Genomic DNA, 133,894 nt, shown 5'->3' with positions numbered 1-133,894 from the left:
GTTTCAAATTATACATTGAGCATCCTTGAGAAATATACCTCTTGTTTAGAAACAAACAACAACTTTATTAAACCAGAAATAATAATGTAGGTATAAGGAGGTTAGAGGAAACAGGTTAAAACGTTCTCTTCATTCATTCCTCTAGGTTCGATGCAATTGAACAGGTGGATATAATAACATTCACGTTGCAACAGCAACTTGTGTCTGTCTCCACCTCTCGCGGGCCTGAGTACTAACTCTAGTCCCATATATTTGAGATTGTTGACGGTATGTTTACACTTGGAGAAATGTCGAGCTACCGACCACTTGACATCTGAATTTCTCACGGCACATTTGTGTTCACTGATTCTTGATTTAAAGGCTCTCGTTGTCTACTCTAAGCCATCCTAGGTTGTCAAAGTGGGCAGGGGTGAGGTGGGTTCTAGGAGTAAGGTCAAGCAGTAGTCTGACCAGTTTGTTTTGAGATGTTTGTAATTTTGTTTTTAGCGCCTTTGAGGTGCTTTGGTACCATGAGGTGCAAGCATAGTCGTAGTATACCCTTGAATGAGTGCTCCTGCCAGAGTCTTCAGGGTATTCTTGTTTACCAGAGAGGAGATCCGGTACAAGAATCAAGTTCGTTGGTTGACTTTTTTTATTACATTGGATGCCATTTTGTCACAGGAAAGATTAGCCTCTAGGATGGAACCCAGGTAGGTAGTTTCACTTTCCTTGTAACAATATTGTCACCCACTGTAACTGAGAAGCCGTCGGTCTTGCTGAGTTTGTTATTTGAACCGAAGAGAATGAACTCTGTTTGGCCCATGTGTAAGGGGCGGAGCTTCCTACAGGCGATATAGGCGGTTGCCCCGCCTACATTAAAAAAGAAAAAGAAAAATATTTATATATATATATATTTTTTTTTGCTTGCCCCAGTTTTGGCGCCCCCCTCTATATCTGCAACCATTATTTTTACATAAAAAAACAATTCTAACATAAGGGAAAATGAGCCAAAAATCTAAAATGGTTGGGGTGTTCACAGTCAGACATGCTAGAGCGCTGTGCATTGATGGGTATCGGTCAAGTGTTTATAGAATTGAGCGTCGAGGGCGGCTGGGTGGCGCAGCGGACATTGCGCTCGTCACCAATGCAAGATACACCGGGTTCGAATCCGGCTGTCGGCGTTGCCTCCGGCTTGGGCCAGCCGTCATACTAACTCAATTGGCAGAGTTAGCGGGTGGGTAGTCGATGGGTGGTAGGTAATCTGGACGTTGTAAACATCCTACAGGTCGGTTGGGGTGCCTGCACAGCAGAGACAGGAAAATGGCGGGGGCAGTATGAGCCTCCTACACGTTACTCCTCGCCAAAATGAGAGTCCGCGCTGGCAGGTGAAAAGATGCGACTGGCTGCCTGCACATGTATCAGAGGGGACATGTGACAGGCTTCTATCCTCCCTACAATCGGCAAGTGGGGGGCACATGGGAGCAATGTTCAAGACAGGGGAGGGGAGAATTGGCACGGCTAAATTGGGATTGGAGAAAAATAGAAAAATTAGGAGAAAAAGTGGACAAAAAAAAAGAATTGAGCGTTGAGGAAAGAAAGACAAATGTTAGAGAACTATGAAGAGGCAAAAGCCATCCGGGTCGCAGTATGAAAAGAGAAGAAAAGAAGAAGAAGAGAAACGTGCCAAGAGAACGCCCCTCCCCCAACGTGTGTCAGTGTCACAGCCGTCTATGGCACCCTACATTGGGACCCCCACATTCCCAGACTTCACAAGAGAAGACCGAGCGCAGTATACCGAGCTGCGTATGTGCCTAGAGACAATCATGTCAGGAGTACAGGACGAGCCATACAAGTACGCCATTCTCCTTAAGCATCTCAAGGTAACTAGAGCGCACAACATTGCGCTGGCATACTCCAATTCACAAACTCCCTATTCTGACTGCCCTCGACGGACGTTACGGACGTACGTGGGATTATGTCATTCAGGAGATACGTGAGATCGAACGCCTCCCCCCGGCTAAAGACAACCGAGCCCTGGATGACCTATCCGTCAAAGTACAGTCCCTAGTAGGGATGCTCGGGTCCCAACGAGAGAAGGGGATGTACAAGCTGTACGCCAACTCCAACGTGGAGCGCATATTAGAGAAGCTCCCCCCATTCCGCCAAGAACGTTTTCGGCGGCAACGAAACTACCGTGACCCGAATGCCCCAGAGCAGTCACTGTTGGATCTTGCTGACTTCCTCGCCAGGGAGGTTAGAAGCCTAAGGATTGACACCTTCGCATGGGGTGGCTCGAACCTTAAAGAGGGACAGAGGAGGGCTAAAGACCAAAGCAGGCCTATCACAGTGATGCACCAGGCCGAGTCGGTGTCATGGCAGAAGAGTCACAACCCCCCCTCCAAGGGGAAGTGGAAGATCGCATGTCAATACTGCGACAGCGAACACTGGCTGTCACAGTGCGACGCATTCAAGAAACTGACCACCGCCGAAGTAAGTCAGTGGATTAAGGCTAACCGCCACTGCTTCCGCAGAATGCCGCCTTAAGAAGAAGTGTGGCAAGTGTGACGGCGCTCACCTCGAAGCACTGCACGAGAGCAACAAGCGGAACCCAGCTCCACCAATCAACTCGGGAGCAGACGTACTCTACATCGACCCTGCGAAGAGTGGGAGCTCCAGAGTGCTCTTCAAGGTGGTCCGAGTACTCCTCAGTCACGGGGACAAGGTACTCGACACCTACGCCGTCCTCGACGACGGGTCGGAGAAAACACTCCTCCTCGCCTCCGCCGCGACCCAGTTGGACCTGCGGGGTCCCGAGGAGACCATGACTCTCCGTACCATTCGTCGAGACTTAAAGACAATCAAAGGTGAAAGCGTCTCGTTCACCATTGCAGCGATCGACCAGCCTGAGAAGCGGTACGCCATCAGCAAGGCGTTCACGAGCTACGACATAGGCTTGTCACGCTACGATTACCCCATCCCACAGCTGAGGGAAAAGTACGACCACCTACGCCAATTGCCCATACCGCCTATCAGCGGCGCCACACCCACCCTACTCATTGGGTCCGACCACGCGGACCTCATTGTCCCTACTGATGCGGTCCACATTGGACCCAGAGGATGCCCAGCCGCGGTTAAGACCCGGCTGGGGTGGACGCTCCAGGGCCCCCTCTCCGGGCCTTCCAGCCGACCAACGTCCACACGCTGCCTTTACACCAAGGCGAGCGACACAGACCCCACTCTCCTACAGCACGTTGAGAGGTTATGGACGCTAGATGCGCTGCCATTCAAGAACGAACGCAAGATGGTTCGGTCCAAGGAGGACAAGTATGCCATCGCTCTACTAGAGCAGAAGACTACTAGGGTCGAGGTCGACGGAGTGCTAAGATACGCGACCCCACTCTTGAGGCGAGAAGGGATGCCCACTCTGCACGTGCCTAAGGGAGCGACGCACCACTACCTACAGAGCACTGAGCGGCGCCTCGCCAAGAACCCCCCACAAGAAACGATCTATCGCGCCGAGATCGAGAAGCTGGTAACGGCCGGCCACATAAAGAAGATCGATGACCACGAGGCAGAAGGGACGACAGAGTCCTGGTACGTGCCCCACCACAAGGTCACCCACAACGGAAAAAAACGCATTGTGTTCAATTGCAGTCATCAGATTGGACAGCAGAATCTGAATAGCCTACTCCTGCCCGGTCCCACACTTGGACCCTCACTCCTCGGCGTCCTGATACGTTTTCGTCAGGACAAAGTGGCCATCAGTGGCGACATCAAGGGGATGTTCTTACAAGTTCGGCTGATGGAGGAAGACAAGCCTTTACTGAGGTTTCTGTGGAGGGAGAGGCTCGACGACGAACAACCCTCGATATACCAATGGGAGGTACTCCCCTTCTGCACCACCTGCAGCCCATGCTGCGCCACGTTCGCGTTACAGAAGCACGTGGCCGAAGACCCCGGAGCTGACGATGATGTCCGACACAGCGTTGAACGAAGTTTCTACGTGGACAACTGTCTACAGAGTGTATCCACACCAGAAGAAGCAGAGAGCATCATGATGAAGCTACGGGCTTCGTTAGCCAAAGGTGGATTCGACCTCCGACAGTGGGCCAGTAGCGACCCTCAAGTCCTCCGGCACCTCCCTCCAGAGACTAAGGCCGCTAGCAGCGAGACCTGGATGGCGCACACCCCAGGCGAAGCGCAAGAGATGACTCTGGGTCTCATCTGGCGCTTTAAGACGGACTCGCTTCACTACCGGCACACACCTCTGAGGACGGACCAGGAGACGTCCACGACTAGACTGACCACTCGGCGGAGTGTGTACCGAACTCGCCAGCCAGTACGACCCTATGGGGTGCATTCTCCCCTACACCACCCGGGCGAAGATGCTGGTGAGAGAATTGTGGGCCAAGGAGCAGGGCTGGGATGACCCCATACCCGAGCACCTAGCCACCACATGGAGAGTGGGAGGATGAACTTGTCTTACTCCGCGAGGTTGCCATCCCGCGGAGTTACTTCCCTCCTACCGTGCGCCTGGAGACGTGTCAGATAGACCTGCACGTCTTCAGCGACGCCTCGGAAGTGGCGTACGGATCAGTGGCCTACCTGAGAGCTCAAGAAGAGGGAGGAGAAGTCCACATAGCCTTTGTCCTGGCCCGTTCGAGGATTGCTCCCCGCAAGCAGCAGTCGATTCCGCGACTGGAGCTCTGCGCAGCCCTGGTAGGCGCACAACTTGCCAAAATGGTGCAAAATGAACTCACCATACCGGTGCGTGAGATCATCCTATGGTCAGACTCTATGACCGTGATCACCTGGATCCAGTCCGCCTCCTGCCGGTACAAAGTGTTCGTAGGCGTCCGAGTATCGGAAATCCAAGACCTGGTAGGAGCGGAATGTTGGAGATATGTTGACACCAAGCAGAACCCAGCGGATGTCATCACACGGGGGATGTCCCTAGCCGACCTCACCCGTCCTAACTCATACAGTGATGGCCCAGAGTTCCTCAGACTCCCGGAGGAGAAGTGGCCTATCTCAACACCGCGGGATGCGAACCAGGACGAGTCAGAAATAAAGAAGTCCATGTTCTGCGGGCTGAGTCAAGCCCCGGCTCCAACGGGCCCAGACCTAGACGACTGTCAAACTCTGGAGAGTGCCCAAAAAAGGACATTCCTATGGCACCACCCGGAGCTTCCCCCCACCACAGACCTCAGTGCATCTGCCTACAAGGAAGCGGAACTTCTTGTGCTGCAGAGGGCGCAGAGAGACTCTTTCCCAGAGGAAATGGAGTGTCTGATAAGGGCAAAGCCAGTTCCCTCAGACAGTCGACTCCTCACCTTAGCCCCAGAAATCGACGCCCAGGGCCTCATCAGGGTGGGGGGTCGGTTGAGACGGGCCCCGGACTTGGCCGAAGATGTTAAGCATCCCATCGTCTTAAGCAGCCGACACAGGGTAACAGACCTGATCATTCAGAAATACGACGAGGTGGTGTGCCACGCGGGGACTGAGCGAGTCTTTGCGGAGATCCGGCGGCGCTTCTGGATACTCCAAGGGAGAGAAGCTGTACGCCGATTCCAACGAACTTGCCCAACCTGTCGCAAGTGGAGGGCACAGCCTATTATCCAGAAGATGGCAGACCTGCCTCCCTGCCGCCTCAGAGTCGGCGAGCGGGCCTTCCATTCCACGGGCGTGGACTGCTTCGGCCCATTCAATGTCAAGAGAGGAAGAGGAACAGAGAAGAGGTGGGGTATCGTGTATAAATGCATGACCACCAGAGCTGTCCACATTGAGCTTCTTCAGTCGATGAGTACCGACTCGTTCCTCATGTCATTCCGGAGGTTCCAAGCGAGGAGAGGGACCCCCTCAGTGCTATTGTCAGACTAAGGGACAAATTTCCGAGGAGGAGACACGGAACTGAGAGCGAGCTTCCTGAACATGGGTGAAGAACTCAAGACTCGCCTTGCTCCGGCTCAGGTCACCTTCCAGTTCAATCCACCGAATGCTCCCCATTTCGGGGGAACGTGAGAGAGAGAGGTCCGATCAATAAAGACCGCTATGTACACCATACTTGGAGCCCAGACAGTGGGCGATGAAGTCCTGGCTACGGTCCTCACCGAGATTGAGGGAGTTCTGAACTCCAAGCCCCTCGGCTACGTTTCAAGCGACGTAGCTGACGTCGACCCCATCACCCCAAACTACCTCTTGATGGGGCGGCTGGACCCTGCCCTTCCTCAGACTGTGTACAGACAGGACGAGATGAGCGGACGGAGAATGTGGAGACACAGCCAAGTACTGGCCGACCAGTTTTGGGCCCGCTTCCTCCTACACTACTTACCCTCCCTTCAAGCCCGCCAGAAATGGGTGAAAGACAGGGACAACCTGACGGTGGGGACCGTCGTGATGATCATAGACCAGTCACTACCCAGAGCCACGTGGCCAGCCAGCCGTGTGAGCCGAGTAATCAATGGCTCGGATGGGAAGGTCAGAGCTGCAGAGGTCATCGTCCAAGGGCGGACTTATACCAGACCAGTAGCTAAGTTGATAGAGCTTATAGCTCTAGCTTATAGCTGGTGTATACCCGCAGGTGTGTTTTGGAGTTTTTTCTTGAGGGGTTATAGGAACAACCACCGTCTGTACTGAGAGGGTAGTTGATTCCCTGGTGTGTTGGAGCAGAGTCAACTCCCGGGTTACCCGGTTGAGTGTGCCCCTGTACGTTCATGACGTCTGCAAATCATGTCAGCCTTCTCTGCCTCGACCCCTCTGGGTGGTTTTTTTTTAATGGAGGCTTTGTCATGGTGATCAACAACGCCAGCATACGCCCCTTCCGCCGGGGGGGCTGTTTTCAGCTGACTCCTTTGGCGCCTGTCTCATCCGCAGTGCTCCAGGCTCAGGTTACAGCCTGCTGCCTGGTTTCCCCGGTGCACTGCCTGCTTCCGTTGGTTAACCTTTTTTGAGTGCTTACGGCCATGCTGACTGCCTGTTCTGCAGGGTCAGTGTGCCAGGCGGTGTGCTATTGGGGGGAAAGGGCCCGCTCTTGGAGGGGCCTTCTCCGAATACGCTGGCGATGTGGGGGGCGGTGTCACTGCGTGACCGCCTGGTGGGGTCTTGATGCCTGGCGTCATTGACCTCTCCGGGCCCCCTTTTTTCCAGGGGATCCAGTCCCTTCAGTGGGTCTGGGTCTTCCTTCGCGCTCCGCTGCTACAGCCTTGCCACAGGGTTGGGTTTGCTCTTGACCCTGTGATTTTGGGGGCAGTAACGAGGGTTGTTCCTTCCGTTCGTTCCCTGGTGGCATGCGGGTTGTGCGTGTGTGTAGTTGTGGGGTCAAGCCACGGTCTGCTCACCCTGTGCGTTGTGTTGCTTGAGTTCCTCTTCGCACGGTCGGATCCGTCTCCCTCCCGTAAGCCTCCAATAGGGGGGGTATCCTCCATTAGGGAGGGTCGGGGGGCTCGGTCCTCCCCGGTCTGATGGTTGTGGGGGGCCTCAGCGGGGTACATTTGTCGAGCTATGGCTCCCGCTCAGCTCCTCTTGTGCAGATGATGCTGAGCGAAAGCCATAATGAAACAGAACGTAAGGTTATGTATATAACCAAGTTCTGTGAATTATGGCGACGCTCAGCATCAGACGCCGCTACGGCCCTTGATCTCGCCTTGTGGTGAAAGTTTGGGAAGGAGGCGAGTAGGTGACCACACACCTGCTTATGAAGGTAAGCGGATGGGGGTGTGGCCAGACGAATGTTGGGATGTAAAGGTACATGGTGGAATTTTTTATTCAGTGCTCGTGCACGAAGTGAAGTACAGTGCAGATGATTCACAGAACTTGGTTATATACATAACCTTACGTTCTTGCTTGTAAAAAATAAAGGTGCAGTACTTTACTGTATAACTGTTAACCCTTTCACTGCCACACGACAGAGGGTTAACCCTTTACTATCACACAACCGGCGGTCGTGAAAGGGTTAACCTTCTGTGTATTGTCGCAGTGAAAAGGGTTAACCGTTTGGTAGCGTGGCAGTGAAAGGGTTAAGATGTTTTGATTTGGGGGGGGGGGCAGTGGTGAATCTCGCCTAGGGCGCCAAATGTGCTAGATCCGCCCCTGTAATGATAGTTTGTTATGAGCAAGCCATATGCAGATTTTGCCTAGTTCCGAGCTCAGGGTTTTTTCAACCTGTAACTTGTTCTTGAGGCGCATTGGTATTTTTTTTTTTTTTTACGAAACAGGCCCGAGATCCACGCCATGTTGGCTCTAAAAAAGCGCTTGTAAGTCATTGTAGAAGCAGAAACCGACTTGGTGGATTTGTATTGCTAGAATATTAGAATTCATATAGTTTAGACTAGAGGTTATTTATGTTTGAACACTAGGGGGCACACCACCTCCATTATAGCACCTCCTCTATAAGTAACCTAGCTGATTACTGTAATTTCATGCACCTGTTATGGAGATTCGTTTTTCCCACCTGTTTCACTGTTCGGAACGGGTCCTACTAATCACCCCAAAGTACCAGAAAATACCAGAAAATACCCCAAAATACCCTAAAATACGCCAAAGTATACCCCAAAGTACCAGAAAATACCAGAAAATACCCCAAAATACCCCAAAATACCCTAAAATACCCCAAAGTATACCCCAAAGTACCAGAAAATACCAGAAAATACCCCAAAATACCCCAAAATACCCTAAAATACCCCAAAGTATACCCCAAAATACCCCAAAATACCAGAAAATACCAGGAAATACCCAAAAATACCCCAAAATACCCCAAAGTATACCCAGAAGATGCAGAGCGTAGGGGTCTTGAGGGTGTGTAGTTAGAGACCATTGACCGGAGGTAGGCGGGAGCGGTTCCCTTTGCCGCACGGTATGCTAGGTCGAGGGCCTTGAAGCGGATACGTGCAGCAATGGGGAGCCAGTGCAGGTCCCTAAGAAGTGGGGTGACATGGGCCGACTTCGGTAGGTTTGAGATCAGGCGGGCCGCTGCGTTTTGAATGAGTTGAAGAGGCTTGGTGGCAGTGGCCGGGAGGCCAGCTAGCAGTGCGTTGCAGTAGTCGAGGCGGGAGATGACTGTTGATTGGACGAGGAGTTGGGTGGCTTCTTTTGTCAGGAAGGGGCGTATCCTTCTGACGTTGCTCAGGAGGAATCTGCAGGTTCTGGTTGTCGCTGCGATGTGAGCAGAGAAGTTCAACTGGTCGTCGAGGACAACACCAAGGTTCTTGGCGGTCGGGGACGCGGTCACAGCTGCATTCTCGACTGTGATGGAGAGGTCGGTCAGGGGGGAGGATTTGGCCGGCAGGTGGAGCAATTCTGTTTTGCTTAGGTTCAGTTTGAGGTGGTTGGTCGTCATCCAGGCGGAGATGTCGGACAGACAGGCCGAGATCCGCTCAGAGACGTGGATATCTGAGGGAGGGAAGGAGAGGAAGAGTTGAGTATCATCGGCATAACAATGATATGAGAAGCCATGAGACGTGATAATGTTACCCAGTGATTTAGTGTAGAGGGAGAAGAGAAGGGGTCCTAGGACCGAGCCCTGGGGGACACCCGTCCGTATACCCCAAAGTATCAGAAAATACCCCAAAATACCCCAAAGTACCCCAAAGTATACCCCAAAATACCAGAAAATACCCCCAAAGTACCCCAAAATACCCCAAGATATACCCCAAAATACCCCAAAGTACCCCAAAATACCACAAAGTATACCCCAAAATACCTCACAGTACCCCAAAATACCCCAAAGTACCCCAACATATCCCAAAATGAAAAACAAAAATGTGCACATTTTGTGTAATAGTGTAATAGTGTGTAATAGTGTAATAGTGTGTAATAGTGTAATACTGTAATACTGTAATAGTGTGTAATAGTGTAATAGTGTGTAATAGTGTGTAATACTGTAATACTGTAATACTGTAATAGTGTGTAATAGTGTAATAGTGTGTAATAGTGTAATAGTGTGTAATAGTGTAATTTTGTGTAATAGTGTAATAGTGTGTAATGGTGTAATACTGTAATAGTGTAATAGTGTGTAATAGTGTAATAGTGTGTAATAGTGTAATAGTGTAATAGTGTGTAATAGTGTAATAGTGTAATAGTGTGTAATAGTGTAATAGTGTGTAATAGTGTAATAGTGTGCTAGTGTAATAGTGTAATAGTGTGCTAGTGTGTAATAGTGTAATAGTGTAATAGTGTGTAATAGTGTAATGGTGTGCTAGTGTAATAGTGTGTACTAGTGTAATAGTGTGTAATAGTGTGTAATAGTGTAATAGTGTGTAATAGTGTAATAGTGTAATTTTGTGTAATAGTGTGTAATAGTGTAATAGTGTAATAGTGTGTAATAGTGTAATACTGTAATATCGTGTAATAGTGTGTAATAGTGTGCTAATGTAATAGTGTAATAGTGTGTAATAGTGTAATAGTGTAATAGTGTGCTAGTGTGTAATAGTGTAATAGTTTCAAGTTCAAGTTTCAAGTTTCTTTAATAGTTGTCATACAGAAGTACAGAATACTTTCATACAAGATGCTTCTTACTGTTACGCTCCAGAGACTGTGCTAGACAAGATAGTATCAAATAACATATTATAGCATGTAATTTAGAAGTAGAAAATGAGGTCACAGTGTTCAGTATAGACATATGTACAATGTTCGATGCAGAATAGACGTAACTGAGTTACCATATAATATACAATACTATGCAGTGTACTAATGTACAGTACTATATAGTGCAAAGCAGAAATGGGATGAGGTACAATTTAGGTACAATTTACAGTAAGGTGTACGAGTTGTAGTGCAATCCTTCATCAATAAATATAAAGTGTGGGGAGTGGGTGCTACAGTGTGTTTGTTTAAAGTGGGTGTGTGCTATAAAGTGTGTGGAGTGGGTGCTACAGTGTGTTTGTTTAAAGTGAGTGTGTGCGTGTGGATGTGTGTGCTATGTGCGTTTGGTGGTTGTTGTTGTGTAGTGTTCATTGTTCGTTTAGCAGCCTGATGGCCTGGGGATAGAAGCTTCTTCTGAGTCTTTCTGTGCTCGCCTTGAGACTCCGGTATCGCTTGCCTGACCGCAGCAGTTCAAAGAGGCAGTTGTTCGGGTGCCTGGAGTCTTTAATGATTCTCTTAGCCTTGCCCTTGCAACGCTTGTTGTAAATAAGATAAGATAAGAGATAAGATATTCCTTTATTGATCCCCTTGGGGAAATTCAGGCATCATAGCAGCATGGGGGGGAGGGGGGGAGGGGTACAGGTAGTAAAACAACACAGTATACAGGTAGTAAAAGACAACACAGGCAGTGTAAACAATTTGATCAATATGGTCAATATAATTTACTATCTGACTAGCTGAGGAATATTCACATTATTCACAGTGTCACATGAGGTGCAGTATGCAAGAGGTAGTGTTATAATTTACTATCTACTGAGTATACATTAATCAAAGTACCAGGGTAGTCTACTTTGTCCCCCTTGGGTTCCTATAAGTCCCAGGTCAATGTCTGGTAGCAGTCGCTGTTGCTGCCCCCTGTTGTGGGGCCTGGAGGCTGCTAGTCGCTGCCCACTGTTGTGGAGCCTGATGGCCGCTGGTATGAAGGACTGTCCGAGGCGGTTAGTTGAGTGTCGGGGGGGGATGAGTCTGTGGCTGAACGAGCTTCTCATCTTGACTAGCTCGTCGTAGAGGGGGTGGTAGGGGTTCTCCATGATGGCATCCAGCTTCCTTATCATCCCCCTCTCTACCATCACCTCAAGTCTAGGTAGCTCGACTCCCACCACGGAGCTAGCCTTCCTCACCAGCTTGTTGAGCTTGTTGGTGTCCCTTGAGTTGATGTAGCCTCCCCAGCATGCCACAGCATAGAAGAGGATGCTGGCCACAACAGACTGGTAAAAGGACTGCAGCAGTTTGTTGCACACATTGAAGGACCTGAGTCTCCTCAGGAAGAACAGCCTGCTCTGTCCCTTCCTGTAGAGGGCCTCTGTGTTGTCCGACCAGTCCAGTTTATTGTTCAGGTGTACCCCAAGGAACTTGTATGAGTCCACCATCTCCACATCCACCCCTCGGATGGAGATGGGAATCGGGGGGGGCCTCTTCTTGCCCCTCCGGAAGTCCACCACCAGCTCCTTGGTCTTACTGGTGTTGAGTTGGAGGTGGTTGCTGTCGCTCCACCCCACGAAGCTCTCCACCAGGGCTCTGTACTCCTCCTCATCATCGTCGGTGATGTAGCTTACGATGGAGGAGTCGTCTGAGAACTTCTGCAGGTGGCACCCGCTGGAGTTGCGGCAGAAGTCTGAGGTGTAGAGGGTGAAGAGGAAGGGTGACAGCACAGTTCCCTGGGGGGCGCCGGTGTTGCTCACCAGTACGTCAGACTGACTGTCCTTTAGTCTGACGTACTGTGGCCTCTCAGTGAGGTAGTCCTTGATCCAGGCCACCAAGCCGTGCTCCAGCTGCATCGCAGTGAGCTTCTCCGCTAGCAGTGACGGCTGGATGGTGTTGAAGGCGCTGGAGAAATCAAAGAACATAATCCTCACTGAGCTGCGCGGCTTCTCCAGGTGCGTGTACGCTCTGTGGAGCATGTAGATGATGGCATCCTCCACCCCGATGTTTGCCTGGTATGCAAACTGCAGGGGGTCGAGGGAGTCACGCACCAGGGGCTTGAGGTGTTGCAGGACCAGTCTCTCAAACGTCTTCATGACGTGTGACGTCAGAGCGACTGGCCTGTAGTCGTTGGGGGTGCTGGGACGTCCCTTCTTGGGCACCGGGACAATGCAGGAGGTCTTCCAGAGCTGGGGCACCCTCTCCAGCCTCAGGGAGAGGTTGAAAAGATGCTGGAGCGGTGCTGCCAGCTGCTCTGCACATACCTTGAGCACCCTGGGATTGGTGTTGTCCGGTCCTCTGGCCTTGTTTACATTAATTTTGGAGAGCTGCCTACTGACCTGACTGGTTGTGATCGTCAGGGTTGGGGGTGGTGGGCAGTCTGCTGGTGTTGGGGGTGGGGTGCCGTTGCTGATGGGTGTGGGGGGGTGGGGGGTGGGGGGGCTGCTTTGTAGGTGTGATCTGGTGCTGGTGTCGATGGGTGGGGGGAGGGGTGTGGGGAGGCCACTCTGGTCAAAGCGGTTGAAAAACGAGTTGAACTCGTTTGCACGCTCTGGAGGGCCCTCCACAGCTGTGCCCTGCTGTTTGAAACCAGTGATCTTCCTGACCCCCGCCCACACCTCCCTGGTGTTGTTGGCCTGTAGTCTGTCCTCCAGCCTGTCCTTGTAGCTGACCTTGGCTGCCCTTAGCTCTTTTTTGAGCTCCCTTTGGACAGCCCTGGCCTGCTCAGTGTCCCCTGCCATGAAGGCCCTCTTTTTCCTGTTTAGCAGGTGTTTAATGTTCTGGAGGCTGGGGAGCCCACCTCCAATTGTGCGTTCGGCTGAACGTGTCACTCTTTGTAGTCTGCTTCGGTCTTGTGCAGTGCTATTCCCAAACCAGGAGGTGATGTTGCCAGTCAAGATGCTCTCTATTGTACATGAGTAGAAGTTCTTAAGGATCTTCTGACTGACTTGGAACTTCCTTAGGCGCCTGAGGAAGTAGAGGCGTTGTCGTGCCTTCTTCACAACACTGTCAATGTGTGTGGTCCATGTCAAGTCCTCGGATATGTAGGCTCCGAGGTACTTGAAACTGTTGACTCTCTCAACCGGTGCCCCGTCGATGCTGAGGGGGCTGTAGTCCTTGACCCCCGACCTCCTGAAGTCCACAATCATCTCCTTTGTTTTGCTGACGTTCAGGGAGAGGCTGTTTTCCTGGCACCATCCCGCCAGGACCTTGACCTCTTCCAGGTAGGCCCTCTCGTCGTTGGCAGAGATCAGGCCCACCACCACTGTGTCGTCAGCAAATTTGATGATTGTATTGCTACTCCGCTGAGCCACACAGTCGTGTGTGTACAGGGAGTAGAGGAGGGGACTCAGAACACAGCCCTGGGGGGCCCCTATGTTGAGGGTGATGGATGAGGAGGTGCAGTTGCCTGCTCTCACCACCTGGGGTCTGCCAGTCAGGAAGTCCAAGACCCACTGGCAGAGGTCATAGTTCAAGCCCAGGTCCCTGAGCTTGGCTATGAGTATGGAGGGGACTATGGTATTGAATGCCGAGCTGTAGTCGATGAATAGCATTCTCACATAGTTCCCCTTCCTCTTGTCCAGGTGTGATGCTGCTGTGTGCAGCACATGGGCTGTGGCGTCCTCCGTGGACCTGTTGGGGCGGTATGCAAATAGCAGGGGGTCCATGTTGATGGGGAGGGAGGAGCAGATGTAGCCCTTTACTAGCTTCTCAAAGCACTTCATGGCTATGGAGGTGAGAGCTACAGGGCGGTAGTCGTTGAGGCAAGCAGGCTTGGATTTTTTGGGTACAGGGATAATAGTGGACTTCTTCAGGCAGGTGGGGATGACAGCCTGTTCTAAGGACAGGTTAAATATGTCAGTGAATACCGGGGCCAGTTGGTCGGCACAGACTTTTAGGACGCGGCCGGGGATGCCGTCCGGACCTGCTGCCTTCCTGATATTCACTTTTTTAAAGGTCCGCCTCACCTCATGCTCTGTTACCCTGAACACTGAGTCTCCATCAGCAGCAGACCCCCCCCCCCCCCCCCCCCCATTGCCGTGGCTTGTGGGCTGGTGTTGTTATTACCAGCATCAAACCATAGTGTAATAGTGTGCTAGTGTAATAGTGTGTACTAGTGTGTACTAGTGTAATAGTGTGTAATAGTGTAATAGTGTGCTAGTGTGTAATAGTGTAATAGTGTGTAATAGTGTAATAGTGTGTAATAGTGTAATAGTGTGCTAGTGTAATAGTGTGTAATAGTGTGTAATAGTGTGCTAGTGTAATAGTGTAATAGTGTAATAGTGTGCTAGTGTGTAATAGTGTAATAGTGTAATAGTGTAATAGTGTGTAATAGTGTAATAGTGTGCTAGTGTAATAGTGTAATAGTGTGTAATAGTGTAATAGTGTGTAATCGTGTGTAATAGTGTAATAGTGTGTAATAGTGTAATAGTGTGCTAGTGTGCTAGTGTGTAATAGTGTAATAGTGTAATAGTGTGTAATAGTGTAATAGTGTGCTAGTGTAATAGTGTGCTAGTGTGTAATAGTGTAATAGTGTGTAATAGTGTAATAGTGTGTAATAGTGTAATAGTGTAATAGTGTAATAGTGTGTAATAGTGTAATAGTGTGTAATAGTGTATTACACTATTACACACTATTACACTATTACACACTCTTACACTATTACACACTATTACACAAAATTACACACTATTACACTATTACACTAGCACACTATTACACTATTACACACTATTACACTATTATATTATTACACACTATTACACTATTACACTATTACACTATTACACACTATTACACTATTACACACTATTACACTATTACACTATTACACACTATTACACACTATTACACACTATTACACTATTACACACTATTACACTATTACACACTAGCACACTATTACACTATTACACTAGCACACTATTACACACTATTACACTATTACACACTATTATACTATTACACACTAGCACACTTCTACACTATTACACTAGCACACTATTACACACTATTACACTATTACACACTATTACACTAGCACACTATTACACTATTACACACTATTACACACTATTACACTATTACACACTATTACACTATTACACTATTACACACTATTACACACTAGCACACTATTACACTATTACACTAGCACACTATTACACACTATTACACTAGCACACTATTACACTATTACACTATTACACACTAGCACACTATTACACTATTACACTATTACACACTATTACACTATTACACACTATTACACTATTACACTATTACACACTATTACACTATTACGCACTATTACACTATTACACACTATTACACTATTACACTATTACACTAGCACGCTATTACACTATTACACTATTACACACTAGCACACTGTTACACTATTACACTATTACACACTATTACACTATTACACAAAATTACACTATTACACTATTACACACTATTACACTATTACACTATTACACTATTACACTATTACACAAAATTACACTATTACACTATTACACACTAGCACACTATTACACTATTACACACTATTACACTATTACACACTAGCACACTATTACACTATTACACTATTACACTAGCACACTATTACACTATTACACACTATTACACTATTACACACTATTACACTATTACACACTATTACACACTATTACACTATTACACACTATCACACTATTACACTATTACACTATTACACACTATTACACAAAATTACACTATTACACTATTACACACTATTACACTATTACACACTATTACACTATTACACACTATTACACTATTACACTAGCACACTATTACACTATTACACTAGCACACTATTACACACTAGCACACTATTACACTATTACACTATTACACTATTACACACTATTACACTATTACACTATTACACACTATTACACTATTACACACTATTACACTATTACACACTATTACACTATTACACACTATTACAGTATTACAGTATTACACTATTACACACTATTACACTATTACACACTATTACACTATTACACAAAATGTGCACATGTTTTTTTTTCATTTTGGGATATGTTGGGGTACTTTGGGGTATTTTGGGGTACAGTGGGGTATTTTGGGGTATACTTTGGGGGTATTTTGGCGTATTTTCTGGTACTTTGGGGTATACTTTGGGGTATTTTAGGGTATTTTGGGGTAGTTTGGGGGTATTTTCTGGTACTTTGGGGTATACTTTGGGGTATTTTCTGGTATTTTGGGGTATACTTTGGGGTATTTTCTGGTATTTTGGGGTATACTTTGGGGTATTTTAGGGTATTTTGGGGTATTTTGGGGTATTTTCTGGTATTTTCTGGTACTTTGGGGTATACTTTAGGGTATTTTAGGGTATTTTGGGGTATTTTAGGGTATTTTGGGGTATTTTGGGGTATTTTCTGGTACTTTGGGGTATACTTTGGGGTATTTTGGGGTATTTTCTGGTATTTTCTGGTACTTTGGGGTATACTTTGGGGTATTTTAGGGTATTTTGGGGTATTTTGGGGTATTTTCTGGTATTTTCTGGTACTTTGGGGTGATTAGTAGGACCCGTTGTCAGTTGCTCTGTGCAACTGACAACTGCTCTAATTGAACCATTTCATTCACTATCATTCACCTTTGGACAATAAAACCCTGTAAACCGTACCAGCCGCAACTTGGGACATTCTTCTATATTTACATCACAAACTGTGTTACTGAGTAGAGAACTAATTATGGGTGCATTGAGACACATTCGGGGAGTGACAGTCGGCCACTACAGTCATTTCAAAAGAACCTTCCTGTTTGAGCCGGAATGGCGTCAGTTTCCCTTTGAACCCTTTCACCGCCGCGCCGCTACCAAACCGGTTAACCCTTTCACTGCGGACAATACACAGACGGTTAACCCGTTCACTGCCACACACGACAGCCGGTTAACCCTTTCACTGCCGCACTACAGAAGGTTAACCCTTTACTATCACACTACCGACGGCGGGTTAACGTCGTGGAAACGCTGGACGTGTTAAAACAGCGCCATGCTCAAAGTCAACTTCTCGAAGGAGTTTGGAGGGGATGTTGTTATGGCCAGTGGCCTTGTTCGGTTGGAGGGCGCTCAGTTTTTTGAGTACCCCATCTGTTGTTACCATTTCCAGTTTGAGAGCACATACAGGAGGCTGCAATTCTAAACTGGCCACCGTAAAGGTCCAACCCCCCCCCCCAATAGACAGTCTCCTCCCCACCGTATGTATATATTTTCTCCCCACCGTATGTATATTTTTTCTCCCACCCACCCACCCCCTCCTTTTTTTGAACAAATGTTTTTTTAATGAAACTAGACAAACAATACAGTAACAGTAATAATCAATGATAAATCACAGGACAATGACAGAAATAATAATAACAATAATGACAGTCCAGTAATTAAGTCAAAATGAATGTAGATTAAAAGACATACAAATAATAAAAACAATACATGTGCTCTTGCTCGCTCTTCCTCGCTCTTTCCTTCCCCTTCCCTCCCTCCCCCCAGGACCCCCACTTGGACTATACATCCACTATTTCATTTAACATCAGAAAATTACGAGTTTATATGCTTCCCTTTATCTTCTCCACCACAGCTACTCAGACTGCTATGCTGGCTTCATTAACACCTAAAATTCGTGCAGTGGATAGCTCTAGATAAATCACATCGAGATAGGTAAGAACCCATACCTTCCGGCACATTTTATCCGGTTGAATCCAGCGTGACGCTATCAACTTTTTGACAGCCCCGCCCACCCCCTCCTAATGTACAGTCTCCTCCCCATCATATGTGTATATATTTTCTCCCCACCGTTAGGGATGTCCGATATTATCGGCCTACCGATATTGGCATTAAAATGTGATATCGGAAAATACATTTTACATTTCTAGAACCTTTATTTACCCAGGCAAGCAAGTAAGAACAAATTTTGATTTTATTTATTGTCAAAAGTATGCATAATGTTGTGTTAATTCCACAACAAGAGATATGTAATGTTAATTACCTGAAATTATTCCGTTTTTTGGGGGGGGGGAAACCCTGCATATATCGGTATCGGTTGATATCGGTATCGGAAATTAAGAGTTGGACAATATCTGTATATCGGTATCGGTAAAAAAGCCAATATCGAGCATCCCTACCCACGTATGTATATTTGTCTCCCACCCACCCACCCACCCCCCCCCCCCTCTTAATGTACAGTCTCCTCCCCATCACATGTATATAATCTCTGTTAGGATCTATGGGTAACACAGTACTGTATATTTGCATATTGTAGTGCTGAGAGATGGGAGTGGGCGACGGTGGCTCGAGGCAGAGCCAATAGTATTTATTGAGTACACCTACACGATACAGTACCTTACTGGAAAGCTAGAATGACAGGAACTGCCACCGCTTAAGAATGTTCGATGTTCTCGAATGTTCTACTATGACATCATCACAAACGTTCCAGAATGTTCGGGCGGAAACATTTTCTAGAATGTTCCTAACAATAGTTCCGTGGGTGAACGACACAGAACCACATTGCCCAGCATATTGTTGGCCAATGTGCAATCGATAGGAAACAAATTGGACGACATCAGAGCAAGGATCCAATTCCAGAGGGACATTCGGGATTGTAACGTCCTCTGTTTCACAGAAACTTGGCTGAGTCCAGATGTCCCGAATCACGCAATAGAACCGGCAGACCACTTCTTCGTTCTCCGCAAAGACCGGACGGCAGAAGAGTCACTAAAGACGAGAGGAGGCGGCATTGCCTTCATGATAAACAAGGAGTGGTGCGATTTAGGCAACACAAAGGAACTGTCTAACCACTGCTCCCCAGACCTGGAGTTTATCACGATAAAATGTCGACCCTTCTTCCTCCCAAGAGAGTTAACGTCCATCATCCTAATCGGAGTGTACATTCCACCACACGCGAACACTGGGGTCGCACTTTCAAAACTTCACGACGAGGTAAACAAACTCCAGGCAGCTAATGTTGACGCTGCCATTTTGGTCTTGGGGGATTTCAACAGCGCGCGTCTTAAAAAGGTGCTGCCGAATTTCTATCAGCATGTGACCTGTCCCACCAGAGGCGAGAACATATTAGACCATGTATACTCGCAATTTAAGAATGGGTACAAGTCACAGGCTCTTAGTCCATTCGGTAAAAGCGATCACGCCGCCATATTCCTTTTGCCAAAGTACAAACAGAGTCTCAAGCGAACGCCGGTGGTCTCGCGAGAGGTTAAGCGTTGGGCCGTGACGTCAGTGGAGTCACTCCAAGCAGTGCTGGGAAGCACAGAATGGAGTGTATTCCGTGATAACACAGCCAATATTAACGAATACACCGAAACGGTGATTGACTATGTCTGTACTCAGGTAGAAGTAATAATCCCCTCCACCAAAATTAATATCTACCCAAATCAAAAGCCCTGGGTAGACAAATCCGTCCGTGAGGCTCTGAAAGTGCGCACATCAGCATACAACACCGGGCTGGTGACAGGCAACATGGAAGAACACAAGATGGCAAGATACAACGTCAGGAGAGCAGTAATAGAGGCAAAACGGCGTTACAGGGATAAAGTTGAACTTCAGTTTGAACAGGCTGACTCTAGAAGCATGTGGCAGGGCCTCAGAACAATGACAGACTACAAAGGAACCCCCCTCAAACTGAACAGTGACATCTCCTTAGCAAATGATCTCAACTCCTTCTATGCGAGGTTTGAGGCTGTGAATAACAACACCAGCCTACAAACCACGGCAATGGGGGGGGGGGGGTCTGCTGATGGAGACTCAGTGTTCAGGGTAACAGAGCATGAGGTGAGACGGATCTTTAAAAAAGTGGATATCAGGAAGGCAGCAGGACCGGACGGCATCCCCGGCCGCGTCCTAAAAGTCTGTGCCGACCAACTGGCCCCGGTATTCACTGACATCTTCAACCTGTCCTTGGAACAGGCCGTCATCCCCACCTGTCTGAAGAAGTCCACCATCATCCCTGTACCCAAAAAATCTACGCCCGCTTGCCTCAACGACTACCGCCCTGTAGCCCTCACCTCCATAGCCATGAAGTGCTTTGAGAAGCTAGTGAAGGGCTACATCTGTTCCTCCCTCCCCATCAACCTGGACCCTCTGCAATTTGCATATCGCCCCAACAGGTCCACGGAGGACGCCATAGCCCATGTGCTGCACACAGCAGCATCACATCTGGACAAGAGGCAGGGGAACTATGTGAGAATGCTGTTCATCGACTACAGCTCAGCATTCAATACCATAGTCCCCTCCAAACTCATAGCCAAGCTCAGGGACCTGGGCTTGAACTATGACCTGTGCCAGTGGGTCCTGGACTTCCTGACGGGCAGACCCCAGGTGGTAAGAGCCGGCAACTGCACCTCCTCATCCATCACGCTCAACATAGGGGCCCCCCAGGGCTGTGTTCTGAGCCCCCTCCTCTACTCCCTGTACACACATGACTGCGTAGCACAGCGGAACAACAACACCATCATCAAATTTGCTGATGACACAGTAGTGGTGGGCCTGATCTCTGCCAACGACGAAAGGGCCTACCTGGAAGAGGTAGAGAACCTGTCACAGTGGTGTCAGGAGAACTGCCTCTCCCTGAACGTCAGCAAAACAAAAGAGATGATTGTGGACTTCAGGAGGTCGGGGGTCAAGGACTACAGCCCCCTCAGCATCGACGGGGCACCAGTTGAGAGAGTGAACAGTTTCAAGTACCTCGGAGCCCACATATCCGAGGACTTGACATGGACCACACACATTGACAGTGTTGTGAAGAAGGCACGACAACGCCTCTACTTCCTCAGGCGCCTAAGGAAGTTCCAAGTCAGTCAGAAGATCCTTAGGAACTTCTACTCATGTACAATAGAGAGCATCCTGACCGGCAACATCACCTCCTGGTTTGGGAATAGCACTGCACAAGACCGTAGCAGACTACAAAGAGTGACACGTTCAGCCGAACGCACAATTAGAGGGGGGCTTCCCACCCTCCAGAACATTTACAACAAGCGGTGCAAGGGGAAGGCTAAGAGAATTATTAAGGACTCGAGCCACCCGAACAACTGCCTCTTTGAACTGCTGCCGTCAGGCAAGCGATACCGGAGTCTTATGGCGAGCACAGAAAGACTCAGAAGGAGCTTCTATCCCCAGGCCATCAGGCTGCTAAACGAACAATAATCGCTAAACGAACAATAATCACTATGCAACAACCATCAAATGCACACAGCACACACACCCACACGCACACACTCACTCAAACAAACAACACACTGCAGCACCCACTCTCCACACTTTAGATCACACAAACACACTTACACTTTATATTTATTGATAAAGGATTTGCACTACAACTCGTACACCTACTGTGAATTGTACCTAAACTGCACCTCGTCCATTTATGCCTTGCACTATATATACTAGACAATGGTATGCCTTGCACTATATAGTATTGTATATTAGTACACTGCACAGTATTGTATATTGTATGGTAACTACGTCTACGAACATTGTACATATGTCTAAACTGAACACTGTGACCTCTTTTTTTACTTCTAATTTTTACTATGTTTTTATTTCATACTTATCTTGTCATGCACAGTCTCTGGAGCGCAACAGTAAGAAGCATTTTGTACAAAAGTATTCTGTACTTCTGTATGACAACTATTAAAGAAACTTGAAACTTGAAACTTGAACTTGAATTATGTACCATTACAATCACTACAATATCGTATATGTCACAAATGTAACAGTACTATATACCTGTATGCAGGGGTGTAGCTCCAGATTCTGGGCCCCATGAAAGAATGTATTTGTAGGCCCCCAGTGAGTAAGCGCGCAAGCGGATTTTTTTTTGGCAATTTTTTTATTGCTGAAAACGCATAATATGGTTTTTACCTATACATTCGGATCAGCAGTTCAGCACCTGCACTGTTGGTGGGTGAGCCTAGTAAAGGATGTCGCATTGCGTTCATCTTCAATGAATGGACCAATGCAATAGTCTACCAAAGCCCCCCCTCTCTCTCTATATATCTCACACACACACACACACACACACACACACACACACACACACACACACACACACACACACACACACACACACACACACACACACACACACACACACACACACACACACACACACACACACACTTCAGAAACAAACATAGTATCAATGAGAGCATCAATAATACACCTGAGTGATGTCTAGTAAAAAAAAAAAAAAAAAAAAAACTTTTTTTTGCCCCCCCCCCCCCCAGTGCTGGGCCCTTGGAATCATCCTAAGCTACCCCCTCCCCCCAGCTACGCCCCTGCCTGTATGTCATGTATGTCCCTATGCCATAAATGTCATGGTGTCATGTAGTGTATGTCATAAATGTCACTATGAATTGAAAATGGGGGACCCTGATGTAAACAAGACAAACGTCTATCTCTGGTCTGCATCCCCTTAACACGTTTGTCTTGTTTACATCAGGGTCCCCCATTTTCAATTCATAGTGACATTTATGACATACACTACATGACACCATGACATTTATGGCATAGGGACATACATGACATACAGGCAGGGGCGTAGCTGGGGGGGGGGGGGGGGTAGCTTGAGCCGTACTGTATTGTACCCATTCTGCAAATTGTTAAATAAAGTTTTCATTCATCATTCATTCAACTTCCTGTCTTTTTAACTTTCTGTCTAAGTAAGTGCATGTCTATGGCTTGAATGAATGAATGAATGAAAACTTTATTTAACAGATTGCAGAATGGGTACAATACAGTACGGCTCAATACATACAATTGTTAAGGGGATGCAGACCTGAGAAAGACGTTTGTCTTGTTTCCATCAGGGTCCCCCATTTTCAATTCATATAGACATATATGACATACATGACATACAGATAGTCAGTACTGCTACATCTATACATTTATGACATACCAGATTTGCAAATACAGTACTGTTTGTGATACAGAAGGAGTCAAGAAAAGGGAGTATATACATTTGACGTAGAAACTGTACATTGGAGGAGGTGGGGGGGGTTGGGTACATTGGGATATTGACAACCATACTGGGTAATTTACATTGGAGGTGGTTGGGGGGGGGGGGGCGGGGGGCACACTGTATAAACAAGTAACACTGTACATTGAGGGGGGGGGGGAGGAGACACTGTGTACAAACAAACACAATTGTACATTGAACTATTGACAAAACCATACTAGGTAAATGACTGTACATTGGAGGGGGTTGGGTTAGGATATTTACAGGGGCCAGTGTTGAATTGCAGTCTCCCGTAGGTGTCCCTTGAGAGAGGTTTTGAAAGTGGGTAGTGATCCACATTCCTTTACAGCTTTGGGTAGGGCGTTCCACATTGATGTGGCATAATTGCGAAACGTGTTTAGTCCCTTATTTGAGCCGAATCTGGGTTTAACATGATTTGTGGAGCTCCCTCTGGTGTTGTGATCGTGGTATTCACTGACCTTTGGGAAGTATTTTGACATGTACATGGGTACCTTGGTCGTGTAGTGTATCTTGTAGACCAGGCCCATTGCAAGTTGTTGTACTCTGTCGTCTACTCTAAGCCATCCTAGGTTGTCAAAGTGGGCAGGGGTGAGGTGGGTTCTAGGAGTAAGGTCAAGCAGTAGTCTGACCAGTTTGTTTTGAGATGTTTGTAATTTTGTTTTTAGCGCCTTTGAGGTGCTTTGGTACCATGAGGTGCAAGCATAGTCGTAGTACCCCTGAATGAGTGCTCCTGCCAGAGTCTTCAGGGTGTTCTTGTTTACCAGAGAGGAGATCCGGTACAAGAATCGAGTTCGTTGGTTGACTTTTTTTATTACATTGGATGCCATTTTGTCACAGGAGAGATTAGCCTCTAGGATGGAACCCAGGTAGGTAATTTCATCTTTCCTTGTGACAATATTGTCACCCACTGTAACTGAGAAGCCGTCGGTCTTGCTGAGTTTGTTATTTGAACCGAAGAGAATGGACTCTGTTTTGCCCATGTGTAATGATAGTTTGTTATCAGCGAGCCATATGCAGATTCTGCCTAGTTCCGAGCTGAGGGTTTTTTCAACCTGTAACTTGTTCTTGTCAGAGACCAGCAGGGCTGAGTCGTCCGCAAACAGGAACAAGTTGCAGTCACAAGCTGACGACATGTCATTTGCATAAATTAGGAACAGTAGCGGTCCTAGTATGCTTCCTTGTGGAACACCACAGCTCACTGTGAGGGGGGGGGATAGGGTACCGTTTACCTCCACCATCTGTTCCCTCCCCTCAAGGTAGGATTGCATCCAGCTCACTGATAGACTATCAAAACCAATTGCTTTTAGCTTGTCAATCAGAATGGAGTGATTGACCGTGTCAAAGGCCTTTTGTAGGTCCAGCATGACCATGCCGCAGTATTTGCCTGCGTCCACCTCTTGTTTGATGTCGTCATTCAAATAGAGAAGGCATGTGTCAGTGGAGTGGGATGTTCTGAAGCCAGATTGGAATTCGTAGATTAGATTTTTTTCCGCTAGGTACTTTTCGACCTGTTCGTAGACTATTTTTTCCATGACTTTCGAGATGGAGGTGAGAATAGAAACAGGGCGGTAGTTGCCTGGGTCTAATTTGCTGCCCTTTTTGTGCAGAGGGGTCACCCTCGCAATTTTGAAGTCCTTGGGGACGTGTCCCTGTTTTATGGAGAGGTTTATTATGTGTGTGATGATTGGTGTGATGGCGGCTGCTGAGTCTCTGAGGAATTTGGAGGGGATGTTGTCATGGCCAGTGGCCTTGTTAGGTTGGAGGGCGCTCAGTTTATTGAGTACCTCATCTGTTGTTACCATTTCCAGCTTGAAGTCGTCCTTTCGGACCCCTAGGTTTTTGTAGTAAGCTACTATGTGTTCTACCCCATAAAGCCCTGAGTGGGAGGGTAGTTTGTTTACCAGTGTTGTGGCTATGTTTGTGAAGAAAATGTTTAAGTAATTGGCTACATCCAGCTTGTCTGTGATGAGCGTGTTGTCCGTTTTTATGTTTATGTTTGAGAATCTGGTTTTAAGTTTTTTACTGCATCCTAGTTGATTATTGAGTAATTTCCAAAGTTCACGTGGTTTGTTTTTGTTTTCCTCAGTTTTGTCATTGATGAAATTCTTTTTTGCAGTTTTGATCATGGAGTTTACGTCGTTTCTTAGTCTGTTTCTTTCTAGTTTGAGTTCAGTCACGTGGGCTTGGAGTTCACTGCTCGTGCTTTTAGTAAGCTTTGACTGACTTTTACGAAACTCAGAGCATTTTTTGTCTCTGGTTTTCATAGCGGCCAGTATTTCGGAGTGCATCCACGGCTCAGCGCGATTTTTTACCCTGGTGGTTCTTAGGGGGGCCATGTCGTTTAGTATTGCTGAGAATTTGGTTTTGAAACCAAGCCATGTTTCGTCAACCAGTGTACCATTGAGTTCATCTGACCAGTCCAGACTCTCCAGTTCAAGGTTGAAGGCCTCGCTAGAGTAGGTTTTGAGGTCTCTAGATGTGACTGTTTTGTGGCAGCCAGCCTTTTGTTTTAGTTTTTTTCGGGTACAGAATATCATATAATGATCACTTAACCCACATGCTATAACCCCTTTATTTGAGATCTTGGACTTGTCGGAGGTCAGAATGAGGTCAATGGTAGTCTGAGTTGATTCACATACACGTGTGGGTTGGGTGATTAGCTGGCTGAGGCCATGCAGATCACAAAACCTACTGAAGGCCTTGAAGACGGGTGCATCTTTTCGTTGCATATCCGTGTTCCAGGGGGGCATGCACTTAGAATCACCAGAAAGGCTTTCGAAATAGTGAAATGCCACGTTGGCCTCAATGTTTTCAAAACAAATTATATGAAAAGGTTATGAAATGAACAAGAATGTGATAAAATATGTAATAAAAACGGAGCTGACCCCCCCCAATACCAAGATGGCGGCGGTCTCGTGACGTCAGAGTGTCTTCGAGAATGTCCGCGTCGCGGCGTCATCGTGTTACGTGATGTTACGTGATGTTACGTGACGCCGCTGCAGCGGACGGTTCCAGCAGCAGCAGCGGAGCTCGAGCCCCGGACGGCAGGCAGCGGGAGAGAAGTAACCGCTCCCCCTCTCCTCTCCTCTCTCCACTCCAAGTAACGGCAGGTGAGGTGAACATTAATATAGTTGTCGTGTTGTCGCTATTCACGCGCGCATATAGTGTTTTTGGACGGTGGCGGCGGGACGATATGGCGAAATTTTTTGTTTCGAAAGCGTCTAGCTATGATAGAGCACAGCCTGGGAAAGAAGCCACAACAACAACGTTAGCTCGAAGCTAACGTTAGCCTAGCCTAGCTTGTTAGCTAGCGCTAGCTTGTTTTCCGCCCGTTCGCTTGTTTTTTAATCTCCCAGAGTGAGTCGGCGGGCGGAGAATTATTATTAACGGATAGCGCGCCGTCGTCTTGAAATAAAACCTACTTTGAATTTAAGGTTATCGATGTTTTTTTTGCGTGTGACTTCTCTTATAGTTTAGCAGCCGGCTGCTGCTATAACGTTAACAACCGGGGGGCACGGTCGGTGTTCAGCCCTGTCGCGTTCTGTTACATTATTACACCCAGCATCGCCGTCGTCGGTTGTGTGATAGTAAAGCCTGGCTAACCTTCTGTGTTGTCACAGTGAAAAAGGGTTAACCGGCTGTCATCATGTGGCAGTGAAAGGGTTATTAAACTGGCGTCGTATTTTCATTATCATCATCAACACAACAATCCGCCTCCTCCCGTCCGACATGTCTCTCTCTCTGTTGTTGATGTCGGCGGCGGCAGCAGCCGCAGCAGCGGGAGAGGAGGACGCTGAACGGGAGTGGGTTCACTTCACTGACAGGAGGAGGAGGCTACTACTAGCTAGCCGTGGACGTTGTTAGCTTCCCGACGGTGAGAACGGTTAGGTTAACCCTTTCAGACTTGTCGCAGTGAAAGGGTTAACCTTCTGTCGTTGCGGCGGGCGACAGTGAATGAAAGGGTTAACCTCCTGTGTGATTGTCGTCGCAGTGAAACTGGGTTATTAACCCGTTAGCTAATAAAGGTCGGGAGAGGCAGGAGTCGAGCTATAACCTTGTCTGCTGCTTGTGTCAACAACCATTTATTACAGACGTCTGGTAAAGTTAGTGAATAGCTATCTTACTTCAGATATGTTGTTTCTAGCTATTGTTGTAAACTAAAACCCCATATATAGTAGTGGTGGTTCCCTGGCCCAGGCTTGTGTCGGACTCGTCGTAGCCCACCACCTAGTATCAAAATGTCAGCAGTGTTTTGCCATCAGCTCGAATGGGCTGTGCAATAAGTTAAACACTGGTAGCAAAAATCAATGTGGTTGTTGTCGCTTCCCTTGGTAATGTTGGTTAAACTGCCTTGTCATGACAAACGTTAAGAAAGAGCCAACGTTAATCTAAAATGTGGATGTTTCATAAGCTGTATCTAGCTGCCGGGGCTAATGTACACACACACACACACGTACACACACCCACACAAGACGGCTCCCAACAGATGGGTTGAAGCTTACTGGCAAGTACCAAGCAGTTAGGAAAACCCATCCTTGCGAATGTGCCCCCTTCATAAGTAATAATCAAACAAATAACACATTTTTATTTTGAGCAAATCACAGTTTGACAGGTGAACGGGTATGGTCACGGCCAGTCACGTTCAGCAAAGCTTCTTATCTTGCCCTTTCGATGCCTGTAAGGGGTAGCTCGTGAAAGGCCACTGTTATTGAGTGACAAGGAAGCCGGCCAATCAAATCCGCGCAGCCTCCATTTGCTCCTCACTTTAGTTCCCTAATCCAGCGCCAGCATAGATGGCAGATGCAGTTGACAGCGTGCGTCCGCCTATTTACCTGCATAGTCATGACACTTGAGGGTTCTTGCCATGACATTTTTTTTAGTTGAGTTGCTTGGACGAACAACATTCCAGGACCATGACACATTGTTTTGTTTTATGTCTAACTGCTGCTGTTCAGTTACATCTTAAGTGTAATAGAGTGGATTATATGTGCTGTGAAGCAATGGTGCTCAACCTGGTCACAAGATGATTGTGGGGTGTAGCAAAAATGTATAATATATAATACACCACCATGTTAATAATATTTGGTATAGATGCCTTATATATATTTGAAGGCTATAGCTCCTCTAAATATGAATGAAGTGAAATGGTCAGAATGGTTAACCACTATGTTCACACTTGACCAGGGCTAGGGCTGGGCGATATGACGATATTATATAAATATCGGGTACAGTTCATTAACGATACACTTTTTTAACGTATTGTGGATATCGTGATGTTTTGCCCAAGAGGATTGTGTGAATGAATGAATGAATGAAAACTTTATTAACAGATTGCAGAATGGGTACAGTGCAGTACAGCTCAATACATACAATTGTTAAGGGGATGCAGACCAGAGAAAGACTTTCGACTTGTTTACACCAGGGTCCCCCATTTCCAATTCATCGTAACATATATGACATACATGACATACAGATAGACAGTACTGCTACATCTATACATTTATGACATACCAGATTTGCAATTACAGTACTGTATTTGTGATACAAAAAGAGTCCAGAAAGAAAAGAGTATATACATTAGGCGTAGAAACTGTACATTGGATTGGGTAGGTGGGGGTGGGACTGTACATTGGAGGTGGTTGGGCGGGGGGGTAGGAGTGGGGGGGGGGGGGGTTGGGTAGGAGGGGTGGGTGGGGAACACTGTATAACTGTACAAACAACACTGTACATTGGATTATGGGACTGTACATTGGACTGTACATTGGAGGTGGTTGGGTGGGGGGGGGGTGGGTAGGAGGGGTGGGTGGGGGACACTGTACAACTGTACAAACAACACTGTACATTGGATTATTGACAAGACCATACTTGGTAATTTACTGTACATTGGCGGGGGTTGTGTTCGGACATTTACAGGGGCCAGTTTCGAGTTGCAGTCTCCCTTAGGTGTTTTTTGAGAGTGTTTTTGAAAGTGGGTAGTGATTCACATTCCTTTACAGCTTTGGGTAGGGCGTTCCACATTGATGTGGCATAATTGCGAAACGTGTTTAGTCCCTTGTTTGAGCCGAATCTGGGTTTAACATGATTTGTGGAGCTCCCTCTGGTGTTGTGATCGTGGTATTCACTGACCTTTGGGAAGTATTTAGTCATGTACATGGGTACCTTGGTCGTGTAGTGTATCTTGTAGACCAGGCCCATTGCAAGTTGCTGTACTCTGTCGTCTACTCTAAGCCATCCTAGGTTGTCAAAGTGGGCAGGGGTGAGGTGGGTTCTAGGAGTAAGGTCAAGCAGTAGTCTGACCAGTTTGTTTTGAGATGTTTGTAATTTTGTTTTTAGCGCCTTTGAGGTGCTTTAGTACCATGAGGTGCAAGCATAGTCGTAGTACCCTTGAATGAGTGCTCCTGCTAGAGTCTTCAGGGTATTCTTGTTTACCAGTGAGGAGATCCGGTACAAGAAACGAGTTCGTTGGTTGACTTTTTTTATTACATTGGATGCCATTTTGTCACAGGAAAGATTTGCCTCTAGGATGGAACCCAGGTAGGTAATATCTTCTTTCCTTGTGACAATATTGTCACCCACTGTAACTGAGAAGCCGTCGGTCTTGCTGAGTTTGTTATTTGAACCGAAGAGAATGGACTCTGTTTTGCCCATGTGTAATGATAGTTTGTTATCAGCGAGCCATATGCAGATTTTGCTTAGTTCTGAGCTGAGGGTTTTTTCAACCTGTAATTTGTTCTTGTCAGAGACCAGCAGGGCTGAGTCGTCCGCAAACAGGAACAAGTTGCAGTCACAAGCTGACGACATGTCATTTGCATAAATTAGGAACAGTAGCGGACCTAGTATGCTTCCTTGTGGAACACCACAGTTTACTGTGAGGGGGGGGGATAGGGTACCGTTTACCTCCACCATCTGCTCTCTCCCCTCCAGGTAGGATTGCATCCAGCTCACTGATAGACTATCAAAACCAATTGCTTTTAGCTTGTCAATCAGAATGGTGTGATTGACAGTGTCGAAGGCCTTTTGTAGGTCCAGCATGACCATGCCGCAGTATTTGCCCGCGTCCACCTCTTGTTTGATGTGGTCGTTTAAATAGAGAAGGCATGTGTCAGTGGAGTGGGATGTTCTGAAGCCAGATTGGAATTCGTAGATTAGATTTTTTTCCGCAAGGTATTTTTCGACCTGTTCGTATACAATTTTTTCCATGACTTTCGAGATGGAGGTAAGGATAGAAACAGGGCGGTAGTTGCCTGGGTCTAATTTACTGCCTTTTTTGTGCAGAGGGGTCACTCTCGCAATTTTGAAGTCCTTGGGGACGTGTCCCTGTTTTATAGAGAGGTTTATTATGTGTGTGATGACTGGGGTGATGGCGGCTGCTGAGTCTCTGAGGAATTTGGAGGGGATGTTGTCATGGCCAGTGGCCTTGTTAGGTTGGAGGGCGCTCAGTTTTTTGAGTACCTCATCTGTTGTTACCATTTCCAGTTTGAAGTCGTCTTTGTGGACCCCTAGGTTTTTGTAGTAAGCTACTATGTGTTCTACCCCATAATGCCCTGAGTGGGAGGGTAGTTTGTTTACCAGTGTTGTGGCTATGTTTGTGTCGCGTCAATCTGGTCCACACCCGTTCAAACTTTTGAACAACGCCGCCCCCACACACACTACTGCATCAAAGTTACTAATTATTATTAACAAAGGCATTCGTTTTGTGGCATTAACGTTATATAGTTAGTTACACGTTCAATAACATTAGCGTATTTACCCAAACATAGCAACGTCCGATGACGACATAGATAGCAAGCGTTACTGTTCATATCTCAGCCCGTGCGGAGTTGTGCATGCCCATTCTGCGGTCTGTTAATAAAGTTTTCAATCAGACAGATGTATGGAAAGGCTTTTATTATAACATTCGTTGCAATAAAATCATTATGGCTTGTTTAGTCATGCTGCGGTGCGCTGGTAATCACTCGTCTGCCGCAGGGAGCTGTTGTTGTCGTTGAGCTGAGCTCAGCTCTCGTCAAAATCAATTGCGGAAGTAAAAAACGCATAGAGCTTGCCGATTGGTGCTAAGAACAGCAGGGCGGGTTCAATCGGTGTGACGTAATTGGCAGACTCGACTGTCAATCAAAATTATGCTGTTGCCGGCTGAATGATCGAATGAATGAGAACGTTATTAACGATTGCAGAATGGGTACAATACAGTACAGCTCAATACAACAACAGTGGACTGGGGGATGAAGACCAGAAAAAGACTTTCGGCTTTTTTACATAAGGGTCCTCCATTTTCAATTCATTAAAACATTTAGAGACATACAAATATACAGTAGTTTCATAAAAATGCTAAAATGCTATTTATTGATTGATTGATTGATTGATTTAAAACTTTATTAACATATTGCAGAATGGGTACAGTACAGCTCAATACATACAATTGTTAAGGGGATGCAGACCAGAGAAAGTCTTTCGTCTTGTTTACATCAGGGTCCCCCATTTTCAATTAATCATATTTCATATCTAAATCATATAATATCTCATTGCTAAATATATGCAATATATAATCTAATAATCCAATAATCTAAATCTAATATATAATATAAAAATGCTAAATGCATGGGTATTTTATTTAGTCTTTAATGTTAGCTTGCAAACTCAAATACTGTCTTGGTAAGCCTCATAATGAATTGTTTGGGGAAAAAAATAAAAACATCGTGATGTGTATCGTGTATCGCCGAAAGGTCAGAAAATATCGTGATATCATATTTAGGCCATATCGCCCAGCCCTAACCAGGGCTGTACGTTAACTTTTTTTGCACATAGCACTGGTGCTACAGAGGTTGATAGTTTTGTAGCACAGGCCAAAATCTTGTAGCACAAGTATAAAATGTGTTATATTTGTAACAGTCACAAATGTGCCTATTGTATTTGTGTTATTTAGTTGCAGTGCCATGTTTGGCTGTCATTTAGTATATCGCCATGTGTTATTATTACTATCATACTCTCATATGCTATTTTCAATTCATATCATAAACAACATAAGGAATATTAGCATAATTTTGAGTGGACTGAAGGAATGAGTCAGCGTTAATAGTTTTAAATGCAAATAATTTATTGAAACATAGAAGTGGGGTCGGTTGGGACACACACACACACACACAATGGGGGACCCTGATGTAAACAAGACAAACGTCTTTCTCTGGTCTGCATCCCCTTAACAATTGTGTGTATTGAGCCGTACTGTACCCATTCTGCAATCTGTTAAATAAAGTTTTCATTCATTCATTCACACACACTGTTTCAACTCACCACCCCGCATCATATTGTAGTCTAGTCTGTCTTCAAACTTCCACTCCTCTCGAAACTTGTTTATATTTGAATATCATCATTATCTGTCCATCCTCAGTTTACTATAATATACTCCTGTCCTGAGTCCTGACTAGTGACTTCATCGTCTTTCCAAACGCACGCACGCACACACACACACAGGGAAGGGGAGAGAGTGCCCCCCCATTTCCCTTTCCACACTGTGTCTGCTGCAGGGTTCGAAATTAACGGGGGCTCGGGGCAAAATGCCCTTGAAAATGGACAAAATGCCCCCGAATATCAGTTAAGGGGGGCAGAAAATGCCCCCGACAGTTTACTAATTATATATATAATTATATATATGATCTACAGTGCGAGCATTTCCCTTGTATTTGGCCCTAATAATATGTGTGTGTGCGCCACCCGGAAAAATCATTTACTCGAGACGAGTGACGATTACAAAACAGCTCCGCTGTTATAATAGTCCCACATTACACAAGGCGCATAAACGTCCAATCACAGTAGCGCCCGAAAACAAAGTCACGGTACCGGCTTAGGCAAGTTATACATTCAGAATCAGACAACGCAAAAAAATCAGCCAGCCATGAAGCCCATTCATTTTTATTTTGAGCAAAAGATAGACGAGGAGAAAGAGAGGAATCCGGCTGACATGGCTTTTGAAGTGATATTCGCACGTGTTTTTGCGGGTCCAGTCCCCACGGTATGTTGACAGAATTCGCAAAACACCTTATCGACTGAAGCATAAAAGTCATTAGGATACTGCTCTGCTCTGAATTTAGGGCTTAGTGGGGAATTTCTTCCGACGTTAACGTTAACGACGCACCGAAGCAGCTAGACCATTTCTCCGTGTTGTGTGTAACACGCAGCGGTCCCCGCCTCCTCCCTCCTTGCAACAAACTTTCCACCCAAAAACGGAATTTCTATTTCATAATGAATTAAATAATTGTATAAAGAATTTTCAATGTTCTGTCATCTAATAATATATTCCATTACCTTTCTTATCTGTATCAAAGTCAAAATGTTGGTATCATAACAACACTACAACATACAAAAGCAGCTTGACAACCGATATCCTTTGCGTTTGATTGATTGAAAACTTTATTAACAGATTGCAGAATGGGTACAATACAGTACAGCTCAATACACACAAGTTAAGGGGATGCAGACCAGAGAAAGACTTTCGTCTTGTTTACATCAGGGTCCCCCATTTTCAATTCATAGTGTGCACACGCACAGTATAATAATGCATGAGATAAATAGTTAATAAACTCTGTGTTACTTGAACAATTTTCACTGTGCTCCTAAATTTCTTTGTGTGCTCCTAAATTTTTATTTAGATTTTATTTATTAACATTTTATTTAGGAGCACATGTGCTCCTTGGGAAAAAGGTTAGCGTAGAGCCCTATATATGGAGACATTAACATTACATTATCAAACATAGGGACGAAGACTGTAAAAAAAAGTGTCAACAATGTTTTATAATCCTTATGTTAATTTTCATCATAAAAATTCAGTGCCCCCGAAATACAAAAAAAAGCCCCCGAAAAGCAATTAAGGGGGGCAAAAAAAGCCCTTGAAAAAAAATGTTAATTTCTAACCCTGGTCTGCTGGCTCTGCGCCTCTGATCAGGATTAGCTTGTTAGCTTGCTAACGTTGTAGTGATTGTAATGGTACATAAACGTTAATTTCGGGCGATGTGCGCATAAAGGAATGGCGACGGTGCAAAGCATGTAGATGCATTTGACCCGTTGCGAGAAAGAAAAAACACCACGGACTTATTTCGGGACGTGTAGGCGCACTGCTGTGTTAACGCAGCAGTGCGCACCAACCGACCAACGCGCTGCTCCTTGCAGAAGCACGGATAGGGTGGATACGACTCGTCGAGTTGTCACAAGAGTTTTTTCAAAATAAGAGTATCATATGCACCTGAACGTTGCTAGCTTTCGGAGCCTAGCTGGAGCTGCGCGTGGGCAGAAATGAGACCCGCTACAGGATTTTCAAAATAAGAGTATCTATATGAACCGAATCCCTATCGCACCAGTGCTACTGAAGTAAATCCATCCATCGCACAGACAGCTGTTGCTGTAGCACGTGCAATATATATGTCGCACTGTACACCCCTGCACTTGACAGTGTTGTTAGGGCTGGGGTCACGAAACCAGCTTTGTTTGGGGGGGGGGGGGGGCACTAACTAGAACCGCTCTTAACACTTTGAATGCCCAAAACGACATAACATGTGTTATCAGCCCAATGCCTGAATGCCCACCACGACAATTAGAGTTACATTTTTTTATTAGCGATCTGAATTCATATTTCATCAACCGAGTCGCCGTTGGTATGCAGCCCCTGTAGGAGCTCGGATGTGAAAAAAACGCCCCCTATCGTCTCCCAGATGGTAATGCACCCTTCTGGAATGGACTCAATGAAAATGGATGAGAAAAGAAAAATCCGGAATCCACATTTTACTTCTCAGGCATGTAACCCGAGCCGATCGGATTCATTGTGGACCCTCAGAACAGCGTGGAATACATGTGTACAGTATGTAGCGTTGGATCAATAAAAGCGATACATTTTTGGAATGGCGATCAGGAATTGGAATGATCTTTTTGGAGAACATCTGATCTGAGGTAAGGAATCTAATTTACAAGTCTTGGGATAATCAGAGTTGTATTCGCTGAGATCTCAGCATTCGCCCTGTGTGATGTGGCTGTTTGTGCGCAATCGCTTTGAGGAAATCAGATAATCGGTTTATTTGAAAACGATTCATAAATAGGCCGAAAGATGACAACGTTTTTGTGTATTCTAGAATATTCCAGTAAAGGGCGATGATCATGGAATATTTATATTTTCCTTGAAAACGAGGGCTTTTCAAAATGATATAAAATGAAAATGAACCGATAAAAAAACTCCGCTTCGACAATAGATTAGGCGTTTTTAACGCTAACATTGAAGTGGATGGTGCCATTCAACCAGTAATTCACGATTAAGCTTGGGCTCTGAAAGTGTTAAGTGTTGTTTTTACAGGAGGGCAGCAGCCTGGCCACTATTTAAAATCAACCCGTTCTCTTCTCCTCACCTCTCACTTTACATCACATTTAGGCTACCTAACCGCAAGGCCATCGCACACACACTGACTTGTGTAACTTGTGTAATCTCTTTATTAGACATAAAAGTACATACGGTAGTTCTAAGTGAAAAGCACTTTTCCAACCAGTCCATGTCACCGGTCGAGGAATGTTATCTGGGTATTGTGGTAACTACTGTACATGTTTGTGGTTACCACTACCGCCGTGTCATCCCTGTGGTCTGCATTATAAAAATAGTTCAGGCTCTCCTAGGAGCCCATTACCTTGCTAGTTGCTAGTGTCTGTTACTGGCAATATCAGCAGAACTGTTCTGTTACCTCAGGTCTCCTGTTCTGCTACAGCAAACATGCTATATAGTCGTCTTAATGTAATGATTAGGGGTGTAAACTTCTGTCTTCACCCCAATACAATTTATATTGTTAATAGGGATGCACGATAATTATCGGGCCCGATAAACCCGATAACGTTATTGATAGCTCCGATAATATATAATAAATTTTTTGGTTCAAAGAAATCCAGTGTGGGTGGATTTGGATGAAGGGCGCTTGTTTTTATTATAGCCTCCTCCCGTTTTGCCAGTACTGTGGTACGACTGACAGCGTGTGGTTTAGGAACAGGGAGTTTTTCACAAATCCAGCGCTCCCTTTCTTGGCTGTGACGTAGTCGCGGTACATTCGGAGGCAGACAGTCGACCTGCCAAATACGTCCCACCGCTTGCACCCACCTCTTCTTCTTACCACCAATCAGAAGCTCTCGTTCGTTTATTTATTTATTTTGTCAGCCATTACTCTACTCGGAGCTCAGGCTAATAACGTTAGCTCCCCGCCAGCCACATTGACAAGTACCAGCGCTTATACATTACTGGCAAATGTCTTGTTGCACTTGTGGCAACAAGCGTTGTCAGCATCGACTTTAGTAAAATATACCCAGACTTTTGAACTTTTCGTTCTGTCCGCCATGATGAGAGCAGAGCTGTCTGTACTCGGCAGCACCCGTGTGTGTGTGTGTGTGTGAGTGTGTGTCAGCACAGCCCGCTCCTCACGCAGGCAGAGACAGAGGCAGGAGAGATATAGAAAACGGCCAACAAGATTAGTTTCCGACGTTTAAATTCCTCAAAAAAAAACTCCATAATTTCTCGAGTACTGTTAGCAGTACCGATGACGTCGGAGCTTATAAATACTAAAAAAAACGATAAAAAAAAAATATATACATTTAAAAAAAATTATAATACAATAAATATCGGTTATCGGCTTGAGGAGCATAAAGTTATCGGTATCGGTGTCAAAAAATCAATATCGTGCATCCCTAATTGTTAAGGCAACCGTTAAAATCAATTAGTGACAAATGGGAGAAATTCTGGTCAAATATTATCTATGCTTATTACTAGGGATGCACGATATTGATTTTTTGACACCGATACCGATATCGATAACTTTATGCTCCTCAGGCCGATAACCGATATCGATAACCGATATTTATTGTATTATAATCTTTTTTCTTAATGTATATATAATTTTTTTTTTCAACATGAAACAAAACATATCACAATACAATAATAATACATAAAAAGACTTCCCAGGACAATAACTTAACACCAACTTAAATGTGACCTAACCAGACAACAGAAACAAAAGCCAAGACAACAGTATTGACTGATAAAGTGACCATATTTATTTTTCCAAATGAAAATTCACAATCCGTCAACAACTTATAATACATTCAACCTAAGACGCTCGAAGCTTTTTGTTCTTCTTTTTTCAAAGCGGAGCCTTGAAAAAAAGGCTTTGAGTGGACACATCACCACCACAACAAGTCACCTGCAACAAGCTAGAAGCTAGAACCTAGAAGCTAGAAGCTGCTGTGAATCCAAAGCCAGCTATTGACGAGTCGTTTGCTAAATTAAAGAAGTTTGACAGAAATTACCCAAGGGCTCAAGCCGCTAGCTTTTAAGCAGTCCTTGGTGGTGCAAATTAACCTGGCTACTATGGAGCAATAAGTGACTGCGTTCAACCGAGGGTTGCATCACAGCCATGGAAGGGGCTAGCTTTGTTTAGCTCCTCGCGTCGTCGTAGGCTTCTAAGTTAACACAATAACACACCATCGTAGCGGTGGTGATGCCGCAGGTGACCCGTCAGGCTGGATGTATTACAAGTTGTTGCCCTTTTCCCTCCTTGTGGAACTTCTCCATTGCATTTATTACAAATAGCAAGCAATCTTTTTCCTCTGAAATTCCGAGTACAGACGCGGCCATCTTTGTTTTTAACGTCCGCGCTGATTCGAAACTTACGTGCCTACGTCACAGCCAAGAAAGGGAGCGCTCGATTTGTGTAAAACGCCCTGTTCTTAAACCACGCTTAAAACACGCTGTCAGTCGTACCACAGTACTGGCAAAACGGGATGAGCCTACAGTCAAAACAAACGCACTTCATTCCAATTCACCCACACAGCATTTTCTTTTACCAAAAAATATATTATATTATCGGAGCTATTAATAACGTTATCGGGTTTATCGGGATGACGTCATAATTGCTGATATCGGCCCGATAATTATCGGCCCGATAATTATCGTGCATCCCTACTTATTACATGGCGTTTTCACATTCGCCGAAATGCTTGCTTGTGATTGGTCAATAGCCCCCCGACAGCGGTCATTATTTTTCAATAATGACCGCTGTGGGACAATAATGACCGCTGTGCGCAGCTGTTCGCAATCAAGCCCACATCAGTGCAGCAAATCAGACACACCTGCCGCGGCTGCACTGACAGCGGAGTGTGTGTAGATTACAGCGGAGCCAGAACAGAGGCTGCCCGCGATAATAATAATCACTTTATTTGGGCTGACAGAGCCACAGAACAACTGCGATTTGTCAAATGAATTAGGTATATTGTTAGTAAGTTAGCCATGTAATAAGCGGGATAATGTATAGCTTTACTCTGTCATTGTCGCAAAATAATTGACCTTCACTGACGTTTAAAACACCTCGCCGAAGCGGCTCGGTATTTTAAACTACGTGTCGGTCAATTATTTTGCGACAATGACCTCGTAGCTATACATTATCCCTTACTTATTGAGCTTATTGCCATAATGCTTATTGTCAATCAAAACAGTCACAGTTACCAATTGTAACAATTAGGGGTGGGGGGAAAAATCGATACGTAGTAGTAGTATCGCGATACTTTGCGTGGCGATACTGTATCGATATTTAATTATTCATTAGAATAAAAAAAAAAAGTGTATTGGAAGTTGCATTGTTCATTTCAATACCTAGTACAGTAGTCACACACATGTGCATTCAGTTAAGTTGGAATATGACTGTAATACAAACAGTTCAGTTTGTCAGGTACATGCAACACAGATTACAGTGTTTACATCTGTCTGCTTGAGAAAATACCATGTTCTGCAATACAAATGATTGAAGTGAGATGAACAGACTGAACTTTATTTTATTAGATAAAACATGTTGACAAAGTTTTACTTTGCAGTTGAAAAAAGGTAATAAATTAAATTTGATCAAAAGAAGAAAAAAAATCTGCAATACTCAGCGTATCGCAATGTATTTAGTATCGCAATACTATCATATCGTGACGCAAGTATTGCGATCGTATCGTGATGTCTCTGGCGATTCCCACCCCTAGTAACAATTATGGTCCAAGTAGAACAACTAACAGAAGCCCCCACTGCCCGTTCAAGGTGTGAATCTTACCCCATTATGCCGCCTCGCCATTCTGTATAAAACTAAGGTACAAACATTGAATGGGGGGGTCAAAGTTAGGAGGTGTGACTCTGGCCGATTCAGTCGCATATAACTTACTCTTAACACTATGATCGCCGATGACGAGTTAAGACGTCATTCCTAGCCATGCTCATTCTGCCGAAGACGCCGTAACTCGTCTTTGATGTCAATATTTCAAAGATCTGTGATCGAAATCATATTTCCCCTCCGGAGCCCTGAGACACACTGCAAAGCTCCACTCAACTCTCTAGTGGTTCAAGAGCGCCATCTGGTGGCCGATCGGTTAGGGTTAGATTTTTTTTATTTTATTTTTTAAATTTTATTTCAGATAATGGTTGAAGAAGTGCGTCTTTAGTCGACGGCGAAAGATTGGATGGGATTCGGCTGTCCTAACTGGGGTGGGTAGTTCATTCCACCATTGTGGGGCAAAGACTGAGAATAGGCGTGTAGGTTAATTATTATTTAAAAAAAAAATTTAAACTTCGATTTTTTTTAATGTTCGAAGCTTGTGCCATTGAACGAAACTTCGAAGTATTTAAGACAGCCCTAAATATGGATGACAAAGATAAATAAGATAGATAGTTAGGTAAATATAAAACAGAGTGCTAGGCATAATCATCCCTATTATAAATGTTACTTATCCTTTCAGGCAAGTTATGTTTTTGTAGGTTTTTATAGATTTTTGCTACCGGGCAGTAGGGTTGGGCATCGTTTGGATTTGAACGATTCCGGTTCCGATTCTCCATATCGATTCCTGTTCTGAACGATTCCGATTATTTGAGGTGCAGGTCACAGCTTATTTCGCAGGAGAATTTTTTTTTGTGTGAAAATTTTACATTTTTTTCATACTACATTTTCAGTTGACTTGATACAGTTTAATTTGGTTGCTGTACTGTAACTAGGGTATTAATTAACAAAGTAAAAAAAAAAAACGTTTTTCTTAAGAATCGAATTCCAGAACCGGAAGTTAGGAACCGGTTCCTAATTAGAACCGGTTTTCGGTGCCCAACCCTACCGGGCAGTCCGGTAGAGAGAGAGAGAGGAGGAATGGGAGATAGACCGGGGAAGACATTCGGCAAAGATCACGGGTCTGGGAGTCGAACCCGGGTCGACCGTGTTGCACCGTAGTGCTGTATTTTTTTTCTCGAATGTAGCCAAGAGTAAAGACCATAATCCTGTCAAAACAGCAGTCGGTGTATATGTTCAACAATATGTTTGTTTACCAATAGGGTAAAGTGTTATTAGTGAGATTTTAGTTAACACTTTCAGTGCCACTCACGAGATGGCCGATTTTTTACACATCGGTATCGGTCCGATATCAAGATAGGGCCGATATCTATATAATTTTTTTTTTTTTTTTAACATGTTTTGGCCTTAAATAGTTTCAAAATATCAGTCATTTCTGAAAATAAGTTACAAAAGTAAAGAAATTATGCGTTTTGGAAAATAGCTCTTTATTTGATTATCATAAAGTGTTTTCTATACAGAGATATCGACATCGGTAAATATCGGTATCGGCCAGAACAGCAATATTAATATCGGTATCGGCCACAATTTTCACATCGGTGCATCACTAGTTTTTTTATAGGTGGTTGCATGACTCATGAGATTTCTCGGATTTTTATTTTTTATTTTTTTTTTGCGATCTGAAAAATTATTGCATCACCCGAGCCTACCCGAGTATAGCCGAGGGGCGCCGGCGATCACTGTGGAAAAAAGCGCCCCCTGTCGTCTCCCAGATGACATAAGTGATTTTGGAATGGACTCAATGAAAATGAATGGGGAAAAAAATCCGGTACTCCACATTTTCCAGTTCACTGATCCAGCCGGGGTTACTAGAGTTCATTCTGGAGCCTCAGATCCCCGCGGATCATGGAGTTCTACTGTATCGCGTTGGATCCATACACGTATCGATTTTTTCGAATGGTGAAATGAACTACCCACCCCAGTTAGGACAGCCGAATCACGTCCAATCTTTCGCCGTCGACTAAAGACGCACTTCTTCAACCATTATCTGAATTAAAAAAAAAAAAAAAAACAATAAAAAAATCTAACCCTAACTAACCGTACTGTCATGCACTTGTCCTAATAAACTAACCTACACTGTAGCACTCAACACTTTGATGAACATTGTTGCTCAGCTGATAGAGTTGTGCCCTTCCTGATGGCTTGTCGTACAGAACTTGTAAGTCGCTTTGGATAAAAGCGTCAGCTAAATGACTAAATGTAAATGTAAATGTGAATTGGAATATACCAGTTGGATACCATCTGATGTCAGGTAAGGACTCTGTTATCAGTGGTAGGATAATCAGAGTAAGTTTGATGAAGTTATAAGCTGTTTTGTGAAATGTCTTCTTTCGGTTTCACTGTAAAAGTCCGTGAGGAAATCAACGGATCGATTATCAGTGCGCGGCCGTAATGTGCGTGCGTGCACGTATAATATTGATCATCTAGCGTTTATTTGAAAACGATTCATAAAAAGGCTGACGAATATCAACGTTGTGGAATATTCCACTAAAAGACGATTTTCATAGAATGCTCCAGAATGAGCTGTTTTTTATATCAAAATGGGGGCTTTAAAAACTGCTCTGAAACGGCAACGACGCGATAAAAAAACAATCTGCCTTCACAGCACTGACTGGAAAATAGTCTTTGATAATGCGATGGGCAGATTAGACACAGCCATAATTTAAAACATAGATTAGGCGATATTAACGTTAACATTGGCGCCGATGGTGGCATTCAAGCGGTAAAACGGAAAACCAGGCGTGGCGCTGAAAGTGTTAATGGAATGTGTTTATAATTGAGCGAATATCTGCCATTTTGAATTAGTGCCGCATCGCTGATTGTAGTCATATGAGGAGAGGACATCCAGAGCTCTCAATGAGCGTTGACATTTAGCGTAGGGAATTTATTTAATATTTTTATTTGATCTCTTCCCACGGCGACTATGGATAGGGAATTTCTTTATTTAATTAAAATGTTCACGACAACATGGATGCATGTACTTTGCCAGCATGTTTAATATCCAGAGAATTTTTTTATTTTTAATATATATATATTTTTTAACTCATAAAATAAATTGGGTTGCACCTAAATCGGCAGGGTCGGTCGGCAACCGGAACCAAACCATTATTTTTGTTAGGCCTTAGCCCTTAGGTATGTATTTTTGTATGTATTTTTAGGCGGATTTTCAGAAAATAGGGCTAGGGCTTAACAGGTTAACTACGTTTTCGGATTTGGACGTATTTTGCAGTTGAAAAAAGTTGTAATTATGTTTTTGGTAGATTTGTATTGGTTTTTACTACCGGGCAGTCCAGTAGAGAGAGCGAGAGAGAGGGGAAGAATGGGAGACAGAGCGGGGGGAAGACATTCGGCAAAGGACACCGGGTCCGGGAGTCGAACCCGCGTCGGCCGTGCCGCGATGCAGCGCGTTACGTGGTTCGCCACTTGGCCGCCATATCGTGGGGCTTCTGGTGATTCCCACCCCTAGTAATTTACCAGATAATGAAATCCTGGGCAATGATTTGATTACGTTGCTATTAGAGTTGTTCCGATACCGATACTGGTATCGGAAATGCCGCCGATACTGCCTAAAACGCTGGTATCGGTATCGGCGAGTACACGTAAATTCTAGCCTCCGATCCCATGATGTAATTTATCTCCTGCCGAGTCCTGCGGAGAGTGAGGATTATAAAATGAACATGTTTTAAAGTGTGATGCTGTGTCATTTTAACAGCAGATACACTTTCTTAAATTCCATTGTCCCCGACAGTGCGGTGTGACGGGGAGCTCGGACGGGAATCGGGCTGTGTTTGGCTGGTGTTATGATAGCATTAGCTGGAAAGATAGCTAGTTGGAACAACATCCGCTTTTAACGTTACATCAAATCAGATGATCGCCTGTCCTTTCTCCAGGACCTAACACTGTCCGTGACCGTCTATCAACAATAATGCACCCACGGTGAATTGTATTTAAGTTAAGTAGCTACGGACTAGCGTTAGCTGACTATTACTAACGTTATCAATGCGGGAAGACGCGCTAGGTCAGTTAGCTTAGCTTGATAACGTTACCGTGTCTAAAGTTGGTGCTATTCACATAATCCAGCAATAATGGCTGCAGACCTGCAAGCAAAGTACAGCAAGTGCCAAAGGATAAGAGTCTGAGGCGGAGTTTCAAAAGAGAATGTTGAATATTTATTTTGCATCAAAAACCACAACATGAACGTTCTATGCCACTAGCTTACAGACTGAATAGGGTATATCTGCAGAGCCACTGAGTAGCGAGTGCAACACCGTTTAATGTCCGTGTGGATCATTGGAGTAGGGTATATCTGCAGTGCTGCAGCCCATACTCATTGATTAATGATACTAATACAAATCTATACAATCACCTGTTGTTGAATAAATACTATACGTTCTAGTTATTACTAAAAAACAGTATAACAGTATCTGAAAAAAAAAAAAAAAAAGTATAATTTATATAATTTTTTTTTTATGCACTGGTATCGGATAAATATCGGTATCGGCCGATACCCAAAGCTTAGGTATCGGAATCGGATCGGAAAGGGAAAAATGGTATCGGAACATCTCTAGTTGCTATGATACAGTAGGGTGGACGGTGGTTCAAAGAAAATGTAAACCATCACCCTCCTGTGAAAAGTACAGGCACAATTTCAGCTATCTTTTCATGTCCAATTTTGCTATGGAAGTCGAAAAAGTCACTGATATTGCATCTGTCTGTTCTTTCACTTCTAGTGACAGAGGAGATAATGATGATTTATATTTCTTTGAACCTTCAGGGATTGGAACAACATGACACCCAGGAGTCGACTACATATCATAGTACTGTGTTTGAGTATTCTGGTGGAGAGTCCACTGACTATACACCTAAAATCATACTGTGTTTGAGTATTCTGGTGGAGTGTCCACTGACTATACACCTAAAAATTTTAGGTGTATAGTCAGTGGACTCTCCACCAGAATACTCAAACACAGTATGATTTTAGGCTAAAATCATACTGTGTTTGAGTATTCTGGTGGAGAGTCCACTGACTATACACCTAAAATCATACTGTGTTTGAGTATTCTGGTGGAGAGTCCACTGACTATACACTTAAAATCCCATTTGAAGTCTCATGCAAATGTATGAGGGGCATTGATCTGCTTTGTTGGCAAGAAAGTAGGGCTGGGCGATTAATCAATATTATCGATTAATTCGAATGAATGATTAGAAAAATCTGTTAACCATTGACGTTCCTATTGGCCAATTATTATATTATTATTATTAACCAGGGATGCTCGATATTGGCTTTTATACCGATATTGTCCAACTCTTAATTTCCGATACCGATATCAACCGATACCGATATATGCAGGGTTCCCCCCCCCAAAAAATGGAATAATTTCAGGTAATTAACATTACATATCTCTTGTTGTGGAATTAACACAACATTATGCATACTTTTGACAATAAATAAAATCAGAATTTGTTCTTACTTGCATGCCTGGGTAAATAAAGGTTATAGAAATGAATTTTTTTAATAAAAAATAAAAACTGATACCGATATTTTCCGATATCACATTTTAATGCCGATATCGGCCGATAATATCGGACATCCCTATTATTAACCATTTTGCATATCTATTGCGCATTATGTAGGCTAAACAAGACAAATTACCTTTTAAGATCAACATACCTACACCAGCATATATATGAAATAATGTATTCTCTCTATAATAAACATGGTCCAATTCAGTACCTCACTATCGTTATAACATTTTTAAATGTGCAGACCCTTTAGGATGTTAATAATATGGACCCACCCTCTACCCAAAGGTCTGTTTCATTCAGAAATTAGTGCCCTATGAAATCCGTTTCCTGTTTTCGGATTTCTTTTTTATTATTCTTTTGGATTTAAGTTTAACAAAAAAACGACTGTTTTTAACTAACTTAAATAACAGTACATCTGCCGTACAACAGTGCCAGTGCAGTTCACTGTATTTTTTTATTCAGTTCAGTTCAATGCAGTTCAACTGTCAGTGCAGTAACTAAATAATAATAATAAAAAAAAAAATCTCCCATCCCAATTTCGTGTCGCCAATTCTCCCCTCCCCTGCCTTGAACGTTGCTAGACTATGCCTCCCACTGGTTGGCTGTAGTGAGGATAGAAGCCTTGCATCACGTGTCCCCTCCGGTACACGAGGAGGCAGCCTGTCGCATCTTTTTACCAGACAGCGCGGACTCTCAGTGGCGAGGACTCGCGGAGTAACCTGTGGGAGGCTCACGCTGCCCCCGATACTTCCTGTCTCTGCTGTGCAGGCGTCACCCAACCGACCTGTAGGAGTCGCTGTCCACAACGTCCAATCCCCACCCATCGACTTTTCACCCGCTACCTCTGCCAATTGAGATAGTATGACGACTGGCCCAAGCCACAGCCAATGCTGACTCAGGGAGTCGAGACCGGAGTCTCTTGCATTGGTGATGAGCGCAATCTCCGCTACGCCACCCAGCGTTTTGTACTTTCTAAAGCTTCTCTCTGTATAATTATTTAAGTTTAAATATCAACATTATCTGGCCATCCTCAGTAAATACCAGGGTTCGAAATTAACGGGGGCATTGAAAATGGACAAAATGCCCTCGAAAATCAGTTAAGGGGGGCACAAAATGCCCCAGACAGTTTACTAATTATATATATATATTTATCCGGTAATGGAGTGTCTGTGTATCGTACGTAGGGCTGGGCGATATGACCAAAAACTTTATCGCGATAAAATTATAAAATTATTTTCATATAATTCGATATCGATAATTATCGTCGATATAATGTCTGTCAAGTTTAATTAACTTCTTATGCTGCTGCTGAATGTCTCAAGTCGAGTTGATGTCGTCATCAGTCCGTGCACGTTAGCAGTTAGCCGACAAGCGGAGTATCTCATGACAATAAATATGACACTAAAATACTCTCTTCCGCCACAATATATTGAAACGAACTGTATACCCCACACTACTATAAACGTGGCCTCAGAATTCAAAACACACACATACTCGGCACGTAAATATATAAAACATCGCCGTGCAAGCTGATTAGCCTAGCAAGCCTGTAGTATCTAAGCGGTGTATTCCATGACAATGTGCTAAATATGACACTAAAATACTCTCTTCCGCCACAATATATTGAAACGACGTCCACTGTATACCCCCACTACTATAAACGTGGCCTCAGAATTCACGCCACACACATACTCGGCACGTAAATATATAAAACATCGCCGTGCAAGCTAATTAGCCTAGCAAGCCTTGTTCTTGAGTGAGTCCTACCTCCTTCCGGGTCTACTTCGCTCTCGGCCATCTCCTTCACTGATTGGTTGTTAGCTGTTGTGCTTAAACACGTCATCACGTAACGTTGGTTGTTGTTAGTGAGTGTGCTGAGCCGAGGCTGAACGGAGCCAAGCTTGGAAAATCGATATATCGAAAATTTGCGACCACGTTTCATGTTTATTTCGAGGAAATAATTTATCGCGATAGTTATCGTTATCGTTTTATCGCCCAGCCCTAATCGTACGGTTCAGATGACGCGCAAATAAACAAATTCATTTGGCGGAGCCGGGAGAGGTGAGCACTGGCTGCTGCTGCAGCCAGGTGCTAGTCAGTTTGTGTAAAAATGGCAAGCACAATATAAATCAATCTTCATTACGACTTTAAAAACATAGCCATTAACATTACATAGGCCTACACACATCTTGCCATAGCGTTAGCAGTTTGTACAACACAACGCACGTTTTAACTATGGTAGCCCGACGCAGCCCGCAAGCTAATACTGTACAGTCAATGAAATGTTACCGTAGCTACTAGCTACTGTAGCAGAGGAGGAAATGGGAGTCTGAGAGGCGGGGTGTTTAAAGACAATGATAGGCGTTTATTCAACATCCAAGAAGGCTAACATACAACTGTGTTTTACTAACTCCAATCGGGACTATTGCCGCTGTCCCACTGCATGTTGATGTTATGAACTCCTCCGGAGCTGATAACATTGCCTGAGCTGGCGGTCCGTGACGCTAAAATGTCCGTGGGGACCCGGCGCCAACCCATAGATAGTTCCAACTCACCGAATTACGTAATCCACCACAGTTGCACTCAATATTTAAATAATGTTAGTCTAAATAAATGTAGACGGATACATAATAATTTCAAGCAGAAAACGAATCTTTCCATTAAGAACTGACAATCAGGGAATTTAAACATGGTTGACAGTTTTTTTGTGTTTATATTAACACTTTGACTGCCAGGGGGCGTCTTTAGACGTCTTTGCTGGCGATGCTAAAGTTGCCGGGGGACGCTTTACGTCGTCTTTATATCAATATTTCAAAAATCTGCGATCTGATCCATAATGTCCCTCCGCTGGCCTGAGACACAAGTGTGATCTCCTCTCAATCCTCTAGCGGTTCAAGACCGCCATCTGGTGGCCGATCGGCAGATCGAAACCGGATGTCAACCTTTAACCCGGTAGGACTCACTCCATATGGGGTCCGGGCACTCGCTAATGTTAGAGAGACTCCGTCTTCACACAGTGAACATCGATCGCTGCAAATAACTCGAAAAAACAACATGATTTGGACGTATATATTATTATACAACCTGGAAATGGACCGACTATTTCAACATCCCATAATGGAAAACTGTCTACCCCACGCTGATCGCCCAACGGCCCGCGGAGACTGGGGTGAGTTTTAGCGTGTAATATTACCGTGTTCGACACTAACTGCTATGATGAACATTTGACCCACATTAGATGATTGGTATAACGCTGCCCACGGAATTATAAACGCCCCCTCGCCCATCCGGTCAACATCAGATGACGTGTAGTAACTTCTAGAAGTACGTCTAGTTGGAATTTTTTATATCGCCCCGATTGCCATCAAACTGTATTTCATCATCAATATAATGCATTTGGGGCTATATATCACGTTCTGGAGAAAGCTGCAGAAAGAGATGAAAACATACTTATACATTAGACCATACTTTACTATGAATATGTGAATGAAAAAGTTTAACGTTGCTACACAATGAACAATACATATAGGACTTTGAATGGGCCCTAATAATGGCAATGTAGCAATAGAATTTAAAAAGTTATAGCCCTGCAAAGAAGGGGACTTTCTCCATAGACAAATAGCGCTGGCAATCTATGGTATATCATTAATTTAACCTTAGGCAACCAAAGTGTTAAAGAAAGGAAAGTCTAGTGCTGGCTGAGCATATTGTTTGTTTGCACTAAGTTAATACTTTGACAAATGTAGCCTATATTTTTCAGTCAGTTCGGTCTTTGTGTGCCAAACATTATTTAAGGCTGTAAACACTGCAACACTGCAAACCTTTTTATTTAATTTTTTATAAATGAGAAGCATGTTTAGATTTGAGTGTTACATTTTTTTTTAATAAAAATTAACGTATATCGAACCGAAAACCGCGACCCCAAAACCGTGAGACGAACCGAACCGTCCATTTTGTGAATCGTCCCACCCCTACCGTTTATCATAAAAATTCAGTGCCCCCGAAATACAAAAAAAAGCCCCCAAAAATCACTTAAGGGGGGCAAAAAAAGCCCTTGAAAAAGAATGTTAATTTCTAACCCTGGTAAATACTATCAAACTCCTCTGACCTTTTCAAAGACCAGAGATGGGAAGGGCGCGCGCGCACACACACACACACTGTCCAAATATCCAGTCAGTTTTTATAGTGTAACTTTTGGGGAGAGAGAATTACGGAGCGTGCACTGCGTTCCGTCAGAAATAAGTCAAATTGCAGACGCTCGCGATGCCCTGAATGCAGTTTCCATGGATCTGATAATGAAGAACTATAATTTCACTCAAATCTACATGCTTATGGGCGGCTAAGTGGCGCAGTGGGAAAGGCGCAAGAAATCGGGATTATCTTTTTAAATTCTTTTTAACTTTTTTTTTTAATTCAACAAACATGACCACGTTCACGTCTTAAACTCATACTGAGGCCTTAGTTTTGGTTTTAAATTGCATAGCATTTATTTATTGTCGCACAGAGCAGAAGAATTTTGCCAAAACACGCATTTCCTTTGATTTAATTATACATCAAATAATTTATGTCAAGGATGAGGGACATCCACTAGTTGCAGAACTTGCAGTCACCTGATTTTTACAGACGATGGCGCCATTGCTCTCATGAAGCAGCAGGTTGGAGGCGGAGTTTTTAGATTACTCCGGTTGCAATGCCTCGCTTGAATGAAGTTAACTTTTCACCTGGATAACGTCAACCTGCAACTTTTTGTTTTGTTTAATACATATTAAAAAATTATAATAATAATTTTACAATCTGTTACTAATGTGAAAGATCGGATCGGGAAAGATCGGTATCGATCGGATCGGGAGCAGTTAGGGGTGGGAAAGCTGGTGGGTGGGGATTGCACGTTGTGGACAGCGACTCCTACAAGTCGGTTGGTGCGCCTGTACATCAGAATCAGGAAGCCTCTGGGGCAGCGTGAGCCTCCCACGCGTTACTCCTCGCCACTGAGAGATTGCGCTGTTCAGGTGAAAAGATGCGACGGCTGCCTCCTCGTGTACCGGAGGGGACACGTGATGCAAGGCTTGGTCCTCACTGCAGCCGACCAGTGGGAGGCATGGTCTAGCAACGTTCGAGACGGGAGGGGAGAATTGGCGAGGCGAAATTGGGGGATGGGAGAAAAATAAGGAGAAAAAGTGGATTAAAAAAATCAACATGCTTATGCTAATGTCTTTATGTTGTGTGTGTTTTTGGGTGAGTCCTATCTTAACTAAGATCTCGGACTACATTCTATTATCTTTTTTTAAATGAAGTTGAAGAAGGTAATTCGGATATATGCCGTGTTGCAGAAGTTTTCACAACAAATGTGTCTTTTCTTGTGTTTCTCAGGTGGTGCCGGTGAAGTAAGCCGTAGCCCCAACATGGTCCAAATTTTTTGGTTCAAAGAAATCCAGTGTGGGTGGATTTGGATGAAGGGCGCTTGTTTTTATTATAGCCTCCTCCCGTTTTGCCAGTACTGTGGTACGACTGACAGCGTGTGGTTTAGGAACAGGGAGTTTTTCACAAATCCAGCGCTCCCTTTCTTGGCTGTGACGTAGTCGCGGTACATTCGGAGGCAGACAGTCGACCTGCCAAATACGTCCCACCGCTTGCACCCACCTCTTCTTCTTACCACCAATCAGAAGCTCTCGTTCGTTTATTTATTTATTTTGTCAGCCATTACTCTACTCGGAGCTCAGGCTAATAACGTTAGCTCCCCGCCAGCCACATTGACAAGTACCAGCGCTTATACATTACTGGCAAATGTCTTGTTGCACTTGTGGCAACAAGCGTTGTCAGCATCGACTTTAGTAAAATATACCCAGACTTTTGAACTTTTCGTTCTGTCCGCCATGATGAGAGCAGAGCTGTCTGTACTCGGCAGCACCCGTGTGTGTGTGTGTGTGTGAGTGTGTGTCAGCACAGCCCGCTCCTCACGCAGGCAGAGACAGAGGCAGGAGAGATATAGAAAACGGCCAACAAGATTAGTTTCCGACGTTTAAATTCCTCAAAAAAAAACTCCATAATTTCTCGAGTACTGTTAGCAGTACCGATGACGTCGGAGCTTATAAATACTAAAAAAAACGATAAAAAAAAAATATATACATTTAAAAAAAATTATAATACAATAAATATCGGTTATCGGCTTGAGGAGCATAAAGTTATCGGTATCGGTGTCAAAAAATCAATATCGTGCATCCCTAATTGTTAAGGCAACCGTTAAAATCAATTAGTGACAAATGGGAGAAATTCTGGTCAAATATTATCTATGCTTATTACTAGGGATGCACGATATTGATTTTTTGACACCGATACCGATATCGATAACTTTATGCTCCTCAGGCCGATAACCGATATCGATAACCGATATTTATTGTATTATAATCTTTTTTCTTAATGTATATATAATTTTTTTTTTCAACATGAAACAAAACATATCACAATACAATAATAATACATAAAAAGACTTCCCAGGACAATAACTTAACACCAACTTAAATGTGACCTAACCAGACAACAGAAACAAAAGCCAAGACAACAGTATTGACTGATAAAGTGACCATATTTATTTTTCCAAATGAAAATTCACAATCCGTCAACAACTTATAATACATTCAACCTAAGACGCTCGAAGCTTTTTGTTCTTCTTTTTTCAAAGCGGAGCCTTGAAAAAAAGGCTTTGAGTGGACACATCACCACCACAACAAGTCACCTGCAACAAGCTAGAAGCTAGAACCTAGAAGCTAGAAGCTGCTGTGAATCCAAAGCCAGCTATTGACGAGTCGTTTGCTAAATTAAAGAAGTTTGACAGAAATTACCCAAGGGCTCAAGCCGCTAGCTTTTAAGCAGTCCTTGGTGGTGCAAATTAACCTGGCTACTATGGAGCAATAAGTGACTGCGTTCAACCGAGGGTTGCATCACAGCCATGGAAGGGGCTAGCTTTGTTTAGCTCCTCGCGTCGTCGTAGGCTTCTAAGTTAACACAATAACACACCATCGTAGCGGTGGTGATGCCGCAGGTGACCCGTCAGGCTGGATGTATTACAAGTTGTTGCCCTTTTCCCTCCTTGTGGAACTTCTCCATTGCATTTATTACAAATAGCAAGCAATCTTTTTCCTCTGAAATTCCGAGTACAGACGCGGCCATCTTTGTTTTTAACGTCCGCGCTGATTCGAAACTTACGTGCCTACGTCACAGCCAAGAAAGGGAGCGCTCGATTTGTGTAAAACGCCCTGTTCTTAAACCACGCTTAAAACACGCTGTCAGTCGTACCACAGTACTGGCAAAACGGGATGAGCCTACAGTCAAAACAAACGCACTTCATTCCAATTCACCCACACAGCATTTTCTTTTACCAAAAAATATATTATATTATCGGAGCTATTAATAACGTTATCGGGTTTATCGGGATGACGTCATAATTGCTGATATCGGCCCGATAATTATCGGCCCGATAATTATCGTGCATCCCTACTTATTACATGGCGTTTTCACATTCGCCGAAATGCTTGCTTGTGATTGGTCAATAGCCCCCCGACAGCGGTCATTATTTTTCAATAATGACCGCTGTGGGACAATAATGACCGCTGTGCGCAGCTGTTCGCAATCAAGCCCACATCAGTGCAGCAAATCAGACACACCTGCCGCGGCTGCACTGACAGCGGAGTGTGTGTAGATTACAGCGGAGCCAGAACAGAGGCTGCCCGCGATAATAATAATCACTTTATTTGGGCTGACAGAGCCACAGAACAACTGCGATTTGTCAAATGAATTAGGTATATTGTTAGTAAGTTAGCCATGTAATAAGCGGGATAATGTATAGCTTTACTCTGTCATTGTCGCAAAATAATTGACCTTCACTGACGTTTAAAACACCTCGCCGAAGCGGCTCGGTATTTTAAACTACGTGTCGGTCAATTATTTTGCGACAATGACCTCGTAGCTATACATTATCCCTTACTTATTGAGCTTATTGCCATAATGCTTATTGTCAATCAAAACAGTCACAGTTACCAATTGTAACAATTAGGGGTGGGGGGAAAAATCGATACGTAGTAGTAGTATCGCGATACTTTGCGTGGCGATACTGTATCGATATTTAATTATTCATTAGAATAAAAAAAAAAAGTGTATTGGAAGTTGCATTGTTCATTTCAATACCTAGTACAGTAGTCACACACATGTGCATTCAGTTAAGTTGGAATATGACTGTAATACAAACAGTTCAGTTTGTCAGGTACATGCAACACAGATTACAGTGTTTACATCTGTCTGCTTGAGAAAATACCATGTTCTGCAATACAAATGATTGAAGTGAGATGAACAGACTGAACTTTATTTTATTAGATAAAACATGTTGACAAAGTTTTACTTTGCAGTTGAAAAAAGGTAATAAATTAAATTTGATCAAAAGAAGAAAAAAAATCTGCAATACTCAGCGTATCGCAATGTATTTAGTATCGCAATACTATCATATCGTGACGCAAGTATTGCGATCGTATCGTGATGTCTCTGGCGATTCCCACCCCTAGTAACAATTATGGTCCAAGTAGAACAACTAACAGAAGCCCCCACTGCCCGTTCAAGGTGTGAATCTTACCCCATTATGCCGCCTCGCCATTCTGTATAAAACTAAGGTACAAACATTGAATGGGGGGGTCAAAGTTAGGAGGTGTGACTCTGGCCGATTCAGTCGCATATAACTTACTCTTAACACTATGATCGCCGATGACGAGTTAAGACGTCATTCCTAGCCATGCTCATTCTGCCGAAGACGCCGTAACTCGTCTTTGATGTCAATATTTCAAAGATCTGTGATCGAAATCATATTTCCCCTCCGGAGCCCTGAGACACACTGCAAAGCTCCACTCAACTCTCTAGTGGTTCAAGAGCGCCATCTGGTGGCCGATCGGTTAGGGTTAGATTTTTTTTATTTTATTTTTTAAATTTTATTTCAGATAATGGTTGAAGAAGTGCGTCTTTAGTCGACGGCGAAAGATTGGATGGGATTCGGCTGTCCTAACTGGGGTGGGTAGTTCATTCCACCATTGTGGGGCAAAGACTGAGAATAGGCGTGTAGGTTAATTATTATTTAAAAAAAAAATTTAAACTTCGATTTTTTTTAATGTTCGAAGCTTGTGCCATTGAACGAAACTTCGAAGTATTTAAGACAGCCCTAAATATGGATGACAAAGATAAATAAGATAGATAGTTAGGTAAATATAAAACAGAGTGCTAGGCATAATCATCCCTATTATAAATGTTACTTATCCTTTCAGGCAAGTTATGTTTTTGTAGGTTTTTATAGATTTTTGCTACCGGGCAGTAGGGTTGGGCATCGTTTGGATTTGAACGATTCCGGTTCCGATTCTCCATATCGATTCCTGTTCTGAACGATTCCGATTATTTGAGGTGCAGGTCACAGCTTATTTCGCAGGAGAATTTTTTTTTGTGTGAAAATTTTACATTTTTTTCATACTACATTTTCAGTTGACTTGATACAGTTTAATTTGGTTGCTGTACTGTAACTAGGGTATTAATTAACAAAGTAAAAAAAAAAAACGTTTTTCTTAAGAATCGAATTCCAGAACCGGAAGTTAGGAACCGGTTCCTAATTAGAACCGGTTTTCGGTGCCCAACCCTACCGGGCAGTCCGGTAGAGAGAGAGAGAGGAGGAATGGGAGATAGACCGGGGAAGACATTCGGCAAAGATCACGGGTCTGGGAGTCGAACCCGGGTCGACCGTGTTGCACCGTAGTGCTGTATTTTTTTTCTCGAATGTAGCCAAGAGTAAAGACCATAATCCTGTCAAAACAGCAGTCGGTGTATATGTTCAACAATATGTTTGTTTACCAATAGGGTAAAGTGTTATTAGTGAGATTTTAGTTAACACTTTCAGTGCCACTCACGAGATGGCCGATTTTTTACACATCGGTATCGGTCCGATATCAAGATAGGGCCGATATCTATATAATTTTTTTTTTTTTTTTAACATGTTTTGGCCTTAAATAGTTTCAAAATATCAGTCATTTCTGAAAATAAGTTACAAAAGTAAAGAAATTATGCGTTTTGGAAAATAGCTCTTTATTTGATTATCATAAAGTGTTTTCTATACAGAGATATCGACATCGGTAAATATCGGTATCGGCCAGAACAGCAATATTAATATCGGTATCGGCCACAATTTTCACATCGGTGCATCACTAGTTTTTTTATAGGTGGTTGCATGACTCATGAGATTTCTCGGATTTTTATTTTTTATTTTTTTTTTGCGATCTGAAAAATTATTGCATCACCCGAGCCTACCCGAGTATAGCCGAGGGGCGCCGGCGATCACTGTGGAAAAAAGCGCCCCCTGTCGTCTCCCAGATGACATAAGTGATTTTGGAATGGACTCAATGAAAATGAATGGGGAAAAAAATCCGGTACTCCACATTTTCCAGTTCACTGATCCAGCCGGGGTTACTAGAGTTCATTCTGGAGCCTCAGATCCCCGCGGATCATGGAGTTCTACTGTATCGCGTTGGATCCATACACGTATCGATTTTTTCGAATGGTGAAATGAACTACCCACCCCAGTTAGGACAGCCGAATCACGTCCAATCTTTCGCCGTCGACTAAAGACGCACTTCTTCAACCATTATCTGAATTAAAAAAAAAAAAAAAAACAATAAAAAAATCTAACCCTAACTAACCGTACTGTCATGCACTTGTCCTAATAAACTAACCTACACTGTAGCACTCAACACTTTGATGAACATTGTTGCTCAGCTGATAGAGTTGTGCCCTTCCTGATGGCTTGTCGTACAGAACTTGTAAGTCGCTTTGGATAAAAGCGTCAGCTAAATGACTAAATGTAAATGTAAATGTGAATTGGAATATACCAGTTGGATACCATCTGATGTCAGGTAAGGACTCTGTTATCAGTGGTAGGATAATCAGAGTAAGTTTGATGAAGTTATAAGCTGTTTTGTGAAATGTCTTCTTTCGGTTTCACTGTAAAAGTCCGTGAGGAAATCAACGGATCGATTATCAGTGCGCGGCCGTAATGTGCGTGCGTGCACGTATAATATTGATCATCTAGCGTTTATTTGAAAACGATTCATAAAAAGGCTGACGAATATCAACGTTGTGGAATATTCCACTAAAAGACGATTTTCATAGAATGCTCCAGAATGAGCTGTTTTTTATATCAAAATGGGGGCTTTAAAAACTGCTCTGAAACGGCAACGACGCGATAAAAAAACAATCTGCCTTCACAGCACTGACTGGAAAATAGTCTTTGATAATGCGATGGGCAGATTAGACACAGCCATAATTTAAAACATAGATTAGGCGATATTAACGTTAACATTGGCGCCGATGGTGGCATTCAAGCGGTAAAACGGAAAACCAGGCGTGGCGCTGAAAGTGTTAATGGAATGTGTTTATAATTGAGCGAATATCTGCCATTTTGAATTAGTGCCGCATCGCTGATTGTAGTCATATGAGGAGAGGACATCCAGAGCTCTCAATGAGCGTTGACATTTAGCGTAGGGAATTTATTTAATATTTTTATTTGATCTCTTCCCACGGCGACTATGGATAGGGAATTTCTTTATTTAATTAAAATGTTCACGACAACATGGATGCATGTACTTTGCCAGCATGTTTAATATCCAGAGAATTTTTTTATTTTTAATATATATATATTTTTTAACTCATAAAATAAATTGGGTTGCACCTAAATCGGCAGGGTCGGTCGGCAACCGGAACCAAACCATTATTTTTGTTAGGCCTTAGCCCTTAGGTATGTATTTTTGTATGTATTTTTAGGCGGATTTTCAGAAAATAGGGCTAGGGCTTAACAGGTTAACTACGTTTTCGGATTTGGACGTATTTTGCAGTTGAAAAAAGTTGTAATTATGTTTTTGGTAGATTTGTATTGGTTTTTACTACCGGGCAGTCCAGTAGAGAGAGCGAGAGAGAGGGGAAGAATGGGAGACAGAGCGGGGGGAAGACATTCGGCAAAGGACACCGGGTCCGGGAGTCGAACCCGCGTCGGCCGTGCCGCGATGCAGCGCGTTACGTGGTTCGCCACTTGGCCGCCATATCGTGGGGCTTCTGGTGATTCCCACCCCTAGTAATTTACCAGATAATGAAATCCTGGGCAATGATTTGATTACGTTGCTATTAGAGTTGTTCCGATACCGATACTGGTATCGGAAATGCCGCCGATACTGCCTAAAACGCTGGTATCGGTATCGGCGAGTACACGTAAATTCTAGCCTCCGATCCCATGATGTAATTTATCTCCTGCCGAGTCCTGCGGAGAGTGAGGATTATAAAATGAACATGTTTTAAAGTGTGATGCTGTGTCATTTTAACAGCAGATACACTTTCTTAAATTCCATTGTCCCCGACAGTGCGGTGTGACGGGGAGCTCGGACGGGAATCGGGCTGTGTTTGGCTGGTGTTATGATAGCATTAGCTGGAAAGATAGCTAGTTGGAACAACATCCGCTTTTAACGTTACATCAAATCAGATGATCGCCTGTCCTTTCTCCAGGACCTAACACTGTCCGTGACCGTCTATCAACAATAATGCACCCACGGTGAATTGTATTTAAGTTAAGTAGCTACGGACTAGCGTTAGCTGACTATTACTAACGTTATCAATGCGGGAAGACGCGCTAGGTCAGTTAGCTTAGCTTGATAACGTTACCGTGTCTAAAGTTGGTGCTATTCACATAATCCAGCAATAATGGCTGCAGACCTGCAAGCAAAGTACAGCAAGTGCCAAAGGATAAGAGTCTGAGGCGGAGTTTCAAAAGAGAATGTTGAATATTTATTTTGCATCAAAAACCACAACATGAACGTTCTATGCCACTAGCTTACAGACTGAATAGGGTATATCTGCAGAGCCACTGAGTAGCGAGTGCAACACCGTTTAATGTCCGTGTGGATCATTGGAGTAGGGTATATCTGCAGTGCTGCAGCCCATACTCATTGATTAATGATACTAATACAAATCTATACAATCACCTGTTGTTGAATAAATACTATACGTTCTAGTTATTACTAAAAAACAGTATAACAGTATCTGAAAAAAAAAAAAAAAAAGTATAATTTATATAATTTTTTTTTTATGCACTGGTATCGGATAAATATCGGTATCGGCCGATACCCAAAGCTTAGGTATCGGAATCGGATCGGAAAGGGAAAAATGGTATCGGAACATCTCTAGTTGCTATGATACAGTAGGGTGGACGGTGGTTCAAAGAAAATGTAAACCATCACCCTCCTGTGAAAAGTACAGGCACAATTTCAGCTATCTTTTCATGTCCAATTTTGCTATGGAAGTCGAAAAAGTCACTGATATTGCATCTGTCTGTTCTTTCACTTCTAGTGACAGAGGAGATAATGATGATTTATATTTCTTTGAACCTTCAGGGATTGGAACAACATGACACCCAGGAGTCGACTACATATCATAGTACTGTGTTTGAGTATTCTGGTGGAGAGTCCACTGACTATACACCTAAAATCATACTGTGTTTGAGTATTCTGGTGGAGTGTCCACTGACTATACACCTAAAAATTTTAGGTGTATAGTCAGTGGACTCTCCACCAGAATACTCAAACACAGTATGATTTTAGGCTAAAATCATACTGTGTTTGAGTATTCTGGTGGAGAGTCCACTGACTATACACCTAAAATCATACTGTGTTTGAGTATTCTGGTGGAGAGTCCACTGACTATACACTTAAAATCCCATTTGAAGTCTCATGCAAATGTATGAGGGGCATTGATCTGCTTTGTTGGCAAGAAAGTAGGGCTGGGCGATTAATCAATATTATCGATTAATTCGAATGAATGATTAGAAAAATCTGTTAACCATTGACGTTCCTATTGGCCAATTATTATATTATTATTATTAACCAGGGATGCTCGATATTGGCTTTTATACCGATATTGTCCAACTCTTAATTTCCGATACCGATATCAACCGATACCGATATATGCAGGGTTCCCCCCCCCAAAAAATGGAATAATTTCAGGTAATTAACATTACATATCTCTTGTTGTGGAATTAACACAACATTATGCATACTTTTGACAATAAATAAAATCAGAATTTGTTCTTACTTGCATGCCTGGGTAAATAAAGGTTATAGAAATGAATTTTTTTAATAAAAAATAAAAACTGATACCGATATTTTCCGATATCACATTTTAATGCCGATATCGGCCGATAATATCGGACATCCCTATTATTAACCATTTTGCATATCTATTGCGCATTATGTAGGCTAAACAAGACAAATTACCTTTTAAGATCAACATACCTACACCAGCATATATATGAAATAATGTATTCTCTCTATAATAAACATGGTCCAATTCAGTACCTCACTATCGTTATAACATTTTTAAATGTGCAGACCCTTTAGGATGTTAATAATATGGACCCACCCTCTACCCAAAGGTCTGTTTCATTCAGAAATTAGTGCCCTATGAAATCCGTTTCCTGTTTTCGGATTTCTTTTTTATTATTCTTTTGGATTTAAGTTTAACAAAAAAACGACTGTTTTTAACTAACTTAAATAACAGTACATCTGCCGTACAACAGTGCCAGTGCAGTTCACTGTATTTTTTTATTCAGTTCAGTTCAATGCAGTTCAACTGTCAGTGCAGTAACTAAATAATAATAATAAAAAAAAAAATCTCCCATCCCAATTTCGTGTCGCCAATTCTCCCCTCCCCTGCCTTGAACGTTGCTAGACTATGCCTCCCACTGGTTGGCTGTAGTGAGGATAGAAGCCTTGCATCACGTGTCCCCTCCGGTACACGAGGAGGCAGCCTGTCGCATCTTTTTACCAGACAGCGCGGACTCTCAGTGGCGAGGACTCGCGGAGTAACCTGTGGGAGGCTCACGCTGCCCCCGATACTTCCTGTCTCTGCTGTGCAGGCGTCACCCAACCGACCTGTAGGAGTCGCTGTCCACAACGTCCAATCCCCACCCATCGACTTTTCACCCGCTACCTCTGCCAATTGAGATAGTATGACGACTGGCCCAAGCCACAGCCAATGCTGACTCAGGGAGTCGAGACCGGAGTCTCTTGCATTGGTGATGAGCGCAATCTCCGCTACGCCACCCAGCGTTTTGTACTTTCTAAAGCTTCTCTCTGTATAATTATTTAAGTTTAAATATCAACATTATCTGGCCATCCTCAGTAAATACCAGGGTTCGAAATTAACGGGGGCATTGAAAATGGACAAAATGCCCTCGAAAATCAGTTAAGGGGGGCACAAAATGCCCCAGACAGTTTACTAATTATATATATATATTTATCCGGTAATGGAGTGTCTGTGTATCGTACGTAGGGCTGGGCGATATGACCAAAAACTTTATCGCGATACAATTATAAAATTATTTTCATATAATTCGATATCGATAATTATCGTCGATATAATGTCTGTCAAGTTTAATTAACTTCTTATGCTGCTGCTGAATGTCTCAAGTCGAGTTGATGTCGTCATCAGTCCGTGCACGTTAGCAGTTAGCCGACAAGCGGAGTATCTCATGACAATAAATATGACACTAAAATACTCTCTTCCGCCACAATATATTGAAACGAACTGTATACCCCACACTACTATAAACGTGGCCTCAGAATTCAAAACACACACATACTCGGCACGTAAATATATAAAACATCGCCGTGCAAGCTGATTAGCCTAGCAAGCCTGTAGTATCTAAGCGGTGTATTCCATGACAATGTGCTAAATATGACACTAAAATACTCTCTTCCGCCACAATATATTGAAACGACGTCCACTGTATACCCCCACTACTATAAACGTGGCCTCAGAATTCACGCCACACACATACTCGGCACGTAAATATATAAAACATCGCCGTGCAAGCTAATTAGCCTAGCAAGCCTTGTTCTTGAGTGAGTCCTACCTCCTTCCGGGTCTACTTCGCTCTCGGCCATCTCCTTCACTGATTGGTTGTTAGCTGTTGTGCTTAAACACGTCATCACGTAACGTTGGTTGTTGTTAGTGAGTGTGCTGAGCCGAGGCTGAACGGAGCCAAGCTTGGAAAATCGATATATCGAAAATTTGCGACCACGTTTCATGTTTATTTCGAGGAAATAATTTATCGCGATAGTTATCGTTATCGTTTTATCGCCCAGCCCTAATCGTACGGTTCAGATGACGCGCAAATAAACAAATTCATTTGGCGGAGCCGGGAGAGGTGAGCACTGGCTGCTGCTGCAGCCAGGTGCTAGTCAGTTTGTGTAAAAATGGCAAGCACAATATAAATCAATCTTCATTACGACTTTAAAAACATAGCCATTAACATTACATAGGCCTACACACATCTTGCCATAGCGTTAGCAGTTTGTACAACACAACGCACGTTTTAACTATGGTAGCCCGACGCAGCCCGCAAGCTAATACTGTACAGTCAATGAAATGTTACCGTAGCTACTAGCTACTGTAGCAGAGGAGGAAATGGGAGTCTGAGAGGCGGGGTGTTTAAAGACAATGATAGGCGTTTATTCAACATCCAAGAAGGCTAACATACAACTGTGTTTTACTAACTCCAATCGGGACTATTGCCGCTGTCCCACTGCATGTTGATGTTATGAACTCCTCCGGAGCTGATAACATTGCCTGAGCTGGCGGTCCGTGACGCTAAAATGTCCGTGGGGACCCGGCGCCAACCCATAGATAGTTCCAACTCACCGAATTACGTAATCCACCACAGTTGCACTCAATATTTAAATAATGTTAGTCTAAATAAATGTAGACGGATACATAATAATTTCAAGCAGAAAACGAATCTTTCCATTAAGAACTGACAATCAGGGAATTTAAACATGGTTGACAGTTTTTTTGTGTTTATATTAACACTTTGACTGCCAGGGGGCGTCTTTAGACGTCTTTGCTGGCGATGCTAAAGTTGCCGGGGGACGCTTTACGTCGTCTTTATATCAATATTTCAAAAATCTGCGATCTGATCCATAATGTCCCTCCGCTGGCCTGAGACACAAGTGTGATCTCCTCTCAATCCTCTAGCGGTTCAAGACCGCCATCTGGTGGCCGATCGGCAGATCGAAACCGGATGTCAACCTTTAACCCGGTAGGACTCACTCCATATGGGGTCCGGGCACTCGCTAATGTTAGAGAGACTCCGTCTTCACACAGTGAACATCGATCGCTGCAAATAACTCGAAAAAACAACATGATTTGGACGTATATATTATTATACAACCTGGAAATGGACCGACTATTTCAACATCCCATAATGGAAAACTGTCTACCCCACGCTGATCGCCCAACGGCCCGCGGAGACTGGGGTGAGTTTTAGCGTGTAATATTACCGTGTTCGACACTAACTGCTATGATGAACATTTGACCCACATTAGATGATTGGTATAACGCTGCCCACGGAATTATAAACGCCCCCTCGCCCATCCGGTCAACATCAGATGACGTGTAGTAACTTCTAGAAGTACGTCTAGTTGGAATTTTTTATATCGCCCCGATTGCCATCAAACTGTATTTCATCATCAATATAATGCATTTGGGGCTATATATCACGTTCTGGAGAAAGCTGCAGAAAGAGATGAAAACATACTTATACATTAGACCATACTTTACTATGAATATGTGAATGAAAAAGTTTAACGTTGCTACACAATGAACAATACATATAGGACTTTGAATGGGCCCTAATAATGGCAATGTAGCAATAGAATTTAAAAAGTTATAGCCCTGCAAAGAAGGGGACTTTCTCCATAGACAAATAGCGCTGGCAATCTATGGTATATCATTAATTTAACCTTAGGCAACCAAAGTGTTAAAGAAAGGAAAGTCTAGTGCTGGCTGAGCATATTGTTTGTTTGCACTAAGTTAATACTTTGACAAATGTAGCCTATATTTTTCAGTCAGTTCGGTCTTTGTGTGCCAAACATTATTTAAGGCTGTAAACACTGCAACACTGCAAACCTTTTTATTTAATTTTTTATAAATGAGAAGCATGTTTAGATTTGAGTGTTACATTTTTTTTTAATAAAAATTAACGTATATCGAACCGAAAACCGCGACCCCAAAACCGTGAGACGAACCGAACCGTCCATTTTGTGAATCGTCCCACCCCTACCGTTTATCATAAAAATTCAGTGCCCCCGAAATACAAAAAAAAGCCCCCAAAAATCACTTAAGGGGGGCAAAAAAAGCCCTTGAAAAAGAATGTTAATTTCTAACCCTGGTAAATACTATCAAACTCCTCTGACCTTTTCAAAGACCAGAGATGGGAAGGGCGCGCGCGCACACACACACACACTGTCCAAATATCCAGTCAGTTTTTATAGTGTAACTTTTGGGGAGAGAGAATTACGGAGCGTGCACTGCGTTCCGTCAGAAATAAGTCAAATTGCAGACGCTCGCGATGCCCTGAATGCAGTTTCCATGGATCTGATAATGAAGAACTATAATTTCACTCAAATCTACATGCTTATGGGCGGCTAAGTGGCGCAGTGGGAAAGGCGCAAGAAATCGGGATTATCTTTTTAAATTCTTTTTAACTTTTTTTTTTAATTCAACAAACATGACCACGTTCACGTCTTAAACTCATACTGAGGCCTTAGTTTTGGTTTTAAATTGCATAGCATTTATTTATTGTCGCACAGAGCAGAAGAATTTTGCCAAAACACGCATTTCCTTTGATTTAATTATACATCAAATAATTTATGTCAAGGATGAGGGACATCCACTAGTTGCAGAACTTGCAGTCACCTGATTTTTACAGACGATGGCGCCATTGCTCTCATGAAGCAGCAGGTTGGAGGCGGAGTTTTTAGATTACTCCGGTTGCAATGCCTCGCTTGAATGAAGTTAACTTTTCACCTGGATAACGTCAACCTGCAACTTTTTGTTTTGTTTAATACATATTAAAAAATTATAATAATAATTTTACAATCTGTTACTAATGTGAAAGATCGGATCGGGAAAGATCGGTATCGATCGGATCGGGAGCAGTTAGGGGTGGGAAAGCTGGTGGGTGGGGATTGCACGTTGTGGACAGCGACTCCTACAAGTCGGTTGGTGCGCCTGTACATCAGAATCAGGAAGCCTCTGGGGCAGCGTGAGCCTCCCACGCGTTACTCCTCGCCACTGAGAGATTGCGCTGTTCAGGTGAAAAGATGCGACGGCTGCCTCCTCGTGTACCGGAGGGGACACGTGATGCAAGGCTTGGTCCTCACTGCAGCCGACCAGTGGGAGGCATGGTCTAGCAACGTTCGAGACGGGAGGGGAGAATTGGCGAGGCGAAATTGGGGGATGGGAGAAAAATAAGGAGAAAAAGTGGATTAAAAAAATCAACATGCTTATGCTAATGTCTTTATGTTGTGTGTGTTTTTGGGTGAGTCCTATCTTAACTAAGATCTCGGACTACATTCTATTATCTTTTTTTAAATGAAGTTGAAGAAGGTAATTCGGATATATGCCGTGTTGCAGAAGTTTTCACAACAAATGTGTCTTTTCTTGTGTTTCTCAGGTGGTGCCGGTGAAGTAAGCCGTAGCCCCAACATGGTCCCCTCCGCCTGAGAGGCAAACACCACCGTGTTCTGCTCCTGATAACCTCCATCACTACAAGCCATGCCTGACCAGTAGAAGTTGTCTTTTTTTGCTCAAAGCAATAAAATAATCCAGAAAGGAAAAACAAGAGCGTCCTACATGCCTCCCCATGTAGAACCCCTTCAGTGTGTCCTGCTGGAGTGACACCCCCCTCTTCCAGATAGGCTCCGCCCTGTCCTCCTCCCCCGCCAACCCTACAGCATCCACCCGTCACAATGCCGCTCTACCTGAGAATGGCCAACACCTGAGGTCCCATGCGTCCAGTGAGCGCTGAGTCGGACGGTCCTGCTCCTCCTGAAAGCCTCTCTCGCCCCTTCCCCCCGGCGGGCCCCCTGCCTGCCTCAGAGATGTCCCTGCTCCAGTCGCTGGGCCCAGTGCAAAGCTGGCTGGGCCAGGAGCTGGAGAAGTGCGGGATCGATGCCATGATCTACACCCGCTACGTCCTCAGCCTTCTCCTGCATGATAGTTATGACTACGATCTGCAGGACCAGGTGGGTCCCAGCTGTCAGATACTTACTTAGCCGCAGTGGTTAAAAAAAAATGTATATAGCAGAAAGGTTGATATTGTGTGCCAGTAGGGATGTCCCGATGCCACTTTTTTTCAGACAAAGTACAAGTACATTTGGGTACTTGCCGATACGGAGTACAGATATAACTACTTTAAATTTACGTAACTTTTTTCAACAGATTTAACTTTTTAAACTAACAAATTAAATATACAACATGACGCTGTTGCTGACATTTTATGTTAAAATGATGTAAATATCATGAAATAATAACATAATAGTTTTTACCATTTAATTGAGTGTTTTCCTGAACAAACATAGCACGATATTGATTTTTTTTTGATATCGATACTGATAACTTTCTGCTCCTCAAGGTCGATACCGATAACCGATATATATATATTTATTGTATTATAATTTTTTTTTAATGTATATTCCTGTAGTGTTGACCTAACCAGATTCATCATGACATGAGCGTTACTACTATGAACAAAACAAAGCCAAGAGAACAGTTTTGACTCTTCAAATAAAGTGACTATATTTATTTTTCCAAATAAATATAATTTGAGTCAATCACAAAATTCACAATCCGTCAATGTCATTAACAATGTGTTTCCCTGAACAATGAGTGAACTAAAAGCCAACCGGTATTGTGCTTTGTCAGTAGGGATGGGTACCTGTGAATCGATACCGGTACCCAACGGTACCTTTTTTCTGTACTTTAGTCTCTAAAAAATCTACCTACTGCAGCTGTAAAAAGAAAATTCAAATAACCACATTTTCGACCGTTTTCGGCTTGCCATTGCCCCGACTGCTTTGTTGTTTAATCAAGTAAAATCCTAAGTAAGCATATATTGTGCGTGTGAACGTTGACATGAAAAGAAAAAAGATATCGGAGCTAGGGGTGCACCGATATATCGGTCGGGTATCGGTATCGGCCGATAAGTGCCTTGTTGACTGCTATCGGCCGATAGCAGTCGCCGATAAATACCCATCAATTTGTGTAGCGTCAAAAGGCAAAAAAAAAAAGTTCACTCGCGACCTACCTGCACAACGCCTGCCGTCCCCCACACACACACACACACACACACAATCTACTGCATCAAAGTAACTACTTATGATTAACAAGGCATTCGTTTTGTGGCATTAGCGTTATATAGTTAGTGTTACACGGACAATAACATCAGCATATTATTATTACCCATAGCAGCAAGGCATTACTCCGAGTCCGTTCATTAGCTCGGTTCCATTCCGTTGCTCATTCCGTACCCAACTACACATTCTGCAATCTGTTAATAAAGTTTTCAACCAGACAAATGTATAGAAAGGCTTTGTTTTATTATAACATTTGTTGCAGTAAAATCATTATGTCTCATTTGGTCATGCGTGGAGCGCCGGTCGGCGGGCCGGGCAGCTAATGTAGCTACGTTATTAGCTATTAGATGCAAGACTAACGTTACTGGTGAAAATGTGATTTGCGTTGGAATACTCCTTTGTCAACTTGCTGTACTTTGCTTGCAGGTCTGCAGTCATTATTGCTGCATTAAGAATAGCCCCAACTTTAGCCAAGGTAACGTTATGGCTAAACCTTTAACAATAGTTAATGCTAGCTTTCGGTTAGCTGTTCAATGCTATTAATAACACAACTCCCCGTCAACACCCTCTCTCGGGAAGATGGCATTTAAGAAAGTATCTGCTGTTAAAATAAGTGTTACACGTTCAATAACAAGCATATTATTTACCCGAAGATAGCTGTAAACAAGGCATTACTCCGTTAGTCCGTTCATAGCTCGGTTCCATTCCGTTGCTCATTCCGTACCCAACTACACATTCTGCAATCTGTTAATAAAGTTTTCAACCAGACAAATGTATAGAAAGGCTTTGTTTTATTGTAACATTTGTTGCAGTAAAATCATTATGTCTCATTTGGTCATGCGTGGAGCGCCGGTCGGCGGGCCGGGCAGCTAACGTAGCTACGTTAAGTGTGTTCTGCTCTCGCATTCGCAAACAGAACAATGGCGGCATGCCCGGAAGTAGAAAGATTTATAAACGCTTGCCGATTGGTGGTACAGCAGGAGGTGGGTGCTAGCGGTGTGGCGTAATTGGCCGAATAGACTCAATCAAAATGGTTCCATTGCATTGGTTGAAAGCTCTGGTTGAGAGAATAGTATCCCGCTGCAGGCCGCAAGAATGGTTCCATTGCATTGGTTGAAAGCTCTGGTTGAGAAAATAGTATCCCTCTGCAGGCCGCAAGACGATACTGGGAGAGAGATAGTGATACCATAAACATATTTCTTGATGTTTCCTTTTTTTAAGTAAGTAAAGATGCCTACAAATACAAACATACACATACAAATATACAGTAGTTTCATTAAAAAAAATATATATTAAAAAAAAAAAAAAAAAAAATTACAAATACTTATATACAAATATACAAATATCGGTATCGGTATCGGCCGATAGTGTTAGTTGAACAATCGGTATCGGTATCGGCGGCCAATTTTCATATCGGTGCATCCCTAATCGGAGCTATAAAGCTGATATCGGCCCGATAATTATCGTGCATCCCTACTGATTAGTAGTATTGGAGTAGTTTTACGAGTCTATATGAGCCCAGTATCGGACCCAGTATGGGACGCGTGAATATTTTAGGCAACCAACTTGTGTTCAGCGTTTCTCTGATTGGCCACTACGCCCATGTGACCGCGGCAGCGCGAGAGAGCGACAGTGCGGAAATAGGCTGCATTCTATTGCCATTCTCTGCGACAAACTCTAACCTTAACCAACTCCGAAACAGCGCCTAAACTTAACCCTTCTAACCTTAACCAACTCCGAAACAATGCCTAACCTTAACCCTAACCTTAACCAACTCCGAAACAATGCCTAAACTTAACCATAACCTTAACCAACTCCGAAACAATGCCTAAACTTAACCATAACCAACTCCGAAAGAATATTGCCATGCTCTAAGACAAACTCTAACCAACTCCGAAACAGCGCCTAAACTTAACCCTTCTAACCTTAACCAACTCCGAAACAATGCCTAAACTTAACCGGCGAAAGAATGCACGTTAAAAAAATATATATATTTGAAGGGATTCGAACTTGTTACCAACGCACCGCAGGATCCATTGCAAGGCGGCGAACCAGTTGAGCTAACCGTCGATGTTAAAAGAGGGGGAATTACGGCTGCATAATGCTGCTGCGGCTGGGGCGTGGCTAGACGCAAGTTGGTTGCCTAAAATATTCACGCGTATGGGACATCCCTATGTGTCCAGTGTAGGACATTTAAAAGGATTGTTCAGATTTGTTTAAATAGTCATATGAAGTGGTATGAAATATATATCCAGGCGGAATAGGTAACAAAGGGTTGAAGAAATATTGTCTGAACTGTCAGATGCAAACTGGCTGTGTGACATAACCGAGCATCTCGCTCAATTGAATAAGAAGCTGTAGGGACGCAAACAAGTCCCACCCAAAACTTGACCAATATAGTTGTGAACTGAGACAACCCTTATTTTGTTATTTTTTAGTACAGTTACAGTTGTGTGTTCATGCAGACACATAATAGCAATTTAATTACGAATTGAAAATGGGGGACCCTGATGTAAACAAGTCGAAAGTCTTTCTCTGGTCTGCATCCCCTTAACAATTGTGTGTATTGAGCTGTACTGTACTGTACCCATTCTGCAATCTGTTAATTAAACTATCTTCCATTAGTTGGATGTATGGCCTCTGCAAGGTTGTGTGCAGCCATTTGTTTTTGTAACATCTGCTACATCTGTCCCACGTGTTCTTTGCAGCTCACAGTTGTTAGTTCTGCCCCTCTTGACTGTGACAAAAAGGTTTTGAACAAACTTAATGTCATAGCTTGTATTTGATGATATTCTTCTTTGTTATTTAGTTGAATGGTTTGATCATTGATTGATGGAGTAATATGGGGTTCTGATAAACTAAAATTATTTGTTAAAATAACATATAGCTAACATATATTTTTTACATCTATGCAAAATGTATAACTTGAATAAGTAATAAATACAGAAACAACATGTTTAACAATATGTAAATGAGTAGCTACATTTATTTTACATCACATTAACATTTATACGGTCTTTGGCCCTTTGAGGGCAACCATAATGCTGATGTGGCCCTCTGTGAAAATGAGTTTGACACCCCTAGTGTGTAGTAATACTCTGGAACTAGCTAGCTCTATAACCCTAGTGTGTAGTAATACTCTGGAACTAGCTAGCTCTATAACCCTAGTGTGTAGTAATACTCTGGAACTAGCTAGCTCTATAACCCTAGTGTGTAGTAATACTCTGGAACTAGCTAGCTCTATATCCCTAGTGTGTAGTAATACTCTGGAACTAGCTAGCTCTATAACCCTAGTGTGTAGTAATACTCTGGAACTAGCTAGCTCTATAGCCCTAGTGTGTAGTAATACTCTGGAACTAGCTAGCTCTATAACCCTAGTGTGTAGTAATACTCTGGAACTAGCTAGCTCTATAACCCTAGTGTGTAGTAATACTCTGGAACTAGCTAGCTCTATAACCCTAGTGTGTAGTAATTAGAGGTGGGCATAGATTCATTTTTTTTAATCTAGATTAATCTATCTGCAAGCATTCAAAATATGTGTGTTCTACCCAAATAATGACCAGAAGTAAGTCCTTACTTTTTCTTTCCTCCTTATGTTTCTCAGGCCAGGTGGCCCATTACACCATGAGCCCATCTCCCGTTTCCAAAATGCATTACAGACTGTTTGAAAAAGCTGTTTTGCTATGATAATTGGTAATGAAATATCAAAATAATGTTCAATAAGATGTACTTGTGTTTAATAAGTTGTTTTATTCAGAAGTTAACACAAATAAATAATATTACCAGTACAGTATCTAGCACACTCTCAGGAGCAAAACAGAAAGAAGCATTTCAATCTTGAACTATGTGACATGGCTTGACTCAATCAGTCCAATCTCTATTTCTCCTTCTTCCACCAGTCACTCAGGCTGACCAGCTTGTTTTATGTAGCGATGTCTACTTATAGTGCCTATAATATTTTTCCCGTTGGGTGCCAATGCAAATCAACTGCTCCAGTGGAGTTGCTCAGTGGCCAATGGTGTCAACTGTGGTTGTACTGGGCAGCTCCCAGGTGTGAATGGAACTGTGTGAATGTGAAGCAGGGCGTTCCTGAAAAAGAGCATCTGTGCTCAGCGGGTAAATTAATTTTTATTTTATTTTTTATATAGATTAATGCGTTAATTATATTATCGCGCGATAATAGTATCGCGTTAACGCCGTTAAGGGCCCAGCTCTAGTAGTAATACTCTGGAACTAGCTAGCTCTATAGCCTAGGGCTGAACGATTAATCGATTTTAAATCGAAATCGCGATTTGGAATGATGCAATTAGCAAATCGCAAAAAAAAATCGAATATATATATATTTTTTTTACACTTATTTAACCAGGAAGTCCCATTGAGATACAAGATCGGTTTGGGAGAGGGAGGTAAGGGGTTTTAGATTGTGTGTTGTGAAGTTTAGACTTCAGAGAGGGAGAGTAAAGTACAGAAAAAAAGGTACCGTTGGGTACTGGTATCGATTCCCAGGTAAAAAGAAACATTTTCAGGCTCGGTGTCCCGAAAATACCCACGCGTAGGCCAGATGCAAGCCGCATTTTACAATAAACCTCTGTGGGGCTGCTTATTTTTATTTTTTTATAATCTAAAATTTTATCGCAATCGCAATATCTGTCAGAAAAATCACAATTAGATTATTTCCCAAAATCGTGCAGCCCTACTATAGCCCTAGTGTGTAGTAATACTCTGGAACTAGCTAGCTCAATAAACGATAAAACAGAATAGTTCCGCGGTCTGATATGGCGGTCTGGCGTGAGTCACGCAACGGAAGAATCCAAGCATTGGAAAATGCAAAAGGACCGTTGTATTCTCCCGTCTGAGATTTCTTGGGGTAATTCTTGCCACTTGCCCTTGTATATTTACCACACTGTTGTGTATCAATGTTCTTTTTAGTCCTGTGTAGTGCTGTTGTACTAAATAATTCAAAGCTTTGATTAGGGCTGACCTGAATCCATGGGAGATTCTGTTGCCACGGTAATCGATGCCAAAATCTAAATACCAATGCAGGGTTATCGCTCACAAAAATAGTGTAATTGTAAACATTCATTTTGAAAGTCAAGCAGGTTCAGTCATTAGAATGTTAAGAAAACGTTTTGGAATAATATTACAATTTACCAGGATGATTCTATGATGATGATTTTTGCAATCGGCTAATGCTGTCTTTTATTTAGATTAATTAATACCCTTAGAGGGGCACTTCACCAAAAACAATGCAGATTTATTTTGCACATAATCTCACACATCCAAAATCGAAACAGTTTTGCATACATTCATTTAGTTTGACAGTTATTGAGAGTAAATTCGTTTGAATATGGACCAACACCAGTGACATCGTCGAATCCTTGTGTTGTTAATTACAGCTCTATGAAATGATGTAGACGAAAGAAATACCAATACCTTGTCTTATAGGGACTGTTACCTTATCATTGAGGCTGCGGTTACACCTTAGTTTCGTTTTCGAGACATACGTTTTGCAACCTGAGTACAGTGATGTAGTACACTGCCAAAGCAGTAGGTGGCGAACATGAAGGCAATTTTCAACCAATCAGAACTTGAATGTGCCAATACACTTCCTGCAAAGAAAATGTCAACAAGGCGGGCGCCGCCATCTTTGCCTATTTACCCAATGCAGCACTTATTTTTCAGCAAAGTGTAATAAAAGGGCAATAAACAAAACGGATACATTCACTGTGTTCTGCCTCTCATTTGTTGATGAAACAAAACTAACATCAACACATGACCACCAAGAGCGGATAGTTTAGTCTCAAAAAGGATCGGCAATGTTGTTAGCTACATTGTTAGTTACATGCTAACGTGACTGGAATATGCCAGTATAACAGTATAGCATTGTGGCTAGAAGCTAACGCTAGCTCACGTTAACCAGCCAGCACCAAACTGATGATATCGGGAGCTATCAGTAGCTAGATAACATTAGAGACAACGCTGTGTGTATTAAACAAAGGTGAATAAATGACTGGGCCATTTTGTTTAATGCTTGTTAAGATTGAAAGAGGAGCTTGAGCTAACGGGATGTCTGATAGCTAGGGATGGGTATCGTTAGGATTTTATCGATACTACTACTCTTATCGATACTGCTTAACGGTTCGGTACTTTATCGATACTCTTATCGGTTATTTTTGATACTTTTTTTGCAAGAAAAAAAGACAATTAATTAAGAACAGAATCGACATTGCTTTATTATTTATACAACTTTATAAATAAGTATTATAAATAAATATAATTTATGCAGGGAGGGGTATATTTGCAGTTGAGAGCATTGGTCATCTCCCTACAGTAAAGATTAGAAATGATTGAATTATTGTAAATTTGTGTGGAGTGGTGGGAATAGCTGCTTCAATAATAACTTATATTATAACAACAACAACAAACAAGTTAGACAACTATGTATACAAAAAAAACGATATACACTGAATGATTAGTTGTTACCTAAATGCCCTTGGACTCCACTGTAGAGAAGGGGTGCAGGCCTTTGACAACAAACTTTGTCACAGCCCTGTGACACTCATTCACCCTATCCTCTGTCATCCTTCCTCTAGCTGCTAGGGAGAAAGGACTTTGGGTGGTGGAGGTAGAGGGAGGATGTGTGGTGGCCCTGGGCTCACTGGCCTGGGACACATTGGTGGCTGACGCCTCAGCTTGACGATCTATAAAAAGTTTTTAGATTGTAGTATTTGTAGTAGGGGTGGGACGATACATAGATCCAGATTGATACATCGATGTAATTATCAACGATCGAATCGGATCGATGCAATGTAATAAGATCGATTCATATCGATACTCTTATTTTGAAAATCCTGTGGCGAGTCTCATATCCGCCCAAGAACAACAGCAGTAGCTCCGTGTGTGTAGATGTTACAGCATAGCATTCTCCCTTTCTGTGTGTGTGCGCGTCTTTGGAAAGACCAGATGAGGTCAGAGGAGTTTGATGTTTAAATGTTATTTAAACATAAGCAATATAATACATAATAAATGTAGGCCTATACATAATCATGCAACATCAACAAATTGTTTTAGGAACGGTTTGGGAGAGGGAGGTAGGGAGGGGTTTTAGGTTGTGAGTTTTGAGTTCCAAAAAATGGAGCTTAAAGTTTAAAGCTCAATATATCAAAACGTGGCACTTTACAGTGAACAGGAGGTCTATTTGTATTAAAAACAATAGATTGATTTTCCTTTAAATGTCTGGAAGAGCTCAAAAATACAAATGTCAAATGATATTTTCGTTTTTTTTAGTGGATCTAAATGTTACTGATTGTGTTAAATGGGCATATGATATCATCTCATATCGATTGCAGGCACCTGAATCTAATCTAATCGTATTGTATCGTGAGAGACTTTGTGATATCGGCAAATATCGTATCGTTGTCCAAAGAATCGATATCGTATCATGATGAAACTGGTGATTCCCACCCCTAATTTGTAGCTAAACAATTATTTTGTTTATTAGCCTATTTGTAATAATTCGTTATTAGCCTAGGAAACTCTGTATCTTGGCTTACCGGCTGCAGTGGACGTGGATGCAGATGGACCACTGCGCGCAAGGCAGTCTAATACGGCGCATTTCTGCACACTAATATCGTGTTTTGCCAACAAATGTTTTGCTAGATTGCTCATATTGCCACCCTTACTGGCAAATGTTTTGTTGCACTTGTGGCAACGTGCGTTGTCGGCATTGACCCTTGTAAAGTATATCCATACTTTAGAACGCTTCGCTCTATCCGCCATCACGACTCAGTGCATGCAGACTCAGAGCTGTCTGTGTGCAGCGCGCTTCAGCACGGAGACAGCGCTTTCATTAAGGAGTACCCGTATGTGTAAGAACGAAGTACCCGTATGTGTAGCGCGACTCGCGAGGAGTGTGTGTAATAATGACTCGCTGCGGCTCGCTTCTCGTGCAGAGACAGAGAGAGGAGAGATCGTTCGCAACTTTTAAATAATAATAATAATAATAATTTCTCTAGAGTATTGATAGCAGTACCGAGGACGTCGGAGCTTATAAATACTCCGGTATTTTCTAATATAGTACCGGTTCCCGTTTAAAACCGGGGTCCGGGGGGCATCCCTACTGATAGCTAACACTAGCTCACGTTAGCCAGCGGCAGTGCTCATGCAATCGGTATCGGTAATGCTAGCAGAATTAATGGATGTAAACTTTATTTAACATATTGCATAATGGGTACAATACAATACGGCTCAATACAAACAATTGTTAAGGGAATGCAGACTGTTGTAGCTTGGACTGTGGTCCTTATAACAATAACTTGACAACACATGGTAGCTGCAGCTATTTGGGACAGCTCTGTTGTCACCGGAAGGGCACGCAGATGGTATCTACTGCGCATGAGCGTTGAGCAACAACGGCTCCGCGCAGATTACACAACATGTTGTCGGCGAGTTTTGGCGCTACTCCAAAACGGAAAACACAATTTAGCGTTTTCAGTAGGGCCACAACGTATCCGGCAAAATCCAGCCCAAAAACGGCATTTCTATGTAATAGGGACAGCAAACGTATTCAAAAACGTATAAAAACGAGCACAAAAACTGTGTAACAAGGGGCTTAGTTGATCTGTAATTGACATAATGCAAGGATTCAATGTCCAGTCAAGTCAAGAGTTTTATTTGTCACGGCATACAGTGAAATGCGGCAGGTCATGCCCGCAGCGATTGTGCAATAATACAAGTAGGGATGCACCAATATGAACATTTGCCACCGATACCGATTGTTCAACTAACACAATCGGCAGATACCGATATTTGTGGCAAAACAAATTTGTTTTAGTTTTTTTATATATAATTCTTTTTACATTAAAAAAAATGAAACTACTGTATATTTGTATGTCTCTAAATGTTTTGCTGAATTGAAAATGGAGGACCCTTATGTAAAAAAGCCGAAAGTCTTTTTCTGGTCTTCATCCTCCAGTCCACTGAGCTGTACTGTATTGTACCCATTCTGCAATCTGTTAATAAAGTTTTCAATCAATCAGACAAATGTATAGAAAAGCTTTTATTATAACCATATAACAAAAAAATATATTTTTTATGAAAATGTTTTAGCCCTATGCTTGACTATTGTTTTAGGCATGGCAACAAATAAAATAATAATAAAATGAATAAATAAAATATTAAATAAATAAATAGGCTACACGTCTCTTTTTGTGTTACAAATTGTGCTCACCGATATGAACATAGGCCTCTTTACGTTTATAATTCCGTGGCCAACGTTAGATGATTCATGTAGTGTGGGTGATATGATCATCAGAGCAGTTTGTATCGAACACGGTAAAAATAAACGCTGAAACTTACCCCAGTCTCCTCGTGCCATTGGGCGATGAGCGTGGAGCAAAAAGATTGCTATTATGGGATGTTGAAATATGCGATCCATCTCCAGGTTGTATAATAGTATATACGTCCAAATCATGTTGTTTATTGAGTTAGGGCGAGCGATCGATTATCCAGTGTGTCAAGATGGAGTCCCGGGAGCTATAGCGAGTGGTCGGACCGAATTTGGATGAGCACCAGTGTCCGGTTTGCTGTTTGGGCGATCCGCCGATCGGCCACCAGATGGCGCTCTTGAACCGTTGGAGAGTTGAGAGGGGATCAACAGTAGATCTCAAGTCTCCGCGGGAGAAATATGATTGCCATCACAGATTTTTTAATTATTGATCTCAATGACGTGTTACGGCGTCATTGGCAGATTAAGCATGGCGAGCAATGACGTGTTACGGCGTCCCTTGGCGATTAAAGGGTTAACAGATTGCAGAATGGGTACAATCAGTACGGGCTCTCTGAGCAAAGGAAGGAAGTGAGAAATATGAATGAGTAATGCTTGCTATGGTCGGGTAAATACGCTATAATAATAAATAATAATAGATTGGATTTTAAGAGAGAAGCGCCTTTCTCAGACTCAAGGACACTGTACAAGGAAAGGATGGAAAAATATAAATTTTGATAAAAAAATTTAATAAAATAAAAAAACTATGAATATCTGTGTATAGTAACAACAGGAAGAAACGAATAAGATAAAAGATATAAAAAAAAGGAAGCAAGGTGCTGTCCAATTGGATGAAGTGGTTGAAATTAACAAACAAAACAAACGACAAAACAAAACAACGGAATCTGTGGCTTAAAAGAGTCAGGGGTGGTCTACTTCGGAGCGGGGCCGTGTTGCGTGAAGGCAAGTGTGAACAGGTGGGTTTTTAGCTTGGTTTTGAATAGGTTGATGGTGTCAGAGCCTCGGATGAGGGGGGAGAGGGAGTTCCACAGTCTGGGGGCAGCTACAGCGAAAGCTCGATCTCCCAGTGTGGAATGCCTGGTGCGGGGGATGGTGAGGAGGTCGGAGTTGGAGGAGCGGAGGCCTCGTGCTGGAGTGTAGGGGTGGAGTAGGTTGGTCAGGTAGGAAGGGGCCAACCCGTGCAGGGATTTGTAGGTGAGGAGGAGGATCTTGTAGGGGATTCGGTAGTTGATGGGGAGCCAGTGGAGTTTTTGCAGGGTGGGGGTGATGTGCTGCCAGGGTTTGGTGCGCGTGAGGACCCTCGCAGCAGAGTTTTGGACGTACTGTAAGCGATCCAGAACCTTCTTGGAAGCACCAAGAAGGATTCCGTTACAGTAGTCGAGGCGGTAAGTGATGAAGGCGTGAATGAGTGTTTCCGCTGAGGTGTCGGAGAGTGAGGGGCGGAGGCGGGAGATGGTTCTGAGGTGGAAGAAGGCGGATCTGGTGACAGACTTGATGTGAGGGTGAAATGAGAGGATTGAGTCCAGTTTTACGCCCAGGTTCCTTACCTCCGTGGAGGGGCAGATGGAGTAGCCATCCACGGAGAGAACAAGGTGGTTGATCTTTTGGAGGAGGGCTGGGGAGGCTACAACTATTAGTTCTGTCTTCTTGCTGTTGAGTTGAAGGAAGTGTTTTTATGTCCTGGAGGCAGGCGATGAGGGAGGGGGGAGGGAGGGGAGCCGAGGGTTTGGTGTGGAGGTAAAGCTGCGTGTCGTCTGCATAAGAGTGGAAGTGGAGGCCGTGTTTCCTTATGATATCACCGAGTGGGAGGAGGTAAATCATAAAAAGGAGCGGACCTAGCACCGAACCCTGGGGAACACCCTGTTTAACAAGTGCTGGAGCTGACCTGGACCCCCCGATGGAAACATACTGCCACCTGTTGGTAAGGTAGGATGTGAACCAGGACAAGGGGGTACCAGTGATGCCAAGGACACTTTCCAGGCGGTCAAGGAGGATTGAGTGTGAGATGGTGTCGAAAGCAGCTGAGAGGTCCAGGAGGATGAGGATGTTGATGTTGCCAGCATCAGCAGCCATGATGTTATTGAACGTGTAACTATATAACGTTAATTATATAGAGAACTATATAACGTTAATGCCACAAAACGAATGCCTTTGTTAATCATAAGTAGTAGAGGCTAGAGCCATATGAAATCCGTTTTATTATTTTCCAAATTCCATTAGATTTTTTCCCAAATTCCATTTTTTCCGTTTTAATATTTCAGAATTCTGTATTTTGCTTTTTATGCTCATTTTACCATCAGAAATAGTGTCTAATAAGTGGGAATGAATAAATGTCCACAATTGAATAAGATATAACAGTCCATTTAATGTTTTTAAGTGCTGCAACTCAGAAATACAGTTCAATTTTACACAATATTACACAATTAATATTGTGACAAAATAAAAATACATATTTCAAGTGTAAACAATAGATACAGCTAGCTACTACTGACATTATCACAATGACAATGTCAGTAACCTAGCTATATCTATTATATTGTGATGAAATATAGTAATGCATAATTTAGGCACCTTTAGTTTAGTTTATTTCATTTATAAAGGACAGTGTATAATGGCAATCGTTTGCATTAAACAAATGGATGGGTGCACTAGATTTAGCAAGAAGCTATCATTTCCATCTATAGTCCTATGTACTGTAACGTTTCATAGCTATTTAAGTTTATTTAGATTATAAAGGGCAGTGTATAATGACAATCGTTTGCATTAAACAAATGGATGAGTGCACTAGATTTAGCAAGAAGCTATCATTTCCATCTATAGTCCTATGTACTGTAACGTTTCATAGCTATTTAAGTTTATTTAGATTATAAAGTGCAGTGTATAATGACAATCGTTTGCATTAAACAAATGGATGGGTGCACTAGATTTAGCAAGAAGCTATCATTTCCATCTATAGTCCTATGTACTGTAACGTTTCATAGCTATTTAAGTTTATTTAGATTATAAAGGGCAGTGTATAATGACAATCGTTTGCATTAAACAAATGGATGGGTGCACTAGATTTAGCAAGAAGCTATCATTTCCATCTATAGTCCTATGTACTGTAACGTTTCATAGCTATTTAAGTTTATTTAGATTATAAAGGGCAGTGTATAATGACAATCGTTTGCATTAAACAAATGGATGAGTGCACTAGATTTAGCTAGAACTTCTAGAAGCTATCATTTCCATCTATAGTCCTATGTACTGTAACGTTTCATAGCTATTTAAGTTTATTTAGATTATAAAGGGCAGTGTATAATGACAATCGTTTGCATTAAACAAATGGATGGGTGCACTAGATTTAGCAAGAAGCTATCATTTCCATCTATAGTCCTATGTACTGTAACGTTTCATAGCTATTTAAGTTTATTTAGATTATAAAGGGCAGTGTATAATGACAATCGTTTGCATTAAACAAATGGATGGGTGGACCAGATTTAGCTAGAACTTCTAGAAGCTATCATTTCCATCTATAGTCCTATAATGTTACATAGCTATTTAAGTGTATTTAGTTTATAAAGGGCAGTGTATAATGACAATCGTTTGCATTAAACAAATGGATGGGTGCACTAGATTTAGCTAGAAGCTATCATGTATTCATGTCCTAACGTTATAGCTATTTAATCACAATAGTGTCGCAAGTGTTTTTGCGGGTCCAGTCCACGGAACGTTGACAGAATTAGCAAAACACCTTATCACCGGAGGCATAAAAGTCATTAGGATACTGTTCTGCTCTGAATTGAGGGCTTATTGTGGAATTGTTTAGCTTCTTGACGATGTTAACACTGAAGCAGCCAGACGCTTGAGCACCGCGGCTGTGTTGTGTGTAACACGCTGTAGAGTCCCCGCCTCCCCGGTCGCGTGTGCACCAAACGTTCCACCCAAAAACGAAATTTCAGTCCATATTAGGCCAAATTCTGCAATATTCCACGTTTTGCAGTTGATTCCATTTTTATTGGTTAATTCCGCGATTCCGTGAACGCGGATTTCATATGGCTCTAGTAGAGGCGTTGTCGTGCCTTCTTCACAACACTGTCAATGTGTGTGGTCCATGTCAAGTCCTCGGATATGTAGGCTCCGAGGTACTTAAAACTGTTCACTCTCTCAACCGGTGCCCCGTCGATGCTGAGGGGGCTGTAGTCCCTGACCCCCGACCTCCTAAAGTCCACAATCATCTCCTTTGTTTTGCTGACATTCAGGGAGAGGCTGTTCTCCTGGCACCATCCTGCCAGGACCTTGACCTCTTCCAGGTAGGCCCTCTCGTCGTTTGCAGAGATCAGGCCCACCACTACTGTGTCGTCAGCCAATTTGATGATTGTGTTGTTGTTCCGCTGTGCCACGCAGTCATGTGTGTACAGGGAGTAGAGGAGGGGGCTCAGAACACAGCTCTGGGGGGGCCCTATGTTGAGGGTGATGGATGAGGAGGTGCAGTTGCCTGCTCTTACCACCTGGGGTCTGCCCGTCAGGAAGTCCAAGACCCACTGGCAGAGGTCATAGTTCAAGCCCAGGTCCCTGAGCTTGGCTATGAGTTTGGAGGGGACTATGGTATTGAATGCTGAGCTGTAGTCGATGAACAGCATTCTCACATAGTTCCCCTGCCTCTTGTCCAGGTGTGATGCTGCTGTGTGCAGCACATGGGCTGCCAGCTGTAGTTTACATATCTTGCATACAACTTTGTCTCGAGGTTAAACATTTATTTCCCTGAAACAATTCCTCGAGCACTACTTGAGTAATTCATGCAAGTTCTCGATCTGGTAAAACATCATTCGTGCCCATCTCTAATACCTTGCATTAGATACCGTTGGCACAACAATACCTTTTTCCAATATTGTTTTGAGAAAACCTTATCACCTAATTTTGTTTTGGTCAATATGTTTCTGTATAGGAAGGACTACAGCTCATATCTGTATCAATCAAGTCATGGTGTAGACGGTGATGCCATTTTGTGATGGACTGCATTCTCTCTCGCTCTCTCTCTCTCTCTCTCTCTCTCTCTCTCTCTCGCTCTCGCTCTCTCTCTCTAACAGCCTGAAATCTTGAAGCTGAAAAATTATGGTTTTGAGTACTTGATTAGAAATATAAAACAATGCATTTTTTTGAAAAAACCTTACAGATGTCTTCAATAGACTAACAGGAATTGTGTAAAGTTGCCCAAATAGTGCTAGGAATAGGACGCATGTCCCCTTTAACATCTTCCCTGGAGTTAGACAAGAAGATACATACATTTTTCGTCTCTCTGAGTCTGCATGCATTAGGCTTAGGGAACGCCTGGACCGTTAGCCTAGCTTAGCTTCATCACTGGAAGTAGGTCCTACATTAAGCCTAGTTAAACAGTCACGAAATACGCTCCAAATACAATACCTCTCACAGGGTTAGAAAAAAAAATCCACGGCTTTTTTGCCCCCCTTATTTGATTTTCGGGGGCTTTTTTTGTATTTCGGGGGCACAGAATTTTTATGATAAATTAACATAAATATTATAAAACATTGTTGACACTTTTTTTACAGTCTTCGTCCCTATGTTTGATAACGTAATGTTAATGTCTCCATATATGGGGCTGTACGCTAACCTTTTTCCCAAGGAGCACATGTGCTCCTAAATAAAATGTAAATGAATAAAATGTAAATAGAAATTTAGGAACACACAAAGAAATTTAGGAGCACAGTGAAAATTGTTCAAGTAACAGAGTTCATTAACAAACTATTTATTACATGCATTTTATACTCTGCGTGTGGCGTGCATACTAAGGGATAAACATCTGTGCAAATAGCACATACCACCAAAATCACAAATTGGCCCATGCCTACTAGACGCAAAGGATATCGGTTGTCAAGCTGCTTTTGTATGTTGTAGTGTTGTCACAATACCAACATTTTGACTTTGATACAGATGGGAAAGGCAATGGAATATATTATTAGTAGTGCTGTCAGGCGATTAAAAAGATTATCTAATTAATTACAGGATTTGTAATTAATTAATCTAATTAACCCTTTGATCGCCAGGCTTAAATTCATAATTTACCATCCTCCGCCAGCCCTATTTAATATGGAGAAGTTCCCCTTCTTTTCAGGGCTATAACTTTTTAAATTGTATTGCTAAATTGACATTACTATGGCCCATTCAACGTCCTATATCTATTGTTCAGGGTGTAGCAACGTTATACTTTTTCATTCACATATTCATACTAAAATACGGTCTAAAGTATAAGTATGTTTTTATCGTTTTCTGCAGCTTTCTCCAGAACGTGATTTATAGCCCCAAATGCATTATATTTGTTACAAAGAATGAAATCAGGAATGTCCAATCGTTGCTTTTCTTTTGAATCAAATCTTAAGGTCCTTTATTTTCTATTAGTTACTAATTCTAATTCAGTTCAGTTCGTTTTCTTCCTGTTCAGTTCAATTCAAAGTCTCTTTACATTCCTTCAGTTCCGTTCAGTTCAGTTCAAAGTCCTATTACATTTCATTTCGTGTGCTCGAAGAGCACGCTACATATATTACAGCTGGTTCCAATGACAATCAGGAAACAATTCAGCACAGTTGCAGTGTTTAGGAACACGTTGGCAGGAGCTGTCCACTCTTGTGTGGTGCTGAAAGACAAACTGTGTTAGTTTTGTTGGCGAACAAGCATTGCACTTTCATTGTCATTAAAGAAAATAAAACAAATAAGACAAAACGTTATCACCAATTAACTATGTGTGTATTATATTTTACTTTATGAGTCTGAAAGAAAATGTATATTATTTATAATAATAGTTGCAACAATATTGATGATCAAATACAGTTTGATAGCAATCTGCGTGAGATAAAAAAAAAATCAAATGGACGTGCTTCTAGAAGTTACTACTTATGATCTGATGTTGACCGGATGGGGGGGGGTCTTTATAATTCCGTGGCCAACGTTATATGATTCATCTAGTGTGGGTGATATGATCATTAGAGCAGTTAGTATCGAACACGTTACAAAATAACGCTGAATCTTACCGTAGCTTCCTCATAGCGTTGGGCGATGAGCGTGGAACAGAAATGTTCCTATTATGGGCTGTAGAAATATGCGATCCATTTCCAGGTTGTATAATAGTATATACGTCAATCATGTTGTTTATCGAGTTATTGGTAACGGATTGCTATCCGTTGTGTCCAGCTCGAGTCATGGGACTATTACCGAGTGATCGGACCGAATTGAAATGAGCACCAGCTTCCATTTCCTGTTTCCCCTCTGGGCGATCCGCCGATCGGCCACCAGATGGCGCTCTTGAACCGTTGGGAGAGTTGAGAGGGGATCAACAGGAGATCTTAAGTCTCCGGGGGAGAAATATGATTTCGATCACAGATTTTTGAAATATTCATATCAAAGACGTGGTACGGCGTCTTTGGCAGAATGAGCATGGCGGGGAAAGACGTCCTACGGCGTTTTTGGCGATTAAAGGGTTAATCGCATTTTAATCGCATAACCATTTTATGCCTGATATTCTATATTCTATAATCATATTTCAAATTGCATGTGTCCGGATGGCAGAATTCAGTACTGTATCTACAAAACCTTCCGTTTAATCATCTTCCATCTATTAATTTGCTTAGATTTTTCAGGTCTGGTCAATTTGAGCATAGTGTTATTCACAGTCAAAGAAAAAAAATTTAATTGATATTCTCATTTGGTTCATTACAATTTACTCAAGCCTATTAAGTAAGTAAGTAAACATTTATTTATAAAGCACCTTTCATACATCAGGGCTGTACGTTAACTTTTTTTGCACATAGCACTGGTGCTACAGAGGTTGATAGTTTTGTAGCACATGCCAAAATCTTGTAGCACAAGTATAAAACGTGTTATATTTGTAACCGTCACAAATGTGCCTATTGTATTTGTGTTATTTAGTTGCAGTGCCATGTTTGGCTGTCATTTAGTATATCGCCATGTGTTATTATTACTATAATACTCTCATATGCTATTTTCAATTAATATCATAAACAACATAAGGAATATTAGCATAATTTTGAGTGGACTGAAGGAATGAGTCAGCGTTAATAGTTTTAAATGCAAATAATTTATTGAAACATAGAAGTGGGGTCGGTTGGGACACACACACAATGGGGGACCCTGATGTAAACAAGACAAACGTCTTTCTCTGGTCTGCATCCCCTTAACAATTGTGTGTATTGAGCCGTACTGTACTGTACCCATTCTGCAATCTGTTAAATAAAGTTTTCATTAATTCGCACTGTTTCAACTCACCACCCCGCATCATATTGTAGTCTAGTCTGTCTTCAAACTTCCACTCCTCTCGAAACTTTTTTATATTTGAATATCAACATTATCTGTCCATCCTCAGTAATCCTCAGTTTACTATATACTCCTGTCCTGAGTCCTGACTAGTGACTTCATCGTCTTTCCAAACGCACGCACACACAGGGAAGGGGAGAGAGTGCCCCCCCATTTCCCTTTCCCCAGTCCACACTGTGTCTGCTGGCTCTGCGCCTCTGCCTCTGATCAGGATTAGCTTGTTAGCTTGCTGACGTTGTAGTGATTGTAATGGTACATAAACGTTCATTTCGGGCGGTGTGCGCATAAAGGAATGGCGACGGTGCAAAGCATGTAGATGCATTTGACCCGTTGCGAGAAGAAAAAAAACACCGGACTTATTTCGGGACGTGTAGGCGCACTGCTGTGTTAACGCAGCAGTGCGCACCAACCGACCAACGCGCTGCTCTGCTTGCGGAAGCACGGATAGGGCGGATATGACTCGTCGAGTTGACACAGAGTTTTTTCAAAATAAGAGTATCATATGCACCTGAACGTTGCTAGCTGTCGGAGCCTAGTTATTATAGCTGGAGCTGCGCGTGGGCAGAAATGAGACCCGCTACAGGATTTTCAAAATAAGAGTATCTATATGAACCGAATCCCTATCGCACCAGTGCTACTGAAGTAAATCCATTCATCGCACAGACTGCTGTTTCTGTAGCATGTGCGATATATATGTCGCACTGTACAGCCCTGCATACATGTCATGCAGCTCAAAGTGCTGTACACAAACATACGCATATGTAAAGCATCACATTAATAAGACAACAGTAATAAAAGTCCGGCAATAGGCAAAGCACAGTAAAATAACATTTCAGTAAAAGATCAATACATAAAATTAAAAACGCATAGCAATAAAAACATTTCAATAAGATACTCGCTTTCCCTAAGGCATGGTACACTATTTGTAAGCTAGACTGTAAAGGTATGTTTTTAATTTTCCTTTAAAAATGTGTATGGAGCTGGCGTTCCTGATGTGTGTTGGTAGTGTGTTCCATAGTTTCGGGGCATAGTTGGCAAATGCCATACTTCCGATCCTCTTTTGGTTTCTGGGTGTGTAATAAACCTGTAGTGGATGACCGACCGTAGCGTTCTTTTTTTGTATTTTATTTTTTTATTATTTTTTAAACAAACATATAAACAAACATGACAACACACGATAAGATATACAAGCATTAATTGTCAGGGCACATCCAATGAGATCACATTTTAGTTAGTTGTCTTATATAAGATATACCCCTAATACCTGTTATCTAAAAAACCTACACACATATGCTCCAGCTCGAACCCCCCCCTCCCGGACCCCACCTTGAGAAGTACCTCCACTATCCCTCGCACCTAACCAGACACTACCATTATAAGCTAGCTTTTATTCTCTCCACCACTTCTAACCACATTGACATTTTGGATTCATTGAGACCCAGAATTCTTGCTGTAGATATTTCTTGGTAAATTACATCGAGATATGTAAGAAACCAAACTTTACGGCACATTTTTTCCGGTTGAAACCAGCGTGATGCGATCAGCTTTTTAGCTACTGTGATACCCGATAAAACCAATCTCTTTAGCTGTGGATTCACTGCCAACTCAAAAACATCATTCAATAGTAATACCGAGGGGTGTACAGGTATATTCCAAGATACTAGTTTTGATATTTGTTGGGTCACATCTTTCCAGAATGCCTTAACTGGTGAGCAGTCCCAATACATGTGCATAAATGTCCCTTCGTCCCCATTTGTACATTGGGAGCATTTGGAGTCTTGTTTAAGCCCCATTCGGCACAGTCTTATAGGAGTCAAGTATGTCCTGTGAATATAGTTAAGATTGATTTGTTGATGATCCGGGTTCCTTGATGTAAGTCGGACATTTGCCCAGGCTCCTTGCCAATCAAAGTCATTTTCCAGGTCTGGTATATCCCTCCTCCAGACAGAGTCTAGTTGGAGGGTTTCATACGAGGACGTTAGTAATTGATGATAAAATTCTGAAACAAAACCTCTAGACATTTCCAATAAATGTATCCTCGTCACTCGGTCGAGCTCCAGCTCTGTCACTCAATGACTTGCTAAAAGTACCCGTTTTATCTGGCACGGTTCTGAAATTTCAAAATGACTTCGAGAAAATGTAATTAGAACGTTATTCCAGTCACAGCACTTTGCGAGCGTCTAGCGCAGGGGTGGCCAACCCGTGGCTCGCGAGCCGCATGTGGCTCTTTGCCCGTCAATGTGTGGCTCTTACATCCAATATTTTTTTTTGTTATTATTTTATTTATAAACAAAATGTGTCACTCAAACCTGTGGTAAACCTCATATTTTTATATTAAGAGGTATATAGTTTACACTGTTTATTTTTCTCATATTTCTCATATAAGCTGTCGGGTCATCTGACCCGTTCCGGCGGGAATCGGTGACATTTTCTCCATGGCTGTGCTAGTGTTAAGCTTCAGCACTAGGGGTGTAATGATGCATCGATTAATCGAAATGCATCGATTCTAATGTGTTCGATTCGATGCATCGATTTGAATATGTTAGAATCGATTATACCGGTAATCGAAATTAATAGAAATAAAAAAAAAATTTGTTTTTTTTGTATGTATTGTTTTTATTGACCTATAGTCCATTCATGCTGAGTGAATCAGTTCCCTCAGCCACATTTGTGTATTCAATTTTTTTTGGGGAATTAACTGATTTATCTAATCAAATCGTGGTCAAATGAAGAGATTTCATGATGCATTGAATCGTTGCCTGAAGAATCGTAATCGAATCATTGTGAGGTCGAATCCTTACACCCCTATTCAGCACAATTTTTTTCTCCATGCTACTGTCACCTAATTTATTAACTAGGGGTGGGGGGGGGGGGGGGGAAATCGATACGTAGTAGTATTGCGATACTTTGCGTGGCTATATTGTATCGATACAGGGTATTGATATTTAAGGCGAGACACTACAGGTGAATAGGGTAAAACATTTAACTAATAGATATCACAATGAAACTTCCCCATTTGATTACTTATATTAAGACGAGACTTTTTTGTATTACAAGTTTTCTGAAATTGTATGTTTAAATATGCAAATGAGGCATGGTCTACTTAAATATGCACTAATTTGCATATAATTCCAGGACAGAAATATGAACATTGGATAAAGCCATTTTCAAAATTATAGTTTCATTTTGTTGACATATTAGAGCCAAAGGTTATTACAGAGGGGATTTTGGATATCTCTTTTTATCACTCCATAAATCAGAAAATACTCCATTCAGTAAATTTGTATGGTAAAATTCTATATTTCGCCATGTTTTTAGGAATAAAATGTGATATAAATCAGGGTATGAATGTGATATCAACAAACCCTTCTGTAAATACCTTCAGAACATAGATATGAATAGAACTGGAAGTTTTGGTGTATGCGAGTGCTACTGAAGTGGAGATTTCTGGCTCAGAGTATGAGGAAAAACTCTTAACTTCTTTAACGCCTTCAAAGTTCTGTATCGTAAAATGCCATACTTTTTTTTTTAAACAGATATTTACAAACACAATACCTAATCAAACCATTAGTAATAGACAACCTAAACACATGCCTGATAACTGAATAATAATAATAATAATAATAATAATAATAATAATAATAATAATAATAATAATAATAATAATAATAATAATAATAATTATTATTATTATTATTATTATTATAATTATAATTATAATTATAATTATAATTATAATAATAATAATGATATTGAACCAGTGCATGTGAGCGGATCGGAGCGTGAGCGGCGCGGGGCGCGGAGCGGCCGGTTTTGACGTGAGCGAGGAGTGGGTTTTAAAATGAGTCGGCGCGACGTCCGGAGCGAGAGTTCTCCTCCGCTCCAATCCACTCCGGGCCGCTCACAGTGGTTTAACACTGATGTAATATATACATGCAGTACAATGCCAAAGCAACAGATGGCGATGTACAAACATGAAGGCCATTTTCAACCAATGAGAAGGGTGAACCTGTGATAGGCTGTTCGTTCAGGCTTTGTCACTGTAGAGACGCCCACACTCACTCCAGTTAGAAAAAGTATATCGACGCCATTGTTGTTGACGTTAGCTTACATGCTAACGTTAATGGCAGCGACCATAGCATTGTGGCTCGGCTAGCCTATCATCGCTTAATAGAGATAGTGAATGGATAAACAACGTTATTTAGCATTGCAGAATGGCTACAATTACAATGCGGCTCAATACAAACAATTGTTAAGGGGCCCAGGGGGTGTAGACTGTTGTAGTTTGAGCTCATTTACACCATGCTCCAAAAAAAGAAGAAAAAAAACTGCAGAGCGATCTGGCGCGGGGAGCGGGGAGCGCTCGATTCAAGGTGAGCGGGGAGCGAGCGGAGAGCGACTTGGGGGCGGGGTCAACATGAGTGATTAGCGGAGCGGACCAAGCTTTAAAGAGCGAAGAGCGGATTTCTCGGCCGCGCCGATCCGCTCACGTGGTCTGTATTGAACTGAACAGAACTACACACAGGCTACAATAGGCAAAAACATTTTGAATGGATATCACTATGAAACTTTCCCAGTTTGTTATGTACATATAAACTAAGAAAAAATATAATGCAAGTTTTCAGAATTTTATGTTTATAAACGCAAATGAGGCACTTTTCCATTAAATATGTGCACATTTATGGATGCAATAAGGCAAAATGAAGTAAAATAAACAACTAAATGTGTGTTATTGATGTTTTATTGTCACTAGTTTCATAGAAGACATGTTTAGGAAGCAAAATATAACAATCTCAAAATCAACAAAAGTATATTTGCCTATTCACCTGGGGTGTCTCGTCTTAATTATTCATAAAAAAATGTGTATAAGGAAGTTGCATTGTTCATTTCAATACCTGTAATAGTACAGTAGTCCACACACCAGGGTTTCCGTTAGAAAAAATTGTTGCCGGTCAAATGAGAGAAATTCCGGTCAGAGTTTATTGAGCTTAAAAACAATTGATAGGCAAAAGAATGACAACAAAACAAAAGAATGACATCATCAAGGCATGTAGATTTATAATATTTTTACTTAAAACTAGGCTACTTTTGCGTATAAAGTCATTATATTCCAAATAAAATAAGTCCCGAGACTCCATGCTGCTGCCGACTTTAAATCAAATAGGTGTCTGTGGGCAGTCGCCCGACATTAATAAACAACAGTCTGTTATAATCAAATTTTTATGAGCTAACGAATTCCGTTATATTGGACATTTGTATTAATTATATCAAGCGAAGAACTGAGAAATTTGGCAGAGAGAGACAGCAACATTATCGTGGGTTTGCGTGACGACTCTCTCTCTCCACCTCCCAATGACTTATTTGCGAGAGTATGTCGATGCAGAGCAGCAGATTCAGCTGTTATTGGCTCTTTTCTGGGGACCGCACATCAGCGCCCCCCACCCAACATTGAATTGCCAATGGCTGAATTGGAGTACTGCTGGAGTACTGCACTGTGCTGCTGCTGCTCCGGCTCTGCAGCTTCACAAGTTCGCACATCCAGCACTAAGCTCTCGCTGACAACGTCGTTTGTCATTATTAGAAGCAACGATGAAACAAATGTAATGATTGTTTCGTTCATCGCATAGGCTATTTAATTTTAGCCTATTTTAATACAATTCAAATAATCAAATTGTGCTTAGACTCAGGGAATTATTTTCACCGGACATTAAGACCGGAGAGATTAAATATGTCGGACTTCAACAGATTTTGCCGGTCAAATACCGGTAATTACCGGCTAACGGAAACGCTGCCACACACACTCATGGAATATGACTGTAATACAAACAGTTTGTCAGGTACATGCAACACAGATTACAGTGTTTACATCTGTCTGCTTGAGAAAATACCATGTTCTGCAATAAGAATTATTGAAGTGAGATGAACAGACTGAACTTTATTTTATTAGATAAAACATGTTGACAAAGTTTTACTTTGCAGTTGAAAAAAGGTAATAAATGTAATTTGAGCAAAAAAAAATAAAAAATCGCAATATTTTCAGCGTATCGCGATATATTTAGTATCGCGATAGTATCGTATCGCGATCGTATCGTGAGGTCTCTGGCGATTCCCACCCCTATTATTAACCAAGGTTCACTGTTTCACTGCAGAATCAATAGATGATGTCTTTGTCTGTTTGGCAGGAAAACGACATCTTCTTGGGCTGGGAGAATGGAGCTGGGAAGAAGTGGGGCAAGAGCAAGAAGAAAGGAGGAACAGACCTGAGTCTGGAGGAGATCAAGAAGCAAGCTGCTGTGCAATGTCTGCGTTCTGCATCTGATGAAGTAAGAGTCCTCCTGCCTCGGTGCTGCGTGGGGATAAGTTAACAATATACTCGTTATCACCATACATAACGCTTATATTGAAACACGTTGACATTAGGGCTGTTCTTTCAACCTAAAACCTAAAACCTCGAACCTAAATTCCTTAGCGACCCGTGTTGCCAAAGTAAACAAAACGGCGCGCAAATTCGAGACACAGATATGAAACGAGTCATACGGAACAAATAACGTATAACGGAGGCTGAAATTAGAGCAATGTGAGTCACAACTCACGACAGTAGTACACAACTACACATACAGACGCATACAATTTATTCTGCATTGATTAAGTGATAATCAAAACCCAGCTTAAGCCGTTAAACCCATGTAGTGAATCCCGAAGCCAATACGCGCACACACACAGTCGAACTGGAGTGGTTTACCAAACATACACTCCCCAGCATTCATATCTCGTACGTTCATCTTCCAATCGCTTAACCATAACATAACTTACCGGAACCCAAACAACGTGTCCCGAGTCCACTCATGCACGAATCCATTTCAAAACGTTAGAAAAATGTCTGGAAGTTAGTGGTGGTCCATCCATTCGACCTTAATAAACGGACTGCCATCGGTCCATAACCGCATTCTATAGAAGAATAAGTCTTTATTTGTCGTGCAGATTAACACACATGCGAGATGGAAGACCCACAGGAACACGCGTGTGGCTCTGCTGAGCTCTGACTGAGAGAGGGAAAGACAGACTGCCCTGCCCTCTGCTGGCATGTGCTGTGCACTACAAGCAACGCTGTCCCGGTTATATAACTCTGTCGCATCTGTGATTTGGCGCATAGTCTGTGACGTCACGGTATTGAAAATCATACCGACGAGATTTCGAAATACCCTGGTATACCGTCATACCGCCCAAGCCTAGTTCCTGCCTCTGTGCTGTGTGGGGATACATTCAGAGTGCTCCTCAGAGCAGAGAGTTGGGCCTCTGCTATTCATTTAAAAACAAAAACAAGACTGATTTATTTTGCATAATAATCTCACACACATCCAAAAACTCTAAACACTTTTCCACATATTCATTTAGTTTGACCGTTATCGAGAGTAAATTAGTTTGAATATGGCCATGGTGATGTCATCGGGGTGTTGTGTTAATTACAGCTCAATGGAATGATAAGGTAGCAGTCCTTATAAGATGAGGTATTGCAATTTTTTCTGTAATTAGCTGTAATTAACACAACGTAAGGATTCGATGACATCACTGGTGGCCATATTCAAACTAATTTACTCTCAATAACTAAATAAATGTGTGCAAAATGTTTTTGATGACCCTAACCCTAAAGGTCAGGGGAGTCCTCAGGGCCTGGCAGTGCTGGCCTCTCGGCGTCTATGCTTTTACCAACGCGTTCGTGTTTCCGGGTTCCCGTTTTGCGCTCTGGCCAGGTCATGTGACATGTGCGCCAATCGTGGGACGGCAAGTTCTGCGCCTATTTCCGGGTCGAACAGCCTGCAAACTACCTAACGCCTAGTTTATCACTGGTTAAGCTTAGGCGACTCTTTCGCAGTTGGTTAAGGTTAGAGTTTGGAATCAGGGCAGGCGTTCTATCGCCATGCTCTAAGACAAACTCTAACCTTAACCAACTTCGAAAGAGCGCCTAAGCTTAACCAGTGTAGAAACTTGCGGTCCCACGATTGGGCGTACATGTCACATGACCTGGCCAATCAGAGACGCGGAAACACGAACGCGTTGGTAAAAGCAATCAGGCGGCCTCTCGACTAGAATATCTTGGTTACAATAAGACTGAGCTAGCAATGTAGTTTTTTGTTTCTTCTGAGTGGAGTCTTTATAATGTAGGCCACATAGCTGTACCTCTTCAGCCCAGTCACACCCAAAGTGGTCCATCTGTTGCCACGGTGGTTCTTTATGGCCATCGATCTGGTGCCACGGTGGTTCTTTATGGCCATCGATCTGCTTGGTAGTTCTTTATGGCCATCGATCTCCTTGGTAGTTCTTTATGGCCATCGATCTGCTTGGTAGTTCTTTATGGCCATCGATCTGTTGCCACGGTGGTTCTTTATAGAGTTGTTCCGATACCGATACCAGTATCGGAAAAGCCGCCGATACTGGCTAAAATGCTGGTATCGGTATCGGCGAGTACCCTCTAATGCTGCGCTCCGATACCATATGACGTAATTTATCAACAACACTGTGGTCTGTTGAGTAAGCATTATAAAACAAACGTGTGCTTAATCGATTAAAGTGTCAATGCCATTTGTCATTTTAACAGCAGATACTTTCTTAAATGTCATCGTCCCGACAGAGCGGTGTTGACGGGGAGCTCATGGGTTCGCTTGGTGGCTGGTGTTATTAGCATTGAACAGCTAACCGAAAGCTAGCTTTAACATTACCTTGGCTAAAGTTGGGGCTATTCATATAATCCAGCAATAATGGCTGCAGACCTGCAAGCAAAGTACAGCAAGTTGGCAAAGGAGTATTCCAAGTTAAATCACAATGTCACCAGTAACGTTAGTCTTCTATGGTCTTCCCATATACCGGTAGCTCATGCTAGCTAACGGTAACGTCGTCATTGCACAATTGCACGTCGCGTACACAATTAATGACATGTTGCGGACAGCCATATCGGCGACAATGTTTAGCTTTTAGTGCCAAATGATAAGAGTCTGAGGCGGAGTCTCAAAAGAGAATGTTAATAATAATAATAATAATAGATTGAATTTTAAGAGAGAAGCGCCTTTCTCAGACTCAAGGACACTGTACAAGGAAAGGATGGAAAAAAAATAAAAGTAAGTAATAAAATTGAAAAAATATATATAATAAAATACATAAAAGATCTGTGTATAGTAACAACAAGAAAAACAAATAAGATAAGAGATAAAAATAAATAAAAAAAGGAGGCAAGTTCTGTCCAATTGGATGAAGTGGTTAAAATTAACAAACAAACAAACAAACAACAAAACAAAACAAAACAACGGAATCTGTGGCTTAAAAATGTTGAATATTTATTGTGCAAAAATCACAACAGATCCGACTGCTACTGAACGGAGCCTTGTAGACAGACTGAGTAGGGTATATCTGCAGAGCCAGTGGGTAGCGAGTGCAGCAACGTATAATGTCCGTGTGGATCATTGGAGTAGGGTATATCTGCAGTGCTGAAGCCCCATACTCATTGATTAATGATACTAATACAAATCTATACAATCACCTGTTGTTGAATAAATTGAATTTCCCCAAGGGGATCAATAAAGGAATATCTTATCTTATCTTAAATACCATTACGTTCTAGTTATGACTAAAAAACAGTATATATAAAACAGTATTTGTTAAAAAAAATATATATATATATATATTTATAAAAAATTTATATAATATCGTTTTTATTTTTTTTTATGTATGCACTGGTATCGGATAAGTATCTGTATCGGCCGATACCCAAAGCTTAGGTATCGGAATCGGATCGGAAAGGAAAAAATGGTATCGGAACATCTCTAGTTCTTTATGGCCATCGATCTGGTGCCACGGTGGTTCTTTATGGCCATCGATCTGCTTGGTAGTTCTTTATGGCCATCGATCTGCTTGGTAGTTCTTTATGGCCATCGATCTGTTACCACGGTGGTTCTTTATGGCCATCGATCTGTTGCCACAGTGGTTCTTTATGGCCATCGATCTGCTTGGTAGTTCTTTATGGCCATCGATCTGCTTGGTAGTTCTTTATGGCCATCGATCTGCTTGGTAGTTCTTTATGGCCATCGATCTGCTTGGTAGTTCTTTATGGCCATCGATCTGCTTGGTAGTTCTTTATGGCCATCGATCTGCTTGGTAGTTCTTTATGGCCATCGATCTGCTTGGTAGTTCTTTATGGCCATCGATCTGCTTGGTAGTTCTTTATGGCCATCGATCTGCTTGGTAGTTCTTTATGGCCATCGATCTGCTTGGTGGTTCTTTATGGCCATCGATCTGCTTGGTAGTTCTTTATGGCCATCGATCTGCTTGGTAGTTCTTTATGGCTATCGATCTGCTTGGTAGTTCTTTATGGCCATCGATCTGCTTGGTGGTTCTTTATGGCCATCGATCTGCTTGGTAGTTCTTTATGGCCATCGATCTGCTTGGTAGTTCTTTATGGCCATCGATCTGCTTGGTAGTTCTTTATGGCTATCGATCTGCTTGGTAGTTTTTTATGGCCATCGATCTGCTTGGTGGTTCTTTATGGCCATCGATCTGCTTGGTAGTTCTTTATGGCCATCGATCTGCTTGGTAGTTCTTTATGGCCATCGATCTGCTTGGTAGTTCTTTATGGCCATCGATCTGCTTGGTAGTTCTTTATGGCCATTGATCTGCTTGGTAGTTCTTTATGGCCATTGATCTGCTTGGTAGTTATTTATGGCCATCGATCTGCTTGGTAGTTCTTTATGGCCATCAATCTTCTGCCACGGTGGTCTTTCATGGCCATCAATTGTTATCAGTATTCCATTATCAGCACACCACCTGTTGTGTTGACCTTAAAATCAAATGTCAAATGAAGTGATGGATTGATATACTTGAAGATATACAGCAGGGGTGGCCAACCTGCGGCTCGCGAGCCGCATGCGGCTCTTTGCCCGTCAATGTGCGGCTTTTTTTTTTTTTTTTTTTACTTTTTTTTTTTTTATGTCACTCATTCCATAAGGACGTAGAATAAACATTTAATTTTTTTTTTTAATGGTCCATTTGCATGTTCTTGGTATCTGAATCTAGGGACATAAATATGGATCAGTGTCAGAAATAGTGTCTGTTACTAGGCTTGAGTAAATTGTAATGAACCAAAGGAGAATATCAATTCTATTTAAAAAAAAATTATCTTTGACTGTGAATAACACCATGCTAAAATTGACCAGACATGAAAAATCTAAGCAAATGAATAAAGGGAAGATGATTAAACAGAAGGTTTTGTAGATACAGTACTGAATTCTGCCATCTTTTTTACAATGTAAATTTCTCCAAAATTCTTCATCATATTGCAACACCGTTTTTTGCAAGACGTTCACAGAAAGGTAGAGAAACTAACTGCGTTCTGTTTTATGGCAATAATGTTCAGGTTTGTGGGAGATAATTCCAAAAAATACGAGAAATAAAAAAGTAAATCCAGAAGTCAGATGATTGACAGGGGCTGGTGTGAGCTGGGTAGGGTAGTTTTTCGAAATTTGAAAGCCCCGAGTCTCTTCCTTCAAAAGACTATACTCACTTTTGGATGTGCCACTTCCTCCTGTCAATATGCGCCGGTTTCCGACTCAATGCCCTGAGATTTCTATAATCTTATATTTCACTAATAACAGTTAAAATAATTGGTAAACAAACGTAATGCTGAAAATATACACTTTTACTGTATATCTCGGGCTTAAGAGGTTAACCCTGTGAGGCCCAAATTAAAAAGACATTAGCAACTTCAGAGGCCAGAGGGTGGGACATATAAACACATTTACTATCAAATAGCATCGTGAGGCTGAACAGGACCAATTGACTATACATGTGCTTAAAGGGGAACTATCTTATAAATGGCCTTTTTCAGTGTTTACCATTGTTTCTTAGCTATGTGGACTTATATTAACTCTTTCAGTGCCACTCATGTTTTTTTATAGGTGGTTGCTAGCCACTCACGAGATTTCTCTGATTTTTTTATTTTCTTTTGTTTTTTTGCGATCTGAAAAATTATTGCATCACCGAGCCTACCCGAGTATAGCCGAGGGGCGCCGACGATCACTGTGGAAAAAAGCGCCCCCTGTCGTCTCCCAGATGACATAAGTGATTTTGGAATGGACTCAATGAAAATGAATGGGGAAAAAAATCCGGTACTCCACATTTTCCAGTTCACTGATCCAGCCGGGGTTACCAGAGTTCATTCTGGAGCCTCAGATCCCCGCGGATCATGGAGTTCTACTGTATCGCGTTGGATCCATACACGTATCGATTTTTTCGAATGGTGATCAGGAATTGGAATATACCAGTTGGATACCATCTGATGTCAGGTAAGGACTCTTATGTTATCAGTGGTAGGATAATCAGAGTAAGTTTGATGAAGTTATAAGCTGTTTTGTGAAATGTCTTCTTTCGGTTTCACTGTAAAAGTCCGTGAGGAAATCAACGGAGCGATTATCAGTGCGCGGCCGTAATGTGCGTGCGTGCACGTATAATATTGATCATCTAGCGTTTATTTGAAAACGATTCATAAAAAGGCCGACGAATATCAACGTTGTGGAATATTCCACTAAAAGACGATTTTCATAGAATGCTCCAGAATGAGCTGTTTTTTATATCAAAACGGGGGCTTTTCTAACTGCTCTGAAACGGCAACGACGCGATAAAAAAACAATCTGCCTTCACAGCACTGACTGGAAAATAGTCTTTGATAATGCGATGGGCAGATTAGACACATAGCCATAATTTAAAACATAGATTAGGCGATATTAACGTTAACATTGGCGCCGATGGTGGCATTCAAGCGGTAAAACGGAAAACCAGGCATTATTATTAAAGTGTTGAAAGTGTTAATAGGATCTATGTCTCTTATTCTCATATTGGCGCATTCTTCCAATTCTCCTCTCACAATATTCACCCTCACTGAACTGAGTCATCTGAAAATGTGCATATCTGTGATGTCAGAAATTTCTCAGCTGCATAATAATGTGGCAGTTGATGTGGCAGTTGGCACCAGGCCACACAGTGGTTGGAGCCCAGCCTCAAATCGGCTTAAGATCTTGAGGTAGAAAAATGCGGTTTTTGAGTACTTGATTAGAAATACAAAACAATGCATTTTATTTTTTTGAAAAAAACCTAGGTGTTCCATAGACTCACAGGAATTGTGTAAAAGTGCCCAAATAGTGAAAGAAATAGTAAAATAGTTCCCCTTTAACATTTTTTTAAATAAACATTATTTTTTTAAATGGCTAAAAGTGATTTTGTAATTTTGCAACCGTGGGTCTCACAGGGTACTTTTAACCCTGTGAGGCCCAAATAAAAAAGACATTAGCAACTTCAGAGGCCAGAGGGTGAGACCTATAAACACATGAAGGGTGCCGTGACTGAAAAAAAAGGTTGAGAAACGCTATATGGTGTGGCTCTTTGTGGTACCACAGTAATTTTTGTGGCTCTTAGTCTCTGACTGGTTGGCCACCCCTGATATACAGGATATGTCCCGTGGGGAAATTAGTTTTTGACTCTACTTTGCAGTTTGTCAAACAAATAATATTTTTTTAGATTGTAGGTGGCCTCTATAGCATTATTCACAAATGATGTATTTGAGTCAGATCTATGGAAGCTTGACTTGCCCCGTCTTCTACCAAGCTTCTGAATGCATGGCTTCAAGATGGCAGAAAGCGTGAGCACGTCATTTGTCTAATTATCTGTCAGGAATTCCTTACTGTAAGTCTGCCTCGTTGTTTGTTGATGTGCAGCCATGCAGATATTAATGGTATAAATCATTAGGGGTGGGACGATACATCGATCCAGATCGATATATCGATCTATTATCAAATAGGATCGATGCAACGTAATAAAGATCGATTCATATTGCGATACTCTTATTTAGAAAATCCCCTGGTGAGCATATCCGCCCGACCGCAACAAAAACACTAGCTCAGCGCAGCTCAGCCTGTGTTAACGTTAGACAGCATTGCTTCAGAGTCCGCCTATTTTGCGACCCGAAATAAGTGCCTGTTTTTTCCCCCACAACGGGTCAAATGCATCTAACATGCTTTGCATCCTCGCCATTCCTTTATGCCCACGTCGCGTTAAATACCGAAATTAACGTTGTGTTAGCGTAAGCTAACTAAGCTAAGCTGATCAGAGCCATATAGAGAGAACAGCAGAGGTCCATTAGGGACTGGGGACTGCGTTTGGAAAGAGGGGTTTTAGGTTGTGTGTTGTGACTTGTGAGTTCCAAAAAATTTAACTTAACGTTTAAAAGCTCAATTTATCAAAACGTGGCACTTTACAGTGAACAGGAGGTCTATTTGTATTAAAAACAATAAATTGTTTTTCATTTAAATGTCTGGAAGAGCTCAAAAATAAAAATGTCAAATGATATTTCCGTTTCCCTTTTTTTTTTTTTTTTGGATCAAATATTTTTATTTTCTTCTTTTTTTCAACATGAAACAAAACATATCACAATACAACAATAATACATAAAAAGACTTCCCAAGACAATAACTCAACATCGCATGACAAGACAACAACTGATACAACTGTACAGTGATCATTAGGGGTGGGAATCACCAGTTTCATCACGATACGATATCGATTCTTTGGACAACGATACGATATTATCCGATATCACACAGTCTGCCACGATACGATTCGATTCAGGTGCCTGCGATCGATATGAGACGATATTATATGCCCATTTAACACAATCAGTAACATTTAAATCAACAAAAAAAAGGCAATGGAAATATCATTTGACATTTTTATTTTTGAGCTCTTCCAGACATTTAAATGAAAAGCAATCTATTGTTTTTAATACAAATAGACCTCCTGTTCACTGTTTTTGGTTCGTTTTTCTTTTTTTTCTATATTAATATCCTATTCACTGTCACATAGCTGTATTAAGGTGCAGTACCGGCCAGATCCTGTTAGTGGGGCTATCCCGAGAATGCACCCTCCTTCCCAGTCCCCACTTCTCTCTGCCTATGGCTCTGGGTTAGCTTATTAGCTTACGCTAATGTAACGTTATCTTCGATCTTTAACGCGACGTGGGCATAATGGAGTGGCAAGGATTGCAAAGCAGGTTAGATGCATTGGACCCGTTGCGGAATAAAACAGCAGGGACATGTTTTGGGTCACAGAATAGGCACAATAGTCTTGCTCGGCTCTGGGTTAGCTTGTCGCTAACGTAACGTTATCTTCGATCTTTAACGCGACGTGGGCATAATGGAGTGGCAAGGATTGCAAAGCAGGTTAGATGCATTGGACCCGTTGCGTAATAAAACAGCAGGGACATGTTTTGGGTCACAGAATAGGCACAATAGTCTTGCTCGGCTCTGGGTTAGCTTGTTAGCTTGTCGCTAACGTAACGTTATCTTCGATCTTTAACGCGACGTGGGCATAATGGAGTGGCAAGTATTGCAAAGCAGGTTAGATGCATTGGACCCGTTGCGGAATAAAACAGCAGGGACATGTTTTGGGTCACAGAATAGGCACAATAGTCTTGCTCTAGTGACGTGTTGCTCTAGTGAGATGTTAAAACGGAGTTTCACAACACTGGGCGCGGGGCGATGACGTCGCCGTCGCCGGCTTTTCAAAATAAGAGTATCGCAATATGAATCGATCTTTTTACGTGGCATCGATCCTATTTGATTATTGATAATAGATCGATATATCGATCTGGATCGATGTATTGTCCCACCCCTAGTGATCATCCTACATGGATACTCGCTTGTTCTCTCCCCCTCCCCCCGCTCACCCCAGGACCTCAACATGAGTCACACTCACAATTAGGGATGGGTACCTTTCACATTTGAACCGATACCGGTACCTGTGAATCGATACCGGTACCCAACGGTACCTTTTTTCGGTACTTTAGTCTCAAGAAATTTAATTTACCTACCTCAGTCGTAAAAAAAAAATCCAAACTTCAAATAACTACAATTGTTTTCGGCTTGTCATCACTCCGACTGCTTTGTTGTTGAATCAAGTCAAATCCTAGGTAAGCATATATTGTGCGTGTGAACGTTGACATGAAAAGAAAAAAGTTAAAAAAAAATAATAATAATAATAATAAATATTTTTTTTTCTTTTTTTTTTTTTCTTTTTTTTTGGTTTCTCACTTGATTCGATACTCTGTAGTATCGACGTGTTTCGGTTCGGTGCCTCAAAAGTACCGAATTTGGTACCCATCCCTACTCACTCAGCAAAAAACAAGAATCAAAACAAACATTTCCAAACTTATATGCGTTCCCTCAACTTTGCCACTGCAGCCAACCAAATTGCGATATCAGATTCCCTAACCCCTATAACACGTGCCGTGGATATCTCCAAATAGATCACGTCAAGGTAGGTGAGAAACCATACCTTTGGACAGAGTCTGTCTGGGTGAAACCAGCGTGAGGCCGGCTGTGAGGCCGGCCAAAATGAGTTTTTTCACCTGTATAGAGGTCGTTAATTTAGAGAGATCATTCAATAATAATACAGGAGGAGATACAGGTATGGTTAGAGAGAAAATGTCTGAGAGCTGATATGTAACATTTTCCCAAAAAATCACAACAGGAGGGCATTCCCAGTACATATGCATAAATGTACCTGTGGCGCCATTTGGACACAAGGTACATAGTCAGGTCTGAGACCCATTGAATTCAATCGTCTAGGGGTTAAATAAGTCCTGTGAATACAATTGAGATGAATCTGTTGGTGATCTGGGTTGTGTGAGGATAACCGAACATTTTCCCAGACTGCATCCCAATCAAAATCTACATCCAACTCCGGAACATCCTTTGTCCAAATCGTATCCAGGGGGAGCTCTTTATACGAGGTCATGAGTAAATGGCGATAAAAGTCAGAAACGAAGCCTCTCGATGTCTTTTTGTCATAAAATAATTTGTGAAAGCGGTGATGCACTAGTGGAGCATCCCATTTTTTGTAAATAAAAGAAAAAGGAGGTTCCGGGGAGATCATATCCGTTGGATATATCCTGGAAAGAGCGGAGACCAGAGTTACCGAAGATATCCCCCAATGTGTGGATTAGGGCTGGGCGATATGGCCTAAATATGATATCACGATATTTTCTGACCTTTCGGCGATACACGATACGCATCACGATGTTTTTCTTTTTTTCCCCAAACAAGACAGTATTTGAGTTTGCAAGCTAACATTAAAGACAAAATAAAAAACCCATGCATTTAGCATTTTTATATTATATATTAGATTTAGATTATTGGATTATTAGATTATATATTGCATATATTTAGCAATGAGATATTATATGATTTAGATATGAAATATGATGAATTGAAAATGGGGGACCCTGATGTAAACAAGACGAAAGTCTTTCTCTGGTCTGCATCCTCCAGTCCACTGTTGTTGTATTGAGCTGTACTGTATTGTACCCATGCTGCAATCTGTTAATAACGTTTTCATTCATTCAGACGGCAAACAGAATCATTTTGATTGACAGTCGAGTCTGCCAATTACGTCACACCGCTTGCACCCGCCCTGCTGTTCTTAGCACCAATCGGCAAGCGCGTATTAATTTTTTACTTCCGCCATTGGAGAGCTCAATGACAACAACAATGGTAGCGGTAGCTCCCCGCGGCCGACGTTTAGCTTTTAGCTCCGCAGGATGACTAAACGACTGGAGGCATAATGATTTTACTGCAACGGATGTTATAATAAAAGCCTTTCCATACATCTGTCTGATTGAAAACTTTATTAACAGATCGCAGAATGGGCACAACTGAGTCAGCACGGGCTGAGATATGAACGACTAATGCTTGCTATATCTAGGTCGACCTCCGACGTTGCTATGTAAATACGCTGATGTTATTGAACGTGTAACTATATAACGTTAATGCCACAAAACGAATGCCTTTGTTATCATAAGTAGTAACTTTGATGCAGTAGTGTGTGTGTGGGGCGGCGCTGTTCAAAAGTTTCAACGTGTGGACCAGATTGACGCGACACAATCCTATTGGGCAAAACATCACGATATCCACGATACGTTTAAAAAGTGTATCGTTAATGAACTGTACCCGATATTTATATAATATCGTCATATCGCCCAGCCCTAGTGTGGATGCCTTTCTTTTCCCATCTAGGGTACCTAATAGGTTGTTGTCCAATAAGGAGAAGATTGTTATTAAATAGAGGGGAATGCGTGTGCCATTGATGGCAGTTTGTACCCACTTTCTGAGTGTCACGCCAAGTTTGGATCACATGTGTGATTAGAGGGCCAAATCGTAATTTACATTGTTTAATTGATATGTTGGTATACATAATATCCTGAAGTCTATATGGGGACACCAACTTCTCCTCCAATGGTCGCCAAGATACAGCTGCTTGAGCGTCAAACCAAGTGATCAAAGGTGTCAGAGAGAAAGCTTGAAAATAATATTTAAAGTCTGGAAATGCTAAGCCTCCATCGAGTTTACTCCTTTGGGCAGTTGATCTCTTCAAGCGCGGGTGTTTATTGTTCCAAACGCATTTATACGAGGCAGAGTGCAATTTCTGCCAGTAACCAACAGGAGGAGGTAACGGGAGCATGGAGCTGATAAAGTTAATTCTGGGTAAAATATTCATTTTAATTATTGACGCACGGGCCTGTAATGAATTTTTTAATTTGGACCATCTGTTAAAGTCATTCGTAATCCTGTCACCCAAGCTGGAGTAATTATACCTTACCGTCTGGCTAATAGTGGGGAATATTTCAATCCCGAGACATTTAAAGTGCTCCACCATAAGTATGTTTGCCGGTAGGATGGTAGCCTTCGCAGGCTCATTAAGTGGAAGAAAAGCAGATTTTGGCCAGTTGATCTTAAAGCCGGACAGGCTGCCGAATTCATCTATCACGCCGAGCAGATGAGGTAGAGAGACGGAGGGATTTTGCATAAACAGGAGTACATCATCTGCGTATAAGCTAATATGGTGATGTGTGCCCTGAATTGAAATAGGAGACATAATTTGGGATTTTCTTATGTATTGAGCTAGGCGTTCGAGGGATAAAGCGAAGAGTCCGGGACTAAGGACAACCCTGTCTAGAAGAGCGTGAGACAGAAGAGTGGCGAACAGAACTTTCCCGTTAAGATCATGGCCGAAGGCTCAGTGTATAGAACTTTGATCATATGAATGAAACCCTCACCCAACCCCATCCTTCTGAGAACTGCCCATAAGTAAATTCCGTTGCCTTTTTTGAGTTGATCTAAATGTTACTGAATGGGCATATAATATCATCTCATATCGATCGCAGGCACCTGAATCGTATCGTATCGTGGCAGACTTTGTGATATCGGCAAATATCGTATCGTTGTCCAAATAATTGATATCGTATCGTGATGAAACTGGTGATTCCCACCCCTATAAATCATGCTTAATGGTCTCTGCATAAAAGCCAGATCCATGCAAGAGAGTGAACCATTGAACAAGAAGGGGAAGACCTTCATAGTCGTTGTGGAGTTGTCATGTGACCAAATGAGTTAGCTCATTTGGCGATCACTCTGCCCGGTAGTCATTTTTGGCAATTATAGAGTCTCTTCACTGGCAAGGTTATTTAAAGGTCAGTGGTACAGCGTTGTGTTTTGTTAACATAAACCAATGTGTTTCTTGGTGTAATGTCTGGTACGACCTTGTAGGGCATGTGGTTGCATGAGGAGCAGAAGCCTACATTTTATTCTATGTCCTGAGAGACGGTGCCACACTGACACTGTGTAGCTGGTAGTATGAGAGGCAGGCCGCGGTGAAGAGAGAGCGAGGAGGAGGACGCAGAGCCGGAGGGGGTGTGGGGGGGGGGGGGGGTGGGTCTGTGAGGCAGAGGGAAGGGGGGGGGGGGGGGGTGGGTCTGTGAGGCAGAGGGAAGGAGTGGGGAGTGTGAGCTGCTCTCTGGAGACAGGACTCTGCGGTCGGCACACACACACACACACACACACACACACACACACGCACACACACACTCTGCACGGGGTTGCAGCAGCAGAGCCGGTCGGCCTGTCAGCTGACCGGCTTTAGCACAATGATGCAAGAGGAAACGCAGGGCAGGGGGAGACAACCTTTCTTTTCTTTTGACCGGGTGGCATGGTAAGGATTATGGCTTTCTGGCAGGGCGGACAGGAAATGTGTGCGCTAAAAAGAGCACCGTGGCCAAGCCGCCACTGCTTTAGGATCGACTAATGTTGTGGACGCCTGTTCGCTCCAGTGCAGTAGGTGCTTCGACACCGCCTGCCTAGTCGGGAGCTGGTGTTTTGACATGGCTGTCTCTGTGCTTTTGCAAGCCATGCTGTCTAAACGGATAGTTTCTTTCATTCATTCCATGTAAAACATCGCTGAATTTAAAGCAAGGAGATAAAGTGGACATGTCGGTCAACGTGTCTTGTGTTACTGACACAGTGAGCCAACCAGTTGTGCCGATGCGTAGTAATTATTTTTTTCCAAGAACATTTCTCCCCCATAGCTAAATTTAACCCAGTCATGGCAGAGCATGCCTAAGCCCTCACGAGGCAGCTGCCCTGACTCCCTCACCCCGTGCTTTCCTGTCTGTTATAGTGTTGTCAAAAATATCGATTTTTCGATACATATCGATTCTGAATATTTAAAACCGTTTCAATACTAACTTCCAGCAATATCGATACTTTCTGCACTATCAATTAAAAAAAAATTACGTTTATTATTTATTTTACAAAAAGTGATGTTTGGTGAAAGTTAGATTTGCACTTTATTAATCCCAATAGGGAAATTCATTCTTGTTTGATGATCAAGAGGCACCTTTTATTTGTTTTAAGTAAAGTTTAGTGAAAAAGCAAGTTATTGCACTATTAATCCCAATAGGGACATTCATCTTTGTTTGATCAAGAGTAACCTTTTATATATATTATTATTATTTTTTTTAAATGAAGATTGGTGAAAGTTAGGTTTGCACTAGGCTTGGGCGGTATGACGGTATACCAGGGTATTTCGAGATCCCGCCGTTATGATTCTCAATACCGTGACGTCACAGACTGCTATTACACTGACACGGAGCTACTAACGTTAGCTCCCAGAACGATGGCCAGTTAGCCCGCAGCAATCTAGTGCTAGTAACGTTAGCTCCCAGAACGATGGCCAGTTAGCTCGCAGAAGAGCAAGGACGTGGAAAGGGGGGGTGCGGCAGGGGCTGCAGCACCCCCTGCTGGATGGGAGTGTAACTGCAACGGCAAGGTTGTTTTGGATTTGATTCCAAATTTGTAACCGAGGCTACTCATGTCACAGAGCGAAGCGGCACTGCAGATTTACCCTACTCTTGGAATTCATTCAGATCGTCATAGGGGCGCTGTCTCGATAATGCAGTGTTATTAACAGCGTGTAGCCGACGCATGAACCGGTTGGGATTCTAATAGACGCGGCCTGGAAGCGTCAACGCGGAACTGGAAATCCGTTGGTAAAAAAAATAGACACAGCGGCTGCGCCCTGCCTGGGATAGGTTGGGAAGCTGAATTCGCAGTAAAGGAATATATGAACAAGCCAGCAGAACTATCCGAGCCCCCGGGAGGGTGGTCGAAGACCTTTTGCATGGCGGCGATCATGTATGGGGGAATGAATTGCAGAGGGAGGGCGCAACAGCCAGGTGGGGTAAACTGGGCTGTGATGTGTGCATCAGAACGGTTACATTGTTTGTCTCGCACGCTCGGAGCGCGGAGTTGGGCAGCGGTTTTGATTGAAAAGTTTATTAACAGATTGCAGAATGGGTACAGTACAGCTCAATACATACAATTGTTAAGGGGATGCAGACCAGAGAAAGACTTTCGTCTTGTTTACATCAGGGTCCCCCATTTTCAATTCATCATAGTATCCTCTAGTGAACGAGAGTGTTGGTTATGAAGTGACAGACAGTGGAGCTGTTTGCAGATAGCGAGCATTTTGACGTGTTGCGTGGTGGCGATGTCTCGCAGACAATACAACTACAAGTATAATTATATAATATATATATTTTATAATAAAAAAAATTATATTAAAAATAAAAATAAATTATCAAAAACTATCGATATCTCAGCACCCCCACTTCCCGCGGACTTCCCGCGTCCCTGCAGCAGAGTCATATAATATAATTATATTACATGACTCTGGCCCGCAGCAGCCAGGTATCAACGCTAGCTCACAGAACGATGGCCACGTAACCCTCTGCTGGCGCGTGCTGTGCACTACAATCAACTCGTGTCAGTGTAATAGCAGTCGGTGACGTCACAGTATTGAGAATCATACCGGCGGGATTTCGAAATATCCTGCTATACCGTAATACCGTCATACCGCCCAAGCCTAACTGGAATACACAAAACACGGTGTCATTTTTCGGCCTATTTATGAATCGTTTTCAAATAAACGCTAGATTATCGATAGTATATGTGTACTTATGCACGCTAGAGAAGCGGGCTGAAAAATCTATTATCTTATTTCCTGATCAGCACACACACTCACAGCCACACACACACATATGGGACTAGTGTTGTCAAAAATATCAAAAAATCTATACATATCTGTAACGGCCAAAATGGATTAATGTGCAGTGGATTTATGTGACCAGAAGGTGGCGCTTCTTTTATTTAAGCGTCAGGTAAACCTGTAGGAGGAGGAGTTTTGACCCGGAAAAGGGCAATGGTTTTTTGACCGCACGCACGACGCAGGTCTCAGGTCGAAATGTTTGTAGGCAATTAGTTATTGTGTTCATTATTATTTATCAGTTTATGAAGACATCCTGTTTGACGGTGAGGGAAAATAAACACCATTTTCCCAGTAAGCTGCCTGCATTGTGTCATTGGGACAAGGACTGTTTTTGGTATGAGACCAGGAATATAACGGCGCGTCAGCCAGTCTTAACTAAGGGATCAAGATTTCTCAGTAGCTCCGTATAGGACGGGAGCTCCTTTAATAATATCGATTCTGAATATTTAAAACTATTTCAATACTCATTTCCAGCTCTCTCGCCCTCTCTCTCTCGCGCTCTCTCTACATTCAATGATTTAAAGTAGCCAAACGTTACAGTATAAATACTAACTGGATAGTTGATGATATAAACATTTAATTTCATTATCTGAAATATTCTAAAATCATCAAGTCTGCTATAAGCCATTATCCCTTTGTGTGTGATTATTATTTTCTCACAGTAGTGTGTATACTTTGGCTAAAGTGGATAGAAAACACAGTACTGTGTAAAAGTCTTAGGCACCCAAGAGTTTTTATATAAATTGTCTTAGATGTAAATAATTTTTTTTATTAGTGTCAGTAGACTACTCTTAGTACATTTTCATTTAATTATTTTTTAAAGCATCTTCATGGTTTAATAATGCAAACATATGTTGCAGGGACTTATTTTAATTATTAATTGTTAGACTAGAAGTCTTTATGATATATGTTAGCCTAGCCAATATGATATAATCATCATATTGGCGTGACTGTATGCATCAAAGGGTTAAATCAAGCATTTTTAAGTGCTTTAGAGGAAATGTCAAAATATCGCGATATATTATCGTGTATATGGCCAAAAAATATCGTGATATCATTTAGAGGCCATATCGTATTATCGCCCAGCCCTACTCTGACTGTGCTTTCCTGTCTGTCACAATGGACTCTGACTCTGACTGTGCTTTCCTGTCTGTTACAATGGACTCGGACTGTGCTTTCCTGTCTGTCACAATGGACTCCGTCTGTGCTTCCCTGTCTGTCACAATGGACTCTGTCTGTGCTTTCCTGTCTGTTATAATGGACTCTGTCTGTGCTTTCCTGTCTGTTACAATGGACTCTGACTCTGTGCTTTCCTGTCTGTTACAATGGACTCTGTCTGTGCTTTCCTGTCTGTTACAATGGACTCTGTCTGTGCTTTCCTGTCTGTTATAATGGACTCTGTCTGTGCTTTCCTGTCTGTTACAATGGACTCGGACTCTGTGCTTTCCTGTCTGTTACAATGGACTCTGACTCTGTGCTTTCCTGTCTGTTACAATGGACTCTGTCTGTGCTTTCCTGTCTGTTACAATGGACTCTGACTGTGCTTTCCTGTCTGTTACAATGGACTCTGTCTGTGCTTTCCTGTTTGTTACAATGGACTCTGTCTGTGCTTTCCTGTCTGTCACAATGGACTCTGACTCTGTCTGTGCTTTCCTGTCTGTTACAATGGACTCTGTCTGTGCTTTCCTGTCTGTTACAATGGACTCTGTCTGTGCTTTCCTGTTTGTTACAATGGACTCTGACTGTGCTTTCCTGTCTGTTACAATGGACTCTGACTCTGTGCTTTCCTGTCTGTTACAATGGACTCTGACTCTGTGCTTTCCTGTCTGTTACAATGGACTCTGACTCTGTGCTTTCCTGTCTGTTACAATGGACTCTGACTCTGTGCTTTCCTGTCTGTTACAATGGACTCTGACTCTGCTTTCCTGTCTGTTACAATGGACTCTGACTGTGCTTTCCTGTCTGTTACAATGGACTCTGTCTGTGCTTTCCTGTCTGTTACAATGGACTCTGACTCTGTGCTTTCCTGTCTGTTACAATGGACTCTGACTCTGCTTTCCTGTCTGTTACAATGGACTCTGACTGTGCTTTCCTGTCTGTTACAATGGACTCTGTCTGTGCTTTCCTGTCTGTTACAATGGACTTGAAGTTGGTATTTGAAACCATGTGCTCAAACCATTGGCTGTTGTCACTCATTTTCATTGAGAATGAAACGTGTCTTAATTGTTAACGCACCATATTGGGTTGAGACTTCAAATAGGCTACTTGTAGTTGGTATAGGTAATGCTAACCGAATCATAATGAAATGATGTAGTGTTTACTTATTAATTACATTACAGCATGTCTAAGTGTTGAATGGGAAGATACCCGTTTAATCGGATACACCTTCAAATGCAAGCTCGTAACAACTTTTCTATAATTACCAAATCCTTAACACTTTGACTGCCCAAGCTTAATTCCTTTTTACCCCCTTGAATGCCCAAGGCCACTTCATTTTTTTTTTATCAATTTTTTTTATTATTATTTACATGAAACAAGACAACACTTTAATCACAATCACAATACACAGAACTTCACAGGAAAATCACAAAAACAATAATAATACAGAAATAACAATTTATAAATTATAAAGAAAAGAAAACGGAGTTCAACCTTTTTAAATTTTAAATTCAAAATTCAAGGGGTACTATCTAATAAATGACCAAATAGTGAAGAAATAGCTAAATAGCTGCCCCCCAATAAAATCCCCAGTTAAATTCAAGACATCACAAAAGACAAGACAGACAAGACATTTCCTCCTCCCCCTCCCATGAGACCGCCGGACTCCCCCGAACAAGCACCCCAACCCCGCTCAGCCGCACACGGCGGTCCTGACCTTCTCAGCTGCTGCGAACCACAGGTCAATCCCAGCCTGCCCCACCCCAATCACCCGCGCTGTGGATATCTCAAGATAAATCACATCCAACAGTGTTAGGGACCAGTTAATCACTGTGAGCTTCTCGGGCTCCTTCCATCTCAATGCTATTAGCTTCTTCGCTGCTGTGACGCCCGCTAGGACAACCCTTTTTAGTTGTACGGACGCGGGTAGTGTTGTTATATCGTTCAGGAGTAGCGTAACAGCTGTGAATGGGATAGTTAAGCCACACAGATCTGAAAGTTTGTCCGTTATTGACCTCCAGAGGCGGGCCACTGGTGGGCAATCCCAATACATATGCATATAAGTGCCAGTGGCCTTTTGAGAGCACAAAGTACACAGAGAGTCGGTTATCAGTCCCATAGCAAATAGCTTCCTAGGTGTAAGATAGGTCCTATAATTAAAATGAATTTGCTGGTGATTGGGGTTGCGGGAAGACAATGCCACATTTGCCCAAACATCATCCCAGTCAAACTCGGGGTCCAACTCCGGGATATCCACACGCCAGATTGTATCCAATGATACATTTTTATACGTGGATTGAATTAAGAGCGTATAAAAGTCTGAGACAAACCCTCTGGAGGTCGTCCTGTCCACTATGAGCCTGAGGAAGGGGTGTGGGTGCAAAGCTTGAGCCCACGGCACGCCATGCGCCCTCAGCGCTGACCTTAGTTGAAGGTAAAGAAAGAAGGACTCGCCGGGAAGATCATAAAATTCTCTTAAGTCCTGAAACGCATGGAGGCCGTTCTTATCATAAATATCCTCCAGAGTATGAACCCCCCTCCTTTGCCATTGAGGAATATTAACCGGCTTGTGCCCAACAAGTAATTGCTGGTTATTAAAAATTGGAGAGTCCAGGTGCCATGGGCATTTAACCCCACACGACTTCTGTACATTACGCCATGTTTGGATCACGTGAGTTATGATCGGTCCATACCTCAGTCGGCATTTCGAAATAGGGACAGTGGAGTACACCACATCCTGCAATCTTAGCGGTGAGACCGCCGCCGCTTCTAAGGAGCGCCAAGATACAGCATCTACAGGGTCTAGCCAGCACATCAGAGGTCTCAGTGAAAAGGACCAGAAATTAAGCTTAAAATCAGGGATTGCGAGGCCCCCATCTTGTTTCCTACGTTGAGTAGTAGCTCTTTTGATTCTCGGGCGTTTGTTATTCCAGATAAACTTAGATACCATCGATTGTACCTTGCGCCAGTGGTCTATTGGAGGGGGGAGGGGGAGCATTGAGCTAACAAAATGTATCCTAGGCAGGACGTTCATTTTGATTATGGAAGCCCGGGCTTGTAAGCAGGGGGCGAAATTAGAGCCCGCCACCCGCCATTGGCGGTCAGTTTTTACATTTGGCGCATGCCACTGAGAGGTCTGCCCGCCGTGTGGCGTGTAGTTCATAACGATACTCTTATTTTGAAAATCCTGTGCGGGTCTCATTTCCGCCCCAAGCGCAGCTCCAGTCATAATATCGATGGCTCCGGCAGTTAGCAACATTCGGTTCGTATGATACTCTTATTTTGAAAAAAAACTTGGCAACGAGTCATATCCGCCCAGCCCTGCAGCGGGATACTATTGGCTTCTGCTCGTATCAACACAGATACAGTCTGCTCTAGTCTAGAGCGGACGTCCATGAGCTACCGTTACTGTTTAAACAATGACCCAGTCAACTATTCACTTTTAGTTTAATACATGACGACGCATTGTCTAACGGTATCTAGCTGGCTAGCTACTGATAGCTGCTGATATCAACAAATGCTCCAGCAATAGTTGACTCGAGTGCATAATACCTCCGTTCGCTCGTTAGCTCACGTTAGCTCTATATGTCCCAGTAAACTAAATAGTTCACTGAGGCGTTGTCTTAACGTTATCTAGCGGGCTAGCAGTAGCTACAGATAGCTCCTGATATCAATGTCTTATAACATTGATTCAATGCGTATTCTAGCTGAGGGCTTGATGAATGTGATATGACCAAAGAACCGTAACGTTATACCAATAGGGTCCAGCTGCAGCGCCGGAGAATCCTTGCTGGAGCTGGAGGCTACTCGAGTATACACACAGACAGTGGAGCTGTTTGCAGATAGCGAGCATTTTGACTTGTTGCGTGGTGGCGATGTCTCGCAGATAATACAACTACAAGTATGATTATATAATATATATATTTTATTTTAAAAAAATTATATAAAAGTATTATTATTATTATTATTTTTTTTTAATCAATAAAAAAATTGGCAGGTAAGAAATATGCTTGGCGGGTAGATTCTTCCCATCTACCCGCCACTGGCCGGTGAGTCAAAAAGTTAATTTCGTGCCCTGCTTGTAAGGAGTTAGGAAGGGACGACCATCTGTCTAGATCCTAGCGTATTTTATCATAAGTACCCGTGAAGTTGTACTTAGTAGTTTGACTCAGCGTGGGGAATATCTCTATGCCTAAGTATTTAAAATGTTCCACTATGGGGATATCAGCTGGTAGTCGCACCGCCTTGGCCAGCTCATTAAGAGGTAGGCAGGCAGGCTGACTTGTTCCAGTTAATCTTAAAGCCTGACAATTTACCAAAGTCGTCGATTATTCCCAATAATTTTGTGGCCGACCGGGAAGGGTCATCCATCAAAATCAGTAGGTCATCCGCATAGAGAGCAATTTTGTGTGGTGTATTATTGATCATTATGGGGACGATGTCCTCCGATTGCCTAATAAATTGGGCCAATGGTTCGAGGGAAAGTGCGAATAGTCCTGGGCTCAGAGGACACCCCTGTCTAGAAGATCTGGAGACTGGGAAAAGTGTGGAACAGTTTTTGCCTGTCAGTATCATTGCCGACGGCGAGGCATACAGGTAGAGCTGCCGCAATTACCGCATTACCGCGGTATCGCGGTTACATCACGCCCACCGCAAGAGTAGGCTGAATACCGAATCACAGCTGTTTTTTTTATAATAATAATAAAGTACCCTCCTCTCGTTGGGCTTGCGGCTCTGCAGATATACCCTACTCCTCTATCGAGGTTCCAAGCGACCCTATTGGGTACCAGAAAAGTCACGTGAAACATTGCAGACCACTGATTGGTCAGAAGAGAGACGCGTCACACGTTGGATCAGAGCTCATCACAACACGGCTAATAACGTTAGCTTTAGCTCCCCGCCGGAGTGGACTACCATCGCTCCTCAGGAGTACTAAACGAGACATAATGATTTTACTGTCTGCAACGAATGTTATAATAAAAGCCCTTCGTTCTATACACTTGTCTGATTGAAAACTTTATTAACAGACCGCAGAATGGGACAACTCAGCACGCTCTGAGCAAAGAAAGGAACTGAGATATGAATTGAGTATTTCTTGCCTTGCTATGGTCCGGTAAATACGCTGATGTTATTGAACGTGTAACTATAACGTTAATGCCACAAAACGAATGCCTTTATTATAAAGTAGTAACTTTATAATAATAATAAGAAGAAAGGGTCGGGGGGGTAACCACCCCTGCCCGCGACACCGAGTGAACGGCGCACGACCAGAGGGGAAACTTCGAATCCGTGTTTCACTTTCAATAACGAATGCGTGCTTGCCGAATCCCAAACAATATTCATGCTGCAAAGTCATCCTCTAAAGATAGACATTTAGACTAGAGGCAGGCTATATGCTATAAAGAGTAGACTACTAAAAAAAAATGCATTCAAACTTTTTTTAAATTTATTTTGTGTAAATAACCGCGGCGGTAGGAAATATTTCGCAAATTTGTGCGGTAAGGAAAACATCAATACCGTGGCAGCTCTACATACACAGGCATTAAAGCGTTCCGTCTTGGGACGGATATCCGTCCATTTGATTTGGAGATTCCGTCATTTGATTCGGAGTCGTGACGGATTTTAACCTGAGCCAATCAGAGGCGTCAAATATCCTTTTTCCCCCTACCGCGGCCGCACCAAACAGTCATTTGCGAGCAATCGGCAAATTCTCAGGCAAATGCAACCAACCAGAAGGCGAGATTGTTCTGAGTTTACAGCCCTTTCACCCGCCTCCGCTGTGCTCAGCACCAATGGGAAGCGCCCATTTTGAGACTCTCTAGCGTCTAGCTCTACTCGCGAGTAAACTTGACTCATCAACAACATGCGGCAACTTTTACCAGACCGTAAGTTCATTTGACTTATTCTAGTCTAAAGAAACATATATATTACTATTGCTATTGATACATCTAGGTAACGTGAATGCCACAAAACGAATGCCTTTTGTTAATCAGAACGTTATTTACGCGACAAGCAGTGTGTTGTTGTCGTTGTTGTTGTTGTTGGTGGTGTTTCGTGTGTGTGCTTGCGCCGCTCGCTTTCTGATAATTGTATGAATGTTGATAAATCTAGATAACGTTAATGCCACAAAACGAATGACTTTGTTAATCAGAACGTTATTTGCGTTATCAATTGTTTTTAAGCTCAATAAACGTCTTTCTCCCATTTGTCCGGGAGATCTCTGGGTAACAGTACTGTATATTTGCATATCATATATGTCACAAATGTAACATTACTATATACCTGTATGTCATGTATGTCACTATGAATTGAAAACGGGGGACCCTGATGTAAACAAGACGAACGTCTTTCTCTGGTCTGCATCCCCTTAACAATTGTGTGTATTGAGCTGTACTGTATTGTACCCATTCTGCAATCTGTTAAATATTGATTGATTGTTATTAACAGATTGCAGAATGGGTACAGTACAGCTCAATACACACAATTGTTAAGGGGATGCAGACCAGAGAAAGACTTTCGTCTTGTTTACATCAGGGTCCCCCATTTTCAGTTCATCATAACATATATGACACACATGACATACAGATAGACAATACTGCTACATCTATACATTTATGACATACCAGATTTACAAATACAGTAGCCTATTGTTTGTGATACAAAAATAGTCTAAAAAGAGTATATACATTTGACGAAGAAACTGTACATTGGATGTGGTTGGGTGGGATGGGGGGGGGTTGTAACTATACATTGGATTATCGACAACCTTACTTGGTCCCAAGAAGAGGGTCTCGTGTATTAAATAAAGTTTTCATTCATTCATTCACTCTGGATCTTGTAAATCCAGTAGCAATACACACAATTGTTAAGGGGATGTAGACCAGAGAAAGGCGTTTGTCTTGTTTACATCATCAGGGTCCCCCATTTTCAATTCATAGTGACATTTATGACATACACAACATACATGACATTTATGACATAGGGACATACATGCCTTACAGGTATATAGTAATAGTACTGTTACATTTTGTCACATATACGATATGCAAATATACAGTACTGTTACCCAGAGATCCTAACAGTAAATATATACATATGATGAGGAGGAGACTGTACATTAGGAGGGGGTGAGTGAGTGGGTGGTAAATAAATATATACAAACGGTGGGGAGGAGACTGTCCATTGTTGTTGTGGCATAATTGCGAAACGTGTTTAGTCCCTTGTTTGTATGATAACAAGCCGTTTAGTTCATGGTTCAAAGTGGGGAGGGGTGCTAGCTCGCCATCAATCAGAAGCTAGCCACAAGACTTGCATTCACGCTCTCCAGCACACAACAGTAGGGTCTATAGTCACAGTCAGGACAGTAGGCTCGCTCTACAAGTAGGCTCCCTTAAAACGCTAACACTATTAAAAAAAAATACAGTAGAGGTTAAAATAAGAATATGACTTGGCCAGAAAAAAAGTTCAGTCAGGAGATTTTTTTTTGCTTTAATCCCTGCATACAGGACTTTAATCATATGAATAAAATTCTTTCCAAGACCCATAACCTCAAGTACCTTCCACAGGTATGACCATTCTAGTCTGTCAAACGCCTTCATGACATCCAAAGACAGAACTGTGGACGGAGCTGTATTGTCTTTACTGTTATCGACTACATGCAACAGCCTCCTAAGATTATCTGCAGCCAGGCGCCCCGGGATAAAACCAGTTTGATTGCAGTGTACCAATACCGTCATAAATCTCTGCAGGCGACGGGCCAGCACCTTGGCAAACACTTTTAAATCGGCCCAGAGAAGACTCAAGGGCCTATAGCTACCACAATCATTGGGATCTTTGTCCTTCTTGAGAAGTAAAGAAATCAACGCCATGTTGACATCTCTTGAGAACTCCCCTTGTTCGATAGCGTAGGGCTGGGCGATATAACGATAACGATAAATATCGCGATATATTTTAATAATTTATATCGAATATCTAAATAAAAAAGAAATGGATTTTTTTTATTTTTTTTTTATTAGTATTATTAATTTTTTTGTGTGACCTGCAACAGGGCAGTTTTAAAACCAGAGACAGTGGACAGACTTGTCTTTCTTGCCTGCAACTTAAAGTAATGGCTTTGCTTGTCCAAATGACAATACTGACCAAATTGAGATTTATTTCTCTCTTGTCCATTTATTTTGTTTGCTTTCTAATTTAAAATACAGTTTGAAACCGTCTGTGTGCTAGCAGAACTAGACTCCAGTCACGAGTCACGGTGCACATGTGCGGTGGTTTGTCCACCAAAAAAGCGCCAAAAGATAGAAAATAAACTAGCAGAGCCAGAACTGTTCAACTCCCCTGGAGCCACAGCCAGCATAGAAGCCGGTTTACTTTAGCTTTTAAACCAGCTGCAGCCTGAGAACTGTGTGAGGGGATGTAACACTAAAGATGGCGGCAACGACAAAGAATTGCTGCAAAATAAACATACATCTGTTGTTTAAAAAAGAAAGTTTAAAAAAAAGGTTTTTTTTTTATTTATTTTTTATTATACTACTATTAACAATTTCGATAATTATCGATATCGAGAAATATGATAACATTATCATATCGTTATCGCGATATGATTTTTTTTCCATATCGCCCAGCCCTACGATAGCGTAATTGATCATATCGAGCATCAATGGACCCAGTTGGTCCCAGAAAGCTAAATATACCTCGGGTGGAATACCATCCCAGCCTGGTGCCTTACCCCTCTGCATTTCAGCAATCGTCTCCCTTAGTTCCATAAGAGTGATCGGTTTCCCCAGTTCCTTAGCCTCTTCCTCAGAAATGTGGGGTATCTCAAGCCCGCCAATGAACGATTCAAATTTAGAGTTGTCGAGATCAACCTCTGAGCTATATAACTGAGTAAAACTCTTTAAAAGTGTCGTTGATCTTTTTCGAATCAGTAGTGACTGTACCCTGTCGCGTCTTGATCGAGGGGATATCCGAGAAATGATCATTCGAGCGTATTTTCATTGCCTATAGATGGCTAGGCCTGGAGCCGTGAAAGTAGTAATTTTGCCTTGTCCTATGTATCAAGAACTCAGACTGTTGTTTAAGTATGGAGTTTATTTCTTTCTTGACTATCTTACGTTGTGTGTTTAGTCGTTCACTATAGTTAGTTTGCAAAGATGCGTATTGGTCCGCATATAATGTTTCCAGTCCTTCTAGTTTTTTTGACCGGGATTTACGCAAATTGGAGGCGAACAGTGTGACATGATCCCTGATAAATCCTTTCAATGCGTTCCACAGGACCCTGGGGTCATCGACCGTGCCAACATTGATCTGCAAGAATTCAGCTAGTTTACTCCTGAACTCAGAACAGAAATCATCGTTCTTTAATAAGGTGGAGTTAAAACGCCACCTGGGAGCTCTCGTGGAGAGCCTGCCAAAGGTTGCCATAAGGAAGATCCCCTTGTGGTCCGAGAGAGCCAGGGGAACCAATGAGACGTCGAAACTATCAAACATATTAGGGGACGCGAATGCATAGTCTATTCGAGAGAAGGTTTTGTGTCTGGCTGACAGGTGAGAGTAATCCTTGAGGGTGGGATTGGATATGCGCCATAGGTCTGCGAGCCCCGTGTCCTGGGCCCACATCCTGAGGGCCTTAGAGGACCGTTTTTGGTCGCTTGTTTCAGAGGACCCGGACCTATCCATCTCCGCATCCCAGCACGCATTAAAATCGCCACCCACAATGAGAGCGTATCCAGTAAGTTCCAACATATTCTTCGTGATTGTATTATAGAACGCTGAATCAAATGTTAGGGGCATACAATGCTATTATTGCCATCTTCCTATGAGAGAACTCAACTTTTGCTATAGTAATCCTCCCCTCCGTGTCCGACCACACATCCACGACTTTGATATCAAGGTTATGTCTTGTAACTATGACTACTCCTTTCGTCTTATCATCGGCTGAGGATGAGGAGATAACGTGATATTGTCTATTTGCTAGCCTTGACACATCACCCACCAATAAATGCGTCTCACTAAGGAGAGCAATGTCAATATTTCTTCTCTTCAATAACCAAAGGACACTGGCACGCTTGTGTGGGGCGTTAAGACCCCCTGCGTTCCAAATTAAAATATTCAATTTAGCCATGGTCGAATTTGTCTAAATGCGTAGAGAACATACCAGTGCAGCCAGGCTGAGGACAGAGGCGCTGATCCAGGCGGGCCCAGATGGTCAATCCCAGGAGTTCAGAGGAGGAACAATTACACACATATAAGACAACAGTACATAAAACACAGAAAAATACCACCCCAGTTACAACCCCCCCTCCTTCTACTCTAAACACTAACCCACCCGTCCTATTATTAACCCTCCTATACCCACTCCAATCCCCTCCCTATGCCCCATCCACTAAGGATGGTCATCTTCCTATCATTTCCCACTGGAATCATGGATCCAATAAGACGCTCTCCACTCCGACCCCCTCTCTAGATAAACCCCTGATTAAACCCCCACTAGTCCAATAAACAAATAAAAATAAAAATGTAATTCAATCGAAAACCACGTGAGCCTTGGCCCTAACATGTGACAACTATAAGGGAAGAAATAGCCATTATTATATAATAACTCAACATCATCCCTGTAGCCATCTACCTCCGAATCTGCGTATTAATGTCGCAATGTTATAGCATAAATGGATAAAGGAAAATTTAAATTAAAGCATACCAGCAGATAGTCTAAGGCAGGATCGGATCACAGTTAAATTGCGCAAACAGACGTCATTTAAACAGCGCCAATAAGAAGAAAAGGAAAAAAAGGTTATGGTCAAGGTGCACGCATGTAACAGCCCCTCTGGTCAGGCACAAAGGCTGGAATGACATAACCTATATAAGAATAGAATTAAACACCTTCATTAACCCGGGGATAGTAATAAGCTATACCTGACACAACCTGTTATCATATATTGTATATATATATTCAACCGACCTTCTACTACTGGAGCCCAAAGCTCAAAACAGCCTGGATATAAAAATAAAAGCATACAAGAAGTTAGTTAAGGAACCGATCACCGTTGAATTGTGCAAACCGATGTCACTTAAACAGCAACAACAACCAAAATACGTAAACATTAACTGGTCTCGAATGTCTCGGCGCGGGCGATAGACACAGCCTGCTAGCTAGCCCGAGGCTAGCGCGTAAGCTAGTGGTGAATCCGGCTAGCACGCTAGAATCTGTTATGTACATTGTCCAGCTAGCTCGCTAGCTTTCATAGAGGCGACACACACGTACAACCATGAGGTCAGCATTAGCGAGTAACGGAAGTCATTGGGATGCCCCGCTAGCTTGGGTGGGCAGTGGACAGTTAGCCTGTCTGGGCATGACAACAAGCATTTGTGAATAGTCCGCCCTATCAATGTATTCAGGCCCACATCGCCAAGTCACTCACCCGACATAGTTAACAAGCTACAGTCTCGGCCATCCTCCCGAGATATTCCTCCGCTTTAGCCAACGACTAAAATGAACGACGATCATCGCCCTTACCCAGCACAGATAATTTCGCGGGAGCGAATAGCGTAGGCCTCAGGCCTAGTTTCCATAGCCTGGTCATGACCACTTTGTATTCGCCTCTCTGTGCTTGAACCTCCGGCGTAAAGTCTTAGAAAATGGCCACTTTGTGATCGCCGAGACTTAGTTTACCCCTTCTGGCACGGGCCGACCGCATGATGAGCTCTCTCTGTTGGAGCCTGTTTAGCTTGACAATGATGGGCCTCGGCTCTTTGTTCACTCCAGGACTGGTCTTGCCCGCTCTGTAGGCCGACTCACATACGGGAGGGCTGGGGAGGACATCTTTCCCCAGTATTTTCTGCAACAATTCCGGCATGTTCTCCGAGAGACTGCCTCCCTCACTGCCCTCCGGTACACCAACAATCCTGTTGTTGTAGCGTCTCTCCCGGGACTGCATATCCACAATTACAGACTGTAGTTTGGCAACTTCAGCCTGCCTAGCCAGCAGGGAAGTCTCCAGACCCGCCAGCCTCTCGCCTTGTAGTGAGACCTCTGTCGTTAGCGTGGCTAGTTCGTTAGCATTAGCCGAGGAGACAGCATGCAGCGACTCCATCTTTTCTCTCAACGGGTCGACCGCCAACCTAATTTCTTCTGACATCTCTCGATGAAGGGTATCAAAAAATTCCGCCTGCACTTTTCTTTGTGTTTCAGCGAAGCGTATCTCAAAGTCTGCATGGAGTTTGGTCATGACCGAGAGAACAGCTTCACTTATCTCACTGATACCGCGCGACGGTGAGGGTAGATCCGGTGGCAGTTTGCCTGCTGTAGTGCTCATGGATCTGGTCTCCACCGACATCGCAGAAAGTTGAAAAAAGTCGACGAAAGTAGTTGAAACTCGACGACTCAACAAGCAGACAAATAACAAATAAAAATAAAATAAAGACTAATGGGGAGAAAAGTATATTTTGCACGATAGAAGGGAGCTCACGTGAAACACGTCTCACTCCATGAACGCCTAGCTCCGCCCCCTAAGGCCACTTCAATCTTAACGTTAATATCGCCTAATCTAGGTTTTAAATTATGGCAATGTGTCTAATCTGCCCGTCGCATTATCAATGACCTATTTCCAGTCAACATTGTCGAAGCAGATTGTTTTTTTATCGGTTCATTTCCGTTTCATAGCATTTAGAAAACTCCTCGTTTTCATGGAGAAAAAAGAGGTTTCCATGATAATCGCCTTTTACTGGAATATTCTAGAACGTTGTCATTGTTCGGCCTATTTATGAATCGTTTTCAAAGAAACGCTAGATTATCGATAGTATATGTGTACGCATGCACGCTCGTGGCGCGCGCTGAAAATCGCTTCTCCTATTTCCTGACGGCGCGCATAGTCAAACAGCCATATCACATAATCGCATAAAAGCTTATATATCCGTGAAAACGGGTCTGATTATCCTTAGACTTGTAACATAGATTCCTTACCTGAGATCAGATGGTATCCAAATGGATTATTCCAATTCCTGATCGCCATTCAAAAAAAAATCGATCTTTTTATTGATTCACCGTGTATACTGTAAAATACATATTGCCCGCTGCTCTGAGAGTCCAGCATAAGATAAGATAAGATAAGATATTCCTTTATTGATCCCCTTGGGGAAATTCAGGCATCATAGCAGCATGGGGGGGAGGGGGGAGGGGTACAGGTAGTAAAACAACACAGTATACAGGTAGTAAAAGACAACACAGGCAGTGTAAACAATTTGATCAATATGGTCAAAATAATTTACTATCTGACTAGCTGAGGAATATTCACATTATTCACAGTGTCACATAAGGTGCAGTATGCATTAGGTAGTGTTATAATTTACTATCTACTGAGTATACTTTAATCAAAGTACCAGGGTAGTCTACTTTGTCCCCCTTGGGTTCCTATAAGTCCCAGGTCAATGTCTGGTAGCAGTCGCTGTCGCTGCCCCCTGTTGTGGGGCCTGGAGGCTGCTAGTCGCTGCCCACTGTTGTGGAGCCTGATGGCCGCTGGTATGAAGGACTGTCCGAGGCGGTTAGTTGAGTGTCGGGGGTGGGATGAGTCTGTGGCTGAACAAGCTTCTCATCTTGACTAGCTCGTCGTAGAGGGGGTGGTAGGGGTTCTCCATGATGGCATCCAGCTTCCTTATCATCCCCCTCTCTACCATCACCTCAAGTCTAGGTAGCTCGACTCCCACCACGGAGCTAGCCTTCCTCACCAGCTTGTTGAGCTTGTTGGTGTCCCTTGAGTTGATGTAGCCTCCCCAGCATGCCACAGCATAGAAGAGGATGCTGGCCACAACAGACTGGTAAAAAGACTGCAGCAGTTTGTTGCACACATTGAAGGACCTGAGTCTCCTCAGGAAGAACAGCCTGCTCTGTCCCTTCCTGTAGAGGGCCTCTGTGTTGTCCGACCAGTCCAGTTTATTGTTCAGGTGTACCCCAAGGAACTTGTATGAGTCCACCATCTCCACATCCACCCCTCGGATGGAGATGGGAATCGGGAAGTCCACCACCAGCTCCTTGGTCTTACTGGTGTTGAGTTGGAGGTGGTTGCTGTCGCTCCACCCCACGAAGCTCTCCACCAGGGCTCTGTACTCCTCCTCATCATCGTCGGTGATGTAGCTTACGATGGAGGAGTCGTCTGAGAACTTCTGCAGGTGGCACCCGCTGGAGTTGCGGCAGAAGTCTGAGGTGTAGAGGGTGAAGAGGAAGGGTGACAGCACAGTTCCCTGGGGGGCGCCGGTGTTGCTCACCAGTACGTCAGACTGACTGTCCTTTAGTCTGACGTACTGTGGCCTCTCAGTGAGGTAGTCCTTGATCCAGGCCACCAAGCCGTGCTCCAGCTGCATCGCAGAGAGCTTCTCCGCTAGCAGTGACGGCTGGATGGTGTTGAAGGCGCTGGAGAAATCAAAGAACATAATCCTCACTGAGCTGCGCGGCTTCTCCAGGTGCGTGTACGCTCTGTGGAGCATGTAGATGATGGCATCCTCCACCCCGATGTTTGCCTGGTATGCAAACTGCAGGGGGTCGAGGGAGTCACGCACCAGGGGCTTGAGGTGTTGCAGGACCAGTCTCTCAAACGTCTTCATGACGTGTGACGTCAGAGCGACTGGCCTGTAGTCGTTGGGGGTGCTGGGACGTCCCTTCTTGGGCACCGGGACAATGCAGGAGGTCTTCCAGAGCTGGGGCACCCTCTCCAGCCTCAGGGAGAGGTTGAAAAGATGCTGGAGCGGTGCTGCCAGCTGCTCTGCACATACCTTGAGCACCCTGGGATTGGTGTTGTCCGGTCCTCTGGCCTTGTTTACGTTAATTCTGGAGAGCTGCCTACTGACCTGACTGGTTGTGATCGTCAGGGTTGGGGGTGGTGGGCAGTCTGCTGGTGTTGGGGGTGGGGTGCCGTTGCTGATGGGTGTGGGTGGGTGGGGGGTGGGGGGCTGCTTTGTAGGTGTGATCTGGTGCTGGTGTCGATGGGTGGGGGGAGGGGTGTGGGGAGGCCACTCTGGTCAAAGCGGTTGAAAAACGAGTTGAACTCGTTTGCACGCTCTGGAGGGCCCTCCACAGCTGTGCCCTGCTGTTTGAAACCAGTGATCTTCCTGACCCCCGCCCACACCTCCCTGGTGTTGTTGGCCTGTAGTCTGCCCTCCAGCCTGTCCTTGTAGCTGACCTTGGCTGCCCTTAGCTCTTTTTTGAGCTCCCTTTGGACAGCCCTGGCCTGCTCAGTGTCCCCTGCCATGAAGGCCCTCTTTTTCCTGTTTAGCAGGTGTTTAATGTCCTTGCTAATCCAGGGTTTATTGTTTGAGAAGCAGCGTACCCTCTTTGTGGGTACGATGCTCTCCTCACAGAACCTGATGTAGTCTGTGATGCAGTGGGATAGTCCATCAATGTCATCACCATGGGCCCTCACAAACATATCCCAGTCTGTCGACCTGAAACACTCCTGTAGCTCCTCCTCGACGTCGTCAGACCACTGTGGGACAGACATGGTGGTCGGAGGCTGTCTCTTAATGAGAGGCGTGTATGTGGATACAAGCCTCACAAGGTTGTGGTCTGACTGGCCGAGGGGGGGCAGGGAAGTCGCACTGAAAGCCTCCTTCACGTTAGCATACAGGAGGTCCAGAGTTTTGTCTCCCCTGGTTTTGCAGGTGACATACTGGGTGAAGTTTGTCAGGGTCTTGTTCAGTCTGACATGGTTGAAGTCCCCATTGATAAAAATAAATGCATCCGGGTGTTTTGTCTGAAGCGCCGCGACGGTAGAGTGTATGACGTCACTCGCCTGCGCCGCCGCCGCGCTGGGTGGGATGTAAACAGTTAGAGCCAGGACGTGTGTTATTTCTCGCGGTAAATAGTATGGCCGCAGACTCAGTGCCAATAGTTCAATGTCGGGGGAACAGATACGTTCCTTAATGGTGATGTGCCCCGGGTGGCACCATTTGGAGTTAACAAAGACAACAAGCCCTCCGCCTCTCCGCTTGCCGCTCTGTTTACTCCGGTCGGCGCGCACCACCGTGAAGCCCTCCTGTTCAATTGCACTGTCCGGGATGTTCTCGTTCAGCCAGGATTCGGTGAAGCACAGTAGGCTTGCCTCCTTGTACTCACGCTGGTTGATCATCAGGGCTGAGAGCTCGTCGGTCTTGTTGGCCAGCGATCGCACGTTCCCCATGACGACAGCGGGCAGGTAAGGCTTGAATCTCCTGCTGTCCTTTATCCTGTCCTTCACGCTCGTGCCAGCTCGATTTCCCCGTCTGCGAATCCTTATTTCGGCTGGTAGATTCCTCGGTGGTTCTGCAACTCTGTTTCGAAAGCAGAGGAGAGCCTCCCTCGGGTAAACCAGCCCGCCGTTGTTGTTGTTGTTGTTGTTGTTGTTGTTGTCGTCCTGCCGCGGGTAAACCAGCCCGCCGGTGTCCATTGTTCAGAGCTGTGCTCGACCGAACTTGCCTAACTCAGCTAACTTCACAGAAGTTGTTACAAATGCCTTAACTTGGTCTAAAGCAACGCACAGTCACTTATACACCTATTAAGTAAGTATAATCACAAAAAGAATAAGTAAGAAAGTAGTAAACGGGATAAGAAGTAAAGGGGGTGGGAGCTGCTATGAAAAGGCTGCCACTCTCCTCGGCGCCTACTACTACTACGACATGAAGCTGGTAGATGCCGGCTCCGTGAGTGAGAAGTAAAATGTGGAGTGCAGGTTTTTTTTTCTCATTCATTTTCATTGAGTTCAATCCAAAAGGGTGAATTACCACCTGGGAGACGATAGGGGGCGCTTTTTTCACATCTGAGCGCCTGAGGTAGCTGAATTTCCAACTGTAGACTTGGTTGATGAAATATGATTTCAGATCGCTAAAAAAAGAGAAAATACGAGAATTCTCGTGAGTGGGCATTCAACCCGCAGGGGGTAAACCCGAGAAATCTCGGGGCGTGGCATGCAAAGTGTTAAAGGAACACGCCAACATTTTGCGAAATTAGCTTACCGTCTTCTCCTGAGAGAGACAAGAAGATAGATACCAGTTTCCTCTCTGTGCGTTCAGTAGAAAGCTATCTGGCTGCATGTTAGCCTAGCTTAGCACAATGAATGGAAGCGGACATGGCCGGTTAGCCTTCGGGGGAGAGGTGTTAGTTGGACAATGCCTAGGCTAACCGATTATTTTAAGTAGAACATTATTCATATAACATCCGTGACCAAATCCTTCCGTAGAAAAGGATTCATAGCGTTATTGGTACGCAACATGTAGTGAATAATTAAAGTGGTGCTAAAAACGTGGTGGACAAAAATTATTTGAGATGCAGCCTAATCCACCTTTCTCCATTATAAAGATTGGTGTGCGTCCCTAGTAAAATAAAATGTATTGATGACTAATGGAACAGGATCACAGAACTGATATAAAGACGGTCAAAGCAGATGACTTGTATCTGACTCCGTTCTCTTTTCTCAACAGAACTCTGGAATTGAGAGCCTGGTCGAGGAGCTTTGCTCCAAACTCAAGGACATCCAGAACAAACAGAAAGGTTTGCTTTGATTCCTTTTATTGTCATATTATCCTTTTTAGACTTTTCATCTTCCCTTTTGTATTATGTAACACTGTTCTGATACATTTGTGTTTTTGCAGAGGAGAAACAGATTAGGAAGAAATCTGATGGCTCTCAGTCTCCGGAACGAGCTGAGTCCCCCTCTTCAAAGGACCAGGTGGAAATGTAAGCCGCATCATGTCCAATGTGGATCTGTTTTTTAGTTTTTGCTGTCGTTTCTATATGCAGATTGTATGCTACTAAACTCAAATAATTTGTCAGTGGATTTGAACTAGTTCTTATGTTTCTCTCATTGCTATAGGTATTATGAAGCCTTTCCTCCTTTGTCAGAGAAACCTGTTTGTCTCCAAGAGATTATGACGGTGTGGAACAAGGCCAAGGCCTGTTCGTACTCCAGCTCGTCCTCTGCGGCCCCACAGACCAGCACTGACACCTCCTCCCCAAAAGATTGCAACAGTGAGGGTGAGGCTGCGAAGGAGAGGAACCTGGAGGCGTGCGGCACCACCGCGACCAGCGAGAGAGCCCAGCAGCGACGCAGTAAGAAGGAGAAGGAAAACCGCTCAGCGGAGGACAGAGCTGCCGTCCACTCCAAGAGGCAGACCAGGCACAGGTCCGAGGGCAAGTATCGTCCTCGCTCCTGGTCCTCTGGCTCCAGTGAGGCGGGCTCCAGCTCCAGCGGCAACCAGGCAGACTCCAGAGTGTCCAGCAGCAAGGCGGGTAGAATCAGGTCTAGGGAGGCGGGAAGGAGTAAGCGAGGGCGTAACGGTGGACAGGTGAAGCTGGCTCTGAAGGTCGTCGACAAAGAAGAGCGGAGGAACAACAGCAGTGGTGCCACTGGAGGCCCTGCCAAACAACCGCAGCTTTACAAGAAGGGGAAGAGACCGCTGAAGGAGATTGGTAAAGATCCAGGCTGGGGGGAAACAAAAGAGGCTGATTTGGAGGCCCAAAACAAGAAGGAGTACATGGAGGAGCCCCTGTGGTACACAGAGCCCATCACGGAGTATTTTGTACCTTTCAGTAGCCGACAAAGCAAGCTGGAAACAAAGTATCGAAGCAAGGTCGACTCTCCGGAGGGTTTCCCCTTGCCTACCGTCATGGAGAGACTGCCTGAGCGAATGCAAGGAATCTGTATTGCCAATGAGAGCTACCAGAGGGCTTACCTAGCAGCAGGCTCGTTTGTGGACGGGCACTTTGTGGAAGGGCCAGGCGACGCAGAGGACGAGGCTGCGGACCTCACAGGGACCTCCAGCTGCCCTCAGCCAGAGGATAGTAGAGATGTAGACGACGTGCATCTGTCTGAATTCACTCACTTCTATGAAGTTGATATTTATCAATCCATATTGGATCCTAGTGCCTCAGACTCGGTACAAGAGAGTCGGATCTTGGGCATGATCCGGCAGAAGAGCAAAGAGCAAAGAGACTTTGAGGCAGAATGTTGTTTAGTGTTAGACGGCCTCGAGCTGCAAGGGGAAAGTGCAATAAGGGCAGACTCGCAAGAACCTTTGGGAGCCGACGGATTCTTAATGCAGGATCTGGAAAACATGGCTCAAGTCTGGGGGTGTTACTCTCCCTCTAGTTCAGAAGATATAGACGGAGAAAGCTTTGTAGGAGATTCTCCCATTCGGCTCTCGCCCCACCTGGACAGCGCTTCGTTCACGTTGAGCGCGCTGTCCGGACACCTGGACGAGCCCCATCCGGCCGAGGCCGCCGGCGAGCCGCCTGCTCTGAACTCTTCCTGCTTCTCTCTTTTTGAGCTGCAGTACGACAGCCCCACGACTCCCCTTCCCTGCGACTCGCTCACCGGTGGTCCCGAAAACAACACGGATTCAAGTAGCTGTCTCGATCCACATTGTAACAAGCAGTCTCGGTTGCTAATATGGACCAAAAATAGTGCCTTTGACGAAACGGAACACTGTTCGAACCTTTCGACGCGAACCTGCAGTCCATGGTCTCATTCGGAGGAGACGCGTTCAGACAACGAGCAAGGAAATATTCAAACGGAGGAATCGGCTCAAATAGGCAATGAAGAGATTAATTGTATAATCCCTCCTCTCTCTGGTACCTATCTAGAAGAGGAAATCCTGGAGTTTTTGCAGGAAGACACCGGCCATCAGTGTGAGGAGGTCAACATTGGCACGGTGTCCAATCAGACCTTCACAAAAAAATCTAAATTGGAGTCAGTTTGTGGCATAGCATTGGAAGAGGACGAGAGCAAACAGTACAGCACTGGGATGTTTTCGGACGACACAAACCAACAGAGTGAGGATTACAGCTCAGGGATAATTAAGGACATTTGGACTGCGATCGGAGATGGTGATTCTGTACCATCGCAGCCAGACGCAGAGGAACCATGTGAGGGGCTGTTCTCGGAGGAGGCCAGCAGCTACCACTGCGGCGGTCTTGAGGCGCAGGCGCAGGCGAAAGCAGGTCCAATTCAGGGACCTCAGAAGAAAGCAGTGCAGCGCTCCGAGTATCACCTGTGGGAGGGCGAGAAGGAAGAGCAGGGCCTCGCCAAAAACAAGCTCTCCAAGATAGACGGCGCCGGGGATTACATGACTCCGTCCAAGCCCTGGGACGCGAACCCTGACAAGGACAACACGTCCTTCATCCTAGGAGGGGTTTACGGAGAGTTGAAAACGCTGGGCGGCGATAAGGACTGGGCCGTGGTGCCACCTAGTGGTGCGGGGAGCCTTCTGCAGTGCGCCTCCGGCTCAGACGTGGTCACCATCACTGGCACAGATGTGTTCATGAACACGGGCAGCTGCTTCGCTCCGGGGCACAGGCCCCTCTGGCGCCCCCTGGTGTCCTTCGGGCAGAGTGACCAGGCCATTAAAGGGGGTGGGGATGGATTGAATAAGGGATTTTCTTTCATCTTCCATGAAGATTTACTCGGATCCTACGGTGGCTTCCGCGGCGAGGAGCCAGGGTTAGACTACCCATTTTCATCCTTCGACCTGACAAATCCCTTCTCTCAAGTCCTCCATGTCGAGTGTTCTTTTGAGCCAGAGGACATGGCTTCGTTCAGCCCGGGGTTCAAGCCCAAATCTATACTGTGCTCAGACTCTGAGAACGAAGCCCTCCACCCGCGGATATACGGCATCAACCGGACTCAGTATAGGGCCATCCGTATTTCCCCCAGGACTCACTTCCGACCGATATCCGCTTCGGAGTTGTCTCCCGGTGGAGGGAGCGAGTCGGAGGTGGAGTCTGAGAAAGAGGAGACGAGTCTTCCTGTCCTGGCGCCCGTGGACGTCTTCGATGATCCTCAGGACCTCAAGCCCCTGGAGGAGGACGCAGAGCGCGAGGGCCCTTGTTACGGGAAGTCAGAACTGGAATCTGGTAAATTCTTACCCAGATTAAAGAAGTCTGGCATGGAGAAGAGTGCCCAGACGTCTCTGGATTCACAGGAGGGTTCCGGTGCCCTCCTGCCCATCGCAGAGCAAGAGAACTGCTTGGACTGTGAAATAGCAGCGGCCGTGTCGACGGCGAGTGGAGGGACGGACGTTCCGGCTGGCGAGATTCAAAAGGAGGAATCTTCCGGAGAGGAGGAGACCTGCTCATGTGCAGCGGTGGGTCAGACGCCCGAATACGGGGTCGCCTACGACTTCGTTGGAGATGCACCGGAGGTGAGACATTTTATGTATTTGTTCAATGTTTCACGTGTCATATCTAACCTTGCCTGTCAAACAGTCTGTTCAACTGGATCCTTACAAATGTTTCGATCAGTCTCGCAGAGAGACGCTCTTAACCACTTGTTTTTCTTCTCTCTTAGTTCCCTCTGTTGAACATTAGCGAACAGGGAGGAACTGGCAGCCAGCAGGATGAACGCTGGTGGCAGGACACACTCTCTTCCCCCCTCCTCCCTGGATCTCAGTGTACAGGTAAACATACATGTAGTTATCTCCTCCTGGATCTCAGTGTACAGGTAAACATACATGTAGTTATCTCCTCCTGGATCTCAGTGTACAGGTAAACATACATGTAGTTATCTCCTCCTGGATCTCAGTGTACAGGTAAACATACATGTAGTTATCTCCTCCTGGATCTCAGTGTACAGGTAAACATACATGTAGTTATCTCCTCCTGGATCTCAGTGTACAGGTAAACATACATGTAGTTATCTCCTCCTGGATCTCAGTGTACAGGTAAACATACATGTAGTTATCTCCTCCTGGATCTCAGTGTACAGGTAAACATACATGTAGTTATCTCCTCCTGGATCTCAGTGTACAGGTAAACATACATGTAGTTATCTCCTCCTGCATCTCAGTGTACAGGTAAACATACATGTAGTTATCTCCTCCTGGATCTCAGTGTACAGGTAAACATACATGTAGTTATCTCCTCCTGGATCTCAGTGTACAGGTAAACATACAATCTACAGTGAAACCCTATCATTGTATTTCATTAATCTTTTCCATATGTGGGGAGTAAGACTGTGTGGCGTGTTCCCTCTTTGTTTTAAGGTTTCAGTGGATTTGTAATTTGTAAGTAGGGCTGTACCGAATAGTTCGAAGCTTCATTTATAACGTTGACATTTGAATTCTAAATCAACATTCTAATTTTTATTTTTTAAATTTAATTTTAAAAAAAAAGTTTATTTTCGTGTATTCATTCTGTTTAAACCAATGGGGTTTTTCTTCACAGTTGCAGATAAAGATTAGGCTACACTAATATAGTATTATAGTATATGACTCGTCATAAAAAATTTAATAAAACATTTATCATAAATGATGAAGCCTATCTGCATTCGCTTGGTGCTCCATCAAGACGCCACCATCACTTTCGTACCAACCGTGCCCTTATTGGATTATTTTATGTTGACGAAACTGACTAGTTATATTCATTAAAGAAAGTTGATTTAATAATAAATAAAAAATACTAATTTAATCAGATTAATCACTTTATTCAAATTGAGGATTTAGTTTGAGGATATATAATAAAATTATATATTTTTTTTATGATTACATCATAAGATATGATGACAGACATTCGAAGCTTCATTCGAAAACTTCAATAGAAGCTTTGAATGTTAAAAATAAAAATGACATTCGGTACAGCCCTATATGTAAGTTTCATTTAACCCTTTCACTGCCACACGACAGAAGGTTAGCCCTTTACTATCACACAACCAACGGCGATGCTCCATCATTAGCATCATTAGCTCCACATCGTCGGGTCTGTTGAAACTTTGATGCCATGGCTGCTCAGCGTGGAGAAGGCGTTCATCTCACCATGTCGCTCTCTATTCCTGTACAGGGAGCAGTGACATTTGAATCCTCCCAAGTTTTGCCGAGAGGAAGCCTGTCGTGGAGGACGCTGCCTCTCCGTGTGCCCGCACCTCTAGTCTACCAGCAGAGAAACGGGGGGGGGGGTCTCAGTGTCCCCCCCCCCTCCCTTCCCCCTCCACAACCCACCCTTAACCTTTCTGATTTTTCATTTACTAACTTTAAAAACTTTTGTGTAATCAACAATCAGATCGATGAGAAAAAAACTGAGCAAAAATAGGAAAACTAAAAAAATATGTTCTTCGTGTGTGATATGAGGACATGCATTTTTAGATTTTGTTTCAATTGATTTCTTCCGCGCATCGATCTATCATTCAAGACTCGCAGTTAGGGACAATCTTCTGTTTTACCCTCGTCTGGTTCTTCTTACCAACCTATTATTTTCCTTTTTTTTCTTTTTTTGCTTTTGAACCTGGATACTGGTAGTTGGTGGTGAACTAGGATACTGGTGGTCTCTGGTGTCCCAATGGTCTTGCGTTTGTCCAATTAGCCCCCCCCCCCCCCCCCCGTTTTACCCCGCAACGACTTCCGTGACCTAACTGATGCAACCACTCCAGACGTTGTGTGAAACGACTGCTAACGGCATCCGCCCTACCTTCCCCCCCGCTACCATCTGATCATTCAGAAAGTCAATATAAGGACGTGGGGTTTTTGAGTTGTTGTGTAAGACTTTGAGTTAGTTTAAATAGCTTGGATGCCTTTCTGGATGTGAAAGTAGGGAGAGAATGTGTGCGACTTTATTCTAAAAAGTTCCCCCCCACGAGTGTGAAAAGTTACTCTTTGAATGAGTCCGATTTTTAATGAGTCTTTCAAAACCTTAGTAGTAGACATAGTATGGTTTGTGAGGCGACGAATAATAATAAATTACAAAAAAAAGATTAAAAAATAAAAAAGTGAGAGGAAATCATTATGGTGTTTTGTTGGCAAAAAAATACTAATACATTTACTTTTAAATGCAATTCTATGAAAGGATTAAAAAAGGAAAAAAAATCGTTAAGTTTTGGGGGTTAAGGCCCATCACTAAAAAACTTAAGTACAGCCATTTTTGAAGATGCCAAGGCAGTGCATTTGAATGAAACATCCCCCCCCCCCCCCCCCGCTCTGGTACAAACAAGTGGTGCTATAAATACGTTAAAACATATTAAAAAAAAATATTCCAGTTCCATACTCGGGCTGTGATGAGTAGATGATCCTAGTTTTGTTTGTAGTTCAAGCAGAGAGCCGCGTCCATTGATTATATTTTGAGAAATTGTGAAAAGAAGAAAAGAAAAAAAAAGTGTGTGGCTGCTCACAGTTGTTGCTTAATGTGGCTTGGTTTTTATTTTACAAGAGCTTTTAACTTCTTTAGTTGTCAGGCCTGTAATGCATCTGAAACAGGATGACTTAAAAAGGTTTTCAATACAATATCTACAAATTCAGTCAACCGATGAATGAGTCCCCAAAAAAAGGACAAAGTCAGGACCTTTTTTATTCAAAAAAAAATTTTTTTGTAAGTGAAGACACAACTACACGTGAAATGTATAACAAACGAAAAAGTGGTCAAACCAAAAACACAACATAATTACACTAAGGTACAAATGCTGTTTTTTTTTTACGGTGTGTTCTATTCTTTTTTTGGTTTACAATATAACCTGTTTAAATATCCAGAAATGTCTCACATTGTGTGTGTGTGTGTGTGTGTGTGTATGTGTGTCTGTATTGAGCTTGTAAAAGACACTGGTTCAAAATTAGTGCGCAAGAACTTTATCTCAGAAATACGTTGGTGTGCAAAACAGACATTTCCAAAAATGCAAATCCCCCCCACCCCGAAAATCTAAATGCACCGATCCAATTCTCCTTGCTTTATCATGAACTCTATGATGTGTGGATGATTGCCTCTGGCCTGTGCATTAATAATTAAATCCTGCGTTAACACGATTGCAGATAAATGCATTTTTGCAATTCTTTGTGCATTTTAATTTTTTTTAAACCCTGTTTAATTTACTTTCTGCTTTTAAATGAACTTTAGTGTTTTACCTTTTTGCATAAACATGTTATGAGGGTGGCGGCCGGGTCCTGTCTGCAGCATCACCACGACACCCTGGAACTGAAGCACAGATGACAAATGAAATCACCATCCCACCATCTATCATTTATCACATACTCCTAACGCAGTACACACCTTTATTTCCAACAACGTGTCACGTGATCTAATGCACTGTCGCAGGGCAAGCTGGCTCCATTGTGAACATGGCTATGGACATGCCCCCCTCCATAAAACATGTAAAGATGGTTGTAACATGGCTTCATGTCCCCCCCCCCCCCCCCCCCCCCCCCCCGAGCGAAGTGTGATGTTGTCAACATATAGAAACACAAATGAAAGGCGACTCCAATGTCAGGGTTTCTTTTTATCTTTCTTTGACAAGTTTGTCACGACACTCAGGAATCCTTTAATACAAGTACCGGTAATATACAACAACATAAGCTATGCTCAAATCTGTGACAGTGCATTCAAGCATTAATGCAAACATCTTGTAGAGCTGAACTTATCGACATTATTACCAAGTAAACCCACAGTCGACTGTAAAGCACTTAATTTGAGAGATAGTTTTAGGCAAACCCAAGCCATGGGAGAGGTTGCATAAACGACGTGGGTTGGGATTTCAAGAAGCCCATGGTCCTATGCAATCCTTGGTGCATGCAAACCTACAACATTCAAGAAGTATACGAGGTGTCATTCAATTCATTTTGCATGTAAATTACCTTCTGAATGAGGGAGAGCTGAGCATTTTTTTTTATCATGGAATGTAAAAAAAAGAAAAAAAAAACTGCATGCAAACATCACTCCATCTTTGTTTTGATTAAACAGAAGATTTAGATTTAAAGAAGAGAAAAAAATATTTGGATGACTATTTTGTGACAGTCAGTGGGCGCGTGTCAGAAACCCGCGTCACAATAGCACTTAACTTGGAACGTAGAAAGGAATGCGTCGCACCTTTCTCCATCTTGTTCTTCCATTGTTGGCGAGAGAAAACCCAACTTCAGTGAGCGGGTCTGCATTTGGAAACAACATTGAGCTTTTCTTTTTGTATTGCACTGTGGTCTGAAGGACATATCCAGCACTGAAATATAAAACTAAATAAAGTGTTCCTAGTCTCGTCATTCCCTAGCTCAGCGGTTCTCAACCTGAGTTGTGTCGCCCCCGCCCCCCCCCCCCCCCCCCCCCCCTGATTTGGACGCCATGGGGAGGGTTTTGAGAAGTTAGACGCAAACGGTCTACCTTTATTGTTTTAGGTGCTCTTTTTTTTTGTTTAAAAAATTCAATTT

General features: G+C 43.1%; 1 protein-coding gene across 2 annotated transcripts; it reads left to right on the top strand.

Annotated features, from left to right (window-relative positions):
* The first annotated feature begins 26,595 nt into the window (after positions 1–26,595).
* Positions 26,596–133,452, top strand: kiaa0232 (KIAA0232). Of its 2 annotated transcripts, none has more exons than XM_084313014.1 (8): positions 26,596–26,701; positions 64,848–65,418; positions 90,322–90,462; positions 125,210–125,279; positions 125,381–125,465; positions 125,602–128,926; positions 129,073–129,181; positions 130,560–133,452. In XM_084313014.1, the coding sequence occupies exons 2-8, from the start codon at positions 65,182–65,184 to the stop codon at positions 130,574–130,576; spliced, it is 3,984 nt and encodes a 1,327-aa protein (XP_084169140.1). In that variant the 5' UTR covers positions 26,596–26,701; positions 64,848–65,181; the 3' UTR covers positions 130,577–133,452. The 2 variants fall into 2 exon arrangements, with proteins under 2 accessions (XP_084169140.1, XP_084169141.1); XM_084313015.1 differs by lacking the exon at positions 26,596–26,701 and adding an exon at positions 27,380–27,465.
* Positions 133,453–133,894: the final 442 nt, after the last annotated feature.

Source organism: Notolepis coatsorum (genome assembly GCF_963971535.1).
Source record: "Notolepis coatsorum genome assembly, chromosome: 4".
Lineage (NCBI taxonomy): Eukaryota > Metazoa > Chordata > Actinopteri > Aulopiformes > Paralepididae > Notolepis > Notolepis coatsorum.
Note: the sequence above shows the minus strand (reverse complement) of the source record. Positions and strands in the feature narration are given on the sequence as shown.

Bases quoted from the DNA above. Each gene is read 5' to 3' on its own strand.
- kiaa0232 (XM_084313014.1), top strand. From the start codon at position 65,182: ATGCGTCCAGTGAGCGCTGAGTCGGACGGTCCTGCTCCTCCTGAAAGC. The intron at 65,419-90,321 runs GTGGGTCCCAGC...TCTGTTTGGCAG, and splicing joins ACTACGATCTGCAGGACCAG to GAAAACGACATCTTCTTGGG. The intron at 125,280-125,380 runs GTTTGCTTTGAT...GTGTTTTTGCAG, and splicing joins CATCCAGAACAAACAGAAAG to AGGAGAAACAGATTAGGAAG.